The sequence below is a fragment of the Euprymna scolopes genome, chromosome 10, assembly GCF_053919585.1.
Source record: "Euprymna scolopes isolate OS-2025 chromosome 10, ASM5391958v1, whole genome shotgun sequence".
In the NCBI taxonomy this organism is placed as follows: Eukaryota; Metazoa; Mollusca; class Cephalopoda; order Sepiida; family Sepiolidae; genus Euprymna; species Euprymna scolopes.
This window is the reverse complement of record NC_136491.1, coordinates 19,173,667-19,317,845: the sequence shown is the minus strand read 5'-3', so window position 1 is coordinate 19,317,845 and position 144,179 is coordinate 19,173,667. Positions and strand designations below refer to the sequence as shown.

Genomic DNA, 144,179 nt, shown 5'->3' with positions numbered 1-144,179 from the left:
AGATACAATTTGAAAAATAGAGACACACACACACACACACACACACACACACACACACACACAGTGAGATTTATATATTAGATTTGAACAGTGCAACAAGTTTGCTTTGGTATTTAGCCAGTAAAAAATAGCTGTTAGGAAGTCAAAAACATTTTTTTAAATTGAAACTTTGCAGGTGTAAGTCGACTTAAAGTGCTCTTGTACGCATGCGCAAATATACATTTTTAAGTTAAGCATTATTTTTAAACTTTTCATATGCATATGGACATGGCTCAGAGTAACGAATACGGCTGGAGTGTTTTCTGCTTTGGTTTCAATTCTAGCTAATGGCATCCAAGTCACTATTTTAAACTTTTGAAATCAGTACTATATATATATATATATATATATATATATATATATATATATATATATATTGGGTATAATATAATAATCAATAGAAAATTCGCTCTATAATAAATGACATCTGCATAATTTAAAATATATTAAAGTGTATTTTATGACCGGGCAATGCCAAGTAGCCTACTAGTGTAGTTATTAAAATTTATGTTTTAATAAATACATTGTGTTTATGCAATGAAATCTTAGTCACATAAGATTATTTAAAACTGTTTATCCCTCAAACTGGGCAACAATGACTAGAGTTTTACAAAAATGTTGTTGGATATTGTTCTTCACAAGTATCCATAAACAGGAAAAGTGGTAGTTGCAGAAATTACAAAATATAAATAGTAATATGGGATTCAGGGCTGACAGAAGAAGTTTCTCGGATTTCTCACTGTTTCTGAGTGACACCAGGGCATGGTTTCATTAGTATACTATATATATATATATATATATATATATATATATATATATATATATTGTCAGGTATTTTCCTCAGATGTCGATTCAGGTAGATGGGAAAAACCTGAAGTATGTTAACAAGTTTACATACTTGGGAAGTGTGGTTGATTCAAGTGCATCTCTTGACCATGAAGTTATCAACCGTATCTCCCGAGCAAGCAGCGCCTTTGGCAAGCTGCACACAAGATTATGGAATGTTTGGGGTTTAAGACTGAAGACAAAAATTCATGTATATAAGGCTGTGGTACTGTCCACACTTTTGTATGCCTCGGAGACGTGGACCCCGTACCGAAAACAAATTTCGCCACTTGACGTCTTCCATAAGAGATGTCTACGTGCCATTTGCGGTTTTACTTTGAAAGACAAAATATCAAATGCGAAATTATTCACACTTTGTAAAATCAGCAACATCGAAAGCTTCTTAATCCAGTCGCAGCTTCGATGGGCGGGTCATGTGATGCGAATGGATGATGATAGGATACCGAAGCAACTCCTGTATGGCCAATTAGACAGAGGCCGTCGAAACGTGGGACGACCATGGTTACGTTACAAAGACAAAATAAAGTCTAATTTGCAGGTTCTAAATATTGAATATAACAACATTGAGCTAACTGCAAAAGACAGAAGGAAGTGGATAGAAATGTGACAGAAAAGTCAAGGAGTTCTCGGCGTTTTGCATCGAAAAACTAAAAGAAGCGAGAGTCAAGTCAAAAATAATACTGAGCAATGTGGAGCTAAATTCTCGCATTTATATGTCTGTCACCACTGCGGTCGCCATTGCAAGTCTCTAGCAGGACTAAAGTGCCACATACGTCTAAGTGAATGTCGACACGCTGAGTTCTAAACCTTCAGGTCAATTGTCGGAGTCTCATACGTCGAAAATCGACGGAGAGTCCATCATATATATATATATATATACTATAACCAGCAATAATCCATGGAAATTCCACAGCACTTTCCACATCAATCTATCAAAATGTTGTTAAAAATATTCCTTTTGAGATAATATCAATCAGGATCAATACTATTAAGAAAAAATGATTAATATTCCATACAAATAATTGTAACTGTAAATATTTTGTTAATAAAATGAATCTGTCTGTATTTATTTAAAATGGTAACAATTTAATTCTTTTTTAAACAAAAAGAAGAATAGTTTTCTTACCATTTCAAAATTGTCAGCTAAATATTCTTCAAAAATCAATAAAGTGAAGGTCATTTCTTTTTTTTTTTTTTTTTTTTCAAATGTATTTTTAGTTGTACGATTTTCGTCGATGGAATGACATAATTCGGTTTTGGAACAATTTTAAAAATGGGTAAAGTTAGATTTTTAAAACTCGGCAACATTAGATTAATCAGCATCTTTGTTGATTAGACGATTTCTCTTTTTTAACATGTGTGTAAAAGTTGATAACATATGTACAGACATGAAATACTTTGGTGTATTCTGATATAGAATATCTTTTAATTTTCAATATTGGAAATGTGTAAGACCATGAGAACTACAGGATTGAGCTGTTTTCAGGAGTGATGCTTTTTCACCAAGATAAAAAAAGATGATGGCACAATCATCAGATGGAAGTTAGGGTTAGTTAATGCACTAATTTATGAAATGAGGATGATATTAAAATGTTATTAAAAACTATCACAAAAATTGGACACTGGTTATTTTTATTATTGGGGTACCCAATGTTTTTATTTGTTTTTTTTCAACACCAAAGAACTATTAAGAAAATTTACTTCCATTCCAAATCTCAAATAGAAGCACCATAGATGTATAAATTTGATTTTTTTTTAGTCTTGATAACATATAAAACTCTACCATTCCAAAATGATGACCAGTTTTTATCAGCAATTATATGATCGAGCACTCTCAGAAAGTTATAAACTAAAAACAAAAAATTCCTTCTATTTTAAAAGAAAACAAAAATAAAGAAAAATCTGATGTACGTACCTATGACGAAACAAAAATATATTCCAAAAAATCACATAAAATGATCAAGTAGTTTTATTTTTAAATTAAAAAAAAATTAAACTTGAAATTACTAAGAATTAAGTCTTGCTTAGCATTTTGAAAAGTCTTAAAAAAAAAAAAACAAGAAAGAATAACTCAACAATAATTCATATTACATTTATTGTAATACCTAAAATTCCCATTAATCACTTACAAAAATTTTCTTTATAAAAATAAAACTGTGATCAATTTATGTGATTTTTTTTAATGATATTTTTGTTTTGTTACATCTATATTTTTATAAAGTAATAGGGTTCGTGTGTTTCTGTCTGTGTGTACAGCTCTCCATCATCAACGAAATATAAAGGAGGTAAGAGGGTAGATCTCTCCTGGTAGAGAAACATTAGAACCCATTTTAGGATGTTTCTGTTATAGGAGACATAAGTATCAATGCCTAATTTCTTTATATACTAGTCTACAAACCACCCCCATATCGAATGACTTATGCTCATTTGCATATCACATTATATTAAATCTCTTTAACTAATTACCTCGACCTTATTACATATTGGAAATATTCTAATCATTTCAACTGTACTATTTACAAAATCTATTTAACATTTAATTATTTAATATATTTTCATTTAATTTTATATTCGATTTATTTCACTTTACGTATATTATCAAAACAATTCATTTGCGAGGACAGCTTTATGTTTTGGGATTGTATTGAAAATGTAATGGAAATTTCAATTTCGTTCCGTTTTAATCTTTTATATTTTACTTGCCAATATTATTGAAAGAATACAATTCAACTATCGTAATTTTATATAAATAAACAAAAACAAATATTTTAAAATAAAACTTTATTAAAAAAGAAATAATTTTATTTTTAAATGAAAAAAATCAATTTAGTAAAATAATTGTATTAAACACCCCCAGCCTTGTCAGCAAACCTGTAAACCTATAAAAGTTAACATTTCGAATGTAAACAGTGATTTTTCGATTTTGTTAGCGCTTGCCGCAATTAAAGACAATTAAAACGGAACTAACTTTATTTCCATTCTATTTTTTAAACAACCCCCAAAACATAACGCTCTCTTCCAGTTATAGCCAATTTTTTTTTAATTAAATAAAACAGGTCAAAATAAACAGATAAGCGCATTTTCTTTTACATTTTTCTTACAACCAACGTTGTCATTTTAACCAACTGCAGGATACCGTTACTTTTGTGGGGTTGTTTTGAAAATGGCACGGAGATTATAATTTCGTTCCAATTTAATCTTTCTGGTCGAGCCTATTTCGAAAGCCTGTCTTATCATAGATTTGAACTACAAATAATTTATTACATTTTGATTATTACTATCTTAAGACTTAAAGCTTATATTTGTTTCATTTTTCTATTTATATATTGAATTAGTTATTTCCAGTCTTATTTAAACTTAGTGCTTTCTTTAAACCGGATGGTTTTATAAAAATATGAGTTTAACGTAAAGGACACGAACAAGGTTTTATTCAACTGAATTTCTTCCAGTTTACTAACAAAATATATAAATTTAAAAGAGATATAAATAATAAAATAAAAAGGTTATGTAATTTAAAAGAAATACACGTACTCACAAAAGCAGAACTTTTTTTACACATTTTTTTCTTTAAAACCATAACAATGAGACTAACAATTACCTAGATCTTAGTAATTATTTGTTTTAATAGAACTGTTTTAATTGTACTGTTTACTTAGTTAACCTAAGTTGGTATTACATTTATTTTACATTTACTTTTTTTTTTTAATTATTACTTTTAGACTGTGACGTTTACACCCGGAAGTAATGAGTCACACGTAGGTCGCTTTTATTCATTCCTTTTGGTCAAGATCAAAGTGTAGTATCTGTTCTTCAGATGCTGCACTTCATTTTCTTGTTCTCTTTCGGTGGAGGAGAAATCCTTCACGACTGAGACAATTTTTATTTTTGTACCTTTTCTCCACGTTAAAAAACGACCCTGGTGTCTAACTCTGTCCCGTGGGGAGGCATAGTAAATAGGTACAATATAATTGTTTATAATTGTACTATTCAGAAATATTATTTATAGTTCGTCCATTTCAGTTAGTATACATTTCCTTTACGCTTAATTAATTTACAATCATTAATATCGTTAAACAATTCCGTTTAAAACCGAAATTATGCCACCCAAACGAAGTAGAAACGAAAGTGAGGAAGAAAGAATGGAAAGATTGGAAGCTAATAGACTAAGAGTTGCTGCAGTTCGCTCCAATGAAAACAATCCAGATAGAGAAAGACGTCTAGAACTTAACAGGATACGTCAAAGAGAAAGGAGAGCAAGACTGTCAGATTTGGAAAGAGAAACCCAACGTGAAGCTGACAGAACTAGACATGCTGTAAGGCGGTTAAATTCATCACAAGATGAAATTCAAGAAAGGCAAAGATATGCACTGGAAAGAGAAGCAATATTACGATCGAATGAATTATATGAGGTAAGTAGACGTACACAAGGTCAGTTGAGAGTGGCTCAACGACATCAGAATGAATCGGAAACCCAACGAAGCTTTCGCCTATACCAAGGGCAACAACGAGAGGCTGCATGGAGAGAGAGTATGACTTTGCCCCAGCAATTGACAGAAAACGAGGCAGCTAGACAACGAATGACTGCTTTGAGACACCATGAAATAGAACACTGCAATAGAAAAGGATTGCTCTACAACAAAAATGACTCTCTCACTACAGCTGATATAGGAAAAATGGACAAAGTATGTCAACATTGCTCAGCTGTAAAATTTAAAGGAGAACCCCCTGGTTGTTGTTGTTCTTCTGGCAAAGTTGTGCTTGATAGCTTTCCACCACTGCCTCAGTTGCTTCAAGATTTGCTCTCCGGCAATGGTCCCATCTCTAAAGATTTTCTGCAAAATCTACGCAGTTATAACAATTGTTTTGCAATGACATCATTTGGTCACAAAATTGTGGCAGTACATGGGTGGAATCCTTCTTTTAGAATTCGAGGCCAGGTTTGCCACCAGATTGGGAGTCTTTTACCACCTGAAGATGAAACAGCAAAGTTTATTCAAGTCTACTTCTTGGATAGTCTGGAAGAGGAACTACATAATCGGGGACGTGACAGTAGACTCAATAGAGACATTCTCCAAAGTCTGACTGAATTTTTACATGAGAACAACAGCTTCATTTGTCAGCTGAAAACAACAAAGGAGAGGATTGAAGAAAGAAGAACACTTGGTAGAACATAAAGTTGTCATAAGGGAAGACCGAAGGCCGCAAGAAGAGCATCCACGGCGATTCAATGCTCCAACAACAACGTATGAGATTGGAATATTAATGGAGAATGAACCAACAGCTAACCGGGATATTGTCTTGCGTTTTAGAAATGATACATTAAAATGGATCTCCGAACTACATCCCCTCTACGATACTTTAATGTACCCGTTAATGTACCCCTATGGTTCTCCATCTTACAACATCTACATGAAGGCATCCAATGGGCGAAAAGTTACCCAACAGCAATTTTATTCGTACCATTTAATGACTCGGCCTGGAAACTATTTTCTCTGGTACCAAAGGCTATTTCAACAATGGCTGGTGGATGTGTACTGCAAGATTGAAACAGAACGTTTACAGTTCCTGAGGCGTGAGCAACAGACCCTGAGAGCTGACAATTATAGCAACTTGAGAGATTCAATTCTTAGGGAGGATGGGAATCCAGAACAGTTTGGTCAACGAGTTGTTCTTCCGGCAACTTATACAGGAGGCCCTCGATACATGTTTGAGCGTCAAAGTGATGCCATGGCATATGTTCGGCGAATGGGCCGAGCCGACCTCTTCATCACGTTCACAACAAATCCAAAGTGGACAGAAATTACAGAAAATTGTCTTCAAGGGCAAGACCCTCAGGATCGTCCAGATATTGTTGCCAGGGTTTTCAGGCAGAAGCTAAAAAAGTTACTTGAATTTATTAAAAAGGGAGGATTTGGCAGGTTGAGGGCTTTCCTGTACAGTATTGAATATCAAAAAAGAGGACTGCCGCATGCACACATCCTCACCTGGCAGGCCCCAGAGGACAAACTTCTACCAGAAAAAATGGATCTCTGCATATCTGCAGAGATCCCTGACAAAGAGGAAGATCCTGATCTTCATGCTAAAGTGATGGCACATATGGTGCATGGACCTTGTGGACCATTTAATCCAAAGTGTCCATGTACGATTGACAACAAATGTTCCAAAAAATACCCAAAAGAATTTCTTCAGTGTACCGAGCAAGGCCAAGACTCTTACCCCAAGTACAGGCGAAGAAAACCAGAAGATGGAGGCCAGACTGGTACAATAAGGATGAAGAGAAATGGTCGGTATGTTAATCAAGAAATAACAAACCAGTGGATTGTTCCGTACAACAAGGTCCTCCTTCAGCAGTTCAACGCTCACATTAACGTAGAAATTTGCAGCTCGATCCAAAGCATCAAATATGTCCTCAAATACGTGAATAAAGGATGTGATCAAGCAGTGTTTGAACTACAAAGAACTGATGGAGCAGCTAACCAACAAGGCCAAGTACAAAGTCACATTGTGGATGAGATCCAGCAGTTCCAGAATGCAAGGTATGTCGGCAGTTCAGAGGCGGCCTGGAGGATATTGGAACATCCCATCCATGAACATTTCCCCCCAATTGTACAACTTTCTGTTCATCTTGAAAATGGGCAGCATGTCATGTTCTCAGCTGATACTGCTCTGGAACGAGCCCAAGGTCCACCGCCTGCCACAACTTTGACACCATTTTTTCAACTCTGCCATGAGGATGACTTTGCAAGGGGTCTCAAATACGTAGAAGTCCCTGAGTTTTACACTTGGAACAAATCGACAAAGAAATGGATGAGAAGAATGCGTGGGGTACAAGTTGAAGGTACTGAAAATGATGATGTATGGAAGGCACCATGCATTGGGAGAATCTACACGATTAGTCCAAAAGCAGGGGAGTGTTATTTCTTACGCCTGTTGCTCAATGAGGTTGCTGGTCCAACTTCATTTCAAAATTTACGAGCATACAATGGTCAGGTGTTTGAAACATACAGAGCAGCGTGCCTTGCTCGAGGCCTTCTAGAAAATGACCATCACTTGCATCAAGCAGTAGGAGAGGCAAGTGCCACTCAATCACCTTCAAATTTGCGAAGCCTATTTGTGATAATTTTAACAGCCTGTGAGCCAAGAAATCCTCTTGAGATCTGGATGGCTTTTCGTGATGTAATATCTGAAGACATTCTTCACAGATACAGGCAAGAAGTTAACAATCCAGAAGCAGATTTTAATGAGGACATCTACAATAAAACTCTTTGTCTAATTGAAGAAAAAGTTCTCCTTATGTGCGGTCAACCATTGGCAAGCTATGGATTACCTGCACCAACGCAAGGGAGAGATGAAAGACTCGCGAGAGAGTATCAACGTGAAGTTACTTATAATCTTGAAGAACTTTCCCTACAAGCAAAAAATATGCAAGAAAAACTGACCGATTCTCAAAGAGAAGTTTACAATTCATTCATGGCAATGTTGGAAGCACAAGGTGAAATGAACAAAAACATGATGTTTCTTGATGCTCCAGGTGGTACGGGCAAGACTTTTGTAATCAATTTGATCCTTGCAAAGATTAGATCCATGAGAAAGATTGTGCTTGCAACAGCATCCAGTGGCATTGCTGCTACTCTACTACAAGGTGGCCGCACTCTTCACAGCACTTTTAAAGTACCCTTGGATACTCATCGAATGGATCAGCCAGTTTGCAAAATTACTGGTAACTCAGCCTTGGCAAATGTAATTAGAGACACCTCTGCAATCATTGTAGACGAAGCCCCAATGACGCACAAGAGTGCTTATGAAGCAATTGACCGAACACTGCAAGACATCACAGGAAACAAGAATCCCATGGGTGGCATTCCAACCTTATTTTGCGGTGATTTCCGTCAAATCCTCCCAGTGGTTAAAAATGGCACAAGGGCTAACATTGTCAATGCAAGTTTGAAACAATCCTATCTCTGGAGGCACGTTATAGTGAAGAGACTGACTACTAATATGAGAGCCTATATCTCTGATAACACAGCTACAGCAGACTTCTCAAAATTGCTTCTCCAAATCGGTAATGGTCAGTTTCCTATCACTTCTTCACCTGACACAATTAAGATTCCAACTGCGCTTGGTAAATGTGTCGGTAATCAGAAGCAACTGAAAGACAAAGTGTACCCAGACCTGCAAAACAATGGAAAATCACCGGATTGGCTTGCTGAGAGGGCTATTATTTCGCCATTAAACAGCAATGTGAATCATTTGAACAATTCAATAATGAATGAATTTCCAGGAGACACAAAGCAATACAAGTCAGTTGATTCGGCTACTAATGAATATGAAGCTGTTCACTACCCTGTGGAGTTTTTAAACTCTTTGGAGATATCTGGAATGCCTCCACACATTTTAAATCTCAAAATTGGATCGCCAATCATGATTCTTCGATCCTTGGAACCGCCAAAAACAACAAACGGAACCAGATGTGTTATCACCAGATTGCACACCAATGTACTTGAGGCCACCATTTCCTGTGGTCCCTACAAAGGCGAAACCGTTCTACTGCCAAGGATCCCCTTAGTTCCATCGGACTCAGAACTTCCATTTAAATTCCGGAGACTCCAATTTCCTGTGAAGGTGTGTTTTGCAATGAGCATAAACAAAAGTCAAGGTCAGACATTTAACACCATTGGCGTAGACTTGACATCAGACTGCTTCAGTCACGGTATGTTCTACGTCTCCATCAGCCGGACAGGAAGTTCAGAAAAACTCTACATTCTGGCTCCAAATCAAAGCAGCAGAAATGTAGTTTACCTTGAGGCTCTTCAGTGAAAAGTTCGAGAAATGGATATGAGGAAAAACTGACATGATCTGATTGTGGTAAGTTTTTAGTATTGAATGTGCAAGATAAAATTTAAGCAAGAGTTGAAAATTACTTCAATGAAAAATTTACTATGTAACATCAAGTAACCTTCCTTTTTGATGAAAATGTTTTGTGAAGTTCCTGATTGAATTTCAGTCACTACAAGAGGTAGTTAAAATGTTAATCACCTTATGCAATCGTTGCTCTTACAACATCAACTTACTGGAAAGGTGCCCACAGATTTTGGTACCCGAGTGCGCAACAAAGCTCCGTGCGAAGCACGGGTATCTTTGCTAGTTATATATAATTTCTTTTTAATATAAGGGGAATTCTGGAAAGAACGATTTTTATCTTTTTTTTTTTTTTTTTTGTGGAATCCTTTGCGGTGAGTAATTTATGTATTTATTTGCAGACTGTTATTTTCATCTCCAGAGTTGTTGTTTCATCACATTTTGGCCCACTCAGCCTCTACCCTTCTTCAGGTTGAATCACTATGGTTCCAGGTGAGCATTGTCTGAAGATAGCGGTTTCAATCCTACCCAAAGCAGGCCAGAGGTTTAGTTGGCCAAAATGTGGTGAGACAACAACTATGGAGGGCAGAAATTACTGGGAATACAATTACGAGACTCGGCATTCCTATCCCATTGCAGAGGATGAGTTGGCTGAAATGTGGTAAAACAACAACACTATAAAGATGAGGATAACAGTCCACAAATAAAGACAATTTTTTACTTGACAAAATTGTAAAGAATTATTTTGTTGATAGTTTCATTTTTTTTTTCTTGTTTTTGTAGGCCCCACAGTGCGAGCATGCCTTCTGCTCTGTCTGCATACATGAGTGGCTGACCCGCCAACCAACTTGTCCTGTTGACCGCAACCCTATCACCCCGAACCAATTGAAGCCAGTACCTCGCATCCTTCGCAACTTATTGGCACGGCTCTGCATCACGTGTGAAAACGTTAACTACGGCTGTACCGCAGTGGTTAATCTGGACATGTTGCAGGCTCACCTCCAGGAGTGTGAACATAATCCAAAGAAACCTGTCCATTGTGAGTCAGGATGTGGGCTCGTCGTGCCGATGGATGAACTAAAGGTCAGTGCTTTTACTTCATATTTTCATTTCAGTATCCCCTGTGAAGTTAACATTTAGACAGATTTGTTGACACTCTAGCCCCCCACCTTTTTTTTTTTTTTTTTTTTTTATAACTTCGGAGTCATCACTTATCAAGGCCTGAAGACCACTCGAGCATAAGGGTTAATGAATGTAAGGTGCTAGTGTAGTAATCGTTAATGGTGTAGATTGGATAGAGCTTGATTATTTATGGTGATGGCTCAACAAAAACTTGTTTAGATTGGATTTTAAGGCTACCATGTTGTATTTGATCGGGAAGCAGGACAGCGGAACAGTGTTCCACAGGCGAGAGGTTCTGGGAAAGAAGCTTTTTTTCATGAAATCTGTGTTTAGATTTAGGCACAGATAGAGAGTGGAGTAAATTGTGTATAGTGGTTGTAGCTAGTCAAGTTTTTTTTTTTTTTTTTTTTTTTTTTTTTTTTTTGTGTGTGTGTGAAAGTTTGGTGGGGGGGGGTTATAGATTGGAGTTCAGTAGAGCACTTGCCACCTTTTATTTCCATTTTCATGCAACAGCTTAATAATGTCTATGGTTTTATTTCATTATACTAATCATTTCCCATCATTTGATGAAACCCTTTAAAAGAAAAATTAAGTATTTTTAATCGAATCTTTTCTCTCTGATAAGTTTATAAAAGTTGTCAATGGGCAAAAGTCTGAAATTTATAGTATCAATGCTGAAGTGCCTCAAAGATCCTTTCTGGACCCAACTCTCTTATCTTCATCAATGATCTCCCAGATCACATTCTAAGATCATTTGCCAACATGTAGATGACACTAGCATCTATGACAACAAATGACCAGAATCTTTCAAACAGGTAGCTGGTTACTTTTAATGCATTTAAAACCAATTTTTTATCTTTTCACCACCAACGCTCTGATCCCTACTTTTCCCCAATTGAAATGAGGAATCATTCTGCTTTGACAAGCTTCTGAGACTGACCTTCACTCCTGACCTGAAATGGAAGATTTACATCAAATTCATTGCCAAGGTTACTGGAAAAATAGTTGGATCATTCTACTGCTCCAGAAGATATCTCATTCTTGATGTATAATCCTCTATTAAGAGTCAAATACGTCTTAAGATGGAGTACACTTGCCGAATCTCGCACCATTTACTGCCTTGAAATGGTACAAAACCAGCTTTGAAATCCAATATCCTTTTTTTCCTCTTTACCACCTCTTTCTCACATAGGAGACGTTGCAAATCTATCTCTTCTCTATCATTATTTTCATGACGGGTGCTCACCTGAGTTTCAATCTATGGATCCCCACCCCATTCTATCCCCAAAAACAAAAACATTCACAGCAAACACTTATTTAGTTACAACCATTGTTAACAATTTCCCTTACTCTTTCTGTTCCTAAAGCAAAACAAAAATTCCATGAGCAAAGTTTCTTTCCTAGAACTACCTCTCTGTAGAACACAATACCACTGGGCTGCTTCCCAGTTGACTACAACATAGTAGCCTTCAAGTCCAATGTAAACAAGTTCTTGTTGAGCTGTCCTCTTAAATAATCAAATTTTCTCCAATATCCACCATTACTGATCATCAGATTTCTCTCATCGGTCGTCTGACACTCATTTGACCTTACTCTTGATAAATGGTGCCCCCCCCAATTAAAAATAAAAAAGGGTTACATTTCTGATGGGTGTTGTCCGTTGATCTATCATGCGTAAGCTTGAAATAACCTTTTATTTGGTCTGATCTGCTTAAGTTTTAAATAGCTTTTTCATCGCCAAACACAGATTGAATGGCTGTTTAAGAATAGCCATTTTTATGAACGTCAACATCTGCAGGCATTCCAGACTCCAGGGTGGGCAACACCAGGTAATGTCTTGTACATGTTCTCCATGCAGTCTAATTCATAAGGTTGATACCAGACAATTTGGAAGCAGTCAAGTCACTCCGTACACGCTGAAGCTAGGTTTCCTTTGGTCTTCCACACAGTCGTGCTGTGGCATCCATGCATGTTATTGAATGGACGCAAGTGATGGCATACTGTACATGGTTAAACCACCTGCGACACTGGATGTGTAAGATATCCCAAATCCTACCAATACCAAGCTTCTGATCGAGCACAGCTGAAGGGATTCTTTTCTCTTGTTTATTAGTGCATATCCACCTGGTTATTATGCTGAAGCCATTGCAAGTTGGAAGCATTTGGGGTCAAGATGACAGAGCGGACACGAGCCAAAAAGACCTTGTTCAGAGTCTTGAAGAAAAAATGTCTAGATGTAAGGATTATCAGCAGCTTCCTAAGTCTTCTCCAAGCGACACAACAGGGAGCAACCACCACTACTACCATTTAACATAGTAAGAGACCTCATCCTAATAGTGTAGCAAATTATAAGAAAACGTACACCAGATCAGACTGTCTATTGGTTTCCTGAGACGAAATGCACCTACATTGATGTTCCTTTTTGTTTTTCTATTCTCTTTTGTAAAACTTAATTATGTTCTACAAAAACAAAAACAGCCCCCTCCCCCCTCCTTTTTTTTTCTTCCCCTTCTTCTCGGTCCTGGATATGACCTTAAACTATATCCAGTGGTGAGGCCCCAGCTTGCAGGCTTTGGGGAGTGTGGAACCACCCTTTAATTGCCATTGCTCCCAGGTCCACTCTGACCCAGAGTGGTAGTACCTGTTGGGGTCTGAACTATTGCTTAAATAGAAACCGACTTGAAAACAACAAATATATTCTATTAAAAATTTTTTCTTCCGAATCTTTGGATTCGGCATTAAATAACCTGAAAAGGGTTGATATGCCATAAACCAACCAACCAACCAACCAAGAAAACGTATAAATACTATGTTCTTAACTCTCACCATACTGTTTGAAAATGTATCCAGTTCTCGACTATTTCTTTTGGAAACAAAGAAAAATTAGATGAACTGCAAGATGTACAAAATACTGACCTTTTTGCAAAACAATATTTTCAAAATACACCAGCAATGCAAGTTCTCCATTTTTTTTTTTTTCTTCTTTTAATTCAGAAAAAGCTAATTTCCACTTAAATAACTAAATGTGAGTTTATTGTTTTTTGGTTGAAATTCATTTATTTTTTTTCTTGCTTTTTTGTTTTAAATAAAAGGTTTGATTTCTTCCAAATTTGGATTTTATTTCACTTTTTTCCCTCTCTTTCACTTGATCTTATTTTCTCTCTTCATATTTTTTCTCTTTCTCTTCTGTTACCTTGGCTTGCCTCCCTTCCCTCTTTTAAGGCAGTTATATCCTAAAACTAAATGTTAATTTTGTTATACTTCAAAGAAAGGGATTAAGACTGTAAATTCTTGTTTCATGAACAAGGGACTACCCCCCCCCATATGCACATCTTTTTCTTCATTTTGACTTTAGTTGAAACTGATTGTAGTTCATGTAAATGCCGAAAATAATTGATTAGCCATTAAATGAAGCTAAATTGTGATAGATGTAATTGTAAATAAATTTAAATGGGATTGGTTAAAGAAAGATTTTATTTCTGGTATTGATAGCACACTCCTCGTCACACACACACACAGGGGATGGGGATCGAATTCATCTTTTTTTTATCATGGGCCTTTCACATTCCTGATCAAGAACTGTACAAAATTTTTAAAAAAAAAATCATACAAAGTCAAAATAAGTCCACAAATAACAATCCGCAAATAACTAAGGATTATTCTAGAAATCACACAAAGTTGCTGTGCTGTAAAATAAAAATCCAACTTTTTTTTTTTTTTTTTTTACACAGTGATCACCACTTATCAAGGCCCGGAAGCCACTCAGGGATAAGGGTTATTGCAAGTACATCACGTTAGTGAGGAGATTTTATGAAGTATTTAATTAGGGGTGCGGTTCATTAGGAATTTGTTAACATTAGACTTGAAGACATCCAAGTTGTAGTCCGGAGGGAAGCAGGCAGACAGAACAGAGTTCCACAGGCGTGCAGTTCTAAGAAAGAAGCTTTGCTCATGAAATCCGCGTTTTGATTTAGGCACAGATATAGAGTGGGGGAAATTTTTCACAGTGGATTCAGCTAGACGGGTGTTTTTCGTGAAAGTTTGGCGAGGGGGGACCAGGGATTGGAGTTCAGACGAGCACCTGCCATGAAAATAACAATAAAACAAGGATAGGCTCGCAACGTCTCTTCTGTGGGAGAGGGGTTGCAGGGTAGAGAAAAGGGCATCCCCCACTAAACCACGAAGTCTATTTTGTACTCTGTCAAGGCATGATAGGCTGTTTTTGGCAGCTCCTGCCCAGATATGGCAACAGTATTCCATCCTTGGCCGTACTTGGCTTTTATATAGATAGAGAATTGCATCAGTAGTGAGATATCTTCTGGAGCGGTAGAAGGATCCCACCATCTTTCCTGCGACCTTGGCAACAGACTTGATGTACGTGTTCCATTTCAGATCAGGAGTAAAGGTCAAACCCAGAAGCTTGTCAAAACACGGGGCCTCACCCAGACGAGAGCCATCCATCACAATTGATGCCAGCTGGGGATCAGAGCGTTGATGATGTAAGGATAGGAGTTTGGTTTTAGATGCATTAAAGGTAACTAGCCACATCTTCCCCCACTGAACCACGCGCTCGAGATCAGAGGAGAGAGAATCCGAGAGAACTTCGTCATTTACAGCCTTTGATGTGTTGCCGTAGATGGTCGTGTCATCAGCATAGATGTCAACGAATGATTTAAGTATGTGTTTAGGGAGGTCATTGATGTAGATCAGGAAGAGAGTTGGGCCGAGGATTGACCCCTGAGGGACTCCAGCATTTATATTGCAGGCCTCCGATTTTTGTCCATCTACCACTACTCTTATGAGCCTATCGGAGAGAAATGATTTAATGATTGAGAAAACATTTCCAGTTATACCGTAGCTGGAAATCTTGTGAAGTAGACCCTTATGCCATACTTTGTCAAAGGCCTTTGATATGTCAAGAGCAATTGCCCTAGAAAGGAAGCCTTTGTCAAGAGATTCACTAATCCTGTGGGATATAACCGTCAGCACATCTGCGGTAGATCTTGCAGAGCGGAAACCATATTGTGTGTCACTAAGAAGGTTGTTTCTGCTGAGGTGGTTGACTATTTCTCTATTTAATATTGATTCCAGTAACTTACTCATAACACAGAGAATACTTATTGGTCTGTATTGAGAGGGAGATGACTTATCACCTGAATTCTTAAATACAGGGCAAACTGATGAGGTCTTCCAGGGGGTCGGAAAGCACTTCTCCTTAAGGCAGCGCTTAAATAGTTTCGTAAGTATGGGAGCAAGTTCTGGTTGAAGCTTTTTTAACACTATAATTGGGATGCCATCAGGGCCAGTTGCTTTACTGGAATCTAGGTTTTTTATTAGCTTGGCGACCTCATGCACGGATATTTGTATATTACCTAGCTTGTTCTGTGTTATAGGAGGAAATATGGGGAGTTGATGGCCTTCGTCGCATAGGGTAGAATTAGCTGCAAAGTTCTTTGCAAATAGTTTGGCCTTGTCTGACGCTGACGAGATAACCTCTGGTCCATTGATAATGGTTGGGATAGAACGCACACTTCTGTTCAGGATCCTATTTGTTATTTGCCAAAACTGGTGGGAACCAAGCCGTTGATCAGCTACCTTGGATTTAACAGACTGGGCATATAGCTCTCTTGCATTTTTTATTACTCTTTTACAGTGGTTGCTGGCAGTCCTGAAAGCAGCTTTAGTCTCAGTGCATCTATTACGTTGGTAGTTATGGAAAAAGTGATTTCTGTGCGCGATAGCAGCAGCACATTCTGGGGAGAACCATGGCTGGCTGTTAGGTTTTTGTTGGAATTTTTTTGATGGTATGAATTGGTCTATGCCTACAATTAACCATTCGGTCGGATCTGATACTATAGAGGACACTTCCTTTTTAAACATGGAGTGCAGAGGTAAATCAGATATGAATGTACGGAAGCTATCCCAGTCAGCCATAGAGTATCGGTATACAGTATGGTGGAGGGGTACGTCTGATGGCTTCTTACATTTTGTTTTTATCTTAACTGATACGACGGAGTGGTCGGAGGATCCTAAAGGAGAATGAACGGTACATGAACATAGCTCAGGGGAAGTTGAAAGAAAAAGGTCTAAGAGGCTTGCATATTGATTGGGTGTATCGGGCACACGGGTGGGTTCGCGAACAATCTGAGTGAGGTCATAAGCAATGGCAAACTCATGACAAAACCTCCCCTCATCATCTGTCTTATTTGAATGGGTCAGCCATTCCACGTTATGGACGTTGAAGTCACCACAGATGTGGATGTTAGCCGAGGGATGTGAAGACAGTATGTGGTCTATTTTCTCAGATATGCTCTTAAAGATAGTAACTCCGCTGTTGTGGGGCCTATAGAGGGCAAATATAAATGCAGTGGTGTTAGCAAGTGCAACCCTGAAGCACATATAAGGTAAATTAGGATCTTCTCTAGAGATATCCCTGCCACATGGGAAGCCATCCTTAATGTAGGCACATATTCCATGCCCATGGCGATCTTAGGAGTCAGATTTAGCTGTTAAATTGGAGTATCCATGCATTATGAACTCATCTAGGAAAGTGGTCGGCCCTATTCCAGTTTCACATAGAAATAATATGTCCGGTTTCGTCTCCTGTAATTGGGTTTCAACCTCTGGAAGGTTGGAACGTAGACCCCTGATATTGGAGAAGGAGACCTGGTAGTAGGGGTCTACGCTGGAAGATGGGGTTCTAGGTTTAATCGAGTTTTTATTCTGGAGATATTTCATGTTGAGGTTTTGGGATTTGTGGAATAGGTCGGCATACTTGGTTAGAGCAGTACAGAGAGGGAAAGTAAGAGAGAAAAAGACAGGAAGATTTTTTTTTTTATTTGTAGCACACGAAAAGGTAAAGCCGTAACAATTACCCACTAGTATGGCATCGAGAGGCCCCACCAGAGACTACTGCATGGTCCAGATCCACTCACCAAATGGCAATACAGCAGTCCCAGTACTTTGCGCCTGCTGATAGGACAGCCTCCTTAGTGGTTAATCCAAGGTTCGGGTCCCTGACTATCAGGCGGATAACGTCAGCCCAGACAAAACGTTTACCTCCAGCACCCTTACTAGTGACATGGCAACAAGGACAGACAAAGACAGAAAAATATCCGACATCTCAGACTACTGGTCACCAAGTAGTACCGACCTTTAAGCAGCTTTTTCTTCACCCTTTGTCAGAAACATCACTCATTGAATGAGGACTGAATGACAAAATAGGAGAAGCGAGAGTTACTGGAGCTGCCGATAACACATCCACTGTATTATCTACTCTCCATTAAAAAAAAAAAAAAAAAAAAAAAAAAAGGGGGGGGGAGAAAGGGGAATGGGTACAAGTGACTTATATCTAAGTAGTAAGTCCGGTGCGAACTTAATAATTCATGGCATTTTGGTGATAATCTCCCCTCCCATATTAATGGGTGGAAGTTTGTCGTTATCTATCTAGTTTGAATCATAAAAGTTTCATCTCATAATTAATTAAAATCCAATAATTAACTATTATCAATTTGTAAAGACTGCTTAATATTAATTTACATTAGAGTTTAAATAATTTTTCAAGGTTTTAATTTAGGAGGTCCGTTTTCATGAGTGACTTTCTTTGCGCTGTATTATATTTCGAATGTACTTGAACATAAGGCTAACTATATAAGGTAGGATTCGAAAACTACAAGAAAATATTTTCAACTAGCGGGACTTGCGAAAATTCTACACCGGACTCTTTTATATATAATGTTGGCATTCTGTGGATGTTCAGTGTAAATGGAGACACCCAGATATTACTGTAGCTTTCTTTTTTTTTTTTTCAAATTGCAAAAGTATTTATCTAAGCTAGTAGTAGCTTGGTGGTAAAATATGCTTAGATGATATTTTAATTTGTGCAGATTTTGTATATATTATTATAGCCAATTTTCTGTCGATTCTTATATATTATAAAATTGTGATTTCAAAAATAAAATTTATTCATGACTTGGGTGCTTGAAACGAAACCAAAACTTATGAAGTGTGTGTGTGTGTGTGTGTGTGTGTGAAATAACTTGAGTGCTATCATTATAATCAAAACTGAAGCCAAAACATATGAAGAATTCTTGGTTAAATTATATATTACAAGAAATGGAAGGTCATAACAATTAAATGACAGTCACTCAGACGAAAAAAAGATGTAAGCATGACACACAAAATAACAGGCTATCATATTAATATATTAATACTTTATAAGTTGCTTAAACCCATAGTAATACAGATGCTTTTTTCTATTGTTGCTTCCCAATCAACATATGCAAGAGGACACAGTCTGCATCTGCGTGAAGAAAGATGAGGGTCAATTATAATGTGAAGACGTCTGATACTTTTATTATATAATTATCTACAATTATAGATTCACCTGAAGCCATTTTGATTTTTGAATAAACAGGACAGAAATAATCAGTCTGATGAAACAAACCGGGAAGGGAGGGGGGGGGGGGGTAATTCGTCTGAGTTGTGTTAGGGTTAGAGAGAGAAAACAATTGAAACGAGTCTTGCCCCCTCTCACTTTCTATTTATAGATTTTAAAAGAAAATTACTGAATTTGGTTTACTAATTAGACATTTATCACCCCCTTAATTTACAAAAAAAGAAAAAATAACATTAAGATGCATTCATTCAATCTTCATATTGCAACCCATTTATTTTTATATATATATATATATATATATATATATATAATCAAAAGTGAGAACGTGTGTGTGTGTATGAAGACACTTATTTTTTGTTCTACTGACTTGAAATTTTGTATGAAGGAGCAACGATTCTGACAATACCAGATTCCTGCATATCTGTTTTGGATTTTAAATGTTTTAGTGAAACATACAAACATACACATTAACAGACGACTTTCCTTCATTTATATCTATTATATATATAATAGAAGATTGCCATAGGGTGGGGGATTAAACACAAGGTCAATTTTTAACAAAGGGAAATCTAGATCCTCAAAATGACGCATTCTGGATTCAGACAAAAATAAAATTTACTGCTATCTTTAAGAATTTATATATGCAGAACATATATGCAATTTAGTTGAAAGGCTGAGGATCAATTGAGAGAAAGGGTCATGAATTTGAAACCAAATTAAATACAATGTTTATTCTTAAATATCTGCTGGAACGTATTGTCATTCCAGTCATAGTGAAAGGATTAACTTGTTCTTTTTTGTTTTTTAATGGTTTTTTTTTTCTTTTTTTTTTTTTCTTTTCAACTTTTTATTTAAGGACCACAATTGTGTGCGAGAATTGCGAAATTTAGTCCAGCAACAACAACACAAAATGTCTGAGATTCAAGTTGAACTCACTGAACACAAATTACAACTCAAGGAACACAAAAGAGAAATGCAACTGCTGAAGGTAATCTGTGCTCCATTTGATCTGATTTTTGTGAAAATGTGAATCAAATCATAAAATATTAAAATAGAAACTTTATTTAAATTACTTTTGGTGCACAGGATACAAACACTTCAAAGAAAATTTCTTCATATCTAGTATCTTTTTAAGATTTATAATTTATATTAATACAATCATAAGATGTCTTCCCGAGTGTCTGTATTTTCTTCGCAACTATGTAACTTTGATAATTACACATTGAATTATGACATTTTTAGAAAGCTGCTTGAAGCATTGTGCATACAGTGTAAGAAGTGGAATTTTTTAATTATAATTTGCTTGAAAACACTGTTTGATACAAGCCAGTACTAAATGGATCAAATTATATTGAAGAATTCAATCATTTTCGATTAAATATTTATCTACCAACGTAGTGTATCAGAATTAAAATAGAATGCAATGTTGTCATATTTAAAATTTTGGAAATATACCTCCTCTTCAAAAAGAAATCTTCACTATATCCGTAGAGTGTTTTTGCCTGGAAGTCTGAAATCATTATTTACGACTACAGAATTCTTTAATATTATCATGTGGTCTATTTACCGTTGTCTTGTATTGTTTTCAACCAAATTGTGTTGGCCCTCCAATCCCTCTAATACAATTTTTTTTTTTAATAAATAAAAAAAAATTATGAAATTTTAAATTGGAACAAAATTCACTCTAAAAAATAATTTCTTTGGTAATTTTTACTTGTGTAGATTTTAGACATTTCTATTGAAGAAACAACTCTGTCACTTTTTTATATTTTTTATAAATTTGTACATGTACAATAAAAGTATCAAAATAGAAATGAGATTCTCTTTTTTAGGCGATTACATGTAAAAATTTTATTTTAAAAGTAATTTAAAGTGGGATATCAGTTAAAGTTTACATAAAATGATCAGATTTCTTGGTCAGCAGTTTCTAACTAGATGATTTTTTTAAGGACATGACTAATTTTTAAGAAATGGTGGATTGAAAAGTTCACTATATGTGAATAGGATGTTAGATGTAAACAACCTGAAAAAATTGGCATTAAAAATGAACTATTAACCCAAAGTCTAAGTTGGAAATAGACAAAAAAAATCTCAAATTTCCAAGAAATTTAGAAAATTACCTTACATCCATTAACCCTTATCTTTGAGTGGCCTTCGGGCCTTGATAAATGGTAACTCCTAAGTAAAAAAAAAAAAAAATCTGGTCAGAAAGTGGGTGGTCATTTTAAGTTAAATTCATCTGCTAAACTGATCCCCCATTCTTAAACTTTGAGATTTTTTTTTTTTTTTTTTTATGGCCTAGTTTTTCAAGTTGTTCAAATGTAATCACCCTCTCAGGTAAAAAAAAGGTAGAATCACATTTTTCTTTTTGACATAGGGTGGACTGAAACGATACCTCTTTTTTTGAATTGCATCGTTTTACTCTCCTTTCAGGAATATGTGCGGTGTATGAGGGTTTCAAATCCTCGTATAAGAGAGATACAAACCGAAATGGAAAATGCAGATGTTGTAAGGTATTCGTCTTGCTGCTACTACTGCTCTGATTTTTTTGTAAAGAACCTATTTGGGGAGAGGATAATCTTTGTTCAAAATTAATTGAACATCACAAAATCTCAACTTGTTAAATGATGACACAAACAATTTTTGGATCAAATAGATTTGAGGCACTCCAGAATTAGCAACAAACGAAAGGTACACGTTTCGTCTTAACACATTTTTTTTGTGGTTTATCGCTTACTAGCTTTACCCGGTCATAAAATATGATATTTTAATTTGTCCAGATTTTGTATATATTATTAGTCATGATTTACAAAATTAAAAAAGTATTTGGGTGCCATCAGCTAGAATCGAAAGCAAAACTGTAGCATTCAAAGCTGGTGACGTTACCACTGTACCAACGTGATACACACATGAACTGATTAAAAATAAACTAAGATGAATGTACAAAATGTTTAACGACTTTTTTCAATTTTGACCTTTTTTGACCTTTTATCCAGCTAAAGACCCATAAAAGAATGGTTCGTAAAAAACAATCATTTGAGCCTTCTAGTGCCGCTTTGCGACTTTTAGTTCAGAAGAGATAGACTTTGAAAAAATGCAGACAGACAGACATAGTAAGTTTTATAAATTAGATTATAAAACTTTTTATGGTGTAAAAATCCAATATTTAAAAATATATTTTTAAAATCTAATCCAATAGTTTTTTTTTTTTTTTTTAAATCCTTTTTCAAATTGATTGATACCATCTATGTATGACCTCTTTTATTCAAATGTTTTTTAGCTTCTTAGAAATGTCAAAAAATTTAAAAAAAAGAAAAAAAAAATGTGCTGCATTGTTTTGGTTATAATTTAACTGAGAGTTAAAAAAATAAAGTTTTAAGACAAAATATATCTTTTTGATTATTGCTGGGGTTGTTTGGGGTGCCTCATATGCATTTCATCCAGATTTTTTAATATGATAAAGTTAGCGATGTATAGTTTTAATGAAGTGGAACACAAAGTCGCCTTATGCTTTTATTCTTCAGGTATTTATTAAAATCACACTTTAGTTGTGGAAGGCTATAATTAACCTATAATCTTGTACATTTGTCCAAAAACGAAAGCAGAAGTAAACTAGTGTGTATATTCCACTGTATTGTCTACATTAATCTACATAATTTACTGTTAATATTTCTTTTGAATTTGTCACAGCCAATACTATTTATAAATAATAATTCTTCTGTAAAAAAAATATACTGTTTTATTTGGGATAATTTGATTTGGGAACAATTTATTTTAAAATGGGTACAATTGGTATTTTTTATATCTTAACTATATAGGAATAATTTCTAATCACTATCTTCGGTGATTGAACAATCTCATTTAAAAAAAAAAAATTTTTTGTATGTGAAAAGTGATGAGCTTGAAGTGGCTTCTTATATAGCCTAATGGAAATTCCATGGTGCATTCTACGTCTATATAATTTATGGTTAATAATAATAATATTCATTTTGATTATGTCTGCCAAGATCAAGACTACCAAGAAAAAATAACTTTTTTTCTGTAAAAATAAGTCACTGATAGATAAATGTACTTTAAATAAAGAAAACGAATGTGTTTATTAAAATGTGTAGCAATTTAATTATTTTTGAAACTAGAAAATTTTTCTTTCTTACCATAAAACTGTCAACTAAATATTCTTAAAATCAATTCACTATTAAAAATGTATTTAAAATTGTATTGTTTCAGTCAACAGGATGACATAATTCGATTTTGGAACAATTCATTTTAACATGAGTAAAGTCGATATTTTTTTTTTTTTTACCTTAGCGACATCAGGTCACTGTCTTTGACGATCAGACGATCTCATTTAGTTTTTTTTTTTTTATGTCTGATAACAAACGTACAAAGATGAGATAGGTTTAGCATAAGAAAAATTAACTATAGCCAAGTGCTAAATAGATGCTTTTAATGTTCGATACATGTATTTTTCACTTGTATTGTTTTGCCTAGTTTTTCACAACTCCCTCATTTTATCAAATGCATCTATGGATGCCTTAGTGTTTTTTGAATTCCAACGCACATTCTATACTTTGTCTCTAATCCTGTAATGTCACTGTTTAGTATTATTAGACTGGCCTAATGTTCATTTTAAACATGACCCTTTATTTAGTCTTTAGTGTTTCTTGTTCTTGTGGGGATTTGAGCAAAGTGGTGATAACAAGTTCAATTCTTGAATTGACTTCTCAAAACGAAACAAACATTTGCTACCCTCCTCTTCTAGATTGCAATCAACAGAATAAAAATATTCAACCTGTACAGATAAACAAGAACTGTGTTAAGATATGACCTTTCTATATGTGCATTTAACGACAAAAATGATTCGAAACTGATGCGTGACAAACATCAATGAAGATGTTATTTCCTACTTATCTTGCCAAATTGAAACACTATGAATATGAAGGTATCAAGAACATGGAACCTAATCACTTTTAACAAAATGACGAGATATAGCATTAAATATTTCACAAAAGTGTTGATATGCTATGAAATCAAACAGAATGAAATCAAATTTAACTGTGACAGACCAACAAAAATGCTTTTTTTTTTTCCAACTTGAGCATGAGAGATGACCAACGCACAGAACCTCTTATATGCTTGGACACATCTGGTGATGTGTAATGAACATCTGAAAAAAGGGGGTTGTTTTCCTGGTCTGTCTTTTAATATAGCAACTAAAAATAAGAAAGCACTTTTCTAACTGTAGATTATTTATATCAGTGTATGTGTATATATATATATACTTTATATATATATTTTTTTTCCAAACATATCTGATGAGATGTAACTATGACAATTTTTAAATATAAAATTTAAAATTGTCTGATTTATGTCGAAACAATTGTAATATCCGAAAAAATACAAATATGGAGTTATTCCTTCTTGTTTTTGGTTTTTGCCAGTGTGTGTGTGTATATATATATATATGCTCGATTACCTAAATGTTAATCATGTTTAATATTTGAGTCAATTCTCATGGCTTAAATTCTTATTGATATATGTACACTACCATTGGTTAATTGATTTTAAATATATTTGACCTTTGGAATTATCCTTTTCCTATATTAGTGTTCGGATGATAAATTGGAAACTGGAAAAATCTAGACTTTTGGTAGAATCTATATCGGATTTGGGAAAATTTGAGCCTATTTTCCAATGCCAAAAACGATTCCTTTATTATCTTTGATTTTGTTTAAGACAAAATCTCTCACTGCTTGTAATAATGAAAATAAAAAAATTGATTTTAAACAATCAGTAAAACTAAAATCTATAGATTACCCCCTACATGTGTATTTTTACAGTAGTCAGGGAAAAAATTGCAACTTTATAGTTAAATATTTCAAGATTTATAAAGAATCAGAATTGGGAATTGTATTGGAATCTGGAATTTAGAACGGAATCAGGAAAATCATTCCATCACTAATATATATATATATATGTATATGTGTGGTATCACTGGAATATTATTTTGAGCTAGGCACTGGAATGAATCTTATAGCACATTTTTCATTAATAATATATATATATTAATGAAAAATCTATATATATTAATGAAAAATCTGTTATAAGATCCATTCCAGTGCCTAGCTCAAAATAATATTTCCTCCCTTTATTGCGGCATTGTTAAGTGTATCTAAATGTGTTTCTGCTAAAAGAAATGAGTAAATTGGTTTGGAATAAAGGTTTTTTATGAACTAGAATACTCACCTCAAGGTGGGCAAAATTCATTCCCTTCAACAGAAATGATACAAAACCTTGTGTCTAGAATCCTTATTCCAGTTTTAACCAAAGTCCATTACATGATTTGGGTTCAGAAATTGTCTAAAATTTATGGCTTAAGCTTAAGGGGTCTTAATGTGAAATTTAAATTCAGAGAATCTTGCTTAATCATGTTGACACACCGGTTCTCATTAGATTACCAAAGCTATAAAATCTTGCTTAATTGGTGTTTAATGATTATGGATTAAATTTTATGCAAATCTGAAATATTTAAATTTTCAAATTTGAAGTTCGGCTCATATTATGCCCTCTGAATTTAAAATATTTGAATGAAACTGAAATTTGAATATTTATTAATTGACTAGCATGAGTGCCTGGCGTTGCCCGGGTGTTTGGAGGTGTATGTTGAGCAAAAAAAAAAAAAAAAAGTGGTAGTAGGCAGGTAGGCTTGAACCCGTACTGCGAAGGAGGAAAAGAACACAAAAAAAAAGTCACGTCTTTGCTGTTGGACCCATCACCAAACCGGAAGTGACAATGTTTAAATTAAGGCTAGTCAATCGAAAAGAGGCAATGACTTTTGAAAATATTGGCCAAAAAAGCGACCCCTCCCTGTAGAAAAGTTAAATTAATGTTTTTGAACAATTTTTCGATATGTCGTCCGAAGGGTCGAGCTTCAAAACGATACTGATCTTGTGAAAATCCGTCGCCTGTGTTGAAAGTTTCAGACAGACATACAAGCATACATACATTTTAGCAGGCAGGTGAGATTTATATATTACATATCTAATATGTATTGTTAAAATTTCACAAAATTCAAGTGTCTGAATTTTCATTTAAGGTTTCATCCTGATTCATTTATAATGATCGGTTAATTAGTTTAGAAGTAAATCATATATAAGCTTATACACATATACCTAACTTTATAAATATTTTTTACATGGCCAATCTTATTATTTTCTAGACAATCTTTACATATTTGTCAAATATTTGTGGAGTTTTATTTGACTGTTTTCTTTTGTTTTCTGATTTTTTTTATAATAATAACAAATTGCAGAGATGTTTTTTTTTTTTTTGTTCCTCTTCCAAATTGCATCCGATTTCTTTTCCCATTAGAAAAAGAATAAAACCAAAAATTCTTGTCATTGTTGTACCTGCACTCAGTATTTTTGTTGAAGTCAATTTCGAAGAAATTCAATGGAAACTTCAAAGAGAATTTCTCATGAACAAAAACGAAATAAGAAATTCTGTTTAAAGTTTTCTATACAAACATCAAAACTAGATTTAATTACAAATGCATTTCAATCAGTTTAGTCCTCCCCACTTTCTCTCTTGATCATTTCTCCCTATTTCTTCCATTATTCTTCCCCTTTTTGACCACCCCCCTCATTCTTCCTTTCTTTCTTCAAACCCATCTCCTAGTCTCTCCCCACTCCCCGTGTCCCTTCAACCCCCTCTCCCTCCAACCCCTTCTCTCACATGTCCCTCCTCCGCGGTGTCCTCCATGTCCCTCCTCCGCAGTGTCCTCCGTGTCCCTCCTCCGCAGTGTCCACCGAGCCCCTCTTCCACGGTGTCCCTTTTCATCTCCCTGTCTCTCCTTTCCTCTTTTCTTCTTAGTCCTTTTTCTCCCCTCTTTTCCAAATTATCACTAATATCAACCCAACATACCTGTTACTTTCAATAATTTTTTGTTCCTCCTTTCCTTTCTCTCTCTCTCTCTTGCCGCAGGTGGGTGTCCAATCTACAGAAGGCACGTGTCACTCGGTGGGGTGGTATGATTTCAACACCAGACACAGTACTGCAGGCAGTTATTAAACGCGCCCTCATTGATAGTGGCTGCCCTCCTCACATTGTCAATGAGCTAATGGAGAATGCTCACGAACGGCGCTGGCCCAGTGGTCTTGGCACTCTCGAAACAAGGCAGCTAAGTCGGAGACAGTATGAGAATTATGTAACAAAACGGATACCAGGTCAGCACATTCATTCTCAATCATCTCGTACATTTCTCTCTATTCATGCAGCTGTCTGTGAGATTCTGCCTGTGTGACTGCCTCCTAGCCTGCCATTCGTATAAATGACATTTAGTAAAAAGAACTTGTAGGTATGCGTAGAATGTTTTACTGAACCCTGGGATTGCTTTTATATCACGCATATCTATATCGGCAATTCTTTAGTTTTTTCCATTTGCTTTTCCAACTTGCCATAGACTAGTATTATAACTATTGATAACCATTGCTGTTGTTTTTGTCTGATTTGGCCTGCTTTTTGCCTTGCCTTGGCATGTGTATGTTTTTGTTTTTTATTATTATTAGTGCATTTTCCTGCTTTTGTATAACCTTGCTTGCCTTCCCCACCTGACCATTGCCTGATTTCTCATAAACCTAAAAGTATTTTCTAATTTTTACATTGTTTTGTCTAGAATTAACGAATAATCTAAACCTTGTACTAATCAACATCAGGTTAATATTTCAGTGTGCATAGGATTTGTCCATTTTTTAAAAAAAAATTTTATTTATTGCGGACTATTATGGAATTCCAATTAAAATAATCATCAATTTAATATCTATATTTTCTGGAAAAAAGGTTAAAAATATTTTTCACTTAATGTTTTTAAATTTTTAGAATGTTTATTTAGCATGCCGTTGTTGTAATGTAACTATTTAAAAAAGATGTTTATTAAACATAAACAAATATTCCATCCATGTGAATATTCATGAGAGCTTCACCACATGCTTTATAACAATATTCATGCCGAAGGATTGATTATTTTGCTTCATCACATGTATGGTTTAAGCAAGTTATACTGAAGTGCTTGCTAAAAGCATCTAAAATATTTCTTTGCATCTGGATGAGTACATGACTGCAAATAGGGGGTAACAGGTTGTAATGGTCGTGCTATCGTAGAGAGAAGGCTGTTAATATATTGGCTGTTCCTATTTACTTGCCTCCCTACAAGAGCAGAGTTAGATACAAGGTCGGTTTTTAATGTGGGGAAAATCCAGCTCCCCAAAAGGGGCACTCTGGATAGGAACAAAAATAAAAATTACCTCGGTATAGATGGATTTCTTCTCCACTGACTGAAGTCAGAAAAGGTGAAGTGTAGTATTAGAACAGATACTACCCTTTGTTCTTAGCCAAAAGGTCAATATATATTGGTTGTTATTTATCATTAAATCCATTAAAAATTCTCTATTCTCAAAGAATAAGTAAAAGAAAAATCAATTTTTTAGTTTCTGATGAAAAACACAAATTATCAACAATATCCTTTTTTTTTTCTTTTTTAATCCGAAATTTTTTTTTAGATTTTTGTTTTTTGTTCATCAAATTCCAGCATGTATAAAGACATTTAAATTGAATGTGATGATGATGAATTAACCCTTAGAAATGTTCATACGGCAATTTGTGCAAAAGTTTTGGCCATTTTTCAGTTGGTGACCTGGTTCTGTATAGTTCTAGGTGATCCACCCTCCTAGGTTTTACCTTTCCTCTTTGAGAAAGGATTCTCCCACCAAGAAATGCTGACAGAACTGCGCTGGCATTTTTGTCTGCCAGAGTTCACATGCCTCAGACCTTGTTTCACATTTTTCCATGGCTTAAAATTAGCTAATAAACATCAACGTTAAAAGTTTCTAACATATAAAATAATGCATAATTTTTGAAGGGGATTAAGACAAGTTTTATTGAAAAACTATCAGAGATCCATAAAATGTAACTTACTACAATTATTTGTCGTTTTTTTTCAAATTTTCCTGAATTCCTGATTCTGAATGTATCTTGGTTATTAGGACATATTTTGAAAATTCTCAAGATAAAAATTGGTTTTGTGTATCGGTACAAAACATAGTTGACATTATTTACTAAGTTTTGATTTTTAGGTTTGATTATTTTCACTATCATTGCATAGATTTTATCTATTTTCTACAGTTTAATAGAGAATGGTTATTGTTGATTGGTCCTAAATTCAGGGTCAAGTGTTTAACTTGAAAATCTATCCATGTTATAAATAGTGCATAGGTTTTTAATTGGTATGGATTTTTAGTCTGTATCCGATAAAGGAAGCATGAAGAAAAGCAAATATATAAAGTATCGGAGTGGGAAGGGGGGGGGTAATATGCGCATAACATGAAACTATGGATCTAACGTTATTAAAGAATTTTGATATACACATGTCTATATATAATATTGCATAGTATAATTTGATATTATTATATATATAATATTGCATAGTATTATTTGATATTATATTTGATATTATACACATGTCTATATATAATATTGCATAGTATAATTTGATATTATTATATATATAATATTGCATAGTATTATTTGATATTATATACATGTCTATATATAATATTGCATAGTATAATTTGATACTATATACATATCTATATATAATATTGCATAGTATAATTTGATATTATATACATGTCTATATATAATATTGCATAGTATAATTTGATATATTTGATATTATATACATGTCTATATATAATATTGCATAGTATAATTTGATATTATATACATGTCTATATATAATATTAAATAGTATAATTTGATATTATATTTATGTCTATATATAATATTGCATAGTATAATTTAATATTATTAGATTTGATATTATATACATGTCTATATATAATATTGCATAGTATTATTTGATATTAGATTTTATAATTATATACATGTCTATATATAATAATGCATAGTATAATTTGATATTATATTTGATATTATATACATGTCATGTCTATATAATATTGCATGGTAATTATTTGATATTATATACATGTCTATATATAATATTGCATAGTATAATTTGATATTATTAGATTTGATATTATATACATGTCTATATATAATATTGCATAGTATAATTTGATATTATATACATGTCTATATATAATATTGCATAGTAATTATGTCTGTGCAGAATCTTGGAATGATCAACGAATTTCTATTTTTCTCTTTTTAGTGCTTTTTTTTTTTTTTTTTTTTTTTTTTTTTTTTAAATTCCGTTTTCACCCCAAACAAGGCACAGTGCCACTGTGTAGGGAGTTGAGCAGTAAGATGTCTGTTCACATTATACTTGAATTTCTGTATGTCAGTACAGTTGGGAAAACAGGAACTCTGAAGGGAATTCCAGAGTCTAGCAGTTCTGGGGAAGAAACTATTAGAGTAGAAAGTTTTCTTACATCTTGTCGATGAATGTCTGATTAATTTGTTCTACAATTGTTATAAGAAAATGTAAATGTTGTGTTTCTCAACAGGGAAGCAAGCAGTGGTCGTCATGTCTTGTGAAAACGAACATATGCCAGAAGACCTAATCCTTGAGCCTGGGTTGGTGATGATTTTTGCTCATGGAGTTGAATGAGGTAAATATTGGCTTTCTTTTTTTTTAAATATTTTTCTCCCCCCCCCCCTTCGTCTCTTTCTCCCCTCACCTCCCCTTCGTCTCTTTCCCTCACCCCGTCTTTAGGGGATGTTCTGCATAAAGTATCACAGATACGGCCAAAAGGGGATAGTGGGGGCCTGGGGCTCTCTTTAAAAATCTACCAAAAATCAAGTAATTATCCAATCAATACAAAATTTTCACCGATTAAAATGGCCACTCATCTGGTACTGGTCAGCCTTGTCGTTGCTCAACTTCGGGGGTTATGTAGGCAACAAATATATATATATATATATATATATATATATATATATATATATATATGACTTATGAAAAAAGAATTAAACCCTTCACTTAATCATCAAATCAAACATTAAAAATACATCACTAAATGAAGTTTTAGTCCTATCGAGCCCTCCATAGTTCATTTTAAAATCTCATTAGATTTTATTTTTAATTTCGCTACTCAAATCTATAGAGTGATATAAAAAGTTGGAATTATTGTAAATTCAGGTACTTATAGTTTTTTTGTTTTTTTTTGCATGTTCTTATAGCAAATCATCCCAAATTTTCTTTAAACAAAAAAAAAAAAAATTTCTTTAAAAAAAATATTTAAATGTTTTATCAATTGAAACAAAAATGGTGGTGAATGGTGTGGTTTTGGAAAAATTTTAATTTAAAATTCTATTAAAAATAGATTTTTATATTTTTCTGCTTTTCATATGATAAAATTTAGGCTTTTATTTTTCTGGGAAAAAAAGTTTCTCAAGAATAATGGATTTTAATAGATTTTAATTTATTTTAAAAAAAACAACTATTTGTTTATTTTTCTATTTTTTGCCATGAGTTTTAGTCAATTTTGTTGCACCCTTAGTAAACAAACTCAGGGAGTTCGCAGTCACTAACATAATAAATGAGAAAATAGATTTTAAAAAAGAAGCAAAGAAGCAGTCCATGAATGTCTATCGTTCAAATATTAACAAGTTTATTTATTAATTAGTCCAAGCAGGCACAAGTCAGTTCATCAATTCATGGTTAGTCTTCGGTAAATTCAATATTTACCTTTTGATCAAGCTAACCAAATCTGCCCAAAGTTGCCTCCCTCAGATCCTATATATATATATAAAATGTGTGTGTGTATGTGGAAATGTTTTTTCAATTATATTTCACCTTTTATTCATACCATACTTTATGAAGCTTTATGTAATTACAGAGCATATAACAAATACATGACGAACATGGCATAATAAAAGAAAAAAATGAAAAAATAATTGCAACTTTTCTCCTTATATTCAAATTTTGTAGTCATGCCCAAATGCATTTATTTTCTTTTTAATAAATTGATATGTGCTTTTTCTTCTGATGAGTTAAGGGCAGAATAGATTCATTGATTGATATAATAATTAAATGATTTTGCACTACAAAACAGGTGCTGTCAACAATTGTAAGCCCTGTGTATCTCTTTATTGAAGGTCAATATTTTTTTTTGCATTTTGAAATTCCTACAAAACGTAGACAAGTGAAATTTGGTATAACACTGGAAGAGCATAACAAGGTGCTTTATTTCCCTGATTTTTGTGGAATTTGAACAAATATTTTGAAAGTTATGCTAATTTTTCTATTTTCTCGTAATTTTAAGTGTGTGTTGCAAGTGTCTAAAAAAAATGTATATTTTCCGTAATAAAACAATATTCTAACTTCATATTTCTATTGATATGAAATAAAAAAACATATCCAGTTAGAATATTAACCAAAAACAAGAACTAATTTCACATTATTTTGTTTAATGAAATATTTATTTATCAACATAACTCCCATTCTTCAAAAGATGTCAATTGACGGATTTGAAATGTGATATTATAGGAAACTTCCAAAATCTTCAAAGCTCTTACCTTTGACGAAAATTGAACACCTCCTTCATAAACTTTCATCTTTATTATTGACCAGAGCTGCTCAATTGGGTTTATTATTGGAGAACAAGGTGGCCATGTCATCAAATTTTCTCCACTAATGACTTAAGGTAGGATGTCATAACCTTAGCTGAGTGGGATGGCGCATTGTCATACATAAAAATTAATTTGTGGTGACGCGCCAATGGAAGGTCATGAAGCCATGGTGACAAATTCTCATTTAAAAATAAAATATAAGACTGGCTTGAAATGGTCCAGTTCATCACAGATTATTCCAGCCCAAAACATGACTCCTCCACCTCCCTGTTGATGACAGAATCGATGAGGGGTAGGGAATCCAAGAGGACTCCAAATTTTGGCCCATTCATCTGGTCCATCAAGAGTTGCTCTTGCCTCATCAGTGAAAAGAACATTTTCAAAGCTGGTTTTCATGTATTTCTGAGCCCAAACCAAACGTTTTTTCCTTATGAGTTTGGTTTAAAACAGGTCTTGCTATGGGCTTAATGCTTCTTGCAATTTTGTTTAAGACATTGCAGCGTGTCTTTCTGGATGAGGAACGTATTCTAGCCTTGTCAAATATAGCAGCACTGTTGCTGCCTAGCTGCTTAATAAGTTGATGGCGAATTTTTATTACATCACGTGTAGAAACTGACTTTCTTGTGTTTTTGTCCTTCCTTGGTTTGATGTTTGGATTTTTAACGAATGAAGACAATCGTCTTCGATCTCTTCCAAGCTCCTTGGCTAGATCTACGAGAGATAAACCTTTTGCAAGGCCTAAAACAACACGTTCCTTTTCAGTAGCTGTCAATCGACCCTTTCTAGGCATTTTGGGAGTTGCAATAAAGCGATACACACTTAAAATTACCAGAAAATAGAAAAATTAACATAATTTTCAAGATATTTGTTTAAATTCCACAAAAATCAGGGAAATACGACACCTTGTTATGCTCTTCCAGTGTTATACCAAATTTCACTTTTCTGCCTTTTGTAGCAATTTCAAAATGAAAAAAATATTGACCTGCAATAAAGCAATACACGGTTTATATGTCAGCATACTTAAAAGAATAAATTGTGAGATGAACAACATCTTGAAATTTACAATATAGGTTTTTATCATTTATTTGTTATATACATATATGCATGTGTGTGTGTATATTCCAGGAGAGCAAGGAAGGTCGGTTGGTCGGTCAAGTTTCTGTTGATTTTAAGCTAATGGATTTTTTGTTTTCCATTCAAACACATTTTTTTTGGCTTGATTTACTCTTTTTTTTTTTTTGCAAAAGAGTCACCATTACTTATTAAGGTTTGGAGGCCACTCGAGGATAAGTGTTAATGAGTGTCTGGAAGTCAATGGGAAAATATAGTAATTGTTAGTAGTGGAAAATTGGTAAATTGGATTACTTAAGGGGATGGCTCATCAAGAATTTGTTTATGTTGGACTTGAAGACAACCATATTGTAGTCAGCTAGAAAGCAGAAGAGAGTTCTACAGATGTGCAGTTCTAAGAAAGAAGCTTTGTTCATGGAATCTGTTTAGGTTTAAGCACAGATAAAGAGTGGGGGAAATTATTAAGAGTGGTTTCAGCTAGACTAGTGTAATTCCTGAAAGCCAGCCAGGGGGGGGGGGCATATATTAGAGCTCAGGCGAGCACTTGCTATGAAAATAACGATAAAGCATAGACAGGCTTGAAACGTCTCTTTTGTGGGAAAGAGGTTGCAGGGAAGAGAAAAGGGCATCCCCCACTAGGCTATGAAATCTATTTTGAAATCTGTCAAGGTAAGATGAAGTGCTTCTAGCAGCTCCTGCCCAGATGTGACAACAGTATTCCATCCTTGGGACATACTTGGCTTTTATACAGATAGAGAATTGTATCAGCAGTGAGATATCTACTGGAGCGGTAGAATGAACCCACCATTTTTCCAGCAGCCTTGGGAACAGATTTGATGTACGTGTTCTATCTCAGATCAGGAGTAAAAGTCAGACCCGGAAGTTTGTCAAAACATGGAGCCTCCCCCCAAGATGAGTCATTCATTTCAATTGTTGTCAGACAGGGATCAGAGCGTTATGATGAAAAGATGGAAGCTTGGTTTTAGATGCATTAAAAATTAACCAGCCACCTCTTTCCCCATTGCACCACATGTTCAAGATCAGAGAAAATTTGGTCGTTCACAGCCTTTGAAGTGTTGCCATAGATGGTAGCGTCGTCAGCGTAAATGTCTACGGATGATCGTTGGATGTCTTTTAAACAAGAGTTGTGCTTTTGTTCAGAGGGAGAATCTTTTTTGTTACAGTTGTGACAAAGAATCTTTTTTGTTACAGTTGTGACAAAGAATCTTTTCTGTTACAGTTGTGACAAAGAATCTTTTCTGTTACAGTTGTGACAAAGAATCTTTTTTGTTACAGTTGTGACAAAGAATCTTTTTTGTTACAGTTGTGACAAAGAATCTTTTTTGTTACAGTTGTGACAAAGAATCTTTTTTGTTACAGTTGTGACAAAGAATCTTTTTTGTTACAGTTGTGACAAAGAATCTTTTTTGTTACAGTTGTGACAAAGAATCTTTTTTGTTACAGTTGTGACAAAGAATCTTTTTTGTTACAGTTGTGACAAAGAATCTTTTTTGTTACAGTTGTGACAAAGAATCTTTTTTGTTACAGTTGTGACAAAGAATCTTTTCTGTTACAGTTGTGACAAAGATCACACGAGTGTCAGAATCTAGTATCAAATTGGAATGATCACAATGTGTACGCTGAATGCACATACACATTCACAGATACAATACAAAAGTATTATCAGCTTATTTCCTAATGCAGAGATTACATGATTATTTCCTCTTTCTACAGGAAGTGCCTCTATTCAAAATTTGTGTGTTGGCCCAAAGAAATCTGAAGTATTTTCAAATGATTGGAGATTACCATTTTTTCACCTTGTTTAAACATTTTCCATTTCAGGAATGAAGCGAATGCTGTTGTGTGTTTTAATGAAGAGAACTGCTTTTCGGAGATGAGGAAACGCCAGATGAGCAACTCAACAAATACTTGGAGTTGGACACTTTCTATTCTAAGGTTTCTCTAAAGTTTTTTTCCATCTCCTTCATCTCTGCTACATTCGGATGTGGCTTGAATGAAAAACCCAAAAGATGCTCCTCTTGCTCTGGGTTACCTGCTGAGAAAGGTTAAATGTTGGATGCCAGTTTTGCTAGGTAAGGACCGTGGATGAAGACGAGGAGACTGTTGCGTGTGCGCGTCTGCATTTTGAGTGCCTGCTGAGCATCACTTTGTAAAAACAAAGCAACAAAAAGAAAATATTTTGACAGTTTTGTTACTATGGATACTGCTCTTGCTTCATTTTGGATCATCATCATCATACCATTCATCATCTGACCATTGTTTCTCCTTTTGTTGTTCTTGTTTATTTTTAAGAAAAATTGAAATAAAGCTTTAAAAAAAGAATTCCTTGACTGATGTAAAGTTGACCAGTTTACTTTGAAAAAAAAAAAAGGGTCAAAGCTTTTTTTTAAATGAAATTGTTTCGAACTTTATAAAATAACTTTTCGCTATTTTTTTCAATTTCCTAAAATTTAGGTTAAAATTTTAAATCAATTTTGTCTTTTCGTGTGTTTATCAAAAAAAAAAAAAAAGATAAATACTTGGAATTAAATTGATTTTATTTGATCGTATTTTCCTTATCGAATCTCATTACATTTTCTTCAAACAAAAAAAAATTTTCATATATATTTTTTTTTTTTTTTTTTTTTTTTTTTTTTTTTTTTCTTACTGCATTTGAATCTTAAGAATCAAATGAAAAAATATTTTGGTTTGACATTTAAAAGTCAATTTAAACCAAAGACATTTTACTGGAGCATTCTAAAACAAGTAGGTAGACATACATATGATTGATCATGCCATCATCTCTATACCTTGAATTCTTTAAGTCTAAGATGTAAGCCATTAAAGATTGTGATTCTTTTAAACCCAAACTGATCTTATTTTTTTTTTATATATCTACTAAATGGCTTGAACGCTCCTCTATCTACCTGCTTTGAGAATTATCAAATTAAATAATTTTAACAAGTCTTTGTTTTGTATAGAAGTGTGCTTATGGAGATTATGACTTTTAGATCACTATTTAGGTTTTTTTATAGTTCATTTATTTTTTCCAAAATTCATTCACAAAAATTACAGAAAAACAAATCATTTTAATCTTTATATATTTTTGAAAGCAAGTCTGCTTATTATTTGACTGAAAATGAGAAAAAAAGAATGCATCGTCAGCCGTTGGAGTTTTTCTCTTATTTTCAAACCAAAATAAGTTTTATCATGAGACATGAGATAAAACAAAAAACTTCACTGGTTTTCTCTTGTCAAAGCGTGGTTAACCCGTGAAGTGTATCATCAGATACTGTGATGATTTCTGCATTGCGTATTACGCATATTACCCGTATGCCAGTGGCTGATCAACTTCACAGAATCACTGATTAACAAAAGAAATATAGCTTTTAATTTTAATCTGATTCTCATGAAGAAATTTTTTTTTCCAGTCTGAAAAATGAGAAAGAATTGATTGAACCAATCACTATGCATTGTGTCCGTGTTTTTTGTGTTTTCCCATGTGTAAATCCTGAAGATTAAAATGATTTGGTATTCTGGAATTTTTTAGAAAAACATAATTGAATGGTTTAATTAAAAAGTTGATATAATATTTTATCTTATCTAGTACAGAAATAAGAACTGATTAGTAAGCATAATTTAACTGAAATTATATATATATATATATATATATATATATAGTATTTTTTTTTATTTACACAAATATTATTTAGCTACATATGTGCATACATGTTTCAGCTGTGATTGCTTTTGAAATCCAGTATCATCAGGTCACTAATCTTAACTGATTTTTTCCAAACTTGAAAAAAAAAAGACTACATTCGCATTTGAAATCAGCTGAGACTAATGGTCTGATAATGTTCGATGTTGAAAGAAATTACTGTAGCCAATATTTGTATAAAGAAAATTATTCAATAATGCATCTCTACTTGTTATTGAGCCCTGTTATAGAAACATCAGAATATATATTACATTTTTGACTGAGATATTATATAAATAATTATTTCTACAATCGACGCTGCAGCTCACACAGATGCAGCATTTTTATTGTGGAAATAATTATGTGAATATGTGTGTGTGTGTGTGTTTGAATGCATGTAATTACTAATTAAATTGCTAGTATTTTGATTAACTTCATGTGATTCCTGTAACGATTATGTTTATATATATATATCTCCCCCCCCTTTTTGTATCTAAATTACCCTCACATTAAACTTATTCTGTTTTCCCTTTCAATGCTTCTTTATAATCAGAAAACGACCCCCCACCTCCCCCAAAAAATGATGTTTTGGTATGGATAATCACTAATCACAACCTCTTTGAATCTTGGTGCGTCTCTAATCATGGAAACGATAAAATTTTCATAAACTATAACTGCATACGTTTAAAACAGTCATTTTAAAATGATTTTTATTTCAAGTACAAAATGTTGGAAATAAATTTAATACTAGCAAATACTACAAAAGTTTCACAAAATGAACATGATGCTGATGATGACACTGCTGCTGATGATGATGATGATATCTATGACAAATATGTCTTCAAACTTGTATGAAAAAAAATCGCTTAATTTTTATGTGTAAAAAAAAAAAAAAAAATTAAAAACGTTTTATCATCGAAATGCACTAGGATTCTAAGAGTTTATGATGATTGGTGTGACCACAACCAAAAATTTGATGATTAACAAAATAATACATTTTATTTAGAATGGGCGATTTTAAAAACTAAAACAAAAAAAACACTTTTTTTCCAACTAAGAATTTCAATAGTTTGGAAACAAAAACAAAAAAAATTAGCCGTGCATTTTTCCAGATTGTATTTCCTTATTATTGATACAAACTTCTATTGATTTTCTGATAAGTGATAAAGAAATCTCCTTTACAAAAAGAAAAAGGCGAACTTATTTTTATTAATTTTTTCAAGTGATCCATAAAAATGTCAACCTCCAAAAAGCAAATTTTTTTTTTTTTTTCATATTTTCCAATACAATGTTTTTTTTTTTCTGAAACAATAAAACCCCAAATTGTTCTTCCTCCTTTCTTTACCTAACTCACATTCCAAAGAGTTTTTCCTTTCCTATTTTCAAATTGAATTGTGTAGAGCTTGCTTGTTTGGTGTTTGTTTTTTTTTTTGTTTGTTTTGTTTTGTTTTTTAATCCAATTTGTGCATCAGGTGATCAAATGCTGAAGAAATTTATCCATCTTTCACCACCACCTTCCCCTCCATTAAATGAGCAACACAAAATCTGAACATTTGATAAGAGGAAAGAGAAAATATGTCCGACGAAAAGGCCCCTTTTGTTGTCACCTGAAATTGCATTGATTCATCTTTTTCTTTTCTCCACCCAAAAAATCTGTGATTGTACGAAAAGATGTTTTATCTGCCAGAAACTTTACTCCACTTTGATTTTGATATTGAGTTGCTCTGACCTTTGAGGTCAACACATCTCGCTCCATGTTTCCCTACATTCTCACCTCTATTCATTTATGGTTTTCGTTATGTGTATAAAGTTGTGTAACATGATTTTTAGTATAGGAGAAATAACTAGTGCTCAATAGTGTATATTAGATCATGTTTTTTTTTAATTTAAAAAAAAACAAAAACATTAGTTTCATCATTCATCTATACTTTCAGTTTCACAGGAATATTGGAAACTCATCCTGTAAGGCTGAAGATACCAAATGTGACAGTTTTGACCATTCAATTGAAAAATGGTTATACTTGATATCTTTAGCTTTACAGGATGAGTTTCCAGTGTTTCCATGAAACTGCAGGTATCAATGGACAAAGTAATGCCCCATGTCATTTGAAATCATAACTTACATAACTTAAAGGAATAAGTTGGTTTAGTATATTTTTTTAGTTATTGAAATAAAAAAAAAATTTAAGTAGGACAGTACGAAATGAAAAATGATAATAGTAAGACATATCCACCTGAAAAAAAAAAATGTATCCAGATATAGACACACATTAATTTTGACGATTTAAATCATTTTTCAAACCATGTTCTAAATAAAGAACATATACAGAGGTATTCTGACAGCTATAATACCTTTGTATATGCTCTCTCTCTCTCTCTCTCTCTCTCTCTCTCTCTCATATATATATATATATATATATATATATATATATATATATATATATATATATATAAAGCTCTATTCCATTGAATATTGAGCTACCGATATTTGCAATTTGACGATAGATCTTTGTAGCAAACTCATGGAGGGTGTTCTATATAATTTAATTTGAAAGTGTGTGTGTATGTATATATATATATATATATATATATATATATATATATAAAAATTTACATTTTAGTAAATAAAATTACATTATGTCATGATGATAACAGCTATCATTTCAGTCAAAATATGACCTTGATGGGTGACCTATGTTTCCAGCTGCATTGGAAACCGAACTTTTAGTTTTAAGATCTAGTTTCCAATGCAGCTGGAAGTATAGGTCACTTGCTGAGGTCATATTTTGACTGTCAATAACCTCATTATATTTATTGGTTTTTACTCTTGGATATATATATATATATATATATATATATATATATATAAAATGGTTATCACTTGATAATTGAGCTTGGCTCTTCCTGAAGAACGGCATCATAAAATTCCATCTGATAGTCACCATTTTTTTTTTTTTTTTTTTTAACCTCAGTTTTGTTTTGCATAAAAACAAATGATTCTGTTGTCAGGACTGTATCACCCCTCCCCCTCCCCACACACACACTGGAGAAAAGATGGGAGACAAAGTTAAATCAACGCCAAAGCTTTATTGGCTTTTTGTTTGTTCTTCTCTTGCTCCTATTCTCACTCTTTTCTTTCTGGTCCAAATCAAACCCGTTTTCATTGCACCCCTCCCCCATGTTCAGTCATGTCTAATTAGTCGAGTATCTTTTCCCATAAATGATGGATAGCTCCACTGCTGAAATGATTAGGAAACCAAAATGATGATATCGTAACAATAAACAAAGAATTCTCAAGGAATGACAAAACAAAACTTCTTTTTTATTGCTTTTTATCTAATACACTTTTTTTTTCATAGGTTAAGATTTATGTAAATCATTTTACATAAATTTTTTTTTCATACTTTAAGTTGTTTTTTTATGAGTGGCTGTGGATGTTGAAAAATGAAAAAAAAAATTATAGAACTGGTTGTGATGTGTGAGAATAGAAAAGTTACAGAAGGCAAGAATTTTTTTCGTTTTTTTTTTTTTTTTATATATATACTTCTTGACATTTTATTCTTAATACAATTGTTTTGTTTTTTTTAAGCATATTTTTTTAGCTTTTAAAAACATTTTTCTTTTTATATAAATAAAATGTACATTTCTCTTTCCCCTTTTTTTTTTTTCGATAAATCATTTTTGTTTAATCTTTGATTTTTTTTTTGTTGCATTTGTAATCTAATCATTTTTTATAAAATTATTTACTCAAATTTTTTGCCTTTTTGTTTTCTTTCCTTTTTTTTTTTTTTAATGTTTTTGCTTTTGTGAACAATTTCTGTTCAACAATTTTATTTATTTGATGCAATAATTTACGAGCTTAAGAACATCAATTATTATATTACTTTAAGGTACTTATGCAGAATTTGAACCAAAAGTAACTAACTGGCTACTAGGTTTTGTTCGGAACATGACATCAATGGCCGAACGTCGCCGATTATCAAAGCATAACAACACTGCTCAAGAAAACATTTAAACATAATAAAATCACCAGAAAAAATTTTTTTAAATATACAATGAAAATAAAAAAAATGACCAACGTAACAATTTTTTTAGTGTAAAAAATAAACTTTTTGTCGAACAAAATTAATAAGATAACCAATTTTGTGTTTAGCATATTTTTTAAAGTTTAAAAAAAATGCATTTTTATGTGTTTTTCATGCATTATTTTTTTTAATTTTATTTTATTTTTTTTGCATTGTTTTTTTTTTATTTTTGTAACTAATGTGAAGTAAAAAAATTTTATAAACAATTTTTTTTCCTATAGGGTAGGGCTGGGCAACCGTTGTTTTTTTTTTTTTTTTTTTTTTTTTAATTAAGACAACCGAGATATTCCCTTAAGATTAGGTAGATTTTTCTATGGTCACATCAGACAATGTCAAAGTGGGATGAGAAGAGACGGCGGATGTGGAAGAAACTTTGTCAATCCAATTGGATACCTTTTCAATACATGATTTAAAATGGAAACAAAAGAATCATTACCAAATTTCTGTCTCCATATAAACCAAAGGTAGAGATATTCATTTTGTATAAAATTGTTAGGAACGGCTGTTTGAGGGTGCGTTATTTACTTAATTTATTGATTTTTTTTTTTTTTTCTTCCAATATTTTCCCCAAAGATTAGTGACGTCTGATCGACGTTTTACATCAAATTATAGTCAAACCCGAGCACATGACGTCATGTTCTGAGCAAAGCCGAGCGGGCAGTGAGTTACGTTTGATTCAAATCCTGCACAAGTATCCGCTTTAATTTTCAGAAAAATCATTTAATAAAAACAAAAAAAACAAATGCTAAATAATTGATAGCAAATTGACTGGTGCATCTAAACCGTGAATGAAAACTTGGAAAAATACGACTATAAATTTGTTGTCGAATTTGGCAACTGATGGAATTTTAGATTGAACCTTTTTGATTTAATCAGCTGGGATAGATTGTTCTTGTTCTGCCCATACAGCTTAATAGTTAGAATTAATTGTTAATATAAACCACATTCTTCAGGAGATTGAAGGTTCAATCCTTACTACGGGTGATACTAAGAATGACATAATCACTAACATTTCTAACCATTAATTTTGCAGACTGTTAACCGTGTGTCGGTTACCTGAGTGTTCCAAACATGATTAGTCCCATTGGAGTGTTTATACACCCCAATACGAAAATGTTTATCGTGTTATTTTGTAAAATATAGTTATCTTATTGTTTCAGGATATATCTACAGTTCCTGTTGAACAGTTTGAATCACTTGTAGCTTGTTGATATCAATATAAAATAATATACTAAATTATAAAACTAAGGAAAAATTTTGAAATCTTAGAGTTAGATCACATTTATTTAAAAATATCAATAGGATACATCGGTTTGTTTTATTTTTTAATATCTATGACGAACATAAAATATTTTCATGAATTGAAATAGCAAGAAAAATGAGTTCATTACATAAACATTTAAATCTGATTCACCTCCAAGGAAAACTGAGATGTAACAGCGCCATACCACGTGTACTATATACTCTCACTGAATCAGGAGAGTACTGGAAGAGAGGAAAAGAAATAAGTTGCCAACAAGGAATTATGAGCATTTAAGTAAACTTGGGCTGACACCCCATGGGACTAACGCAGGGTTAACAGAACTAGAACAGTTGATCTGTGCGTGAATGCTACGAAGATTGCATGCATTCTGCCAATTTGGTCTATCGAACCTTCTGTGTTCGGGTTGTGCTTGAAAAATCCACAGAACATTGACACTGACATAATTTTGTCGGCAACCCCCGAAACTCTGTGAACAAGAATAAAATTATTTTTTGAAACGCAGGTGTAACAATAATAAAAGTAGGCGTTATGTTGCTCTTGTGCGAGATAAACGACCAGTTGAAGACTTTGACTCTTGCTAAGTTTTGGCAGAGGAACTTCGACATTGTTTCATGTTTCCGCTTTACAGAAGGTTGAATCGGTGAAAATTCTTATTCCTGAGATAATTATTGGAACACAAGTGTGTATGATAACAATAATAGAAGCGAATTGCTATTGTTGTGGAGAAAAAAAAAAAATGGTTGAAAAACTTGGAAATTAAATCCATATTCTTTTTGGAAGGAGAAGAGAATTCAATTATTGTCTCTCTCTCACTCCATCTTGGTCTGTTTGTCTCTCGGATTGACTGAGTGATCGTCTTTTGAAGAGTGCTCCCAGGGTTAATTATTTCATTTTTGTGTTTTTGCAGTTGATTAACCAATCACAGATCATCTTGCATTTTTTGTTATTCTATGATTGGTCAGTCAATGAAAATCTTTGTTCCACACATGTAGATTATTTTTTTTGCGAACTGTTATCTTCATAGTTGTTGTTTCACCACGTTTCGGCCAACTATTCCTCTGGTCTTCTTCAGCTATGAAGATGAGGATAACAATCCACAAATACATAAATTACTCATCTCAAAGGATTCGAATAAAAAAATAAATAATTCACATGTAGATTAGTTCTCTAGTTCAGACAATATCTGAGCTTGGTTTTATTTAAAAAATAGTATGCCTTATTAGATGTTAGCAGGTAAGTATATTATCAGATATGGCTGGCACGCTCACCTATTTTGGTTAGTTGCTCCATGTTCTGATGACCTCTTTAGTTTATAATTAAAATCTATCATTCAAATTATTGTCAGATTTTCCAGCCTTCAAATTAAGTGTACCTATTTACTATGCCTCCCCACGGGACAGAGTTAGACACCAGGGTCGTTTTTTAACGTGGAGAAAAGGTACAAAAATAAAAATTGTCTCAGTCGTGAAGGATTTCTCCTCCACCGAAAGAGAACAAGAAACAGAGGTGCAGCATCTGAAGAACAGATACTACACTTTGATCTTGTTTATATATTTTATTGAGAAAGAAAAAATTGAACATAAAAAACGTACAAAAAATTCAATTCAACAAAATTAGGCACAAGGCCCTACAAGAAATTGGGAGGGGGAGGGTACAGGGTCTTTTTGACTATGTAACAGATGAGACTTTGAAGTCTTACTCTTGACTGGCAACATTTACCAAAATACCTCAATCACTCTGTGGATCCTAATCTAACTAATAACCCCAGCGTTCAATGTAAAATTTAACTATGTACAATTTATATATTCATTTCTGTATGTTGTGTGTGCATTTTTTTATTATTTTTTTTTGTGTGTGTGTGTGTGTGTGTGTGTGTGTGTGTGTGTGTGTGTGTGAGAAAATAAAGTTCGATTTCATTAGAAAGAGTTCTTGAATTAATTGGCATAAAATGTACTACACTTTGATCTTGACCAAAAGGCCAAGTACTTCAAATTAAGTGTAGCAGACACATTGCTGTGATCTTTTTGAGTTGGCAATACGAGTTTAGGAAATTTTTAATAATTTGAAAATGATTTCTTGATGACGTCAAACTAACATTTTTTCATTCTAACAAAAACAAATAACCTTCCAAATTACAATTCGAAACCTAACTTTTCATAATCAAAACTTATGCTTTTTCTTTAGTTTATACTGAAACAAAAGAACATGACCTTAAAAATAAAATTTTTGGTAAAAATCAGATTTAGCAATACCTGTCACCCCAAAAGTGTTGACTCCCCCCCCCCTTTTCTTTAAATGAATTATTTCAGAATTATTCTAAACTACTGTGTATGTTGGTGTATAAAACAACACTTAAAGTTTAAAAAAAAAAAAATCATCTTTAAAAAATAATATTTCATAAGATACTGGGTGTTGTGATTTAGCAGTCGTCTTATGCAACCGATATATGAAAAATTTATTACAATTTGCTCCAATTTTGTAACTCATCTTATTTGACGGTTGCCTTATATGCCGAAATATACGGTAATTTAATATTTTAGCAAAAAAAAAAAAATAAAAATATCTGATTGTCTCAGATGTCCATAGATTTAAATAATGAGTTCAGTTTAAAATTCCTTCCAGATTTCCAAGTTGGAAAAGATGTTGCTGAAAAAAGGTCTGAGGTTACATCAAAATGGCCGAGATGAGAAAAGTTGTTTGAATTATATTTTTCTCATTTTTTTTTTTTTCTTTTAATAAAATTTCAATCCAAAACAATGACGAATAATTGTTTGAAAATTTGCATAAGAAAAATGCCAAGGTTCTCTAAAACTTTTGTTGGACAAATTGAAAAATAAATTTCAAAACATTTTTCTCTTCCCCAATTTTCTAATCAAACCATTACATATAATCCGAGGTTATCGTTTTCCAGACGTTAAGTAACCAATGAAGTTTAACGAGGTTAATACAAGAGTGCTCAATACCAAAGTAGAGCAGGATATACTCTTTATTGTTTACATAAGCAGTAATATGTTGCTACACAGTCATGAGCATGTTTCGGTCAGTTAGTTACCAGTAACTAGACACTTCTTTAGGCGATACAGCTAATAAAAAAAGCAAAGTTTGCAATGAAAATATCAGGTCTTCCTGTCACAGAGTTAATATCATGTTAAAAATGTTCAATTTTAAAAAATTGAACATTTTTAACATGCTGGAAGAAATAAACAGTAAAATGGACGACATCTTGAAATCTGAAATATAGACTTTTGTCCAAAAAGTCACTGGAAGGTTTTGAACTTAAATAGATCCTTTATTTTTTATGATAATCTTTTTTTTAAAGAATGCAAAATTCAAGCAATATTTATTTATGAAAAATGATGTCTTTTAAATATTGCCCATTTTCAGCTTCGCATATTTGTGCTCTTTCCAAAATATTATTCACTAGCGGGGGTACCCGGCGTTGCCCGAGTGTTTGTTTCCGGACGGGGGGGGGGGGGGTTAAAAAATGTTATGGTAGGTAAGTAGGAAGGATCAAACCCGGAGTCATGAGTAAAAGTAGGAAAATAAAGTGTGAAAAAAAACATCTGCAACGTTAACAGTTCAGCCACCAAGAAAAGTCCATTCCAGTTGTTTAGGAAAAAAAAAAAAACGACTACGGTAGGTCGGCGCGAACGTGAAAATATAATGTGAATTGTCCAGCACGCTAACCACTACGCCACAGAGCACTGCAGCTTAGTTTAGTGATTTTAAATAACTTCACATGAAAGAACTACGAAGCCAAACCGGTGTTCTCTTCTCAACTGTTCCTTGCGAACGATCCCCAAACGGTGTTAAGTGGTGGCAGGGGGAGGAGGAATTTATTAGAGAGAAAATATTTTACCACTTCCATTGATCTTAACCGATTTTGGTCGTGACTTCTCAGCAGAAAAAGTATAGAAATCTAAGATTATCGAGGAATTTGAGAAATAATAAGCGTTTGTGCATATTATATTTGCATGAAATATCTTGATTTTTAATCCTATTAATGTCAAAATCAGACAGGAAAAAATGAGTTCATTTTATGTATATAGAGATGACAGATTGCAGAATCTCTAGATTGCGATTTAACTCTCTTATTTCATTCCTGATGTTTTCCTTTAGTTCTTGCAAAGTTTGGGTTTTGTTAACAGACTCTTTCTCTAAGATATCCTCACAAGAAAAAGTCTGCGCTAGTCAAGTCTGGGGAACATAGTGGCCATTCAACATAGCAAAAGAATGCTAAAGTATTGCCTGATTTTAAACTATTTCACAACTTGCCTATATTGTTCAATGCTATACTTATCCATAATTAATTTTCAAAATATTATCTGTAAAATATCTGAAATAGAGAAAAAAAAATCATTTATGTTAAAACGACAAAGATTTTCAACCCTTCAGTGACTTTTTGGACACTCTCTATATATGCTCTGTAGTTACATCGAGCTTCATAAATTAAAGGATTTGTATAAATAAAAGGTGAAATAGAATTGAATAGGCATATTTTCCAATAAACATATAATTACAAATATTGTTCATCTGTTCTTATTTCATTATTTTGAATTTTCTGAACTGACAAATGGAAAGTAATTTTGTTTCTGATAAACAACAAAAAAATTTAATAGATTCCTTACACTTATGCTAGACTAAGAGATTAAATCATTAATGTTTAGAATTCTTTTCTCAAAACGGCCAACATGGAAGCTGTAGATGTTAAAGGGAGGTAAACCAGCCAACAAAAATTTGAGTCTATCTCAATTTAGATTTTGTTTTTTTGTTTATTGTAACTTTTAGATTTTTATAGAAAATAAGATTTAATTTAACATGTTCAACAAAAATGTTAAACTGAAACTTTTGCAGATCAGTTTTAAATTTTCTTTTTTTTCATTTAAATAAAATAAAAAAAACTAATTTTAAAAAATGAATTTTAGAAACATAAAAGGTGGTGTAACTTTTTTCTTTTTTTTTTTTTTAGATTTGCATATACAGTATTTACCAAACTGTCAATTTTGGTCTACAGACTTGAAACTTGATATATAGGGTATTTGGACGTGTGACACAAAATTTGATTTTTAGCTGGTAAAATTAGATTGTAATCAGTAAAAATTGGAACTCCGCAGGCTTGATTTAATGTGTATGTTCTACATTCAAGTTTCGATATCCATGCGTCCTTAGGTCTGATGGTAACAGATACTATTGGAGAGCTAAATGTTTTGGTTTGAATTCTAGCTGATGACACCCAAGTCAATATCTTTTATTTGAAACTTGAAATCGCTACTATATGTTGGGTACAATATAATAATCAATAGAGAATTGGTTCTATGATAAATATGAAATCTGCATAAATTAAAATATCAGATACTTCTGCAGTTAGCGACCTGGATTTCCGTGATATTGGCTTAAGATCGCCCAGCAGCTGACATTAACTGCCGAGCACTAATTAAATGTAAACGCTAGAAAAATAAGTTATTGGATATTTGTTTATAAGTTAGCGGAATTTATTTTTCCGTTTTTTTTTTTTTTTTTTTTTTTTTTTTTTGTAAGTTCAATGAAAACAATTGAAAAACAAATTAAAATATAACAACCTACTGTAAATTTCATCAAAACTTTTTTTTTTTTTGTTAAATTTTGAATTTTTTTTTTTTTTTTCTTCAAGAATAGTTGTAAGAATTTTTAGGGAACTTGGAATTTATTTTTGCGAGTTTGGAATTTTTTTTTTTTTTTAAGAAAAGTTAATTTTGAAGAGGGGTGGGATTTTTTTTTTTTTTTTTTTTTTTTGTAAAAAAATAGATCTTTTATTTTGTGGGGTAGGGGAACTGTTAGAAGTCAGGATATTTCCTTAGGTGGATGCCTAAGCAAAGGTTAAGGGAGTAAACCCTGACAAAAACCTTCTTCAGAGTCCCAATAGGTGAATGGTGAAGCACTGCAACATTTCCACCAACTTCTGCAGTTGCGCTGGCTCCAACTGTATTGATTTACCTTTGTCAGATTTTGTCTGCAACACTAAGGAGGTTTCCTTATCACTTGCCTAGACCTGCATCTGGAGGGGCAATTCCAGCTTCCATTGTATAGCCGCTGCAGTGCATCAGATGCAGAAAGTTGCTATCATTTCCTTAGGAATATTTTCGGTGGGTGGTAGAAAACTTCTCTTCGAACTTTGCTGTAGACTTTCCAACAGTCAGGTACGATCGTGATCCCTGGCAGTAGAACGTATTTCTTTATGAAAAGAAAGGAGGGTTACAGTTTGTACAGTCAACAAGAGACCCTCCTCGCTGGAGCCATCTCCTCTGAAGATTCAGAGCAGTTCAAGGAGCATTCCAATGTTGTTTTCTTCTCTTACACAGGGACTTGGCAATTTTCACCCATCTGTGCCCTGTTGGAGATTTTTAAGGAAATAATCCTGACAAATGTCTCTCAAAGTTTCTCCAGGGTGTTCCAACTCTGTACCACATTCTTTCTAGATTTTTTTGGTCACCGTCATGTGTGACCATAAGTATATTATTTTAATTTTGGAGATGTCCATTCTTGATTTGGAAAAAAAAAAAAAAATGTTCCATTACACAAAAAGGTCTGATGAATTCGTTGTTACATCTGCCATTTTTTTTTTTTTAAGACTGATTAAATTTCCATGCAATTAAAACCAAATTTTTTCTTCCACTTTATTAAAAGTCATCTGCTTAAATTTTCATTCATTTTCAAGTGTGTTTGTTATTGATTTTTCTTTGGCTGGTCAACTTAATCAGGTCTCAGCATATTCCAATGGTTTATGTCAGCTGCTGGTCAAGCCCAAGCCAGCATTTACGGAAATGAAGATCACTAAATGCAGAAGTATCAAAAATCATATTCAATCATATTTTACGACTACGCAACGCCAGATGGCATGCTAACTTCAACTTTATCTGCAGAAATTATTTTCTGAAGATAAAGTGCACATTTGGCCTACTGGATATGGCTGCAACTAATGGAATCTCCTGACTAGTTCAAATCAGTGTTTTATACATTAATAGTGTTTAAGTATGAACCTTGAACCCCCAAAGCATTAAATAATTCAAAAGGATTGATATGCTGTTGAACAGACAATCCAAATACTTGATAAGAAATATATTTTAAAAAGTTTTTGACAAAAAAATAAATAAATAATTTTAAGTGACAGTTTTTATCACCAATGGTGTCATTTTTGGGGTTGGCTGTACTTCGAATTTAAAAGACCAATCATTTGAACACTAAAACTGCACTCTAGAATTATAATTTTTCATCGGAAGTTAAAAGTCTGGTTATTAAAGTTTTCACAAAATGGTATGTTATTCACAACTTCTATTCTAAATAAATAGGCTTGCTCGTGTGCATTTGAAACTCATTTCTAGTTTGTATTCAAAATGAAAATAATGCCGATCTAAACCGTCCTATGTCTCATGAGTAAACAAGCAAAATACCAGTCTCCAATTAGTTTTTCTCTATGTACTTGTAATGAATGGGTGCTCAGGATTTCAGTATTGATCAAAGAATTCAGGCAAAACGAATAAAAAGGTCATCTCAAGAAAATTATTAAACCCATTATTCAACGAGAGAGGGAAGACAGCAATTGAACCTAACCTTTAACGGTTAACAAAAACATTGTTACTTGTGTGAGAAAAAATATTTTTTTAATTTTTTTTTTTTTTTTTTAATTCTATTTGTCAATCTTTTATGTTGAAACTTGGGATTTTCTATCAAATATTGAAATCTTTTGGATGCCCAAACATTACAAGTACCTTTTTTTTAAATTTATTTTTCTAACTACTTCTACTAAAAAAGCGTTTGTCTCCAGTTTTGTCCAATTGCAACTTCGTCATGCTAGCAACAAAATCTTATGGAATACCACCTCCCCCCTTTTTGTTTTTCCATTTTATTGTAAAGAAGAAATTATGTCCGTTCCAGGTTTCTGTCGGACTTGCTGACTATGTTGTCCAATTCGTCTGAAAATTATTGAAATCAAATTTGGAAATGTTTTTCAAAGTTCTGTGAGGGTGTGGGAAGGGGAGATAAAAAAAAAATTCACACGCCCCTCCCTCACCATTTTTGTTAACACAATTTATGAAAAATAAAATTTTGTTCTTAAGATTTTTGCAATGCAGTGAATTTCAATCGTTAAAAGATTGGATGTTATTTTTTGAATAACGCATTCGTAAATTTTACAAATGCATTATCATGTACAAAACATTGTTTCTATGTTCAACTAATAAAAATTGCCATCACAACATTTATGCAATTAAAGTTTCGCTTTGTTTTTCTTTTTTCTTTTTTAACTCAAAATATTTCTCATGCTGGAAAGGTGAAACGGTCATTTTAATAAGAATCGAAATCATAATTGTAACGTAGTCATTACATGTTAGCACTCAGAACCAACACATCGTATGCAAACAGTTGCATGCAAGGAAACAAAGACGAGGAAAGAATTCAACTATTTCTTTTTTTTTTTGTTTTTTTTCAGTGAATCAACAGACATATATTTACAGGTACTTTCCAGAATAACGCTTTGTCTCTTATTTTAAAGTCTTCTTGTACTTCAATGTGCTTAACAAGACTCTGCGGTGTCAAGCATGTGGTACTTTGTCCGGCCATGTTTAGGACACGTCTTTCCCTGTTGTTATCAACCCACGTGTGTAACACGGCTATCTCAGTCTATTTTATATTCTTTTTTTTCCCCCCTTGCCATGACATCACCTCGCATACGGCCCAGTCATTTGCATACAGCTGCTGCTGCCATACTTACGTCCGAATGGCAACAATTTTAACTTTACAAAACAAATGAAATGTTTTCTTTTTTTATGTAAAATTTAAAGCTAAAGTAAATGTGTGCAATGGATTCAAATTTTTTTTTTTTTTTTTAATATTTTTAAAATGAAGTTTTGTGAATTGAATTTTTTTTTTTTTTTTTTTTTTTAAATCACTTCTTGTATTGAAAATATTGGCAAGACAAATTTCAAAAACAAATTCTATCCTATATTAGTAACATTTTGGAAGATATCCAATTAAAAATTGCATAACGTGTAGAACATTTTTATAATAAACTGGATCAATTAAAGAAAAAAAAATTTACCATATAGTCAACACTTATGAAGGCCCTGAGGTCACTCAAGGATAAGGGTTAACAGCTACACTGATGTTGGCAAATTGGATAAATCAATTTATTTTAGAGGGCAGCCTATCAAAGAACTTTATGTTAGACTTGAAAAACGACTATATTATAGTCAGCTGGGAAACAGCTCAGCTGTATTTTGTTCTACAGACGAGCAGTTCTAGGAAAGAAACTCTGCTCATGGAAATTTCCCTTACTCTCTATCTGTGCTAAAAAGGCACAGATCGAGAGTAAAGGAATTTTAGAAATTGTAAATTTATTATTTGCTAAGAATATGTGTAAGTCCATTTAAACTATTGAAGAAAATTGGATCTTTGTGTACAACTTTTGTTTCCCTTAAAAGTTCAAATGATATTAACAAATCAGAATTTTAGACTTTTTTTTTTTTTTTTTAATTACAGTTTCACCCCAAACAAGGCACATTGCCACTTTGATCAGGGACATAAGCTACTATGTAGGGAGTTGGGCAGCAAGATGTCTGTTCACGTTACACTTGAACTTCTGCATGTCAGTACAGTTGGGGAAGCAGGGACCCAGAAGGAAATTCCAAAGTCTAGCGGTTCTGGGGAAGAAACTACTGGAGTAGAAGGCTCTCTTACATCTAGGGATCTCAACTGTGAAGGGGTGGGATTTTGCTGCTTGTCGGGGGTATTTACGTCGAGGGGGGTACAATTGCTTGCAGTTCGTGAGAGCATTCACCGTTAAAGTACTTGTAGAACAGGCAGAGGGATGCAATATTTCGTTGATAGGGCAGAGGCTGGAGCTTAGATGACAGTTCAGGACCTATCAGGTTGGCGACTCTTTTGAACCCTGTCAAGGAGCAAGAGACTAGTAGCAGATGCATCAGCCTAAATATGACAACAATACTCCATACATGGGCGGATGGTGGCCTTATAGAGGTACAGTTAGTAGCTGTCTAACACAGTAGAGAGAGCCTACCTTCTCCACAATGCTTTCAGTGTAATTGTTCCAACTCATGTTTCCTGTGTACGTTAGGTCGAGGAGTTTAAAAGAAGTACTTTAATTCAAAGTAAAATAATCTTCACTATACTTGCATATCAGGCAAAAATATCCCCACTGAAAATTATTGAGTAGAATTTTATTCCTATTTTATATTTAAAAAAGAGTTTTTTTTCTCGTTCTAAAATGAATATTAAAAGTTTTTCTATTTAAAAATCATTAGAACAAATTTTTTAATATACTTTTTGTGAAAGTCAATTTGTATATTCCTTTGAAAAACGAGCATTCATTAATTACTTAATTTTTTATGGTTTCTTATTAAATGATTGGTTTCATTTAACTATTTTGCATGATTCTTTTTATGCATAGTTTCTACATTCTGCATAATTGCATAGAATTTATGATAAAAACGTTCTAGCACAGGCATGTTATATATAGATAAGTGACCTTGTCTGTGTGTATGCGAAATGTCTATGCACCTCCTCTCTGGATATTTGGTCTACAGACTTGGAACTTGATATATAGGGTATTTGTACCCCAGGAACATTTTCGATTTGGTTTAAGGGGGCCCAATATTGTAAAAAAAAAAATAAATAAATAAATAAATAAATAAAAAAAATTGACCTTGGCAGGAGTAAATTGACTAAGTTTTGAGCATTTGTCCATATACATTTTTAGCTTGAAATCGTTTTATTTTTTAGCCTCTTTTATCCATTTGGTGATAGCTCAGACAGTAACCATGAAGGTTGGAATACTAAATAAGGACTATGACTGGAGCACTGAATGTTTTGGTTTCGATACCAGCTGATGAAGTTTTTTTTTTTTTAACTTTTTAAATCATACTAGGTACAATATAATAATCAATAAAGAACTTGCACTATAATAAATATAAAATCTACATAAAATATCATTTAAACTTATTTTACAACCGGCAACACTTAGTGGCCTGCTAGTATGTATGTATATATAAAGTAACCTTGTCTATGTGTGTGCATGTGTGAAACGTCTATCAAACTCCTTTCTGAATATTTGGTCTAGAGACTTAAAACTTAATATATAGGGTACTTGGACCTGTAGAAGACTTTCAACTTGTTTTTAGCTGGCAAAAATAGCTACTAAAGGGTTAAAAAAAAAAAAAGGTAAATATAAAAAGAAAATGAACTTTGGCAGGAGTAAGTCAAATAAAGCTGTTATTTCTGCACATGCACACACAAAAAACACTCATAGCTTAAGGTAGTTTAATTTTTAACATTACTTATCCATTTGTCAATAGCCGAAATGGAGCGCTAAATAACGACTAAGGCTAAACTTAACATTTTTGTTTGGATTCTAGCTGATGCCACCCAAGTCATTTATTTTAATCATATATAACTTTTTAAATTACTACTATGGATACAATATAATTATTAATTGGCTCTATGATAATAAATATGAAATCTGCACAAATTAAAATATATTTAAGCTTATTTTATGCCCAGGCAATGCCTGGTGACCTGCTAATTAAAGATAAAAAAAAAATCAAGTTTTCGCATTTTGCAGATCCACCATTTACTTGATTAAATAACAGACCGACTTATCTCCCCTTGCTTTACATTTGCAGATCGGAGGGGGGGGTGTATTTTATGATAGATACAAATTTTACTTTTAAATAAAAATCTACAAAATCATTTTCTAAAATCATTGGTGAGGGTACTTTTTCTTTTTTTGTTTACTTGCCTCCCCACCAGGACAGAGTTAGACACAAGGTCGGTTTTTAATGTGGAGGGAAACCAGCTGTCCAAAAAAAAAAATAAATAAATAAGAAAAAAAAAAGGGCACTCTGGTTCGTAACAAAAATAAATGCATCAGTCAGGAAGGATTTCTTCTCCATTAACAGAGACCAAGAAAGTGTAGTGCAGCATTAGAACAGATACTACACTTTGAGTTATATTTTTATTCACTCTGAAAATTTTACAACAAAAGAGAAATAAACAAAAAATTAGGCATAAGGCCACTCAAAAAATTGGGGTGAGGGTGTTTATGGTCATCCTCATCTCTGTACCATTGCTTGTCTATGTTTGATCCTAGCTAAAGTTCTTATTCACCACAATACCTCAAGCACACTGGGGGTCGTCCTACCCAAATCATATCATGTGAGTATATGTGTGGGTTTTTTTTTGTTTTTGTTTTTTTAAATAAATAAAATAAATTGGTAAATATACTTTGATCCTGGCCTGAAGGCCAAGAACCCGTTTTTCTATGGAGGATATTTATTTTTGCCCGATATGTAAGCAAAGAATTTTTACTTGGATGGTGAGTTTCATCCATGGCACCATAATTTGTATGAGCTCCAAATTGGATTCTTAAAAGCCTCAGTTTTCAACTCTCATCATCTTGTTATGATAGAAAAATATTTTTCTATTCAAATTCTTTGTTTTACAATTATTAATAAATCCGAGTATAAATGTCTGTTCTTCAACGTCAACATCATAAAAATATTTTAGATTATTGAATTCAAAATCATATACTGTGGATTAGTTCAACAAGTTATCAACTAAATTAAACTTTCCAATTAATAACTTCAATAGTAAAAAAAAAAAAAAAAAAAAAAAAAAAAAAAATTCATTTTATTTGTAAGTTTTTCAAATGTTTACCATGTTTGAAAAAAATTTTCTTAACTCTTATTTTGCAAGTTTTAGTTTAAACGCTAAAACAAAAACAATAAAACCAAAATGCGAGTCGTGCGTCGCATAAAAAAATTAGCAACTGCTGCAGTTTAGTTTTATTTATATCCTTGGGCAAATAAAATTTGAATAATCAAAAGATTTCAAAATATTAAATATTTATCAATAATAAGCATTCGGTATTGAGAGTTAGAAAAATAAGTTTCACTTACATTAAAAAAAATAAAAATAAAATACCAGCTGAAACCATTTCAATAATTTAAAACTAAATCGGTGCTTGTTAAGATGGAGTTGACAAATCAATTTTTTAAAATATGTCATTTTAAGCAAAAAAACAATATGACGTACTTAATTGTCATGTCGAAAATAGTAATATATCTAAAAATTGCGAAAATTCATTAAGTAGAATGTTATTTATAGTTAAAAGTAATTTTTATGGAAAATTGGGTAAAATTGCATTTTTCTTAGATGCTAGAAAGTAGATAGTGAAGAGTACACACACAGGGGACATAACATAGAAAGCAAATTTTAGATTACATTTTAATGGTGGCCAACATTGTAAACCAATAGCGCTACAGTTTTTTCTTACTAAAAACAATATCAATTTTACTTGAACTTTCGTAATTTTTTGATATATTACTATTTTTGACATGATGTATGGAATATTGCTTTTGTTTAAAACGACATATTTTAAAAAATCGATCTGTTGACCATTTTAACAAGCACCAATAAATCTTTAATTTTAATCACATACGATTTTATTAAATTAATAAACTTAATTTCATTTCCAAAACATTTTCTTATTGCATTTAGAAAATAAATTAAGCAGTAATGTTTCGAAATGAAAATATTTTTAATTAAAAATCTTTGTATTCAATTATTTTTTTTTTTTGCTTTTATGTTGAACATTAATGCATGAAAATACAAAGCAATCTGACAATCCTTACAAAAGTTAACGGCAACTTTTCAAAGATTAATATTTTGCAAGTAATCTAATTGCACAGGAAATATCGGTAAATGTTGCGAATGGAGATCATTTCTAAATTTTACGATATTGTTTTTAAGTCATACATTACAAGTTGATTTGTTTGACTACATCGAAGAGCTTCTTCCTGGTCAATGTTGGTGTCTGTCAACAAATATGTCTGCATCACCTAGTCAAAGAGGATTACATCGTTAATTAAATCTCTCTTTGGATGGTGCGTATGAGCATGTGGGAAAATATCAGCAGCAGTTGTAAATTGAATGGCAAGCAATTGTATTAGCAGCAGGAGCAGCATTTGAACGCGTATGCAAATTGGCAAGTGTGCTCAGGCTTGCGTCTGAAAAAAAAATAAAATAAAAGGACACCACGTGGTTGAGGGAAAAACAAAGTCAGCGCCGAAGGAGATGGACATGTCATGTGAATGGGCTCCTTGTGGCCAGCATAGTCGGAAGAAAGAGGGCAGTCGAAAAAGATGGACGTATAAGAAATGGCTGTCTATGGCTGGCGTGTAGTGGAACAGAAGCAAGAGACTTTTAAGTTGGCGTCAAGACAAAAGAGTATCGGTAATAAATGCTTTTGTTAAAGAAAAAATGCTGACCCGAATTTATTTTCCTTTATCTGTTCTTTTGCGACTCTACCCACGTTACAGGTGAATTTTATGCTCAATTCAGCAGAACATATTGCTGCAACAAGACACGAGAGAAACTTTAGATTGAGGTGTTATCGAAGAACAGCAGTTCACAAGCAACCCAAAACGCAGCATAGGCAATCATTGTTAAAGACTGCCAACTCCTATCGATAAAGCACTATTTGGCTGTGTCTCGCAATTATAGAGAAGGATTGACCAAACAACAGATTGGTAGACACATCTTTGTTGATATTGAGACCTGTCGCCTTTATACGGATCATAGGACGTACATAAAGGTAGATCTAGCAAATGTATTCATTATTTAAATGTCATTTACTCTACATCATTTTTAACAGCAGGTGCAAATAAAAATGAACCTATAATTTGCGCGTGCTAATAAAAGCCTTGTGCTTAGTTCTAATCTTTCCTGACTCAAATGTTAGTTCTCAGAAAAGTTTTTTTTTTTTTTTTTTTTTCTGATTAGTTTTTATCATATTATTCAAGTTTGAGCTGCTTTTTCCTCTACATTTCATCAAAATTTGGTGATCTTACATATTTACAAATCAAATCGACTTCCGGTTATAAAACTCATTAAAAGTATTACTTAATCTGAACATCCTGATGAAAATGTATGTCAACACACAATTTTCCTTTTTTAAAGTTTTTTTTTTTTTTTTTTTTTTTTTTTACAGAAGTAAAACATCTTTTAAATATAATAAATTAAATGAAAAAGAAACCGAATGAATGTTCAATTTAGCAAGAAAAATCACAATAAATTAAAGGAACATGATATAACAAAGTCTTCAGATTAAGGTTTCTGAATTTTTTAGAGGAGGAACGGTTATTCATATTTGGATTATTCAGCCTACTGTGCTCATCGTGTCTGTCAATGTAACCGCCAACCTTCTTGTTGAACTCTCGAATGTTTCTGTTGAACTCGAGAATTTGGACAGAATTTTGAATGGAACCCTTTATTTACTCCACGAGTGTAGCATGCTCTCGTTCCATCAGCCATGACTGGATAGACGTCCTAAGTAATTTGCAATCGTATTTTTCGATCACCCATATTGAGAATACCACTTTTTGAATTGATTTTTTTTTTTTCAAGTACTCTAACCACTACAGTTCTTGCAGAAGGTCAGAGGTTACATCAACCAAAATGTTGCGAAAATGACTCATGAAAAATGAAACTCTTCAGATTAACACTGTTTACTTCTAACAGGTTTCAAAATCAAAAGTTATTTGGATCAGTAAATATGCAAGATTGTCTGAAATATTTACAAAGGAATACATATTTTGCCAATTTTCGATCTATGGATAGAGAAAATGTCTTGTGTCATAGCTTGAGCATTCTCTACTTTGGATTCACTCAGTCCAAATATAAGAAAAGGAAAAAGAAGAAAAAGCTTTTAATGTTTTTTTTATTTCCATAATATTTATTCTCATAACTTTCATTCATCAATATTTTTTTTCAAATTTTATTTCTGTCCAATTTGCTTTCTGAATTTTTAAAATTGAAAGCAAAATGAAAAAAAAAATAAATAAAAAGAAAATTAAAAAAAAAAAATCTTGTAACAATACAAAGTAAAAAAAAAATCCTCTAAAGACATTTTAGTATTGGTTAAGAAATAAGGCCTTTACTACAAATATCACAGGGTTTTTTTTTTGTTTTTTTTTGGTTTTTCAATTAATTCTAGAGTCAATAAGGAGAAAGATTTATTTTTGCACAAAAAAAATTAGGTTATTGATCCATTTTATAAAGGAATAACAAAGTAAAAATGACACCATCCTCCCATCTAAATATTTTAAAACTTCAATTTTGATGCCCCGCCCCACCCCACAAAAAAAATGTTAAGATCCATTAAATCATATAAACCTTAAAAGAACATGTTGGAATTAAACAATGAAACCATTTTGTTTCTCTCTCTCTGTCAGAAGATGAAGGAGAGGGTCATTTATTGCACAAAAATTTGATCAATTTGGACCAATTCTCCACAAGTCTATACAAATATTTAATAATAAAAAGAACTTAACAAATGTTAGGAGTAACAATTGGTAACAATTTTAATTATTCGTGTTATTTCAGAATTCACAGCCACACATGAAAAAAAAATGCTATGCAATCCATAATAAACTTACTCTCTCTCATGCAATACACATTGAGGCAAATATGGTGAAAAGATTTAACTTTTATTTCATTTCTTTTTAAGAAAAATCAACAATAAAAATAAAGTCATTGAGCTCCCAGAGTTTATAAAAAAGAAAAAAAAGAAAATGGCTATTTTTTTTTTTCTTTAATCTAATATGTAAGAATTTCCTGTAGATTGAAATATTATAAGAAAAAAACTGAAATGATACCAGCATTCTCAACAGGGGAAGAACACGCATGAATTTTGTGACTAACTTGAGAAAATCTACAATCAAACAAGTTTCATGAAATTTGTTGCTGAACTTTTTAGATGAGGATTGATTATTCGCATTAATTGGAATACTTATCTTGAGCATTATTTTTGTAACCTTTTGGCTGATGCAATCTCAAACCTTCTTTGGGTGTCTCTCCTGTGAATTTAATATTACCTTGATACTTCCCCTTTCAGAGGAAGCTGGTTCAACCTGCCTAGGGCAGATGCCATACAGGTGTATACTGTTGAACTCAAGAATCTGCACAAATTTGACGGAAAGATTCCAGAGTTCAACCAGATACACCTGAAGAAGGTCAGAGGTTACATCAATCAACACATGAAAGTAACACTCAATTCTAATCATTGTATCATTCCTCTCTCTAGCAGGAATTCAATTTAAAAGAAATTTAAAAAAAAAAAAAAAAATTATATTGATAATCTAGAAATGATTTTAACTTTCCTTAACCTGACTTTGCTCCATACAGAGTGTCTGGCCACGAACACAATATCAGATGGTCTGCAATTCTAAGCCGAGCTCTGTGATTGGGTTTCGAGTAACAGGTTACAAATAATCTTTGACAGCAGAAAAGTAACTGAAGCTCCTTTTCTCATGGTTTGTCGTATTGATCTGTGTTACAGGATGCCAGCCTGTCACCAATTTATACACTTCCAGAAAGACTAGTATACATCCAGGTGGAGCGATTGCTAATAGTTAGTATCCTCTAGTGTTCTCACCCATCTTAATGTCACCTAACTTTGGAGAGTTTTTGAACATCATCTCTAAAAAAATGATCAGAATCAAATAAAGAATCACACATTCGTTTTATGATAAATTTATGATGCTAAAGGGAAGAATGAATAATTTAATTACTTTAGTTTCTTGAAGGAAGGGAGGGAGATATCATATCAGACTGCTTAACCCTCCATCCCTTAAAAAAGGAGACACCAATTTTTTTAGATGTCAGTACATGCTACAATACCACCAAAAATGTTAAACCTTAAAATCTCTTAAATTACTTTTTTTTTTTCTATCTGAAATAGTCGATTGAATATATTTTTTTTTATAAATAAACAGATTTAAAAGCTAATAAAACTGAGTCCAGTTTTAGTAAATAGCTTTAGATTTTTACATTTTTATTAACTTTTTTTAAAGGTTTGGGTGGCTTAAAAAAATTTTTTTTTTTTTTAAAGTTAAATGTTTACAATTTTATCCTCAAAATATTTGCTTCATAAACTTTTAAAAAAGATGAAACTTTCTTTTGAAGAGCAAAGGCTTAAAAATAAAATAAAGGAGGAGGGCAGAGTTTTGTAAAATTTACCAAAAGTATTTATTTTCTATGGAAATTTATTGGGATTAGGAAAAAAACAAGTTTTTCTTAAGTTCAGTACTTTCAGATTTTTTAACTAAATAAATTTTCTTAAAAAATGTGTGCAACTTTACAATTATTTCACCATGAAAAAAAGTGCCATACATTTTTTTTAAGCCCAAAAGTTAGAATCTTATTTCAATAAATATAGTTTTTAATTTTACATTCTCACGTCTCAGTTGTGTTACTCTACGACAGCAACAAAACAAGTGCATTATTATTTTGACGTTTAAAGCCATCATTTTCAAGGTTTTATTTTAATTTCTACAAACTTATAAGTATTAGCATAGCAACTATAAAAATTGGGCTACTAAAAAATAAGGCACATTTTTAATGGCGAGCTGATTACAAGAGAAATGTGACTTTATCAGGTTGTATTTTGTTACAGCCATTAAAACAAAACAAAAAAAAGCTGGTCCCATTTAGCGAGGCAACAATAAAGTGAGAAGATAAAGACTAGTGATGGGATAAATTTTTTTTTTTTTTTTTTTTTTTTTTTTTTTTACACAAGTCTGATAAAATTACCGATTTTATTCTAAATTCTGATTTTTTATAACTTCTAAATATTTAGCTATACAATTATTTTTTTTTAAAGATTACCATAAAAACCCATGCAATATGTGCAAACATTAAAATGTGGCGGAGTGATCTAGTTTAAAAATTAATGCTTATCATTACTTAAAAAAAAAAAAAAAAAAAAAAAAAAAATTCTGATGCCTCAAAAAGTTCCGATTTTTCCAACTCCTAATTCAGATTAATCTAATCATCCCTACACTAAGAGTCCAAAGAAAAAAATAAACATTTTTTTATCCCCCCCCCCTTCTGTGAGCAAAGTCTTTTAAACAAACCTTTTTTGTGAATTGAGCCTTTTTTTTCTCATTTTTACTGGTCGTTACTCATGGAGAGAAGAGAATTGATAACTGCGTTCTTGTTACCTCGTTGTGCAATGAAAACAGATTGGATCACATCCGTCTCGATGGCAGGAAACATGTCCTTCACAAGTTGAATATCCTCTTCGGTGTAAGTAGAGGTCGGTGGAGGCAGTTGCGGCTGTTGGTAGACTGGCGTACCACCAACTGGGAAAAATAAAGAAAAATTTAAAGTTTTAACATTCAGAGTAGGTTTCTTTGATTTTTCACCCCAAACGAGGCATATCGTCACTTGGACCTAAGGGGTTACTATTTGGGATCATGTCTAACAGTAGCAATACACATGGCCAATAAAACGTTTTGGATAATCACAGATTTCAAGGGGGTTTCTGCTAAAATAGTCATATTTTAAAAACCAAAGCACTTTAAGTCTTCAAAATACCACCGTTTTGTTCAGAAATGAATATACTTTCAAATGAATTAGTAAATAATAACATACATTATATATTTTTAGAGTTTTAAGCAAATAAAGTGATAAAAATGTGAACATCATAAAACGGCATTTTCGGTAAGATTTCAGTATTTTTTAGATTAGGTCCACCTCCACAATTTTCTTTTAAATGACAACTTTTATAGGTTTTCGACTATGCAAAATTTCAATGTGATTTTCGTATTCAGCATAGTCGAAAACCTAGAAAAGTCGTCATTTAAAAGGAAATTGTGAAGGTGGACCTAATCTGAAAATTTACCAAAATTTCTTATATATTTAGTTAGAGCTATTTTGTTATCAACCATACAAATATTTTTAAAAATTTGGTAGCATTAAATTTTAAAATATTTGAACAAGCGAAGATGTGAAATACGATTATTTTGGTTCACATGTATGAACGGTATACCATCGGTACACACTTCTAATTTTCGTCCTTTAAAAAATGTTTTCAGTGAATTATCGAATGGAAACTAATCTACCCGATTATTAAAAAAAATAAAATAAAATAAAAAATAATCAATATTTAAATATTTGTAGGAGGTGCTCAGTTAAAACATAAAAACGGTAGAAAAAGACATGAAATGTTATTAAAAAAAATCAAAATAACATTAATTCTAAATTTTTTAACAATTTGTCAGCTTTAGCAAAAACTTGTTTCTTTTTTATATTTAAATAGGTGGGACAAAAATACTTGATATTTTTCCAAGCATCATGTTTTCTGTTAGAGGGACGTCACTTTTTTAAATAACATTTATTTTTGTCTGTTTGTCATAATTCTTGTAAAGTTTCACAATGGGTATCAAACACCCTCGTAAAAAAAAAAAAAAAAACTCGCTTAATTCTATGTCTAATCCTAGGTATGAGTGGCAAGCCTTCTCCTCCTAAAACCTTTAGCCTTAACAATAACGCTAAGTACAAGTGGCAGAGCTCCCCACTAAACAAACTTCCTCTGTGAGCTCATAAGCATAAAAAAAGCATAAAAAACGTTTAAAGAAAAGTGCACATGATTAATCTCCCATAAAAAAAATAAATTGGTCAACTGTCCTAAAACGCTAGGATCGTCTTGAAATGGTGAATTATTTTACATTTATGTGGAACCAATCGTCACTCTAAATTCTAAAATTGTTTTTGTTTTGTTTCTATCAAGACTTCAGGATGTTCACACAATTTTCCTTAGCCCTATCATTAACCCAAAGTCAGAGTGGCAACCTCCCCACCTTCTCATAATTGCACAAAGACCCTCTTAAAACCATGCATTATCATCTTTTAGAAAAAAAAAAAAAACACCCAGGATTTATCTATCATAGGAAAAGATGTGGGGGGGGGGGGGGGGTAACTGCCCTAAAACGCTCGAATGATTCAAAATGAGAAATCATTTTACATTAAATTCTCAAATAATTTTTGTTTATCTTTTATTGAAGTTTTTCAAGTTGTTCACATGCAATTGTCTATAAAGGTAGAATCATATATTTTGGAGAGGTGGTCAGATGGGGGAGGGATAGCTGAAGGTATTAATCTACAATAATACCACAGAAATATTGCAATATATTCATTTTTCACTAATCCTAGATTAAGATTTCAGTTCTTAGTCATGTGCAAGCGACTCTATAAGTCACGTCGGTTCGTAACACTTTTGTGCTTGGCCTTTTTGGTTAAGATCAAAGGTCTGTTATTAATAGATGCTGTTCTTAGTTTTTTAAGCTTTTCTTGGCCTTTTGTCCAAGATACAAGTGTATGTAGACATTCCATGACTCACTGTGGTTGAAAGCTCATTTTCCAATCTCACACCTGACCCCTCGGTCGAAGCATGGCAGAGACTGAGGGGGGAACAAACATTCTACGCCGAATGCCGGTCCACACATAGAGCGTTGCCGGGCACCAGTGTCCTCAAACAGTCTAGGAACAGGCTTTATCGGGAGCTAGTGGGGCGTAGCAGAAAGGAACCGCTAGTGAAACGGATGGGGATGTCGTTGGAGGAGGTCCGCTCCCAGTGGAGTTGGGTGCCGGGACGGGACTTTCTTACAAATTCGTAATTTTCCCTTACCTGGCGACTTGTCCGGAAAGTAAAGATCAGATGCGATTGGAAGAGGTTGCCTCGAGTGGCCTTTGACAAGAGGTGAGTGCATGACGCTAGCTTGTGCATCCGACGAGGCGCCAAGTTTGAATTCGTGTTACCACCATAGGCATGGCACATGTGGTACTGGGTCCTATGGAGCCCATCCCGCTAGGTTAGACAAATAAAAAGTAAAGAGTCTCTTGACTGGTGGTACAAATGAGATCCTGTCCCCGATTGTTTTTTTTTTTTCTTTTTTTGACACTAGAGAACTTTCCGAGGCTACCCTACCACTACCCCCCCTATCTTTGTTTTATCACCCCCTGGTCAACCCCTACTCGAAGGTCGCCGCCTAATATATTCCCCTTTTTTGTTTTTAACAATCTATTTTACTCCCTACACCTGATATGAATTCTTCCCAATCCTCATTAGGAATCTCCCCGCTTGTTTTTGGTGCCCTGGAAAACAGTAGGCGATCTAACTACTTAGATTAGCTCAGGGAGGGACCTTACTAACAATGCACTAATTTTATTTTTTGTATATTTTTTCTAGATTTCCCACTCCCCAACACAAAGTGTTTTTCTTCCAAATTCAAGAACTTTTTATTTTCCAATGAATTCAACTTTTTTCACACACACACACACACACACACACACACATTTTATTTGAATAAAAAATTTTTTTTTAAAAATGCATACACACACACACACACAGAAATTGTATATATATATATATATATCCTTTTTGCAAAAACGCTGGGGTTTTCATTAGTTAGTTTAGATTCCACAGAGTGAATGAGGTATTGTGGTAAATGTTGCCAGTCAAGAGTAAAGTCACCACAGACTCCAATTTTTACTTTAGTTACAAAGACCCTGCAACACTCCCCTCCCCAGATCTTATAGGGCCTTGTGCCTAAATTTGTTTTGTCTTTTGGAGATTTTACTTTTTTAAATTTTTTAATTGTAATTTTTTCTTTAAACGAAATAAATAAAACATGAAGATCAAAGTGTAGTATCTGTTCTTACTACATGCTGTAGTTATGTTTGTAACTTTGTGATGTAAAGTGGGGGATCACTTTTCTGTATTTAATGTAAAATGATCACCCACTTTACAACCAGTCAGTCTCAAAGCCATTCAAGTCATTCTCCAGATCATTAAAGTTGTTTTTGAAGAATTCCAGTTATTTTTTAAGCATTCAAGTCATTCTTAAGGTCATTCAATTCATCCTTAAGTTCATTAAAGTCGTTCTAAGTCATTTACTTTTTATTTATTTAAATCATTTCAGCCCATTTTTCGGTCATTTTAGTTTATCTTTAAGAATTTCTTGTCAATCCTACATTCACGCATTCGTTCATTACATGAGAGCACGCGACTAATGGCTATCGGCCTTGTTGGCACATAAAATGCATTACAATTAAACTTTAATTTTTCTAACTTCTTTTCTTTTAATGAATACATGGCATTTTTAAGCAATCGCAGCATATTTATGTGCATTTACTGCATATTCTTTGAAAGCCATTCATTTCTGGAGATTTTCAGTAGCATATTCATATTCCTTGCACAAAAATACACTTATATGGTAAATTTCATTGCTTAGTTTTGCATTTTAACAAAAATACAGCATTTTTACTGAAAAAGTAGTATAAAAAATGTGACAAAATGCATATGGTCTTAAAGAGGGGGAAATATCCAAACACACAAGGCATAAAAATAGTCATAACTTCCTTGATTTTAATTAGATTTTAAAAGTTTAAAAAGATTCTTTCTTAGCTTATCAAGCTCTTTCTATATATATACCAATATTGAAATATTTTAAGCCATTTAAATTTTTTCATGTGTATTGCTACTAACAGGGGACTATATGAGCAGCAAGATGTTTGTTTACATTACATTTAAATGTATGCATGTCAACACAGTCAAGGAAGCAGAAAACAAGGAAGGAATTCCAAAGTCTAGCAGTTCTAGAGAAGAAACTAATAGAGCAGAAGGCCTTCCTGCATCTAGAGATCACAACAGTAAAGGGGTGTGATTTTGCTGCTTGTCAGGTTAGTCAGGGGTGTGTATGTCCAGGGGGCATGAGTTCATCAGAACACATTCCATTAAAACACTTGTAAAACAGGGACAGGGATGCAATATTGCAGTGATGGAACAGAGTTTGGAGTTTGGTTGACAGTATGGGACCTATTAGATTTTAGACTCTTCTCTGGATCTTGTCTAAGAGTGAGGGATTAGTGATAGATGCACCAGCTCAGATGTGGCAACAATGCTCCGTGCATGGACAAATTATATTTAAGTCAATGTTTGTGCATTACAGAAATAAATGTTAACATTACAACATTTAAATGAGTTTCAATAAGAGTTAAATTTTCCATATGATCTAAAAATTATCAAAAACTTTCTTTTGATTTCAACTGGATTCGCTACGGCCAATTATCAGTTAGGTTTATAAAATAACTGATATATTAGGACTTAAGGAAATAAATAGATTTTCTTCATTTCATAAAACAAAAGCAAGGTTTTATTTATTATTTAAAAAAGTACTTATGCAAAATACAGACCAATTTTTTTTTTTTTTTTTTTTTTTTAATAACTATTCTGTACTTTCATTTAATTTAATAAAAACATTGTAAACATTGAATTTATCCAAAGGCGTCCCCTCCAGGATACAATTTTTTTTTTTTTTTACATGGAGTTCACCACCTATCAAGGCCCAATGGCCACTCGGGGATAAGGGTTATTGTGTGTACAGTAATCAATGGGATAGTGTAGCAATAGTATTGGAGAATTGATAAGGTGTCATTACTTAAGGGGGCGGTTCATCAGGAATTTGTTTGTGTTGGACTTGAAGACATCCAGGTTGAAGTCGGGAGGGAAACAGGCAAGCAGAACAGAGTTCCACAGACATACAGTTCTAAGAAAGAAGCTTTGTTCATGGAATCTATGTTTTGATTTAGGCACAGATAAGTCGTGAGGAAAATTATTGACGGTGGTTTCAGCTAGTCAGGTGTTTTTTGAAAAAGATTGGCGAGGGGGGACCAGAGAATGGAGCTCAGACGAGCACTTGCCATGGAAATAACGATAAAACAAAGACAGGCTCGCTACGTCTCTTCTGTGGGAGAAAGGTTGCAGGGTAGAGAAAAGGGCATCCCCCACCAAGCCACGAAGTCTATTTTGTACTCTGTCAAGGCAGGATAGGCTGTTTTTAGCAGCTCCTGCCTAGATGTGGCAGCAGTACTCCATCTTTGGACGTACTTGGCTCTTATATAGATAGAGAATTGCATCATTAGTGAGATATCTTCTGGAGCGGTAGAAGGATCCCACCATTTTCCCAGTGACTTTGGCCACAGACTTGATGTATGTGTTCCATTTAAGATCAGGAGTAAAGGTCAAACCCAGAAGCTTATCAAAACATGGGGCCTCCCCTAGACGAGAGCCATCCATTTCAGTTGATGCCAGATGGGGATCAGAGCGTTTATGATGTAGAGATAGGAGCTTGGTCTTAGATGCATTAAAGGTAACCAATATGGTATTTTTATTTTATTTAAAAAAAAACAAACAAAAAAACTCTTAGTTATTAGTTGAAGTCTAACATTGAAATAGATAAAAGTGTTAATGTTTAAGAAAAAAAACAAAAAAATTTTTTAATGAAAATTTTTCTTTTTAATAAGCCCGGTCCATATTCTGTATAAGTAATTTTAAAATAAAATTGCTAATGTTTTTTCTTTTATATAAATAACATTTTTTTAAATATTCAGTTTCATTTCATCTATTAAGTGTGCTAATTTTGGGTTTCGTTTTATTTTCAGTTCATGTTTTTACGTAAAAATATTCTGAACGCTATTTTGTTTCTGTAGTCAAAATGTGCCAACATTACTTAAAGAAAAAAAAAAAAAAAAAAAGGAAATGTTTCTTCATTTAGGATTCGTTTTAAGGAACAAAGATACCAGAAAATCAACAGTAAATACAATATTTAAAAAAAAAAAAGGGGGGGGGGCGATGAAAAACTCACCAATGGGCTGCTGCTGCTGCTGCTGTTGTTGCATCGGTGCATAGAACATTCCTGGACTCACAACTTGGGGAATAACCATGGCGGGTTGTGGACAAACAAAACTGCCCATCGAAAGGTTTTGGATTGGCTGAAGAGAGAAAGAAGAAAAATGCAATAACTGGCTATCATTGAAAATTTAAGTAATTCACAAACTTTCTGGGAATTCTATGGGAATAAGGGTAAAGGCAGTACTCTGGTTAAATTTTATTTAATATGCTAATAAAGATATTTTATGTTACTTATAAATTGATACAAATATATATTATACAAATTAATAAAAATACAGTAGAACCCTGAGATATGGCATTAAAAATCAGTAACAAAATACAGTACAGTATATAATACACATGTATATAATCAAATAACATTATGAATAACACCGTAAGGCGCGGTAAATACCATAACAGGGGGCCAGAAAAACATTGTACTCGACATCATAGCCGGAAAAAAACGTATCCGAGGGCCACTGTATCCTGGGGTTCTACTGTAGTACTTGGATGGAAGCAAGAATACAGGGGGTATTATTTACTCTTGGGCAACATCAGGATTTTGGCTGGGAACAAAGTGTAGTATCTGTTCTGATATCACTTCACCTTTTCTATCCTTGATTGGCAGAGGAGAATGCCCAGAGTGCTCCATTTTGGGGAGCTGGATTTTCCCTACATTAAAAACCGACCTCATGGAGAGGCAGATAAATAGGAACATCAAGACGCTTGGATATCACAAAATAAAACAAAAAAAATTTGCCAACAGTTTGCAAAAAATTTGTCATGGGAAACGAGTTTTTTGTTTATACATTTTCTGATTGATAAGTCAACAAGAACATTCCCATCTTTCACACACACACACACACACACACACATCACAGAAAGAAAGAAAAAATTATTTTCAAAAAGAAATCATTTTTTTTATGTTACAAGAAATAAAAAACAGCTTAAATACAAAGATAAGTAAAAAAAAAAAAAAAAAAAAAAAAAAAAGAGGGGAGGGGTAAAAAAAAGATAAGAAATCGATTTTTTTTTTGGTCGCTTTATGCTTTTAAGTTGATTTAAGTTTGTGTGAATCTAAAAAAAAAAAAAAAAAAAATTATTTTTTAAATTATTCAACAAGAAATTTTGTTTTAAACTATTTAAACTATCTTTGAAATCTAGTGAACAAGGACTTTTTGCCTCCCTACTTCTTTCTCACAGAAGAGACATTGAGAGCCTGTCTCCACTATTGTAATTTTCATGGCAGGTGTTCGACTGAGCTCCAATCTCTGCCCTCCCCACTTGCCTTGCAAAACATGAACAAATATTCATCTAGCTGCAACAACTGTTAATAATTTCCCTTTCTCTATCTGTGCCTAAAAAACCAAACAAAAATTCCATGAGCAAAGTTTCCTTCTTAAAACTCTCCATTTATGGAACACATACCATGGGGCTGCTTCCCAGTTGACTATAACATGATAGTTTTCAAGTCTAATGTAAATAAGTTCTTGTTGAGCTATCCTCTTAAATAATCAAATCCTACCTGTTCCACTCAATCATCACGGTATGGTTTCATACCCAACACAGTCATCCTCGAGTGGCTTTTGAACCTTGAAAAGCAATGAGCCCCTAGTAAATATAAAAGAATACAAAAAAAAAAAAAAAAAAACTCATGTCTGATTTGGTTGCTTTGCAGCCTATCAACTCCTTTTCAGTCACGAAACTAAATTCAGATATTTCAGTAAAATCTGAAACTTCAATTTCTTAAATATATTCAGCTATTTGTAGATGAATTTGTTTTTGTTTTTTTAGACGATAAATTCTATTTATCTGATAGATGGGATCCTGACAGTTTCTACCACTTCTATTATTTTTATAACTTTGTCATTTTTTTTTTTTTGTATACTTTTCTGATAATATCCTTTTTGTATATTTTACATTAATACAACACTTCGAAATACAAATATTGAATAATAAAATGAAAAGCAAAAGGACTGCTTTGTCTCTTCACCAGTTCCGGTAGCAACCACGCAGAAAATTAGGGAAGACATTTGCTGACTATAACCTAAAATTATATGAATGGGGGAGGGGGAGATAAAGAATGAGAGAGAGTGAGAATAATATGTGATACTTTGAAAAGTGAACAGAAATAAAAAAATTTGTCTCAATTTGCAATATTTGTCAACTGAATTAAGATCGTGAGAAATGGTGTTGTACACACACACAAAAAAATCATATGGGTGGGGGAACAAATGTTAGATTTGTCATGGGACGTAAATTTATTTGTGTTTATATATGTGTCTAATTAGTCAACAAGAACATGCTCCTCCCCCACATCCATCACAAAAAACAAAAAAAAAAAAAAAAAAAAAAATTCAACAAAATATTTCTTTTTATGATACAAGAAAGAAAAACTATCTTAAATACAGATATAAGTAAAAACAGAAGGGAGGGAGGTAAATAAAAAGCAAAAATAAAGAAATAAAATCTAATTTTTGTCTTCAATTTTTTTTTTAATAGTTTTATTTACAAAGTTTTTCAGTTAAATTTTGCCTTACACAAAAAAAAACTAACGAAAAAAAAAAACAACTTATATTTAAATATAGGAGAAAGTAAAAAAAAAAAAAACATTGTAAATGAAAAATTCGACCATGACCGAAATGAAATATCAATATCAACATTGATAAAAATAGTTTATATAAAACACGGAAATAACACAATCTAAATTGTTTGAGTCATACAAAAAGGAATGGCTTCTTGAAAGATCATGTCACTGTATACTTATTTGCAGTCACAACTGATGCATTCATTTGATTAAAAAATGATCATCATCATCCTTGGATTCTCATGTCTAGCTCCCAATTTAAATTATTAAGAGCTTGACATGGAAATTGAAAAATTAAGTGCACAAAAAAGGTTATTAAACTAATAAAAACTAACATGCTTTAATTATAAAAATTGGAATCCTCAAGTTTGACTGGAGAAAAGAATGAGGGAAACTTATTAAAAATTGAAAGTATGCTTTTATATTTGTTTTAGATTACTAACTGCCAAGACAGCTTTATGTTAAGTGACAACTGTTACCTGTCTTACCAGAAAGGTGAATACACACACTATTGGAGAAAAAAAAAAAAAAAAAAAAAAAAACAGAACTTGAATACCTTCTAGACATTATCCTCGCGTGTCTAAGGTCTCCCTGTACAAGGATTTATCAGGGCAATCTGGCATGACGATACTTTTCCCTACAAGTAAAACCTGACCAAATATTCAAAATCACAAAGTATTCACAGCCCAAATATAAAATCTCCTCGTTATGGCTAACCCACATAAACTTTTACAAGAAATGGTGCAACTTCTCCAAATGATGCTACCTCAAGTAACAGCACGAAGCTAGATACTCCACTAGACTAGATAAATTCTTGTCCTGGAATCCAGTGAGACCAAGAGACTACAAGAAAGGCATTTTGTATTTTTTTTTTTTTTTTTTATTGATGTTTCACTCTCCAAACAAGGCACAGGGCTACTTAGTCGTGAAGGGCTACTATTTGAGACCAGATTTGTAGGGATACTATTTAGGGAGCTGGGTAGCGAGATGTCTGTTCACATTACAGAGGCCCAGGAGGGAATTCCAAAGTGCAGCAATCCAAGGGAAAAAGCTATTCGAGTAGAAGGTTTTATGGCATCTAGGGATCTCTACAGTGTAGAGGTGGGATTTTGCTGCTTGTCGGGGGTATTGCCGAGGAGGGTACTAGTGCTCATACTATAATACTATAGTGCGTATACTATAAACATTTTAAAATGGTCAATTGGGGAAAGGAAAATTATGTTCTCAACTTCTTTACTAACTCAATGTTTGCAATATAAAGGAGAAGTCTAATGGAATATTCGAATATCTATGTATCTTATATAGAGATCAAGTGTTAGATCCGGGGTGTGGGGGCGGGGCTTGAGTTCTAAGAACTTTGAAGTAAAATGGAGAAAAAAAAAGAATTTCAAAATTGAAACGAGATATTAAAAAAAAAAAAAAAGTTAAAATGCAGTAAATAGTCGATTATAAGATCTAGACATAATAGCTAAAATAAGAAAGAAAAAGAAGTTTACTACTCACGCGAGGAGGAGGAGGAGGTAAATAGACAACATTTGTTGCAGTTTGAGGACTGTTGTTTGTTACAGTCACCATCATGGTGTTGTATGGATAATAATATCTATGCATTTTAAGAAACACTCTGAAAAATATGTTCAATCACCAGGTCTGTGTTTGTATACACACAATGGAACAAAAGAAAATGGGACCAGGCTTGGAAATAAAATTATTACAATGAAATTGTTTTATTTTTACTTTTTCGTCCTCAAACTGATAGCAGTGGAAAACCCAGAAATTAAAAGCCACCTACACAAAGTGATCATGTGACATTTGTTGTCATAGCAATATAAAAAAAAAAAAAATTCTGAAATTTATCAGTTTTTGTTTTCTGCTCAACTTATTGATAAAATAATAATCAGAATATCGGACACTCCTCTACTTGTAAAATTTCCGGACAAAATCTGTAGAAGTTTTACAATTAAAAAAGAAGATTTCATTTTATCATTTTTTTCTATTAAATGTTATTAATTTTAATTAAATAGAACTAAATATGAATTTCCCACACCTGTCAATTACTCTCGCCTCCTGTTTTCCACCAGAACACAATCCCTCTTGTGGAGGGTCACTACTCCAATGTCATCTGCAGGTACGATTGCTTCTGTTCCCTACTCTCTTTCACACAGAAAATATGTTGCTAGTCTCTCTATATCTCTATTGTTAAGTTCATGCTAAATGCTCGACTGAGCTCCAATCCCTGATCTCTTTCACCTGTAAAACATTCACAGCCGGAATTCAGTTACAACCACAACAACGAACTTTCCTTTCTCTCTCTAAGTTAAACAGAACTTTCAGGAATAAAGTTCCTTTCCTAGAATATTCCATCTGTGGAATAAGGTTGTTTTTTTCAACTGACTGTAGCATGGTCATCTTCAAGTCTAATGCAAACAAATACTTGTTGAGCATACTTCATTCTCAACACGATCAACTTTCAGCAATCTCCTAGGATCTATTTAGGAAGAAAATAAAAAGGAGAAATGTTTCAAAGAATCAAATGGAATGATATAATAATTGGAGACAAACTGATAGATACGACATGACAAGTGATCAATCGATTGATCAAATCAGGCATTTCTGATTTCCTGTTAGGTCGAAGGGCCGAAGTGAAAGAATGATTCAGCCACCAGGATTCTATATTAAGGCATTACAAGTTGTCACCCATGGTTTACAAGTGGCCCCATTTTCTGAGGGGGAAGGGATTTTTCCCTCTGTATGTCATTACAGTCAGCGAATTTGTGGCCCTGCTTGACAGGGTAACGACCCATTAATAAACAAAAATATATGCATGGCAGTTTCACATTGTATTTATTTATTTATATATGTAGACGGAAGATAAGCAAGTATTAATTAGATACAGAAGATAAAAATAATATTTGCGAGTCCTTGAGTTTGGTAGTGTGGAGAGTTTTTTTGTTGTTGACCAAATCCTACCACAAGAGAGAATTCATGGAGACAACTAAAATCCCTGACAACTTTTAAAAGTTGCTCCTCCATATGAGTTTGATTGAGAGATTTCTAATTGAAAAATATTTTGTTTTTCTAATTTAGAAAAACAATTTTGAATCGGGAATGAACAGGGTTTTGTAATGAAGTGTCTTTCATAGGAGCTACTATTTACTAAATAGCAAAAAAAAAAAAAAAAAAAAAAGTAACAATGACAAAACTAAATTAAATTATTTAGTTTTGTCATTGTTACTTCTTTTTTTTAATGCTTTTGCATTTAATTAAATGCAAACATTTTAGATATGTTCAAAGGTTTTGTATATTGGTCAATTATGATTCATTTTGAAATAACATTTTCATTGCTAAAAGACCAGGATTCCAAGAGTTAGAATCAAGACTCATTGGCAGTTAGGAGTGGGATTTTTTTTATTTCCAAAATCTGAATATTGAAATAAGAAGCAGTAGCTGTTCATGCATGGAACTGTGGATCTGCAGCACCCCAAAGTTATTTTTGATCAATATTATCAATAAAATAATATGTCTGCTATTTTTATTTATTTATTTTCATTCTTTCTTTTCATGCGTATATTATAAAATCAGTAACCATTCTCAACTTAGGCAAAAAATTTTAAAACTTGCTTGGAGTTGTAATATTTACAGTTTAACCTATTAAACATATTTTATTTTATTCAACGGAACTCACACCCTTGATGTTAATCTCACGTAGCTAATGCACCATACCCAAAATTTCAAAATACAACCGCTGAAAGACAATGCACAGATCTTTACTACTGGCTTTTCTTTCTCCAACTTTACAACATAGAAAGAAGAAAAAAAAAAAAAAATACTGAGGATGGAGTTTGACTCCAAAATATATTTAAAGTATAAATTTCAAACAAATAAAATATTTGTTCATTTTCATAATATTGCATTGTAATTTGGCTTTAAAGCGCACTTGATGCATATTTTATTTTATTCAAATTGAATAATGAAACTCACACCCCTGAAGTTAAACCTAGTTGGTTGAATGCTCTTGGCACATGCATGGTTTAGAGTAATCCACAAATGGTGATGGAGAGCTGTCATAACTTGCAACGCATCTGACACTCATGAAATGCAGGGTTGGTTTCCTTTGGACTCTTCGTATCTGGTGCTAAATATTTTGCTAAAAATGTCCACTGAGAAAATCAAGACGAAAACTGGGAGTTTTTTGTTAGATTTAGTTTTTGATTACCATTAAATGATATTAATTAACAAAAAAACACTAAGCTTAACCACAAGCGTACAAATGTAAAGGCCTTTCCTTTAGAAAAATCCATTTAAAAACGTTTAATATTTATTAAAAAAAAAAAAAAAATATAGTTTAATTTACAAATCTTTTTTTTTTTATATTATTAAAAATGTGTAGATAAAAAAATGTGCTTGTAAGTGAAACGTCTTATTTTTTTTTTTAAGTACACACACTTAACTTTGCTATTCAATGTGTTAGCAGACAGAAACGGATATGTAAAACTTTAATTAAAAGAATTCTTTAAAATTTGGTAAACTTTACAGAATAAACAAGTTTACAATTTTTCTTGTAAACTTGAAACGTTTACAATTTTTTTTCTGTAAGGAAAAATTTAAAAAAACGAAACAAAAAAAAACACTTATATCAAAAAATAAACTTCAGCATTTGTCTCCCACAAGACAATGTTAGAAAAAAATTCTAAAAAAGCCGTCAAATATAGCTCTATATATGCGGGGTAATTATGTACACGGAGCGTTTCAAAAGTAAGCCTCTTATTCTTTTCTTTTTAACTGAAAAAGAAGAGCTACAAAGACGGGAGTGGTACTATAAAAACGAGCAAGCTTTTGTGCCCCAGAATTTATTTTTTTTCTACATTGTCACCACCATTCTCAATTCACGTTTGATTTTTGTTTTATTAAATAAGTTTTATTTACAAAAAGATTTTTAATTAAAAATATGCATATAATAAAAAATACTTGTAGTTAAAACTGTTTTAATAATTATGCACTTTTTAAACCTTGCATTAAATTTGTAAGATGGAGACAGATAATATGCAAACATTAAAAAAAAAAAAAAAAAAAAAAAAAAACGAAAATCCTTCTCTATTGAGGCAATTTTAATTTTCGTCCGAATCCAGACAGTCCCTTTTTTGGGAAACCACATCAAAATCCAATTTTATTTTGCTTGTAAATAAGCATCTAGTACAACACCCCATTTTCTTAATAAATCTTTCACTACATTAAAAATCGTAGCGTGTCGAACTTTGACCTCATGGGAAAGCCTGTAAATAGCAAAGTGTTTTTGTTTTTTGTTTTTTATATAAAAAAAAGTTGTAAAAAGATTTGTAAATAAAATTATCTTTAAATGTTTTTCATTTGCAGTACAAAAATGTAAGCTTTTCTATATTTTATTTACAAGCACATTTTGTTATAAAATTTCTGAGGTCTACATATTGAGATAAAAGATGAAATTATTTGAAATTCAGGTTCTTATCTCTACAATTATATAAATGCAACTTTGTGTGTGTGTGTGTGTGTTCGTTCGTTCGTTCGTTTGTTATAGACTCCAAAACGGCTCGACCGATTTTTTTTTAACACAAAGGTACTTGGTGTGCCTGGCAATGTTTTAAGCTAGGTTTTGGCATCAAAATGTTTCCAACAAGTATCGCCAACTGATATTCACTATGCATTGTACAAATGAAAATGACCGGCCATTTTTCTCTTTAGAGCGATAGAGAGAACCAATTTTACAGGATCAGAAAGAACAATGGATCTAATGCACAAACTTCAAGATTGGATGAGAAAGAAAGGCCAAAAAGTTTCAGAGTCTATTTTTCTTCAAGAGCAGAGCCATCCATAAGAATCTTGGGAAGAAATGTGACATGGCTACTATTAAAAGATACAAGCCCAGTCTTAGCAGGATTAAATGAAACAAGCCCTTTCGTACCCTGATCCACAACTGTACCCAAGTCAACTTCTAGATTAGCTGCTTATTTCAACTGATCCGAGGGAGGTGGGCGAGAAGGAACACAGAATAGAGAGATATCAACAGTGTAAATGATAAATTTTTTTAACAAAATTCTCTAAAAGATCATCGGCATCGAGAAGAAACAGAGTTGGGCCTAGAATACTAGGATAGAGTCCTGAGAAACACCAGCATTTTAACCTGACATCACTCTTCAAAGGCAAAGATGAACATCGCCAAGAAAGCACTAGCCAGACATTTTAAGAGCCTTTGTGTTAAGAGTGAACAGAAACTATATAATATAGAGTGGGAGGGGGAGGGGTTCAACTCTATCATATCTACACACCCACACATGTTAAACGAAAGTATGTATCCTTTTTATTAACTCACATATCTACAACAGTAATAACACCTAAAAAAATAACAAATAGTAACACCTTAACTGCAAATTCGCTACAAATTTTATTAACATTAATGTATTTTTGTATAAACTAAATCTGTACTAAAAAAAAAAAATTACAGTTGTTGCAACCAGAGAGACATGTTCAACATTATAATTAAGAGTTACGCTTGCGCATACAAAAAAAATGGCCACCACTTATAACATAAATAATTACATTGCTTAACATCTGGAAAACGACTTGCTTACAGCAAATCTTAATGCAGTATTCATTTTTCAGCATACCCGAATATCTATAAAAGTCGTCATTTTATAAAAGTGATTGTTAGGGTGGAAAGTAAAAATTTACCAAAAAACAAAAATTGTCACTAGATGGTCAGAAATGGGTGCTTATTTTATGTTAAATTTATGTTTTTGAAAAAGTAATTTCTTTATATCATGAAAACTATTTCTCTACACCACTTTTAGATGTTATATTCGTTTTCAGCACTCCCAGAAAACCTATAAAAGTAGTTTTTTTGGAAGGGGGGGGGAAAGAATCTAGACATTGACAGAATTTTTTTTTATATATTTGTTTGAAAAAAAAAAAAAAAAAAAATTCATTAAAAAGGATTTGTATTTGAAAAAAAAATTTTTCAGATAAAAAAAATCATAATTAAAAACAATTGTAATTTTCTTCTTTTTTTTTTTACATGCTTGAAATCAATTTGAAATGATTGAAATCAATGTGATGAGTCAGAAGGTGTGACAACAAAAAAACATCTTTATTATTGATGCAATCGTCATTTCAGTGATGATACAGATAATCTGCAGCTATTAGGTTGGTACAAAGATGTTTTTTGATTTATATATATCTGATAAACACGACATTTTTGCACGAACCTAATATTTAGATAAAATGATGAAAATTACCTCTTCAGATTAATGTTAAAAAATTCATTTTTAAAAATTGTATAAACAATAAAAATGAAACCATGGAAAAAGATTATAGAATGAAAACATTCAGCCCATACTATCATGGATTTTTATTTAACGGAAAAAAATAACGGACTTATAAAGAAATAACATTGACACAGAACTTGAAGTAAAGGAAATAGAACCACTTAAAAGGGATGTTTTGCCCTGAAATATCATACATCTAATTGCACACATACAACTCTAGTGAGCGGGAAAAAAAAGGACAAGATTTTGAATATATATATATATAAAATCTTTAAAAAATAATTTTAGAAATTCATTTTATTTTCTTTATTTCTAACTTTGCATTTTTTCGCATTACTAATGTCCATCTAAATTGTCTCCAGATTTAGTAAATAATACTTAAAAAAAACTACATTATAATTTTTGTTCAGTTGAGAAAATTACCACCTATATTAGAAGGGAATTCACATTTAACAGTTAAATTCTCAGGGTCATTTCATAGAAGTGCAAGGAAAACATAGAAGTAATAAGGATGTCGATGATGAGAGAAAGAGGGATAAATAAAGAGGCAAGTGAAGAAGAATTCATTTGGAAGTTAATTTGAAAAACCTGGCCATGGTCATCATGTAAATAAGATATTAAGCTGAATATGACAACAAAAGTCAGTCGAAAAATGAAAAACAAAGAATAAAATTGCAAAACTCAGCTAACGCTATAAAAAAAAAAAGAAAAAAAAAATTTTAAGTAAAAATAATGAATTTTTTTTTTTTTTTTCAACATTTGATAGTTTCTTTAGGAACATACTAAAATTATTTTATTCAAGTTTTCATTCAAATTTTCCAAACAAAAATATAGGATTTTTTTTTTTTTTTTTTTTTTTAATTAAATGTCATGTTTCATTCTGAAAATATAAATTATTCATAAAAAATAATCAAAATCTTAAACTGAAAAATCAAATGAGATGTTATATAAAAATCCGATCAATATTTTTTTTATGACAGTTCAAAAAAATAATATATTTTATATTTATTTCCTAGAAGTTAATTAGAAACTTATTTGCAAGATGTAATTCTTTACTAGCTCTGTATTTATTAGTTAACACGTATAATCTGGGGTTTTTTGTTGTTTTTTTTACAAAGGAATCATCACTTATCAAGGCCCAGAGGCCACTTGAGGATAAGAGTTAACGAGTGTACAGTAGTCAAAGCGATAATATAGTAATCATTAGCAGCTTAAATTTCATAAATTGGATTACTTTAGGGGAACGGCTCATCAAGAACTTGTTTACGTTAGACTTGAAGACGACCATATTGTAGTCAGTTGGAAAGCATACAAACGGAAGAGAATTCCACAGGCGTGCAGTTCTAAGAAAAAAACCTTGTTCATGGAATCTACATTTAGGTTTAGGCACAGATAAAGAGTGGAGGAAATTGATAGTGTTTTCATCTAGACGAGTGTGTCTCATGAACGTTTGAAGAGGGGGGGGACATAGATTGGAGCTCAGACGAGCATTGCCATAAAATAATGATAAAGAAGAGAAAATATCTTCTGTGAGAAAGAGGTTGCAGGGAAAAGAAAAGGGCATCCCCTCACTAGGCTACAATAATGCAATTGGTTACTGTCTAATGAAGTATTCACCCAAGATGGTTTGAGCTGGCTTCTTCCAAAAGGAGCAAGTTTCTTGGGAATATTAAATTTACAAGCAATCTTCAGTGTCATGCATATCAGGGGAGATGACAAGGTTATATTTTGCAGGTATTACCATCCTCCCACATTGAGTGCTCAGTATTCCTAATCTCATACTGGCCAGGCTTAACTTTGGTGATCTAATAAGAACCGAAACACCTTGCTGCTTCTGTTCTCATTGCAGAGCTTCTCAAAGACATGATTCCATGTGATTTTGCACAAATCATATGCAAAGAAATGCACTTTCTCTTTTATCGGATAACTTTTTTGTACAGAGATCATCTGTATTTGGTTGATTATTTATATCAAAGAAAAGCAGTGGAATCCAACCTAACCTCCGCACGAGATAAATTGTCACATGGACAGGGTTGAACCATACTACATAGGCATTACCACTTATCAAGGCCCAGAGGCCACTCGAGGATATGGGTTAAAGAGTGTACAGTAGTCAATTGAACAACATAGTAATCGTTAGTAATGCAAATTCAGTAAATTTGTTAACTGTTAATTTCTTAAAGTGGAATGGCTCATCAAGAACTTGTTTACATTGGACTTGAAGACTTCACTTCCAGTCAGCTGGAAAGAAAGCAAATGGAAGACTGTTCCACAGGCGTGCAGTTCTAAGAAAGAAACTTTGTCCAGGTTTAGGCAAAGATAAAGAGTGGAGGAAATTATTGATAAGGTTTTCAGCTAGACGATGGTTTTTCGTGAAAGTTTGGCAAGAAGGGAACCATAGATTGGAGCTCAGATGAGCACTTGCCATGAAAATAACGATAAAGCAGAGACAGGCTCGCAACGTCTCTTCTGTGAGAAAAAGGCTGCAGGAAAGAGAAAAGGGCATCTCCTATGAGGCTACAAAGTCTATTTTGAACTATCAAAGCAGGCTAAGTCCTTTCTAGCAGCTCCTGCCCAGATGTGACAGCAATACTCCATCCTTGGACGTACATATAAAGATAAAGAATAACATCAGCAGTGAGATATCTACTGGATTGATAGAAGGATCCTACCATTTTTCCAGCGATCTTGGCAACAGATTTGATGCAGGTTTTCCATTTTAGGTCAGGAATAAAGGTTAAGCCCAGAAGCTTGTCAAAACATGAAGCCTCCCTAAGACGAGAGTCATTCATTTCAATTGATGCCAGATGGGGATCAGAGCATTGACGATGTAAAGATAGAAGCTTGGTTTTAGATGCATTAAAAGTAACCAGACACCTCTTTCCTCATTGTACCACATGCTCAAGATCAGAGGAGAGAGAGAATCAGAGAGAACTTGGTCGTTTACGATCTTTGATGTGCTACCATAGATGGGAGCATCATCAGATGTTAAGTTACTCTAAATCTAAAAATAATGTAAGGATGTGATTTGGTTGTTTGAAAACGAGCATTCTACATCACAATTCTAGAATATGTCTGTAACTATCCAATTTATATACTAGACCACACTGTCAGTTAAAAACCACATTAAAAATACCAAAACGAAAGACATCTTCCCATAATAATGTTTTGCTAAAGCTGACACGATTTAAAAATGCCAAAGCATACATTTCTGTTACTCCATAATAAAACATGTCAACCTATAAGAAAGATCAACTGATGTTAAGAAACTTGACCCAGTTCTGTACAACACCTGTCGTTTAATCATTGCCTGCTTAAGATCCACCAGAATCAACCTATATCTCCTTGGCCAAGACTTCTCCTGCTGATGCAAGGTCAAAGGTCGCTAACAAAGTAAAAAGGCGATCTATACTATGTACTCTTCAGAATAAACTATAGAACAAGACTCATATCGGTGTTTTAGAAAACAAACCGAGCATGCGGGAAACACCCTCCACGAGTGAAAAATTTATTTTCACCATGACTAATGCTTGTGCAAAATTTTTTAAAAATCCAAGGCGTAGTTATTGAGAAAAATGCAAACAAATGAACGGGAGTGAATTATTAGGTCCAATCCCTCCTTTGTTGGGAGACCAACAAATAAGCCATTTTATGAATTACTGGGTTTGTTTTACAATACACATTGGTACGAAAACAATGGTTAAAAAAAAAAAGTTATCAAAGGCAAGATAATTTACTCTACTACCTATCTGGAAAAGTTTTTAGTGGTTTTACTCACTTTAAAACGTTTATTTGGTTTGAAAAACAAATAGTGCCGAGCATCAGGTGAGAAGAAGAACAATGGTTGTGAATTAACATCTAAATATTTCAAGTTTTGATAATCTTCTATAAATATAAAAGCGAAAATGTATGTATGTATGTACGCTTTTCCTCGATGTCCACAAAAGGCTTCTTTCAGAGAAGCACTCGCTCGCTTCACAACTTCTTAAAACTTTTTATATCATCTATAAATTGTAATATCTCGCAGTTAACCACGGAGCTCGCCTGTCTATTTAATTTTATTGACTTTCAAACGTCAATTATTCCACATTTCCCCCGCATCGGCACGCGTTACATTCGGTTTTCGGTATAAACAAAAAGCGAAACTCGACTCTTATCACAGGCCCAGAGCCAGTGGTCTCTAGAGAGCTAAGTAACATTTGGTCAATGTCGACTTCGTCATATCAGACGGTAGCTTTCATTTCGAGACGAGACGGGAGCGGGTTTTTAAAAACAAATCGATTTATTGACCTCATTAAAAACTGTCCCGCACAAAATGCTAACTGCTGAATAGCTATCGCCGTCACGTCAATCAAAAACGCGCACCTGTTCTTTTTTTCACATTTTACTATTTTCCAACTACGCGTCATCAAGGCGTTTTTTTTCACGGGCACCTGTTTTTTTTTCACACACACCTACAAACACCCGGGCAACGCTGGGTACCCCTCGCTAGTGACTTAATAAAAACAAAATAGTTTAAAAAAGCCACCCAATAAATGTTACTGCAACATTTATTGGGTGCGTTTCTAACACTATTTTGTTTATTTTTATCTTCAAGTCATAATCGAACTTTATATTTGTGTGTCAATTCGCAGCTACTGTTCTTGTTCTCACCTAATGCTTGACACTATCTGTTTTTTTTTGTTTGTTTTCTTTGTTTGTTTTTTTAGACCAAATAAACGTTTTAAAGTGAATAAAACCACAAAAAAAACTTTCAGATAGAGTAACTTATCTTGCCTTTGATAACATTTGTAATATAGTTTGTTTTTGGACCACTTTTTCTTACCAATGTATATTGTAACACAAACCCAAATTACTTTGTCAATTTCTATTTTTTTAATTTTTTTCCACAAAACAGTCACGACTTATCAAGGCCCGGAGGCCACTCGAGGATAACGGTTAATGAGTGTACATTAGTCAATGGGACAATATCATAACCATTAGTAGTGGAAATTTGGTAAATTGGATGGCTAATCAAGAACTTGTTTATGTTGGACTTGAAGACGATCATATTGTAGTCAGTTGGAAAGCAGGCAAACGGAAGAAGAGAATTCCACAGGCGTGCAGTTCTAAGAAAGAAGCTTGGTTCATGGAATCCACGTTTAGGTTTAGGCACAGATAAAGAGTGGGGGAAATTATTGATAGTGGTTTCAGCTGGGCGAGTGTTTTTCGTGAAAGTTTGGCAAAGGGTGGGGATCATAGATTGGAGCTCAGTTGAGCACTTACCATGAAAATAATGATAGAGCAGAGACATGCTCGCAACATCTTTTCTGTGGGAAAGAGGTTGCAGAGAAGAGAAAAGGGCATTCCCTACTAGGCTATGAAGTCTATTTAGAACTGTCAAAGGCAAGATAAGTTGCTTTCTAGCAGCTCCTGCCCAGATCTGGCAGCAGTATTCCATCCTAGGACATACTTGGCTCTTCTCTATTTCTCGTGTACTATTAAAACAATGTTACGTACATTCCTGGGTTACGACCAGGTAGGAATAGCAAGTTAAAAATAATGCAATACAATGACTATTTTTGTTTCATATGTCATATACATAAAGACACCAAGAGACACACAGAAACAAGAATATAAAATTTACTACCCTAATAATAAAAAAATGATATTCAGGTCAATAGCCAATTTAAGGGTTTGTGCTTTATAACATATCAACCCCTTTTTGGGTTATTTAATGCCGAGATGGAACATAAGTTGCTAGTTTCCCAACAGCTGGAGAGTTGCATTTTCATACCTTCCTCAATGTTATTAAAATTTAAGTAAATCCAATAAATCTCAATTGGATTTCCCAGAATGCATTTCACTCCTGATGCAATCCTCAACCTGTTCAAGATTCAGATACGTCCTAAGATGAAGTACTGCTGCTTGAAGTGCTACTTTCTTGCTTTGAAATTATACAAAATTGGCGTTTCTGAATTTTTTTTAGATGAGGATTGGTTATTCATATTTGGATTCATCAGATTACTGTTCTCATCTTGAGTGTCATTTTCACAACGTTTCGGTAGATATAACCTCCAACCTTCTTCAAGTGTATCTTGTCGAACTCAGGGGGAACGTTTCCGGCGGACTCGGGGGAACGTTTCCGGCGGAATTTTGAACTTTATTTACTTGACTGGGGTAGCATGCTCTCGTTCCATCCACCATGACTGGATAGAGGTTTTAAGTAATTCGCAATTGTATTTTTTGGTCGCCTCACACTGAGAATTGAACCTGTGGTGCAGTGGTTAGAATACTTGGACATATCAATTGTAAAAGTGATATTCTCCTGAAGGTTGAAGGTTTAATCCGTTGTGCAGACGACCGAAAAATACTATTGCGAATTACTTAAGACATTATTCTATGCAGTTGTGGCTGACAGAACAAGAGCATGATACACTTTAAGGTTGGCAGTTACAGTGACCAAAACGTTGTGAAACGTGAAAATCACTCAAAATGATAACGGTAATTCAACGAATCCAAATACAAAATTGATTCTGTCATCGAATGGAGCACAATCTCTTCAATTCCTTTTCTCACACAAGAGACATTACTAGTTTTTCTCTACTCCATTTTCATGGTAAATGCTTCAATTTCTGGTTCCCCTGTAGAACATTCACAGTAAAAACTCACCTCGCTACAATCATTGCACAGAAATTTCCTTCTTACTTGTTTGTATCTAAAACTGAATGAAATTTCCATGAACAAGGTTTCTTATAAAAAAAAAAAAAAACTCCCATCTGTGGAATATAATATCATGGTCTTGCTTCCCAGTAAACTACAACATGGTCGTTTTTAAGTTCAATGTTAATAAATACCTTTCAAGCCATCCTCTTAATCAACTTCAGCTCATTATCCAACTGATAATCTCATTAACCCTTATCCTTAAGTGACCTTGTTAATGTAACCTATTAGGATAAAAAATTTTAATCAGTTTAAAAGATTCCATAGTCTGCATCAGTATCTATTACAACCCCCCCCCCCCACTTCAATATTTTAGTCAGTAAATATTGTAAAAAGAATTTAAAAGAAAAAAGTTGGAAGACAATATTTAAAGAGGAAAGATAAGAAAATAAAAATTTAAAAAAAATGGTGCTTTAAATAAAATTGAAAATTGCATTTCAAGTAAAAGCACTTTGATGTACTTACTTGTTATGTGAAAAAAATATCCTCAAAAATTGGAAAAAAATGATTGAGTAAAAGATCACCTAGAATTTTATCAAAAAATAAAAATCTGCCTTATATCTTTTAGATTCGCCATTGATAAAAAAAAAACAAAAAAAAAAACAAAAAAACAAAACAACAACGAAGTTCTGGATGCCTAAATGACAGTACTTCCTACTTTATACCGAGTACAATATAATAATGAATAGAGAATTTATTATAATAAAAAATACGAAATGTGCATAAATCAAAATATCATTTATGCATATTTTAACGACTAGACAATGCCAGGTGTCCAGCTAGTAATATCAAAACTAATTTATGATAAGACTAGCAGTTCAGCCCAGCTTTGCTCGGACCCTATATACTGTTCATTACTTTATGTGCATATATATATATATATATATATATATATTAAAAAGTTTGACTCATGTCCAGGTAACCTACATCTAAAATTTCAAGTGCTTAGATCCAAAATTGGCGGAGGAGTGTGGCAGAGTCAAAGGTCAACTCTTTCAACTTTGACCTCTCGGCAGCCAAATTTTCGCCCAAAAACTGATTAAAAAGCTTGCTGCATCTCTGAATACCCTTTATGTAAAATTTCAAATGTTTAGACCCAAAATTTGCTGAAGACCGCAAAAGTCAAATACTTTGACCCCTTGGCAGCCAAATTTTCAGCCAAAAACCAATTAAAAAGCTGGCCTTATGTCTGAATACACTTTATGTAAAATTTTAAATGTTTAGACCAAAAATTGGCTGAGAAGTCAAATATTTTTTTAACTTTAACCTCAATTTTGACATTTATTTTGGGCTCAAATCAAATTAAAAAGTTTGATCCATGTCCAAGAAACCTACATTTAAAATTTCAAGTGTTTTGACCCAAAATTGGTGGAGGAGTTTGGTAGAGTTTTTAAAGGTCAAATCGTTGAACTGACTCCTTGAAAGTCAAATTTATGGCCAAAAACCGATTAAAAAGATTTTCCCAAATTTCAATACCCCTTATGTCAAATCTCGAGTCTGTAGACTGAAAATTGACAGAGTAATTTGGTAGAGAAATGCACACACACACACACACACACTTTGATTTTTATAGATATAGATTTATTTTTATGAAAAAATATAATTAAAATAAAGAAAAACTCACAGTGAAGGTTAAGACGAGGTTAATCATGCCTTCTTTTTCTTCCCCCTGTCGTCCACTGAGAGGATACCAATCATCTAACGTTTCTCCATTAAGTACCGATTGGGGAACAGTGATATGACACCAAGCAATCCGATCATCCACAGTAAACGATCGCTAAAACAGAAAAACAAAAGTTGTATGTTTATTCAATTTTAGGGTTGCTATTCACAATGTTTGAACAAAAATTATTTTTGGTTATTACTAACCAGCAGAGCATTACCACTTAACTAAGGGAAGGATCTATCAGGCATGTGTGGGCAGTATGATGTATGATATGCGAAAGTGAAACCTGGCCAGTGAGAGTTGAGGACATGTGTTGCATGGAGAGAAAGGGGTATGATAGATGTGTAATGTCTTAAAGATAGACTGAGAGGAAAATTAAATCTGAATAATATAGGGAGATGTGTGCAAAACAGGAGACTTTGTTGGTTTGGTCATATTGAAAGAATTGATGAGTACTTGAATTAGTAGATATAGAATAGTTGAGGTAGCAAGGTAGGTTGGGAGGAGAAAAAAAACCAAAAAAACATGGAAGTTATAAAGATAAACTTAAGATGGATAAATAAAGACCTGGCTAGTTAGCTAGGTTAGATTAAAAGTTAATTTCTAAAAGTTGTCCAACACATGTCAGCATATATAACAGATGTTAAACCAAAAATAGGAACGAATTAGTATTAAGGCAATATTTACAAGATTTGAAAATTAAAAGAAAATTATTTTAGTTAATAATACAAAGATAAATAATTAAGGTTTAAATATTAAAAAAAAAAATAAATAAAAATAAATAAATATCAACACACACCCAATATTAATAAATTATGCATCTGAAACAGATAAATTAATTTCCGATTTCTACAAACCAGTTCCATTTACAATAAAACCCACCATGCACATGAAAGATTGAACACACCTGACGAAGGGACGATATCCCGAAATATAGCACCATCACACATCACCTGACACTGATGCAATTCAGAAGATCCTACATATAAAATATTGTACAAAAAAAAAAAAAAAAATACTGACGTATATGTACTTATGTATGGTTATACATATACGCACATATGAATTGGATCAGTAAAAGTTAAACTGCATAGTTGGTTCCATCATTATATCTTAAGTTACTTCAGCTTGAGTCTATTCATTACCTCTTTGCATTGTTTGGCCTTCTAGAAACCTAAACTTCTTTTTTATATATATTTTTTAAAACTATTTGGGTTTTTTTTTTACAATATTATTAAATTTCTTCAAATAATTCAAAACAAAGGACAGAAATTCCACTCACATTTGACCTTGTGTCTCATCTCCTGTCAATAGTAGCATAAATGCAGATCTATACTTTGCAGCCATGATACAAAATTGATTTCTACTTTAGATATCTTCCAGGCATGACTTATATAGTAACCCTTTGCAACTTGACACGCATTCTTAACAAAACAAATATCATTATTTTTTGTCGATTATCCTAATTGTAATAGTGCTAAAGAAAATACAAATGAATAGATCTTTTTCAACTAGTAAATTTGGATTGTACATGAATTATATTAACAAGATTATGGCTTGCGTCATTTCTTAGCAGTCTGTTCACCTGGAAGTAGCACACATAATCAATAATATAGACTCGTTAAAGGCTAGGAAAAAAAAAAAAAAAAAAAAAAGGAATGGTATTTTTCAGAATCCTGGCTATCGCTAAAATGGTAACTAGAGGATCACATGGAGTTGAAGATTTTTTTTTTTTTATCTGGTTAGGATCTGATGTTTTCTCTTTAAGCATCAGCTTTACATTAAAATTAGATGTGATAAAAAAAAAAGATGAAATCTGATGGAATTCAACAAATGTGGATGCAAGTTGGGAGAGTGTGTATAAGAAAAATGCTATCTGAGCATGGTGCATGCAGTTTTCCATGCTCTAACGTCACAACCCAAAGGAAGTCTAAACTTTTGATGAAAGTTTCATTCTGGATTTATGAAAAGGAGTTTTATATCTTTTTTGAATATGATGGAGTTTGCACAGCATTTGTGTTATTTGCAAAACAGTGGAAACACCCCGTTTAATTTTCATGTCAAATAATTTGGATCTTTTTTTGTTATTTAAAAAATATTTTTTTATTGCAGTTTCACCCCTAGGGGGCTACTATCTGGGATATAATTGCAGGGATGCTATGTAGGGAGTTGAGCACCAAGGTGTCTTCACATTACCCTTGAACTTCTGCATATCAGTACAGTTGGGAAAGCAGGAACCCAGAAGAGAATTCCAAAGTCTAGCAGTTCTGGGGAAGAAACTATTAAAGTAGAAGGTTTTCTGGCATCTGGGGATCTCTATTGTGTAGGGGTGGGTTCTTGCTGCTTGTTGGGGGTATTTACAACAAATGGGTACAATGGTTTGTAGGCTTACTAGTTTCGTACTTGTGGGGAAGTGCATGCGTGTCATGCAGATTTTTTTTTTTTTTTTTTTACACATAGGCATCACCAAGGCCCAGAGACCACTCGAGGATAAGGGTTAAGAGTGTACAGTAGTCAATTGCACAATACAGTAATCGTTAGTAATGGAAATTCGGTCAATTTGTTAACTTGAGTGGAACGGCTCATCAAGAACTTGTTTACGTTGGACTTGAAGACAATCAGATTGTAGTCAGCTGGAAATCTGGAAAATGGAAGACAGTTGCACAAGCTTTGTTCATGGAATCTACGTTAAAGTTTAGGCACAGATAAGGAGTGGAGGAAATTATTGATAGTGTTTTCAGCTAGACAAGGGTTTCTTGTGAAAGTTTATCAAGGGGGGGGACCATAAATTGAAGCTCAGTCGAGCACTTGCCATGAAAATAATGATAAAGTAAAGATAAACTCACAACATCTCTTCTGTGAGAGGTTGCAGGCAAAAGAAAAGGGCATCTCCTAATGAAGTTACAAAGTCTATTTTGAACTCTATCAAGTCAGGATAAGTCCTTTCTAGCAGCTCCTGCCCAGATGTGGCAACAGTACTCCATCCTTGGACGTACCTGGCTCTTATATAGGTAAACAATTGCATCAGCAGTGAGATATCTACTGGATCAATAAAAGAATCCCACCAGTTTTCCAGCGGCCTTGGCAACAGATTTGATGTACGTGTTCCATTTCAGACCAGAAGTAAAGGTTAAGCCCAGAAGCTTGTCAAAACATGAGGCCTCCTAAAGACAAGAGCCATTCATTTCAATTGATGCCAGATGGGTATCAGAGCATTGATGATGTAAAGATAAAAGCTTGGTTTTAGATGCATTAAAAGTAACAAGCCACTCCTTTCCCCATTGTACCACATGCTCAAGATCAGAGGAGAGAGAATCAGAGAGAAATTGGTTGTTCTGTATGATTTTGAAAATGTTAGAATATATCAATCAGGTATGACTCAAGCCAAGAGTGACAGTTGTTTATAAGATTCAACCAAGTCAAAACGATCTGAGACCATAGAATTCGAAAGGTCAAACCCAAAAGAACTTGTCATCGAGGCATACAAAAACAAAACAATGTTCACGCATGACATACGAATATCCTTCTTTCACTCTTTTTATGTCTTTCGCTCTTTCTCTTTTGCGTTCTTTCAATCCCTTCATCTCTATTTCTCCATCGAAAGGAAGAATTGAATTATAATTGTGTTGTTTTAAAACAGTTGAGGCATTGGACTCCGTCGAAAGCGGACACGTAGTAGTTTGGTCTGTACACAAGTGACGAGAGATGTGGGTCAATGATCACTTAACTAAATATGCTCCTCCAGTGTTAAATGTAAAATAAATTATATTTTTATAAAAATGCATTTTGTCATCACCAATGATGACAAAATCCTGCCCGCAATGACATCATGACAAGACTCATGCAGCTGGTTATAACCAACGATATATCGACCCATTGATGTGCTGATACAGTTTGACATTGTTGATCGGGGAGCTGGTTTCTTCAACCAAATAACTCTCTCCCAGCAAACGATAGTGTCATACATCATGCCATACCTTGTCAAAAACCTTAGATATATCTAGAGCTACTGCCCTACCTTCCCCTGCTTTATCTAGTGCATAATAGATACACTCAGAGATTACAGTTAGGATATTTGCAGTAGAACAGGCTTGCCTAAATCCATATTTTTGGTTGGACAGAAGTTTAACAAGAAGGTAGTGGACTACAGCTTGATTAATTATAGACTCAAATATTTTGGCAAAAAAAAGGCAGGAGGTGATAATTTAAGGAGTCAGTTCTTTCGCCAGAATTTTTGTAAACTTGTACCACAGAAGCAGTTTTCCAGCAGTTAGGAAAACAAAATTTGCTAAGGCATTTGTTGTAAAGTTTGGAGAGGACTGGAGCAACCTCAGCGGAACATTTTTTTAATAGTACAGCCGGGATGAGATCATGTCCACATGCTTTTGAGGTGTCAAGGTTTTTTATATCATGCACTTGAGAAGGAATGATTTTCAGATCACTTAGTGTGGTTTCTGTCCGCAGAGGAAAATCAGGGAGGGAGGGAGTGGTTTGCAGGGTCCAATGTAGAGTTTGAGGCAAACCGACTGGCAAATATGTTAGCCTTCTCAGTTGCCATGCAAGCAACCTCACGATTGTTGGTTGTTTTATGGCATATCAACCCTTTTCAGGTTATTTAATGCCGAATCCAGTGATTTTTAAGAAAAATTTTTTTAATAGAATATATTTGTTTTTTTCAAGTCGGTTTCTATTTAACCCATAGTTGGGACCCTAACAGGTACTACCACTCTGGGTCAGAGTGGACCTGGGAGCAATGGCAATTAAAGGGTGGCTCCACACTCCCCAAAGCCCACAAACTGGGGCCTAACCATCGGATATAGTTTAAGGTCATATCCAGGACCTCACGATTGTTGGATAGTGGGAAACTGTTGATTGGCCATTATTTACTACTGCAGGTTTTTCAGAAATCACGAGTTCCTAATTTCTGCACTTAAATGAGTTTTCTGGTGGTTTTAGTGTATTCTCTTAGTTGTCGCTATTTCTTTCTGACAATTACTTTTAGCTTCTATACACTTTTGTCTGTTTATACTATACTTATGTTGAATAAATCTGTGGTATGCATACTGCCTTTGAGCAATGGCAGCTGCAGAAGAAGTAGTAAACCATTAAGGAGAGTGGGGTTTGCTATAGAACTTCCGTGAGGGAAGATGAGCTACAATTGCTGCTTTGAACCATTCAGTGGTCTCATTTGTGTTCTCTTGGGAAATTATAAAATGAATCCTAGTTGGGAAATTATAAAAAGTAAAAACTCTTTATAATAGAAAAGAAAAATGAGAATTGCAAATATTTATTGCAGATAGAGAAGATGAATAGTCCAAGGCAAAAATATTCAAGTAGTAACAATATTATTCTTAATAATAATAATCCGAGGGTTAAATCTACAAAGAGCAGAGCTCAGTTCCATCCAGTAAGGTAATAAAATATAATAGCTAGCAATTCTGGCTAAGTCAAGGATGCTTAAATATTACATACGACAAATTTGCTTTCTGATTGGTTCATTGCCTTCATACTTGGATATAGATGAAATCTTTTTAAGATTAAAAAACATATCCACAACAATTATAACAAAAATGTTGCAGCAATCTTTGAATGCTCAATCCAGGAGTAGGGGTACTATCGTATCTGTTCTGTTGTCTCCCAGGCATTATATTCTTCTTTGGCGGAGCTGCAGGAGGAGTCTTATTTCTTATTTTATTTTTTTCCAAAGGAGTAGCCACTTATGAAGGCCCAGAGGCTATTAGAGGATAAGGGTTAATGAGTGTATGGAAGTCAATGGGTAAATATTGTAGTAATCGTTAGAAATTTGGTAAATTGGATAACTTGAGTGTAGTATATGCTAGAGTTATGATACTATCCTCCCAAGCATTACCTCCTCCTTTGGGTGGGTCTGTGTAAAATATGATAATATCCTAAGCTAGCAAAAATATGGGACCAGAGGGAACATACTTTTGCCAGTCTTTATAAAAGGGTTCTGTCTGTCTGTCCGGTGCTCAAGTTTACATATTTCCATCGTTAAATATGCATATTGAAAAGTGGAGTTACTTACCTCATCAAAAATCTCAAGGTACATGCTGTTCACACCCACAGGAAGATAACTAGAAAAAGAAAGAAAGAAAAATAAATTACTAACGTAGTGCAAAAAAAAAAAAAAAAAAAAAAAAAAAAAAATGTTTATAAATTTTATTTTTAAGAAAATATAAAACATTCTCCCCGCCTCTCCAAAAAAAGGCATTAGCCCCGGCTGGTACGATACCAAATAGCCGAAAAAAGTCAAAGAGGAAGGAAGGATCAATGAAGGAAAACACTGTCCAGACCTTCATTGGACGAGTATGAAGAGTGCTAGGATCTTGGGAAGGTCTATTGCCACCCAAATTCATGTTAAGACCAATGGTCATTGCCAGTAAGAAGTCACTGTTGCGATAATCAAATTCATTTGCAAAGGTTATCGAAAGAAGCGGAGAGTACTGGAAATCCAGAGAGAATTGTCACCCAGAATACTGGAAATACCATACTTGTCAGCAAGTAATCTTTGATGATGACCTGTATGTAACAATAATCAAATTGAACAAACAATATAGAAAGAAAATGCCACGAATCCAAGGGAATTGAAACTGCCAGAAATCTCATAATCTCCATCCAGAAGAACACAATACTGGAATCTTGAGTAGCATACTGCTACTCAAATTCCAGAGACTCAAAATCCTTATAAGCAAGAAATTAATGGTAAGTGGCTGTTGTGATAATGATTTGCAATGATCATTGAAAGAGGTGAAGAGTGTAAGAAATCTGGGGGACTCAGAGAGCACCAGTGAGTAATCACTGATAATAACTCCTGTGAAAACTCCTTATAAGTAAACAATCATGTACAATATTTTAATGGAATGTGAATTAATATTCTTTTCATTTTATTCGCCGAGATTTAATTGATGAAAACGACCCCTCCCCCACCTTCAATTAATAAATATGCAGAGGTTTAAATTCTTAAGTTTTTATAAAAGGAAAAAAGAAAAAAAAAAAAAAAAAAAAAAAAAAACAGCTTTTTCTTTTTTTTTTCTCAATATAATCTTTATAATACTAACACCGATCATTTTGTTCTAGATGGTGGGAAGAAGGGGATAGAGGAAGAACGAAAATATGATGTGACAAAATAAGAGGAAAACTTGAAAATTACATAACATTATGATAGTATGGGGTTCAGGGCTAGGAGTGAGAGTAGACAGGAATCCTCATCTATTACTGGTGGGTGCCTTTCATTGTTTTAATTTTTTTTTCTTTTTTTTTAAATATGCATAAGAAAAAATTTTTTTCTAGAATGTATGATAGAATTGGTAGTAGGCAGGCTCAAACCCGTGACGTGAAGGCGGAAAAAAAAGTGAAAGAAAATCTGGCGTCTTACCACTACTCCATGACGCGACAGGAAGTTTGGAACGTTAAAATTAGGCAAAGCCAATCCAACCGATACGATGACCCCTCCTTGATCCCTCCTTGTATAAAACTACCCAGTTGAGGGTGAAGGGATTAATATTTCTGGCCAATTTTTCGATATTTGTCATCCGAGATGCCGAGCTTCAAAATGATACCAATCTCGTGAAAATCCGTCGCCTATGTCAAAAGTTTTAGGCAGACATATAAACATACATACATTTAAACAGACAGGTGAGATTTATATTATAGAATAAAAATGATTTTTCATATAATAAATCTCCTTACACGTTTCTACCTACTTCTTTGTCGCTGACATACAAATAAACCTACAATCAATACATCCAGTTTCCTTTAATGAAAATTTGGAACAGAAAGCAAAAATGCAAACTAAACTTCTTAGACATCGTAATAGAGCAGACGGACGCATCTAAATATAAACTGATTGACTTACCACTGAACACATTTGTTCCATCGAGGGATCTTGGCACCATTGTAAGAGGTTGGCGTTTCAAATACAGCATGGCCGACTCGAATTCGACAGTAAGGATCCATTTTTGTGATGCCGTAGTTTTTTGTCAGTTTAGCCTGTGAATAGAACAGTCAGCCAATGAACTGCTTTAGAAAAGAAAATTTCTTTCATACAAGAAAAAAGAACATAAATTTTTATTTTTTCAACAACTTTTTAATGTGTAAACTCAAACAGGCCTTCATTTTTTTCCCCCCTCCAGAATACATTTTTTTTCAACCAACCTACTTCATAAAAAAAATTAATATCTTTTGTAGTGAAAATGATCGAAAAATCAATTCTAGGTTATGAAAATATTCTTTGAAATCCTTTAAGATGGACTTAGCCTATACTGAACCGGTACAATTTGTTTAAAAAATTTAAATAAAAAATTACAAGAGAAGGAGACGTTAAATGAATCTCTTGTTCTAAATCTAAGCAATATTATTCTAATTTCATTTTCTTCTTCCCCTTAACTTGTTCGAGGCTCAGACATTTCCTAATATTATGAAAGCTCACTTTCCAATTCTCACCACTTCGTCTAATCATTTGCTTCCAAGTTTTTCTTGGCTGCCAATCTTCCTGAGATTTAGGACACCCATGCTTCTGCAACTGTTTATCAAGGAGTATCAAAACCCCACATGATCATCCAAGCGGTATTAATTTATCCTTTGGATAACCACCATGAACTAGGCAAGTGTAGCACTTTTCAGCAAATCTTCTGACCTGACATGTTGAGTTTGGTCAGATTTCACATAGTATATCCATCTGATTATGGATCTGTCGTTGTGCTGCTGACAAGTGAGGGAGGACTGGGTAAAGGGGGCAGCATTCACTTCCATACATAACGATAGTCTTCAATGTAGAACGGTTTGTGATATTACCAGAAGTAACAACTCATAAAATTTCAATTCACCTGCTTACACGTTTGTGATCCCAGAAATTGAACCATTACTATATCTCTCTCTGAAAGCAAAGTATAACAGTGGGTGAGAGGGGGGGATCATGAATCTGTCATTGTGCTGTAGAGAGAGGGGGAAGGAGGGAAAGGTGGAGAGAGAAAGAAAGAGAGAGAGAGTGTGTGTGTGCATGTGAGAGCAATAAAGCTTATTGGTGATATGTGCTAGAAATATTAGTCCTCGCGCGAACGAGCAGGACACAAAATGTTTTAAATAATAGAATAACAAAGACTTTCACTGGCAAGAACTACTATTGACTGTAACCAGTTATACTGTCCTTTTGAAATTTTCATCTATTTTTCTCGTTATGTATTGAATATTTGCTAATGAAACCTATATGAAATATGTTTCTTATTAAATTTTATAAAGATTTTCTATTCTGAAAGAAGTTTTAAAAAATTTAATCTAAAAATTCAGATTTTCTCATTATTCAGACCTGTATTACAAAGAAGGGGCTGCAAAAATAGTTGTGGTGTGAGGAGAAATACAAACTGAAATAGAGAAGAGAGTTTTAAAATATAATCTTAAAAAGATAAGATACAAGTTAGAAAAGCATTTCATCCAAGGCATGAAAATTGTTAAGCAAAATGTTTTTACTATAGGCTTTAAAAATAAAGGTACAAGATTCAATTTGAAATTTATTTATCTTCAAAGTGCACTTTTATAAATTTTACAAAAAAAAAAAAAAAAAAAAAAAAAATTTTAATTGAATCAAAAAATTACCGTGGATTTATTTTATGTAATGTACATTAAAAAAAAAAAATCATTGAAAATTTTATATCTATATCATTAATTGCTAGATGAAAGATAATGTTTTTAAATTGCAACAAAATGTATATTACATAAAATAAATCCAAGGTAATTTTTTGATTCAATTTAAATTAAATTTTTATACCTTACTTTGTAAAATTTATAAAAGTGGCACTTTGAAGATAAATAAATTTCAAATTGAATCTTGTACCTTTATTTTTAAAGCCTATAGTAAAAACATTTTGTTTAACAATTTTCATGCCTTGGATGAAATGCTTTTCTAACTTGTATATGTGTGGGTAAAAAAAAACATTTTTTCTAATTAATTTTCTTGATTAGGAAAATTGAAATAAAAAGCAAGACTATTCTAATCATAACAAGTGAAGCATGCATGGTCCCCTGTGAGTGCACAGTGAACGAGGCATAAAAAAAAAAATGACAAAGTTCAGCATTTTCGCCCCATCCCCAATTAACTCCAAAAGTTTAGGAGACGTCAAATCCTGATTAAATGAACTAACGATGCATTTTTAGGCCTTAACATATGTAAATTTGAGTTCTACACTATGAAAAAAAAAAAAAAAAAAAAGAAAGACTAAGTCCATCATTTGCCCCCTCACCCCATTTAGCCCCAAAAGTCCCGAGGGTTTAACATATTTAAATTCGAGTTCAGCATCATGCAAAATTGATAGACATACACAGAAAATTTTGGACAAATATGGTAAAATAATCCCAAAAATGGAATATTTTTATTAGCCCTAAAAGAGCCCCTGGGGCACACCCAAGAGTTATCACGAAGTATAGACAAACAAAATTATATAAAAATCAGTTAGTTACAACTTTTCAGAAAGTTTTATAAAAATCGAAGACATCAATTTTTTTTTTATTAAGCACAAAAGTGTCAATTTTAGCCATTTTAACCTCAAAGGCACCTCTAGGGGACCAACCAGAGTTTTCCTGGAAAATCCGTTTCATTACTTTTTTTTTTTTACTCATATCATGTTTAATGTTTGTGCAAAATTTCAAAAAATTCCAAGGCACAGTTATTGAGAAAAGTGCAGACAGACAAACGGACAAGGGTGAATTTACAGGTCCACCCATCTTTTGTCGGGCACACACAAACACACACAAAATTCCCTTTCTTTCCAATTCATATTATTTTCCTCATTTTTTTTTTTATTAACATTTGATTAGCTTATAAACTGATATTAATCATGTTACCGTTCTCAAGCCTATGCCAAAATACTGCTGTACTGACTTTTCTTTCAATAATTGTCAAAAGTTTGTTTATTGCTTAAACTGTTTAATCTTCTTTGTTTCAGCTGAAATCTTATTTTCAAAGTCATTTTTTTTTTAAAGAAATAAAATGAAATATAAATTTTAAATGTATTGAACATATTTTAAAATATTCTAAAGTTTAACTAGTTGTAACTACTCAACATTTTCCAGCAATATTTATTTGAATCTTCAACATTTTACAGCTAATTATTTTTCTTTAAATAAAGTAAAGGTTCCATAAATATCTATATTTGGAAAGTTATGTTATAGATTCAAAATGATTAATGGCCAAATTTCTCTTAGTCATAGAGAAAATCAATATAAAAATGAAGGTTTGAAATTTTCAAAATGACCTTTGAATCTCCAATAGTCACAAATAAAAAGATAAAATGAAAAACTGAATAATCATATAGGTTGGATAGAATATGCAATTAAATTGATTGGAATTATATATGCACTGAAGAATCCCGAAAGGATGAAACACTAGTGTCTGTAGGTATTTAATTATTATAGTAAAAAAATAATTATATATATAAATATAAATAAAACAAAATTTCTGTAATCACTGACTAGGAAGAATCAAATATCATTTTCAGATGAAATGTTACACTGACTTCTTTACATATTTGACATCAAATAAATAGGAAATTGAATAAACATTAATAGATTATAAATGAAGGGTTTAATTATGAAGTCCAAACTCGAAGATGTGCATAAAGAATTTTTGTATACTAACCGTGACAAGTGTGATACTCAATCGCCCTGCAATGTTACCAGTAACAAATGACACACCTGCTTGATGCTGTGCTTGTAGGATCTGAGCAACTCTTTCATCTTGAGCAATCTGTTGAGCAGTTGGATCAGAATTAACTCTAAGGAAATCCTCAGGTAACTCCCCAACCATTACCTGAAGAAACAAAAAATTTTTTTTTTGAATAAGAAAAGAACAAGTTTAACAATTTGTATTTTTTAAAATTCAAAAAAAAGTCATAAAACAGCACCCCCCCCACAAAAAAAAAGGTTGACGTGACTAATAGTAAAAATCATTTTACAAAAATATTTAAAACTTAAAAGAAAAAAAGCCATCTTTATTGAGGTCAGGTTTTGATGAATAAGAAGGGAGAAGGACAAGCAATTAATTCAGTTTCTCTTCGATGTTGGTACTTTGTCGTTTTAATCAAACATAAGTCGCCAATTTTGCTGCTATAGGGATGGAATTACCCAACTACACACTCAGCATTTTGTCCGTTATCCCCATCATTCGCTCCAGGTAAAAAAAAAAAAAAAAAAAAATTCTTACGACACATCCACTCAGTGTATTTAGCCAAGTAAATATGTCAAACTTAAGCATGATGGACTCAGACTTAAGCATGACAAACCATTGAAACTCGCTTTCAAACTTGAGTATCACAAACCATATAAAATATTATATCAAACTTAGGCTGAAGAACGAGTGAATATATTTTTTCAAACTTTAGCGAGAAACTATTTGTTTATGGTTTGTTTGGTGGATATGGCTCGTTTATCGTTTCTGAAAAATAAATTGTTGTGGTGTCCACCTTACGGATAACAACTTCTTTTTACTATAAAGAATGGGAAAATATGCCTCTCAGCTGTTATGCAGATTTTACAGTTAAAACTGATACGTTATTTGTATTTTCATTTGTTTACAATATATTTTGTTTAGTGGTATCTACCGGACCCTTATTAGTCAACAACACAAATTTAAGAGGTTTTTGGGGATTTTTTTTTTTTTTTTTTTTTGCGTTTTGCGAGACATTATGTTTTGCTCGATGCAATCAAATGTGTGAACTGATGTCACTTTTGAATCTAATCTTTAAAAAAAGAAATCAATTATCAAACTAGAAAATGTACACCATAAAAAGTGAAATATGAAATTATAAAAAAGAAAAAAAAAAAAAAAATGACAAATCTATATATCTAGTAAAGTGAGTGTGTGTGTGTGTGTGTAAGGACATTTCTTAACCTATATACTCAACGAATTTTTTGATCTACAGACTTGAAATTTGATATATAGGGTATTCAGACGCATGGAAAACTAATCCATTTTCATCTGGAAAAAGGGGCTGCTAAAGGAATAAAATTGAAAAATTGGTACGTGGGAATCATTGGATTTTTGTTTGCTAACTATTTCACAAATGTGCATGCATGAATAGTTCACATTACAGATTATTATGTTAAGAATAAGTAAGTTTGAAAACACCTTTTAAAAACGCGTCATGGTGGTCTAATGGTTATCAAACTTGACTCACTGTCTTTAGGTCCCAGCTTGAGTTTTTTTTTTTTTTTTTTTTTTTTTTACTTACAAGAAGTGACAGGTTAAGAAAAAAAAAAAAACACATACTCGAATGCACATGTCTCAGTTTCTTTCAGTTTTTTTTTTTTTTTTACTTCATCTTTTTTTTTTTTTTTTTTTTTTTTTTTTAAAGGAATTTAACGTTACGTTTAATAATGGGCAACGCCGTGCACATTTGCTACTATTTTATAAATTTGTATTTATTTCTTATCTGACACGCGGTAGCCATGTTTGTTTTGTGTAACTTGAACCAAGAATATTTCACAATGATAATCCTTAGCCGACATTAGGAATTGAAATAAAAAAAAAATAAAATAAAGATTCTATTGGGAAAAGAAAAAAAAAAAAAAAAAAAACTTACGTGATGCGAGCGATAAAGATTAGGAAGACGTGTAAAGAATTAAAATATTAAGTCTTATATGCAGCGGCAGCACAGATAAAAAACGAAAGAATGCTGAGAATCGATCAACAACAGAACTATTACTCCATTAGATTATTGGTCAAGGCCATATACAAAATGGTGACTTAATTTTCTGTAATTCTTCAAACACAGAACTGGAAACTTTGTTGGTTTAGTTATGTTGAAAGAATGGATGAAATTCTTGCGCCAGTACTAGATGCATATACAACACATCACATAGTCACATTGGTTTTTGCTAGATCAACATTGAGTTAGTACCAGATGGGTGACCATTTGGGAATACTAGGCACTGTATGTAGGACATTGGCACCTCCCTGTAAGACTTTCAAAAACATCCTGTAGTCATCTCCCCTAACAGGGATAAACAAACGACTGAAGATTGCTTGTGAATTTGATATTTACTAAAAACTCCTTTAGAGGAAGCCGATTCAACCCACGAGAGGGAGTAATACTTTGGTTGGGTTAGTATGTTGAACAGTTGAGGTAACAGGTTTGGTTCACAAGGAAAGGCCAAGGAAAATGTGGCAGGAAGTGATAAAAAATAGACTTGAGAGAAAGAGGGATAAATAAAGACCCGGGCAAAGATAGGTTAATTTAGAAGTAAACAATGACAATGCTCAATAACAAGAGTAGATTATAATTTTGTTAGATGTAAACTTGTTTTGTGTTGAAAAGTAATGTTTGAAGTTTTAATGGAAAAAAAAAATTCTCACCTTTCAAATCAAGATAATTGATCGACTACTGTGAAGACAAAAATCACGCTTTTATTCAACAGAGTTACCTTCTGCTGTTGATAATCAACTCTCTCCTACTGCAGGATAATGTGACACAAGGGTCAGGAAGTGGGACTGAAGAGCTAACGTTCTAGAGGAAGATCAGTCCGGCTTGCAAAAGATTGCCTAAGCAGCCTTCTCAGCATTCCCCAGTAGGCATTCTCAGAAGATTAGCAACAAACTAATCTCTTCAAGGGAAAAGGGCAAAACCTAGGTCGGTGGACCTTCTAGAACTCCACAGAACTAGTCATGTCAACACTGGTTTATGACTGTAATACTAAGATTTGCCTTTGCTTCATGTAAATTTTAATAATGGTAGCCACATACAAAGTCTTTTCTAAAAGAGGATAACATTTTAAAAGCTCATGTCCAAAAAAAAAAAAAGCGAACTATTTTCATTAAAATTTGAAATATTACTGTTGTAATATTTGCTTTCTTACTAATACAGAGAATTATACATACCATATATACTTGTGTATTAGTCGATGTGCATTTTATACCTAAAATGACAATTGTTGGTCTTAAGTCGACTGTAGGTTCTAGACAAGTTAAATGATCTGTCTCATGGCTCTTTCTTGCACAGATAATTTCCTTTTTGGTGTTTTGTTTGGGGTTTTTTTTTGTAAAGCATATTATAAATTGTTTCTTGGCATCTGCATGCATTTATGCAAGTGTGATCTATTCGATTTTCATATATAGAACCAACCCACTGCACACTTACATCCAACAAATGCAAATGTTACTAATCAGACATTCTGATCAATGATATGCAGACGGTTCCAGGCGCAGTTAATGTTTTTTTAGACATATAAATTGTCACATACCATAATAGCATAAATGCCTACATTGCACAAGCCATAATAATGTGAATGCATACGTTAAGTGCCATTAAATAGTTGTCATTAAATTGTTAAAACTTGTTGAACTTAGGGGAGAACGACATATCGCAAACAATATATTTCCTAACCTACTAAAAAAAAAAAAAAACTCATATCACCGAATATAACATATCAAACTTAGGCCTATAGCCACATCTAGAGAGTGAACATTACGAGAACTATTCCAATTATTATTAAGCCTCCCACCAAAAATTTGCATGTGCTTAGGACATAAGCCTTACATGCTGGCAAATACACTGCAGTGGGGGTTCGGAAGGTGTGATTAATTATTAGGATTACCGGTATACTCTGAGTGCAAAAAAAAAAACGTTTTCTATGTTATGATCGAGCGAACAATATTTCCAAAATCATTCCCTATGTACACGTCGACCCCCTAAAAATAACTTTAAAATCGTCTCCCAGAAATTCAACTTACACACAAATGGTCTGTTAACACTGTATTCACTGCTATCTTGTTTAAGAGATTAGTAATGTCATTATCTTTGTTTCTTGAACTCTATTGTAATACGTCTTTCTCCATTTTACCATCATATTGTTTGTTCTGTCTACTAAATAACCGTCTATTCTAAGCCTTTTCAATAATACTAGCCTGGGTTCCTGGCATTGCCCGGGTGTTTGGAGGTGTGTGTTAAGCAAAAAAAAGTGGTAGTAGGCAGGCAGGCTTGAACCTGCACCATAAAGGAGGAAAAGAATGTGGAAAAAAAAAAAAAAAAAAAAAAAGTGTCGTCTTTGCCGTTACATCCATCACCAAACCGGAAGTAGCAAAGGTTTAGATTAAGGCTAGTCAATCGAAAAGAAGCGATGACTTTCGAAAATATCGTCGAAAAAAGCGACCTTTCCCTGTAGAAAAGTGCCCAGTTGAGGGTGAAGGAATTAATGTTTTTAGCCAATTTTTCGATATTTGTCGTCCAAAGGGCCGCGCTTCAAAACGATACGGATCTCATGAAAATCCGTTGCCTCTGTCAAAAGTTTTAGGCAGGCATACAAATATACATACATTTAAACAGACAGGCGAGATTTATATTATAGACTGCCCGGGTGTTTTGAGGTGTGTGTGGTTTTGGGTAAATCAAAACTCCGGGGGTGGGTGGGGGTTAAAATAAAAAAAAAGTTTTGGTAGGTGAGTATGAGGATCAAATCCGAACGCTTGAAGCAAAGTTGGAAATTAAAGTGAAAAAAAAAAAAAAGTGACGTTAACCGTTGGGCCACCGCGACATACAACAGAGACACGGTTGAATTTATTTATTTAACTTAAAAACAGGTGGCCACAATAAAAGTTAACTCTGCTGCTTCCATTTGACCTAATTAAGGAGGTCAAATAGAAGTCACGCAGTTAACTCTTGCTGGGCAGGGGTTGGGTTTGTTTACCCAACTTTGACTGTTTACCCCCCCCCCAAGATTTTGGGAAGGGGGAAACCAGCTCCCCATTGTCTAGATTGAATAGTAATTATCTGATATAAGGAGCTTGGCCCCACATTGATCAAAGCTGATTGCTTCTGGACGTTGTTCCCGCCACGATGCCGAGAACAGGCTGTTAGCTTTTGAATTAGTTTCCCTTTATATACGAAAAACCCAAAACAACACGCGAGAAGCCAAAATATCAATAATTTTGTAAAAGTCTATATGCTATGCGCTTTCCCAAATCCTATATATTATTATATAGGGGGTATATAAACAGTTCTAAGCGATCGTAACGATCCCGGGAGCGTGTGCGAAAGAAGCCTTTGCGAGACATACACAAAACGGTCACATACATTGCCTTTTCTTGGCCTTTTGGTCAAGATCAAAGTGTAGTATCTGTTCTCTCAGTTACTAAACTTGACCCACCACCGGGCTTTCGGGCTAGGTTAAGGTGTTTTTTCTTACTAACTTTTGTTAGCAAGGACCGACCCCCTCCTTTGGGGAGTCAGGACCTAAAGGACCGACTCCACATTTGTGGTAGCTTGGACCCGGAAACCGATCCCCTCTTTTGGGAGACTGGAATCTAGGGACCAACACCACTATCGCTGGTAGTTGAGACCTTCTTTTTTCATTTGTTGTTTTTGCATGTTGTTTTTTCTTCGTTTCGGTCTCACTTCTCGAGACTGGGATGGTCTAATTTCTCAACACTTAATTGCCTGAGCAGCACTCTGACCTGCCAGGCCCAAACTTTGTCTATCTTCGCTGCTCTCCCAGTGGATCGAGCAGACAGGGTTCTCTTTCTCGCTTCCGTTGGGGTAAGTTAGTGGGTGGGGTAGGGCGGGTGCTTCGTTTCTGCTCCCCTCTGTGGGCAGGGATGCCTATCCCCTCTCTCTCTTAATTGCGACGCGGCACTCTGACCCGCTAGCACCCACTGCGTCTTTCTTCTCTGCTCTCCCCCCTCGCGGGGGGATCTGAGCTGCTAACCCGACATCCCCGTGAGGGGAAGTCAAAAACTCTAATTTCTTCAAAGTCCGCTCCTCCCCCTCCTCCCCCTGGGTTTTCTTTTCCCCCACTATACTTTGGTCCGCGCCAGCGGCCAGTGCAACTGCCACGATGCCAGGCAGGAGGGGTACGTCACCCCAAATGCGCAGCATCTCAACTGCTAACGACTCCCTATGTGAGGGAGCTGATGCATCTCCCGGCGAGACGGCGCCAGGAAACAAGGTAGGGCCCCGGCGCGCGGCGACCTTGGAAGAAAGCGGGAGGGTAGGGCCGCAGCCCGCGGCGACCCCCCGAAAAGCACCTGCAACCGCTCCCCACGAGGGCAACCCAGCGGAAAAAGCTGCCGTTAAGTCACTAACTGGGGAAAGTGCAGAACCCAGCCAACCAGCTGCACCCCAGGACGGCAGAACCAAGGGAGGAAGACCGGGGAACCCATCCCCCGCTCCCCCAAAGGGCGACTCCCCAACAGAAAAGGAGGAAAACAGCACCGCGGACCAAACCGAGGCGCTGGATGAAGACGTAATAGCCTCCATCTGCTCACTATTCGGCGGGGAAGACAGTGATTGGCCCCCCAACACTCCCCAAGAGGACCAAATACGGAAAAGGGGTGACTCTCCGGCCAGTGGTAACAAAAGCAAGTTGGAAGGAGAGACACCCTTGACAGTACCCACCAAGGCTCCAGCTGGGAACACGGCACCAGAAGGGGAGACACCTCCATCCCCCAAGGGGACAGCCACCCAGCAAAGGAAGAAAATAAGAAAGGGGAGCGGCCCGGAGAGCAAACCAAGCCAGGACGAAACAACGCCAAAGACACAATGGCCTACTTTGCCTGGTAACGGCCCCGTTCCGAAACCAAAAATGCCCATAACAATGGAGAGCCCCACAACACCAGCTACGCCCCCCAACCCGAGTCCAGCTGACACCCACCAGGATGGAGGACCGGCATGGGGCCCCAAAGAGCAGCAAGGGAAGTTGACGCCCGAAGACTACAGAGCACTCTTCGACTCAACTTACAAGGAGTATACCCAGGGGAACAACATCCAACCCCTCCCGGGTCAAGTGGAAGTTCTGGAGAAAAGAGTGCTCTCGCTGATAACTTCAGACACCAAGACAAGGGGTCTGACGGGCGTCAACAAGGACACCATGATGAACGTGTTGCTGGAGCAGAACATTCCCGCCAACTACATCTGTAGAAGGAGTTACGCACAGTGGGATGTTCTGCTCCCCACCTCCGAAGACGCAGTCAGGCTGTCCAGGACCTGCCATCAGAGCAGGAACATAAAGCTCCAACCCATCTATATGAACAAGAGGAGAGCAAATGTTTCTGCTCTAAACGTCCCCTGCTATATGGAGGCCAAACAACTGGGGGCTATCCTAAGCCAGTATGGAGACGTAGAGGAAGTCACCCCGGTCCGCGGATTAAGAAACATCATGACCGGGGACTACAAAGTACAGATGGTCCTGGACAAGGCTGGATTCTACGCCATCCCAGCCACACTCAAGTTCGGAGAGTGGACACTCTCCCTTATAGTGGAAGGGAGGAGGCCTCATTGCTGGCTGTGCACACAACAAGGGCATATGGCGAAGGACTGTCCAAAGAGGAATGGAGGGAAGAAGCCCACAAAAGCGGCGGGAACAAGCGTGACAACAAATCAAGCCGCGGATCCCGCGCCGGCCGCAAATCCTCCAGAGGCACCGACAGGCTGGGTGACGGTCGTAAAGAAAGGCAAGATCAACAAACAGCCATCCTTGCAGACAGTCACCCAAGACCAAGAACAACCGAAGAGCGAGACAGAGAAAATGGACACACAGACACCCTCCTCCTCAAACAAGAGGAAACTACCAGAATCTGAGGAGGAGGCCGCGTCAGAGGCAGAGGAAGAGACAACAACAGTCTCTATGGCCCTGAGCGCAACAGAGATCAGGAGGGCCAGGAGGAGGAAAAGCCGCAAGACACGCGCAAACCCTCCTACCCCCACTGAGACTGAGAAGGACTCCCTCGCAACAATAACACAGGATGAGCCCCCTGTGATCCCAACACCCCAGCAACCTGAACAACCTTCCCCCTCTCCTATAAAGGCCCCAAGAAACTCTTCCCGCCCCTCATCCCGTGACAGGAGCCAAAAAGAAGAAAACGAGCAGGCTACCCCCTCCCCAAGCGCTCAGCCTCCCCATCAACCAAAAGAGATCCCCTCCCCCACTCCCAAAGTCCGCACTGAACGGACCAAAAAGCTCCCCTTCCTGCCAGGAAGCAGGATTTGTGAAACAGACCCTCTCCAACCGGCTCCGGACCTTAAAGGACAACAGAAGGTCCGGTACAATAAACTTAAAAACTTTGAAAAAGTCGGTGGAGACCTAGTAACAGACCCCACTAAATTCAAGGACGCTCCCTTGTTGACCACTTTCGTTAGGGTCAACAAGGACGCTAGGACTGGAGGAATGTGGGCAATGATTAGGGCAGCGAAGAATGCGATCCCAGGCCAGCAGCTGGTGGATAGGGACCATCCTTCACTGACCAACATTTTCTTTAAATGTGAGGGTAGAATCCCCATGTATGTACACCCATCGCTATACAGGGCACTCAAACTAACCTTCCCCCTGGACGTGGGGGGCGTGGCCAAGGATGGATCACCTTCATCGGATTTACTAACCGGCAGCCTTGGCCAGGCCTGCCATGTCCTCACTGCCCAGGATTTCAGACCCGTCTGTGACAGTGCTTGAGGTAAGTGATCATGTCTTTGAACTTGGCTACATTGAATGTGAGGGGCATCAGGTGTCGAAGCAAAGCCTCGCGCGTTGTGAGAGACTTGGTGTCCCTCAAGGTAGATATCGCCGCTATCCAGGAGACCCACTTTGTTTGTGACGGGGATTGTCAGGTGCTGGTAAACGATTACGATGTCTACTCAGCATATGGCAATACCTATAGTCGTGGAATCTCCTTGCTAGTGAGTCGCACCCTGTCAGCGTCGGTGAATGTTGTTCACGCAGGCGAGGACGGGCGGGCGCTTGTTGTTGATGTTGCTGTTAATTGTAGTGTTTTTCGGATTGTTGCTGTTTATGCTCCCAATGCTGCTGTAGAGAGGGCAACCTTTTTTCGACGGTTGGAGGGCTTCTTAGTGGATCCGGAACGGTTAGTTTTAATGGGGGATTGGAATGCAATCCTTGATCCCAAAATAGATAAGGTCGGGGGGACTAGCGGGTCGGCGTGGTGTGACAGCAGTCTGTCTGACCTGATGGCCTCGTGCGATCTCGTCGACAGATTTCGTCTGGATCATCCGGGGCGGGAGATGTGGACGTGGCATCCTGTAGTGCCTTCCCATCCAAGCACTTACTTGGATCGGATGTTAGTTAGAAGAGGCGATGTAGACTTCCTATCTTGCCCCACGTTCCACTTGCTAGGACACTCGGACCATAAACTTGTTATGGCCCGTTTGAGCTTAAGCGCTAGGCCTAAACTGGCCGGATACTGGAAGTTCAACAGTACCTTGTTGGAGCTGGAGGACTACCGGTTGAAGGTCACTGAGCTAATTCAGCGGGCTTTAGTGGGGGCGGTTACAGGGAGTAAGTGGTGGGTTAGTCTCAAGGCCAAAATTAGGCGCTTCTCTGTCCAGTATAGCCAACGCCTCGCGATAGATAAGGCTAAGGCAAAGAAGCGTTTAGAGGATAAGCTGACCCGGGCGGTGGAGGGGGGGGACCCCCTAGAGTTAGCACTAGCTAAACAAGATCTCAACCGCTTGGCTAGCGAGCGGTATGAAGGTCAAGTAGTTAGGGCTAGGTTAAAGAAAGTTTCTAACGAGGCTGTGAATGTTGACGCTGTTGAGCGTAAGGCTGCTTTAAGGCGCGGTTCGGATGGGTACATTCGTAAAGTACATAACCTGGAAGGACACCCCTTAGTATCGACTCGGGAGATCTGCGAGGGGTTTCGGGAGCATCTATCGGTGCGCTTCACCCAACTACCCGGACTCAGGGTTGATGAGTTTGGCAGCTATTTGGCTGACTCGCCCCGCCTCACGGCGGCTCGGGCGGCTAGCTGTGATGGTCTTATTACTGAACATGAGGTCATTACTGCGTTGAAGCAGGTCGGCTATAACAAATCCCCGGGGCTTGATGGTTTACCCTACGAGTTTTACTTGAGGCTGTCGCCCATGTTGGTCCCTATTCTGAAGGATATGTTCAACCATTGGTTTGCCCAGGGTTCCATCCCTGGACAGGTGACCAAGGGTGTGATCACATTGCTGAGGAAAGGTCAACGGCATGGTGGGAGGGAAAACTTTGATGATTTTAGGCCCTTGACTCTGCTAAACACAGAGTTAAAGATTTTGGCAAAGATTCTTGCGAATCGCTTGCAGGTTGTCATCACTGACTTGATCGAACCGGACCAGACTTATGCTGTGAAGGGGAGATCGATTCAAGACAATTTGCACTTGATACGCTCGATCATAGAGGGGACAGAAGACGACGCCGAAGCCGCGCTGATCAGTTTGGATCAGTCCAAGGCATTCGATAGGGTCGACCATCGGTTCCTAGGATCTGTGCTAGAGGTCGCCGGATTTAATCCGGACTTCCGCAAGTGGATCTTTGTTCTGTATGACAGGCCGACGGTAGCGGTGCAGATCAACGGTAAGCTGTCGGAGTCATTCGCTGTCTCTCGGTCGGTGCGACAGGGTTGTCCGCTGTCGCCTCTGTTGTATGTCCTGGCGTTGGAACCCCTCCTTCGCAAGTTAAGGGACGAGGCGGCTACACCAGTCCTGCGCGGAATAGCTCTCCCTGGAGGCACACGAGCCAGGGTTTCCGCGTTCGCCGATGACGTCACCGTGTTCGTGTCTTGCCTCACGGACGTTCAAGCGGTGGTCGAGGCGCTCACTCGATACGAAGAAGTAACAGGGGCCATCTTCAACCGTAGCAAGTCTGTTGGCCTGCGGTTGGGGACCTGGACCGGGGTAAACTCGCTTCCAGGTATTTTCAGCTGGACCGATGGACCGGTCCGCATTCTCGGTGTCTGGTTTGGACCGGGACTTCAGCTGGAAAAGAATTGGTCGGAAGTACAGTCTAAGGTCAAATCGTCAGTAAAGACTTGGATTGGAAGGAAATTGTCCTTGAAGGGTCGGGCGGAGGCGTGTGCTACATACGTCTTTCCGCTCATCCTTTACCGTTTGTCTGTACTTCCTCTCCCTGCAGAACGACTAACCCGCTTACAAGGGCGCCTCGATTCACTTTTGTGGAACGAGGGTAAGCATTATGTCTGCAGAGAGGTCTGTGTTCAAAATCCGAGCGAGGGAGGCCTGGGTCAGCCCAGTCTCTTGTGTCATAGAAACGCCGAGAGATTGGCTTTCCTGGGTCGTTCGCTTGAAGGAGACGCTCCTTGGGTCCCTGTGGTTGAGAACTCGTTTCCCAACCTCAAACCCAACCCTTCGGTAGAAGGTCGTCGTAGACCGAAGGGGGAGTCCAAGTTCTTCTCCGAATGCCGAACCGCTCTTAGAGCTTTGCCGGGGACCAATGTCCTCGATCAGCCAAGGAAGAAACTGTATCGGGATTTAGTGGAGGGGACCGCGAAGGATCCACTTTGTAGGCGGATGGGATGGTCGATGGAGGTTGTCCGTTCTCAATGGCGTTGGGCGCCGGGACGGGAGATTCTGAATAACTCGGAATTCTCCCTGACTTGGCGACTGGTCCGAAATGCGCTGCCCCTCTTCGACGTACTTTTCCGGTATAAAGAACATACCAGCCGCTTCTGTCCGTGCTGTGACGAACGCGAGCCCGAAACAATCGAGCACGCATTTTTTAGTTGCAGCCGGATACAGCCCCTATTAAGGTACGTCGAGGGGGTAACAGCTCGCATCGATGCCGAGTGTCTGCTCGATCTCGACGTAGGAACTTTTGTGTACAACATGGAGCCGCCGTTCCCCAGGGAGGAAAGTTTGGTTTTCCTGGCGATCCTAGCAGTAGCGCGCATGACCATTTGGATCGCGCGCCTCAAGTTGGTCCACGAAGGGACATCTGTTCCTGATCGGGATCTGATCGTTTACTTTAAACATTTGCTTAAAGTAAAGATCAGATGCGATTGGAAGGGGTTGCCTAGAGTGGAATTTGACAAGAGGTGGGTGCACAGCACTAGTTTGTGCATCCGTCGAGGAGCCAAGTTTCAATACGTGTTCCCTCCTTAGGCATGGCATGGGCGGTGCTGGGTCCTACGGAACCCATCCCGCCTAGGTTAGCATTATAAGTTCAGTAAAGTAACTCTTGACTGGTGGTACAAATGAGATCCTGTTCCTGATTTTATTTTTTGGTATTAGAGAACCTCTGAGTCTGCCCAACCCCCCTGCTCCTCATCTTTATTTTCTGATGCCCCCGATCATCCCCCTACTCAGAGGTCACCTTCCTACCCCCTCCATCCGTTGCTTTATTTTCTCCCACCTCCATTAAGGCCACTTCCCCAAACCCCATTAGGGATGCTCTGCTTGTTTTCGGTTCCCCGGAAAACAGTGGGGGATCTAGCCACATAGAATAGTACAGGGGGGGTCTTACTAACAACACATTAGTAGATTTTCCTTATTTTTGAAATGAACATTTTCATTAGTTTTTTCCCACTCCACGAACATTTTATGCCAATTAATTCAAGAACTCTTTCTAATGAAATCGAACTTTATTTTCTCACACATACACACACACACACAAAAAAAAAAAAAAAAAAAAAAAAAAAATGCACACACAACATACAGAAATGAATATACAAATTGTACATAGTTAAATTTTACATTGAACGCTGGGGTTATTAGTTAGATTAGGATCCACAGAGTGATTGAGGTATTTTGGTAAATGTTGCCAGTCAAGAGTAAGACTTCAAAGTCTCATCTGTTACATAGTCAAAAAGACCCTGTACCCTCCCCCTCCCAATTTCTTGTAGGGCCTTGTGCCTAATTTTGTTGAATTGAATTTTTTGTACGTTTTTTATGTTCAATTTTTTCTTTCTCAATAAAATATATAAACAAGATCAAAGTGTAGTATCTGTTCTTCAGATGCTGCACTTAAGATAATTTGTACCAGTCAATGGAGGGGAAACCCTCTATACTGGGACAATTATTATTTTTGGTAACCAGAGTGCCCCCTTTTTGCCTACTTTTAGGGGAGCTGGTTTTTACCTCACATTAAAAACGGCCTTGTGCCTAATTTGCTCAGTGGGGGAGCAAATAAACACCATCTGTTCTTCAGATGCTGCAAGCTATGACTAGCTATGACTAGCAAAAACCAGATGTGGGGGCAACCCCACATGCCTGACCATTAACCAGCTCCACTTTCCCACCTCTCGGGAGCTGGTCCCCTTTTTCCCTTCCCCCTCCCTTCACTCCTCACATAAAAAATCGGCCTTGTGCCTAATTTGCTCGGTGGGGGAGCAAATAAATACCATCTGTTCTTCAGATGCTGCACTTCATTTTCTTGTTCTCTTTCGGTGGAGGAGAAATCTTTCGCGACCGAGACAATTTTTATTTTTGTACCTTTTCTCCACGTTAAAAAACGACCCTGGTGTCTAACTCTGTCCCGTGGGGAGGCATAGTAAATAGGTACATATATAGACTAGCGGGGGAGGGGGGGTAAGTTTTGGTAGGTGAGTATGAGGATCGAACCCTTGAAGCAAAGTTGGAAAGAAAAAAAACAAAAAAAAAAAAACACATTTGACGTTAACCATTGGGCCACCGCGACATACAACGGAGACACGTTTGAATCTATTTATTTAACTATTAAAAACAGATGGCCGCAATAAAAGTTAACTCTGCTGCTTCCATTTTTACCTAACTAAGAAGGTCAAATAGAAGTCATGCAGTTAACTTTTACTGCGAGGCAGCGTTTGTGTTTGCTTACCCAAATTTGACTGTTTTTTTCCCCCAACAGATGTTGGGGAGGGGGAAACCAGCTCCCAATTGTCCAGTTTGAATAGCAATTGTCTGATATACAAGATTGATCAAAGCTGATTGCTTCTGGATGTTTCCTGGTGCGACTGCCAGGAACAATGTTAGCTTTGAATTAGTTTTGCTTTTTATACGAAAAAGCCGAATCAACACGCGAGAAGCCAAAATACCAATAATTTTGTAGAAGTCGATGTAAATAAATCTAGACACGACAGTACCCGGTGTTGCCTGGTTGTTTGGAGGTGTGTGTGGTGTTAAATAAAAAAGAAACCGGGGGTAGGATCGAACCCGAAACCCTGAGTCAAAGTTTGAAAATAAAATCGGCCAGCCAGGAGGAGTTACTGATGTTTGAATTTATTAAAATAAGAACCAAATTGACAGGTGCGCGCACAGAATTCGTTGAGCGTTACAACGACGACAACGTCAATGACCAGGTTTGTTTGTTATAAGCGAAGTAAAAAAAAGAAAATGTTTTAATTAAGTGGGGGAGGGGTAATCAAAACATTGGGGAAAAAAAAAAAACTAACATAAAGCAAACGAACGATGAAAACAAAAACGAACACATGAAAATGGCTTAAATAAGCCTGTTTCGATATTAAAATTTTTTTAAAAAATCAGTGGGTACCCAGGTGTTTTTGGGTGTGTGGTCAGGGGTGGATAAGTGAAAAAAAAACGAACGTTACGTGAAAAATGGCACTGGTTCAATATTTAAATTTAAAAAAAAAAAAAAAAAAAAAAAAAAAAAAAAAAAAAAAAAAAAAAAAATCGAAAAGACATCTCACACCACGATTCGAACCCAAAACGTTTAGATAATGAACCAACGCGCTAATCAACTGACCTAACTCGACGTACATGAAATTTGTTCAGTTTTTCAACTATTTAAAGTAAATCAGGTCATGACGTCATCTGGCGCATGCGTAGAACCACTCGTCGTCAGGAGAAGACCATTTTTGATGTGAGTAAAAATGTAACAGAACTGATTTTCTGGCAAAACTCCGGTTACCCCCCACCCCCTGAGGTGCCTTTCAGATTAAAATAGCTAAAATTGACACTTGTGCTTAAAAAAAAAGAATAAAATAAACTAAAATAAAAAAATTGATGCCTTGGATTTTTATAAAACTTTCTGAAAAGTTGTAACTAACTGATTTCTACATAATTTATTTTTCGATTATCAATACTTATCAGATGTATTCAGATACAAAACCTACATAAGAACACTCACAGACACATCAAGTACCTTTGTGTGAAATTAAAAACAAAAATGGCCTGGCCGTTTGCAAATCCATATGAAATGTACTCACACACCCACAACTTCGTTTTATATAATAGTAAAGATACTATTTCAGATTAATGTGCCCTACTTTAATTGCTCAATTCAGAGGAGGGGGTATCTGTTTTGTTGTCATGAGATCACCCTTTCAAGGTGGGGGGCAGACAGGTAGCATAACTCAATTAGAAATTGTCACATTTTTTTTGTTAGAATAAATAAAAGCCGTCTAACAAGTTGGACAAATTCTGTCACAATTTGAGAAGATGACATAGATGTATAATTATCAAATCTGAATAAAATGTGTGTTAACAAACATGTGATGAATGAAAAACAAAAACAGTAAACTTTTTCATGTATGGAAGGTCAGAAGGATAAAAACTTAAAATGTCTAGAAATTAACATTTAACAAGAATTATGGAACTTTCTATCCAAAGCAATTTAACAGTATTCAATCAATATAAATTTATGCAGATACATTCCTTGAAAGTTTTTATTTTTCCACTAAGTTTTTAATAATTATATTTAAAAAAAAAAAAATACATCAAATTTCCTTTTGTAGAGACGCATAATGTGTCAAAGTTTTAAAAGGAAACAAAAAATGTTTTTATATTCAAACTTCATCCTTGACTTTATTCATTTACAAGAAAAGAAGGGTTAAATGATGATTGGTATAATGGATACCATTGCAGACTAGAAGATTAGCTATTCTAATTTCAAATGCTCTTGGCTCTTATGTTTAACTAGCATGGATACCCGGGTGTTTGGAGGTGTGTGTTCAGCAAAAAAAAAAAAAAAAAAAAAAAAAAAAAGTGGTAGTAGGCGGGCAGGCAGGCAGGCTCGAACCCGTGACGCAAAGGCGGAAAAAAAAGTGAAAGGAAATCTGACGTTTTACCGCTACTCCACGACGTGACCAGAATTCAATGTAGTCAAGATCACTTGTAGAAATGGCATTGCTTTTTAACCTCCCACGAAAGCAAATTAGACACAAGATCGTTTTTAATGTGGCGGGAAAACCAGCTCCCCCAAAAATGGGGCACTCTGGCAGTATCCAAATAACTAGTAATTGTCTCAATATGAAAGGTTTCCTTTAGATTGACCAAGGACGAATTACAGAACAGATACTACCCGGCCCGAAGGCCAGAGGGTTGCTTGCAATAGTTTTGCTTTATATGAAAAAGACAAATAAACACGGGAGACAATAGCATGGTGGGAATTTTGTTTAACTCGATCTTTAGGCCGTGGCATTTCAAACTAAATTCTTTTCATCAGAAGAGAAGAGCCAGAATTATACAAAAGGCACTTTCTCTTCAATCTTCCCTTAAAAAAAATAAAAATAAAAATAAATAAATAAAAAACTGGAAAGAAACTGATACATGTGCATGCGAGTATTATTATTTTTTTTTTTTCTAAACAGTTCACTTCTTATAAGTAAAATAAAAAAATATTTGAGCTGACATCGAAACCAAAACCTAAAATCAGGGAGTCAAGAATGATAACTATAGGCCAGCGTGACACAATCTTTATAAAGTGTTTTGAACCTATTTAATTTTAACATGTGACACGATTGATAAACAGATAAAAATCCAATGACTCCCAAACACTAATTTTTCAATTTTGATCCCTTAGCAGCCCTTTCTTCAGGGGGGGGGGACAATTAAAACGTTTTCCACATGTTTGAATACCCTATATACCAAATTTCAAGTATGTAGATCAAAAATTCGTTGAGTATATAGGTTGAGAAGTTTCCTCACACACACGCATTCTCATTTTATAGTTATACTAGCGAGGGGTACCCGGCGTTGCCCGGTTGTTTGGCGGGGGGGGGGGGGAAATAAAAGTAAGTATGAGGATCGAACCCGAACCGTTGAGGCAAAGTTGTGAGAAGAAGAAGAAAAAAAAAAAAAAAAAACATGCGACGTTAACCATTGCCCCACCGCGACATGCTTACGGAAACACGTTTGAATTTATTTAATTAGTTGGATTTAGCAGGTGCTCGTTTTAATGAGTTAATGAGGTCAGTTTGACTGCGGGGATTTAATTTACTGCTGAATGCTTTTTTCCTCGCCCCCAAGATGTTATAGGAAAAAGACTAACCCACATGCAGCGAGCGACAAATATTGAATATCTATCTTCCCGAAATCAAGCAAATTAAATAGACAGGCGAGCTTCGTTGTTGACTGTGAGATATTACAATTTGTATGTGATATAAAAACTTTTTAAAAGTTGTGAACCGAGCGACCGCTTCTCTGAAAGAAGCCTTTTGTAGACACACAGAAAAAGCGAACACACATACATACATTTTCGCTTTCATATTTATAGATAGACTAGCAGGGCTACCCGGCGTTGCTCGAGACCGTATAAATAATGAAAAAACAAAAGCAGATATTGAACATATGTTTTATTCTTAGGGGAGAGGAATCTTTCATCTCAAGTTTTAGCGTTACAAACAAACATTTGTCTTTTATATATATAGATAATGACAGGTTTTTTGGGGGCCCCCCTCGAAGATAACTGATCAGTTGACCAACTTCTAGTGGTCCGTTTGACGTGAAATTTCGATATTTGTCATCCGGGTGATGGGGCTTCGATATGATACCAAATTTGTCAAGTTTGGTTCCGTCTTTCAAAAGTTTTAGCGTTACAAACAAACATACATACATACACACAGACGTTTGGCTTTTATATATATAGAAGACTAGCAGGGCTACCCGGCGTTGCTCGGGACCGTATAAACAATGAAAAAACAAAAGCAGATATTGAAAATATGTTTTATTCTTAGGGAGAGGAATCTTTCATCTCAAGTTTTAGCGTTACAAACAAACATTTGTCTTATATATATATATAGATAATGACAGGTTTTTTGGAGGCCCCCCTCGAAGATAACTGATCAGTTGACCAACTTCTAGTGGTCCGTTTGACGTGAAATTTCGATATTTGTCATCCGGGTGATGGGGCTTCGATATGATACCAAATTTGTCAAGTTTGGTTCCGTCTTTCAAAAGTTTTAGCGTTACAAACAAACATACATACACACAGACGTTTGGCTTTTATATATATAGACTAGCAGGGCTACCCGGCGTTGCTCGGGACCGTATAAACAATGAAAAAACAAAAGCAGATATTGAACATATGTTTTATTCTTAGGGGAGAGGAATCTTTCATCTCAAGTTTTAGCGTTACAAACAAACATTTGTCTTATATATATATATATATATATATATATATATATAGATAATGACAGGTTTTTTGGGGGCCCCCCTCGAAGATAACTGATCAGTTGACCAACTTCTAGTGGTCCGTTTGACGTGAAATTTCGATATTTGTCATCCGGGTGATGGGGCTTCGATATGATACCAAATTTGTCAAGTTTGGTTCCGTCTTTCAAAAGTTTTAGCGTTACAAACAAACATACATACATACACACAGACGTTTGGCTTATATATATATAGAAGAAGATTTACCATATTATCCTATTCCTTCGTTCTCCTTTCGTATCTAAATGTCATTAAGCCAGTTTTTTTTCTATATTTGCATTTTATACATATTTCTCCATGTCATGTCGCCAGAGACACTTCATTGTAAGTACAATTTACACGTTCATGCTGTTGCATATCTGGTCTTTTTTCTTGCCTCAGCAACATCTGTTCCATTATGATGATGCGAACAATTGAACTCTAAGAATTATTTCTTAGTCATTTCTTTGTGTTCATGTATTACATGTTTCTTAATCTCTTTATGTTTGTCTATGACAGACTGTGAATAAATGAAATATTATTACATCCAACCGTTTTTCTTCATTTTTTTTTCCTTCTCACACCTATGCGTTATCAATGATAACATATAAACATTGTCAACCACATGCATAAGAATTATATATTCCCAACACGATCAAGTTAAAATATTATATTTCTCTTTATAGTCCGACTAGTCTGGGTGCCCGGCATTGCCCGAGTGTTTGGAGGTGTGTGTTGAGCAAAAAATGTACTGTGAAGGAAGAAATGAAAAAAAAAAAAAAAAAAAAGAAAAATGTGACGTCTTTGCTGTTGCGTCTATCGCCAAACTGAAAGTGGCGAATGTTTAAATTAAGGCTAGTCAATCGAAAAGAGGAGATAACTTTTGAAAATATCAGCGAATAAAAACGACCCCTCCCTGAAGAAAAGTGCCCAGTTGAAGGTGAAGGAATTAATGTTTTTAGCCAATTTTTCAATATTTGTCGTCTGAAGGGTTGAACTTCAAACCAATACCAATCTCGCTAAAATCCATCGCCTCTGTCGAAAGTTTTTGTGAGATATGATGATGATGATGATGATTGCAACGTCTTGTCAGACGAGTGCCACTCCCTCAGACATTTAAAATCCATGAGCCCAAATGTCTGAAGGAGTATCTATACAAATATGATGTTACAGAGTCTTAGCTTTGTACGACAGCTAAGTCTCTCTCTCGGTTCAAAATGTTGAGATCCAGCAACAAGCAAGAGCAAGATAGCCAGCAACAAATTAAACTGCAGACCAGCTTAATGCGGGTACTGGTCTTCCGCTTTATGGTCTTTTAAATCAGAGATTTGCTTCTCCTAGAAAGGTTGCCTTCACCACGGCTTACGGAAGCCCTCTCTACCCCAATACACATATACACACACACAAATATACACGGTGCTAGTTGGCCGTTGACCCAGAAAAAGAGTTCATTCGCCCTTTGGAAGGTCTTGTTTTTAATCCTTCAGGGAGACTAGCCGCCCTCCTCACCAAACAAGTCTGGTGGGGGAACCAGTTTAGTCGCCGGTGACCCGACCGAGGCAGGTAGTACTGGGTTACATGGTACCAGTAGCATATGACATGACATGAATTTGTGAGATATACATACATACATACATTTAAACAGACAGGTGAGATTTATATTATAGACTAGCGGGGGTGCCCTGTGTTGCCTGGGTGTTTGTAGGTGTGTGTGTGTTGGGGAGGCGGGGTAAAGCAGAACAAAATGGAAAATTAACCCTGTTTAAATATAAAAACGATATTAAACTTCTTTAAAAAAAAAACAAAAAAAAAAAAACAAAAAAAAAAACAGCGATTTTAAAAATGGAAAAAACAATCTTGTTGGTATAAAAGAATTCTATGCGTTTTCTGATGACTTCAGAATGCCTTCTCTTGGCTGCGTCTATTTTGCTCCTACAATTATTACTAGCTTATTTTGCCTATTTGTATTTGACTTATGTTGGATAATCTGCAGAATGCATGCTGTGTTTGAGTGATAGCAATTGCACAATCAGAGATGAACCATTGTGGAGAGTGTGATTTGATAAAGTATTTCCATGTGTGAACGTGTGCTTAAACTACTGCAGTAGTCTCATTTGCACACTGTTCTGCAGGATTGGTTGGTTGGTTGTTTTTGTTTTACGGCATATCAACCCTTTTTGGGTTATTTAATGCCGAATCCAAAGATTTTGAAGAAAAATTTTTTTTAATAGAATATATTTGTTGTTTTCACGTCGGTTTCTATTTAACCCATAGTTGGGCCCCTAACAGGTACTACCACTCTGGGTCAGAGTGGACCTGGGAGCAATGGTAATTAAAGGGTGGCTCCACACTCCCCAAAGCCCACAAGCTGGGGCCTCACCACTGGATATAGTTTAAGATCATATCCAGGACCCCTCATTGAGGGACTTTTACCCTCTGCAGGGGGGGCAGTCAGCATATTCTAATGCCCCACCGACAGGCTTTTCTGCAGGAAGAAAAAAGATACAACATAGAGAGTTTCTGATGTGATCCCTGATGGCTTCCCAGTCAGCCTTCTTATAGTAGCTTGTCATTTTGAGTAATGGCTCGTCAGCTTTGGATTGAAGGTTTAGGGCGATTTCTAACATTATCACAACGTGATCAGCATTCCCCGAATGGGCTATGGACATTTGTTAAACAATCATCAAGAACTGTAGTTAGAAAAAGATCTAGAAGTGAGGTTTGTTGGTTCTGTCGACCTGGGAGATGGGTTAGAAACGTAATTGTCTGAGATAGGGAATGAAGCCAGATGTTATGCTACCAGCTGTGTCTGTGCAAGTAGAGAAACCAAGCCAATTATTGTGGTGGACATTAAAGTCACCAAAAACATATACTTGCATGCTAGTATCAAGGGAGAGTTCTCTATCTATGCTGTCAGAGACTTGATTGATTAGGGTACAGTCTTAGATCGAGAGAGAATGGTAGAGAAAATAAGTAGCTAATGCTATGTTGCACATGAAAGCCTGGTCATCTGATTCTAGTTTTGATTCTCTAGTAAAGGGAAGGATGTTATGAATATAGACTCCAAGTCTGTGCATATATCTGCGAGTCCATATGGCAAAGTGGGAGAACCAGACATGTTAAAGTGGTTTAGAGGGGATGGAGGAGAGTAAGTTAGTTTCACTTAGCACTAAGATATCCGGGGAGTTTGCTAAGAGAAATGATTGAACATCATCTAAATTAGTTCTAAGCCCACAGATATTGTGAATACAAGCCTCAAAGGAGGAGACAAATTGGTTTTGTTGGAGCTTACACCCGATTTGATTAAAATTTTAGATTGATCTGCCATTGTATTTTATTTTAAAATGTTTCAGTTTTAAGGTGAGAGGTGCTGGACAAAGTGGTTGTGCAGAATACCAAACATGCAACACAAGTAGACCATCAGCAGACTCCTCATCTACAGGATTGTGGCCTCAGGAAATCCCACCGGAGATGGGTGCAGAGTCCTTTTCCATGTGCGACATCGCACTACAACTATCCAGATATTATACAAGTGATGATGGAACAGCTGCTCTAAGCACTACCAAAGAGTTAGGGCTACTGTACTGTCAGTCGGAATACAGCAGTCAGACAAACTGTCAAATTGGTATCCTCAAACCTGTCAGCTAAAAGCAGCCAGGTTCAATTACATTGGCATATATAGCACTCAAGCACCCTTAAGATACCCAGTTTTAGGGGATGGGGAGGAGGTTGGCTAGGGGAACAGCGTTCATTGCCCTAGTCAGGAAACATTAGGTGTTTCTGTCAAGTCCCGGTGACTGCACCTCTGTGCCTGGCTAATAGGCGAAGAAGGAGTATAAAAGCTGGGTGAAAAGCTCTGCCTATCTACTCCTTAAGCAGTTTAGGTTTACAAACTGATAATTTATTCAAGTCACCAGCTCTAAGGTCATCCACCAGGACTGAATAAGTCTCCCTCCCTTTTTACTTAGTGCCAAGATGTAGGAGGTCAGTAACACAGGCTTAACTTCAGAGTTTTCCTTCTAGATGGATGACCTGAGATCAAGGAGTCCATCAGCACCAAGAAGGTTAGCCCCTCGCCTGGGTCCTAAACAAGGTATTTTTGTGACCTCGCATGGGTAGTTATGATTGAGTTAGTACTAAAGGTTATATACCTACTGAAAAGTTACACTCCTCAAAATAATTGAAAAGGATTTTACTATGCTTTCCATTTCATTGAAAAAGAGGGGGTAAGTAAAAAGCATGCGGTGGAAGCATCTAGATTTGCATCTGGTTGATTAAACAAAGGAATAAATTATATGCTGAAAATACTTTTCATATCTTAATAAGTAGATTTGAAAACACTTAAAAAGATTACGTCAAGCTGGCCTAATGGTTATTGTGCTCGACTCACTGTTTTTAGGTTTTGGTTTCAATATCACGAGTATTTTTTTTTTTTTTTTTTTACTTAAAAGAAGTGAACTGTTTACAAAAAACATACTCGCATACACAGGTTTCAGTTTCTTTCAGTTTTTTTTTTTTTTTTTTTTTTTTTTTTTTACTTCATTTCTTCTAAAGGAGTTTAATGTTGCGTTCAATATCGGGCAACGCGAGATACATCTGCTGAGATTTGTGCTACTGGCCAAATAGTAGATGGCCTGCAACAAAAAAGAAAACCAGTTTTCATCAAACGGAAATGGAATCATGTTGTCTTTTCTATGGTGGCAATCTTATCATTCCACACCGTAACACGAGTGATTAGTTACCCTAATACATCCACTACGGTTAAGAAATGTAAGTTTTATTTGATAAATCTGGAAAGACAACTTTACTTCAAATACTCCTCACATGCAATACTTATGCAGAGAATGGCCAGTATTTTTGTGGATGTTGTGTCTGCATATTCCAGCAGTAAATCCGCCCCCCCCCGCCTCCTCGCTCGAATATGGTGAGTACTGATCAAATTTTCAAACACTTAAGATAAAAAATTTCAAATGCAAAGAAAAATGAAAATACAATAACAGAAAAATTAACCTAGAATAACTTCCATGAATAAATATTTTGTAAAATAATGTGCAATCCTTGCTGTAGATTTCGAACAGCTGCAATGTCATCAGACAACAAGTTATTTCAATTAATTTCAATTCCTGGCAAAATGAAAGAACTTTTTTCCAGCGACTGTAGCATGATCTGCAAACCTGCTACATTCATAGTGACGGCTTTACTAAAACGATTTATTTTTAATGATTTAAATTTTTGCACCTTTAAAAACTAATATTTTCTACCAATTTAGTAAACGTCATCTGTTATATTGGTTGAGTGTTTCACCATATTCCAACAGTTTATCTAAGCTGTCGGAGTATTCCAATGTAACATTAACAGAAAACCTTTGTACCTCACATACTTGGAAATAAATAAAAATCAAAATGTTGATAATGATGCAAACAGCCATAGAATGGCGATGTGAATGCAATATATAAAAGGTATGTCAGAAAATATTTAAAGAAACAAAAACAAAACAATATTAACCCCATGACATTTTCCGTTTCACAAATTATTTCATTAAAACGCCTGGAATTTTTTTGTTTTTGTCACTTTCTAATATTTTTTTTTTCTTACATAGCTAGAATACCAGTCTCAGGAAAGGTAAAATTAATTCCCAAACAGAACACTTTTGCCCCATCTTTATATCTTCCTACAATGATTAAAATAAAAATATAGTTCTAAACCTTATGTCTAGAACCCTTATTCTAATTTTGATCAAAATTCATTACATGATTTTTATTCTTGAAAAGGTATTCAAAGGCCAAACCGACCAAAACAGTGCACAAATAAGAGGAGAACAATAGTTTGATCAAAACAAGTAATATGAAATATTTTTATTTTCGAATGGGAGATTATGCTCATAGTTATACCCCGTCTAAAACCCTTTAAAATACTCCAAAGAAAGTAAAATTTGGGGAATAATTATTAAGTGAGGCCTAATATCTATTTGTTAAAGTTTCACAGTAGAACCCCAGAATATAGCATTAATCTGTTCCAGGGTTAGGATCATAAAGTGAAATTGGCATATGGCGGGGCCTAAGCAAAATTATATACAGTACAGTATATAATACACATGTATGTAATCAAATAAAATTATAAATAACATCGTAAGGCGGGGCAAATACCGTAACCAGGGGCCAAAAAACATTGTATTCCACATTGTAACCTGAAATCTGTATCCCGGGGCCTCTATATCCCAGGGTTCTACTGTATCTAAATTCTTACAAAAACTTCGACCCCCTCTGTCCTTTTTGCATAAAACTAAATTAACATAGCTCACATTACCCACCCCCACACTTAGAAAGTGTAAATAATTGGTTAATGAGTTTAGGACTTAATCCTGCATATACAAAGATATAAGCATATACACATAACTTTATATAGAGATTATGAGATTTACCCAGCATTGCCCGGTATTAAAACGGTACATTAAATTCCTTAAAAGTAAATTTTAAAAAATGTAAAGAAACTGAGACATGTGCATGCGAGTATGTTTTTTCTAAATGGTTCACTTGTAAGTATAAAAAAAAAAAATAAATAAATACTTGGAGCAGAGAGCGAAACCAAAACCTAAAGACGGAGTCAAATACAATAACCATTAGGAGAGCTTGACAATCTTTAAAAAATGTTTTCAAATCTACTTATTCTTAACATAAGGAATCTAATGTGAACAATTTATGCATGCGCATTCGTAAAACAATTAGTAAACAGATAAAAATCTGATTACCCTCCCCACACCAATTTTGACCTCTTAGCAGTCTTTTTTTCCAGATGAAAACCAATTAAAAAGTTTTCCACATGTCTGAATACCCGATTTACTAAATTTCAAGCCTGTAGGTCAAAAATTCATTGAGTATATAGGTTGACAAGTGTCCTCACACACACTTTTATAGATATATATAGAGATAATTGAATTTGTAGATAAAACAGAATCTTAAATGTTTTGAAATAATTTGAAATTTTCATTAAAGCAAACATGTCATTTTTATAAACAACTTTAACAATGATAAAACAAAGTTCATTGATTAAAATGACTGTTCTTTGTGTTAGCTTTTACAATTGTTACAGATATCAAAAGAGAAAAGAATTTCGGTTGTTGGATTTGAAAACCAAATTAACTGAATTCACTTCTCATATTTAAAACAATCTCTTAAAATAACTTTTCTTGCCGATATATTTTCAGGCTGCTTACACACAATAGAATCTAGTATTTTCTGAAAAAAAAAAAAAAAAAATTAAAGCTAAATAAAATATATTAATGCTAATAACAATGGAAGATAAAAACGAAAAATGGGTTAGTCTGAATCAAGTACCGATGTCAGACAGATTGCTATTAATAGATTTGAAATAATTTTACATTATTTTAATTTTCATTATTTGGATATATTTGACGCATTATTTTTTTTTTTAATTCTTAAATTAGCATAAAAAAAAAAAAAAAAATGTAGAATATTAAAGGGACAAGAGTATAAGATATTGATATAGATCAGCCTCCATGCTGGTAATATTGGCTGTGCAAAATTCACTAACAAGTTACAATAATGATCTAAGAGTGAGTATACAAAATGAAACCAAAGTTCCTGAAAGGTTAACTGTACTGGCAGTGTTATTAGCACTAGCAACTACAAACGACCACAACAGCAGCAGCAGCTCACCATTTTTAAGGTATTTAGTTCTCTTCCACTGCAAAACCTTAGACACTAGGGTCGGAAAGTGGAATTGAGAAGTCAGCACCCCAAAGGGGGGACACTGACCTGAAAAACATGCCTGGGTAAGCCTGTCGGCATTCCCTGGTGAGGGCGCCTCAAACGGATGGACCTCCTAGAACTGCACAGAACTAAAATTCCACCACAAAATCAACAGAAACCAGGTCATTACATCTCTTGATTTGGGGGGGGGGGCAGGATAAAAATCGCCAGCCACATTCAGTTTTGAATCTGCTAAATTTCTAAGCTTTGTGCTTATCATAGCAAGTATTTAACTTCCTTTCTTGCTAGCCTAATCAGAGGCCATCTCTCAGGCGAGTTGAGAACATGACAAAAGTTGATGAAAGGGAGTGCCTGCTAGAGTTTCTCTTTTCTAGCTCGGAGACCATTCTACGGTGCTCCTTTCTGACTCCCAACCAAAACCTTCCTGGGCCACAGGTTTTACTCCAACAAAAAGACTCAATTTATGGCAACTGCCACACACAGACTTAATATGAAACACACACACGCCTATATAACTGCTTATACATGGCCTGATTTTTGTGTGTGTGTGTGTGTGTGTGAGAGATACTATTGACGTTGTCCCCCCCCGCCCCCCACTCATTGTTAGGAAGTAAAAGGAAATAAGTTTATCGGCAGAACAAAAAGTAGAGGAACACAAAAGAAAATTAAAATAGGATTGTCAATCAAGTTAGGAGAGTTTTGAGTTTGTAACAGTTGACAGAGTGGAGGACAGTTGCAAATTGGTCACAGTAGAACGCATGTCGTAGCTCAAACCAGATGGGGAAATGAATTGATTAATCGCTGACAAAAAGGATTTGGCACATAAGCGATCAATGGCGTCACACACACCTAGAATGAAATCACTGTTTGCAGAATTGCCAGAGTTTGTGTTTTGTTTTATTTTTATATTTGTGAACCACTGCGCACCCCCGCCCATCCCCTTGGCATCTGCTAATGTGAGAGACAACAACACTGCCAGAAGAGAAGATGAAGGAGAAGAGGACAATGAAATTAACATTGGGGTTGAAGATGTTATTGAGCGAAGTAGCATATTATTTTATAATACATGAACATCTTTCCTTACAAACACGACATTCAGCCATCCTTCATACACAAACTCGTTTCTCTTCCCTGGTAATGGGACATTTATTTAACACTGCCTGGACTTTGACATTTTGCTTTCGTCCATACTTATGGGCGTATTTCATTTACTAACACCATTCACATTCATCCCTCTTTTATTTACAACTCAATAAAGTTGTTTTTCTGTTACAAAGAGACATTCGTCGCCACTATTCTACAATTGAGCAAAATAAGTTTTTTTACTGATTAGATTTATATTGTTGCATTGTATTTTTTTTTTTTTATTTGCCTTTTTTTTGTTGTTGCTTTGTAATTGTTTTCTAATGTTATTTTTATAAGATCAGTCATGCAAACAGTTTATTTGTTTTTATAAATTTCATTAAAAAAAAAACAAAGCAGCAAGTAAAACAATGTAAATAATTCAGTATTTTTATTTATTTTTTTTTTGTATTCCAGGAATCAGAGTTTAATTTTTTCCTGATTCATTACTGGATTTTACCTTAAGACAATACGAGCAGCAATAAAGCTGTAAAAACATGAAATACAATATATAAATAAGAAATACCTATTTGAAAAAAAAATAAATAAATAAATACATAAAAAGGACAGGGATGCAACATTTCGGCAATGGAACAGAGTTTGGAGTCTCATTGACCTATTAGATTGGAGAAAAAAAAATTTTTTAACTGTCTAAAAGCTCGTGACTAGTGGTAGATGCACTAGACCAGATGTAGCAACAATACTCCATGCATAGGCAAATAGTGGCTTTGTAGAATTACAGAATACTCTCGGGTGTGAACAATTTCCTAATATGGTAAAGAGAGACCACCTTCTTCGCAGCAACCTTGGCAATGTATTTGTTCCAAGTCATGTTGCCTGTGAATGTTAAACCGAGGAGTTTGAATGAAGAACTTTCATGTAGAGTATTATTAGTCATGACAATCAGTGGTTGGGAAGGTTTCTTGTAATTGTTAAAAAGAAAGAGGTTTAGTCTTAGTAGCATTGAATGGCACATCCATTTTCTCTCTCCTGTCTGTTTTAGAGCATGGTGTTATCTACCAACTATTAGTATAGGATAAGATACATTCCTAAAACCCATGAAGAAACCATAATATCTATAGAAAGATCAAAATGAGAAAAAGCCACGAATGACGAAATAATACTAAAGAAAACAATGCAGCAGAATCCCAGAATACAGTGGCCTTAGGATACGTTTTTTTTTTTCAGGTTATGATGTGGAATACCATGTTTTTCCGGTCCCTGGTTACTGTATTTGCCCTACCTTAAGGTGTTATTTATGTTATTTGATTATATATATGTGTATTATATACTGTACTGTATTTTGTATTTTGTTACAAATTTTTAATGTCATATTCCAAGGTTCTAATGTACTTATGATTTTACCCCTGTTCCTTAAGAAAAAGCTTTGCAGGCAAATGAGTCTATGCAGTTAGGACCAAATAATGAAGAGTAATTTACAACTAGATATGCTAAGGATTTTTTGGTGCTACTATAGCGTTGATTCCTATCCTATTTTTTGGGGTCTAAGGTGATTTTTACCAAAAGGAGGATAGAAAAAAATACTTCCTGACTACTAATGTATTCTATTAAACATGTTGAAAAATATATATAAAAAAAAAAAAAAAAAACTTTAAACAATCAGAATTAACATAGGTCGTCAATATTGCATAATTGAATTTTCCCTAATTTAGTAAAAAAAAAAAAAAAAAAAAAAAAAAAAAAAAACTTGTTTAACGTCACTAAATATTCCTACAAAGTTATCTTTATCTCTTTTCCAAACATGCCAGCAATGTTCATCCAAGTGCGACTGGAGTAGATGCTGTGAAACTCTTTGCTTTTTTCCTCAAGATCTCCATTTTGTTTTCTAACCAAGTCCCCTCAATTGGCATCGCACTTACAGCAAGAAATTTCTCCAACCAGGTGACCAGGTTATGATGTGGAATACAATGTTTTGTGTCTAACTCTGTCCCGTGGGGAGGCATAGTAAATAGGTACAATGTTTTTTTTTCCGACCCCTGGTTACTGTATTTGCCCTACCTTAGGTGTTATTGCTTTTTTTGTGTTGCTGTTTTGTCACTGTGCATACTGCATCACTCCAGAATAACACGGATAACATCTCGGGAGGATATGCATGTTTAGTTATGTTTATCCACGTTTAAAGATTAGTGTTTTATAAGTAAAAATGGTCAAATCAGCTTGGAAGATATATATTACATTATTGGAATGGGTGGGTGGGGGGGGGGGGGTCTCGTTTAGCTTTTTTTTTTTTCTTTTTTTTTTTAAATCACTCATATAGAGGTAGGAACAGAAAATGAGGGTTGGAATCACGATGTAGTAATATCGATTTTTTTTAAATATAAAATAGACAATCAAGTAACATTTTATGACAACCAAGATGACAGCATTCAGCAAATAGTCGATTTAATTAGTAGATCTCAGCTACCTAGATTTGTTTTAGATTTTAAAATTTAAATATTGGGGGGGGGGGGCTCATGGTAAGATCAAACCCTACAGCTGTCAATATTAGTTCAGTAAAAATATGCCAATAAGTTACAATCAAAAGGTGACAATACAATTTTAAACCCGGGTTCTCAAAATTGAATACAAAAAAATAAACGACGTAAAAACATTTAGTGATATTTCTGACATTTGTGAATTCTTCAGAAGAGACTACTATTCTCATCTTGAGTGTTATTCCCACAACGTTTCTGCCAATGTAACCTTTGACCTTCACGTTTATTTTCTCCAACTCGGTGAATCTTTCTGTCAAACTCTAGAATCTGCATGGAACTTTTAATAAAAGTCTTTGTTTAAACCATGAGGGGTAGCATGCTCTTGTTCCATTAGCCATTACCAAGTCTTAAGTAATTAACAATTGTATTTTTAGTATCAACTGCACTGAAGAGTGAACCTTAGACCTTCAGAAGGTAACTTATAATTGAATTTTATTTCCTACTTTATCCGTTATGCCACGAGATCCACAGAAAGATTCCCAGAGTTCGACAAGATACGTTTGTACATGGCCGAAGGTTACATCAACCGAAACATTGTGAGAAAAACACTGAACATGTCCAAATAATACATATATTTTTATTATTATTATAGGGTTTGTTTATAAACTGTTGCGTTTTAATTCTGTAATTGTTTTCTAGCTTTTTTTTCCGGTCATGCGGACAGTTTATTTTTTGTATTTAAATGTAGTTCAAGTAGACATTTTGTTTTTTTGTAAATGTTTCTATTCATTCATTTATTTATTTTTACACACAAATTGTGTCTTGAATGTATTTTTGGCATTTTTTTCTGTTTATTTTTTTTATTTATTTATTTTTTTTTTTTACGAGCCTATTTTAGTCTACTTTTGCATGAATGCACAGAAGACGCTATTTTTTTTTTTTTTTTCTTTTCACCTTATTTAATGCAAATTGTTATAATTACTTTGCACTGAAGGTAATGCTTCTTATTTTCTTTTATGTTAGTGAAAGGAAGTTTTGGAGAAGATCCGGGGGAGGTGAGGGTTGATGTGAAAACTGCAAGGTATAGCCCATCCATCTCTGGGCTTGTATCAATTTGTTTCATGGGTAAACAAGTGCTTTTTAGGGTTCATTTAAGCATTCTTTCTGATGATACTGAAAGGGAAAAGGGAAGGCCAGAGGGAGAGGACATGAGTAAGGAGAGGGGGAACAAAAAGCTGTTCAGGGGGGAGCGGGAAGAGAGGAGCAGGGTAGGTCTGCAAAGGCATTCAGAAATTTAATTGCTTTTTTGGAGAGAGAGGCGTATAAAGAGAGGATGAAATTGGAAGAAAGGCATATTTATGAAATAGCAAAAGACAAAGAATGAAAAAAAAGCGATGTAACCTGTAACCAAAAGGGAACTTGGGGGGGGGGTACAATTCAGATCTTTGCTTTCACCTGCCATTCACACAGAACATTATCATGGCATTTAGTCCAAATAAATTCCTTTTGTAGAAGATCTTTTTCCGTGCAACAAAGAAAAAAAAAAAATATGCAACCATCAATGGAAGACTAGGTGTGTCAGAATTTTGGGGGAATTTTTGACACCCCTAACACGAAACTGCGAATAAAATATAAAAAAAAACTCGTAATTTCTCTTTTTAAAGTGGGTTGTTTATTTTCTTTATGGAATATACTTCCAAAATAAACTATTAAAGTTGTTTAAAAAAAAAATAGAAATATATATTTTTTTTTTTTAAACAGTGTTTACAAAGTGCCGGCGCGCGTTCATGCAGCCATGTTTTTACGTAATGAAATCAATTGAATTTTATGAGTTAAATTTTTTCAATTTAAAAATCTATCAATTTTTCTAATGGTTCATTTTTTACGATATTTTCAGGTTCAATGTGAAATTTTATGCTTTCTAATAAACTGAATATAATATTCTAGACAAGCGTTTTTTTTTTTTTTTTTATTCACCCCCCCCCATTTTGAAATGTCTATTCAAATGAAAATAATTTTCTCATCTCAAATTTCTATCTCACAAACTGAAGATAAAAGATCAATAAATAAAATAAGCTAATTTAAAACAAAAAAAGAACAGTTATTTGAAAACTAACCTGTAAAGTCCAAAGTTTTAAAAAAAAAAGCACGTTGAATTTTTTAAGTGAAACCTTATAATCTTGTTATATTGTCCAGAAAATTTCATAGATTACATTTTTTTTCTATTTCATTCAATGTAATGTTTTCTTTTTTTTTTTAGATATTTAAAAAAAAAAAAAAAAAAAAAAAAAAAATTCACTCCATAAAGAATTAAAATATATTAAATCAAAAACTCGTGTATTTCTTTGACAGAAAAAAAAAAAATTTCGAGTGATTTTTTTTAAAGGCAAAAACTGATAATGTGATTATTTTTTTTAACAACGGTGACACATATTTCTTCATTCACAAGGCTTCATGGCTTACGTGTACGTGTTGTTTTTACGTCCTGCTATCCATCCATATTTCAAAACAGGAAGAAACACAAAACACCGGCTTGCTAACACCGCTTAATGCTTATGTAATGGCAGTCTTTTCAAATAGTTGTTTAAAAAAATTCTTTCATTTAAAAAATATATGGAATATAAAATATAAATATGGACTGAATGAATGAAGAATGGAGCATCCATTGATTAGTATTTTATATAGGCAAGTGATTTTTTTTAATCTATATATATTTATTATATTTAGATAAAGTTAAAATTCATTGAATTTTATGAAATCTTTTTTGACAGAAAACCGATTTAAAAAAAATTTGTATATTTTTCAATAAAACCTTTTAGTATTTTAAAGTTTGGTTGCTCCTTTTATCAAAAAAAAAAAAATTGGGCTTTAAATTACATTATTCATATTGTTATAAGTTTCGAAAGATAGCGAGTCTACATAATCACTCCTTTTTTAATGGCAAATTCTGACACTCCTCATGCAAGACAATTGCTGGATGTAAAAATGCAATGTTTATCTTTAAAGGAGTTAATAAAAAGCAAAAGTAATAAGGATATTCATTCTGATTAACTTTCAAAAACAAATCCAAATCTTTTTTGCATGTATTGGTATTCATATTAAAAACCTTTTTTCTATTTATTTAAAAAGAAAATACAACTTTTATATATGGACTGTGGAATTGTATTCATCTGCAAAAGATCTAGCTAATATGCATATTCTTTTAAACATTCATCTTAATTCCCATTAATTTGTTCAGTTTTTATAGCAAAAACAAACAAAAACAAAAGATCTAATGAGACGCAGGTCTGAACGCTCTTGCAACTCCTCCCACCGACCTGCTTTTATCATGTTCAGCATGCCTCATTAGCAGGTATGTCATGTGACCATGCGAGACCTGTGAGATCGAAGGCTTAAAAAGATCACGGATGCTATCTTGGATCTTTTTGATTTTTCTTTATTCACAGCCCGCAGGACAGAGGGACGTTTCCGATGCGAGTGTTGATTATTTGTTTGTATAGCCACACAAAGCACAAACACATGGCTGCTTGCTTCTTTGATGAACAGTTTTCTCATGGGATGATTATCTTTAGTTAACTATTATTATGTGTAATTATATTCATGCAGATATTCTACATTATTTATACTTGCATAATATTTGTGTAAAACGGTTATAGTTAACAATCCTCTATATATTTGTTTAAAATATTTTGTCTGCCAAATACTTGTCAGTTTTTGCCCATTACACATGAAACTTAATATATAGGGTATTTGAACTCATGCAAAACTTTATATTTGGGTTTTAGCCAGGGAAAATCGGTGCAAAAGTGTGAAAATTAAAAAATGGAATTTGTGAGGTGAAATCAAACGACAGCATTGTGAATATGCATGCATAATGTAATAACTATTGATTTAAGTTTTAATTTTTAGCTTTGAAGCAAACATGCCTTCATAGCTGAGACATTAATGTCAAAGGAAAAAGTAAATCATAAGCTAAACGTTTTGTTTCAATTCTCAATGGTGGTGCAAGAGTTTTTTTTCTTTAAACTGGGAATATAATATAATATTATATATTGGGTCCAATATAATATAATATTATATATTGGGTCCAATATAATATAATATTATATATTGGGTCCAATATAATATAATATTATATATTGGATCCAATATAATATAATATTATATATTGGATCCAATATAATATTATATATTGGATCCAATATAATATAATATTATATATTGGGTCCAATATAATATAATATTATATATTGGGTCCAATATAATATAATATTATATATTGGGTCCAATATAATATAATATTATATATTGGGTCCAATATAATATAATATTATATATTGGGTCCAATATAATATAATATTATATATTGGGTCCAATATAATATAATATTATATATTGGATCCAATATAATATTATATATTGGATCCAATATAATATAATATTATATATTGGATCCAATATAATATAATATTATATATTGGGTCCAATATAATATAATATTATATATTGGGTCCAATATAATATAATATTATATATTGGGTCCAATATAATATAATATTATATATTGGGTCCAATATAATATAATATTATATATTGGGTCCAATATAATATAATATTATATATTGGGTCCAATATAATATAATATTATATATTGGGTCCAATATAATATAATATTATATATTGGGTCCAATATAATATAATATTATATATTGGGTCCAATATAATATAATATTATATATTGGGTCCAATATAATATAATATTATATATTGGGTCCAATATAATATAATATTATATATTGGGTCCAATATAATATAATATTATATATTGGGTCCAATATAATATAATATTATATATTGGGTCCAATATAATATAATATTATATATTGGGTCCAATATAATATAATATTATATATTGGGTCCAATATAATATAATATTATATATTTGGTCCAATATAATATAATATTATATATTGGGTCCAATATAATATTATATATTGGGTCCAATATAATATTATATATTGGGTCCAATATAATATAATATATTGGGTCCAATATAATATAATATTATATATTGGGTCCAATATAATATAATATTATATATTGGGTCCAATATAATATAATATTATATATTGGGTCCAATATAATATAATATTATATATTGGGTCCAATATAATATAATATTATATATTGGGTCCAATATAATATAATATTATATATTGGGTCCAATATAATATAATATTATATATTGGGTCCAATATAATATAATATTATATATTGGGTCCAATATAATATAATATTATATATTGGGTCCAATATAATATAATATTATATATTGGGTCCAATATAATATAATATTATATATTGGGTCCAATATAATATAATATTATATATTGGGTCCAATATAATATAATATTATATATTGGGTCCAATATAATATAATGTTATATATTGGGTCCAATATAATATAATGTTATATATTGGGTCCAATATAGTATAATGTTATATATTGGGTCCAATATAGTATAATGTTATATATTGGGTCCAATATAGTATAATGTTATATATTGGGTCCAATATAGTATAATGTTATATATTGGATCCAATATAGTATAATGTTATATATTGGGTCCAATATAGTATAATGTTATATATTGGGTCCAATATAGTATAATGTTATATATTGGGTCCAATATAGTATAATGTTATATATTGTGTCCAATATAGTATAATGTTATATATTGGGTCCAATATAGTATAATGTTATATATTGGGTCCAATATAGTATAATGTTATATATTGGGTCCAATATAGTATAATGTTATATATTGGGTCCAATATAGTATAATGTTATATATTGGGTCCAATATAGTATAATATTATATATTGGGTCCAATATAGTATAATATTATATATTGGGTCCAATATAGCATAATATTATATATTGGGTCCAATATAGTATAATATTATATATTGGGTCCAATATAATATAATATTATATATTGGGTCCAATATAATATTATATATTGGGTCCAATATAATATTATATATTGGGTCCAATATAATATAATATTATATATTGGGTCCAATATAATATAAAATCTCCATTAATCAAAATATCATATTTAAGTGTATTTTACGACCAAGCAATGCTGGGCAGCCTGCTAGTGTAAAGATAACACTTTCAAATTGACTGAAAAATAATCGTCTGCCAAAATGTAACAGACTTTATTTGTACATCTTGATAAAATTCGCAATTGGATTCGACTTTCTCCATTCATAGTGGAAATATGTAACTAAATCTTTGGGTGTACCTATTTGGAAAGTTTTTTCATTTTCTGTTTCAAGAACCAGAGTTTTATTGTGTGGTTGTCTTTTCGCTGCCATAATTCGGTACCAGATTTTACGGAGGAAATATTGGCAGGCATAATGGCTGATCTACATAAGTTCAAAGTTATAAACGTTAAAAAGTAATGTCCAATTTTATTTCTAGAAGAAAACAAAAAAAAAACTGCAAATGAAGTGAAACCAGTTTTTTTGGTTTTTTTTAACGTTAGAATAAACATTACTTTATTTTATATTAATTATTTTTTGTCCAATTTGGTAATTATGTTTCCCAACCCAAGTAATTTCATCTGAAAGACAATAACTCCAAAAATGTATTAATTATTTTTAATTACTAGAATTATGGGCCCTATGGGTTCAAAGTTTAGTATATATTAAATTGTTTTTAATACCAGTACATAGTAAAATTTTATTTCTTGAACTAACGACATTATCATTGAATTAAGCATTGTTTATTCAATATTTTCACCAAAAAAAAAAAAAAAAAAAAAAAAAAAAAAAAAGAAGAAATAGTTGAAAAAAATATTTCATTTGTTTTTACAACACTTACGGTGAGAAGGAACACAGTCCTATACACATCTCTAGATTTGTGGTCAAAGCTAAGTGGGTGATCCCGCCAATGTTTGTTTAGTCTGGCTTTGAAGATAGTATTCGACTGCAGATACCACTTTTTCCAGCAGCTACACATTAAGTGTGCTCGAACAGACCCAGATGCCCCCTTCCGCTGTCACTGCTTATCCAAACCCAAGGAATCCCTACGGATCCTACAATCTTATTTCAAAGGAAGCATCTTGAGACAGTCCATGTTGTTATTCCTCATGCAGATATTTGAAGACTTGGAGGGCATCCCCCTCTCAGTCAATGAGTTGAAAGATCCAGTTACTCCTCGTAGGACAGATTATGCAGATCTGGGATCAATTTCTTAGCCCTCTTCTGCACCGCATCTATAGTTCCAATGCCACGCATATATCTCAGTGACCATACTGATGTGGCATATTCTAGCTTTGGACGGATCAGCCCCTGTAGAGAAACAGGAACATAACACGGTCCATGTATACAGTGTAGAACGATAAAATTGTCGCCCTAAAGAAAACAACACTACAGTTTTATTTTAAAACTTATAAAAAAAAATCAATTCAGGTAACTTGATTATGTAGTAGAGCTGATAGCTATTCAATGTAGCTGCTTTCAGCCTCAATCACCGTCTTGATATGGGCCCAGATCATGCAGATCAATTTCGTAGCACTCCTCTGCACCGCTTCTAAATGTCACTCATACAGGGTGACCCCCCAAAAAACGGGCCCCAACTCTAATTAGGCCCCGTTTCTTAGTGTTTTGTCTGAATGAAATGAAACTTTTGTCATAACTAGTTTATTATATTCAAAACATCACATCAAAACACTAGGGTCTTTGGCCTTTTTTTCTTCGTTGACTGTAAAATGCTCAGAAAAACAACAATTGAATGTCCTCCGTTTTTTTTGGGCCACCCTGTATTGCGGATAATAATTTCCGTGAAAATTTTAAATGCATTATAATATTTTCCTTGTATGCATGAAGATCTAAACATTAGTATAAGAAATTTTTTTTTTTATAATCTTGAAAAAAAAAAAAAAAAAAAAAAAAAAAAAAAACGATGTCCCAAGGAGGGGTAAGATGCCTGTTCCTTTTGACAAGTCTAAAGAATAAGTAGTTTATTGGCGATAGGTTACTCAACTCTCAGTTCTAGCCTCCTTCTATAGTCAGGGCTCTACATTGCGAGTGAAACAGTCGCATTTGCGAGTGATTTTTCAAAGTGGCGACTAGAAATAATGAAACGCTTATCTTTTTGCTATTGTATTTCTTTCACTAACAATCTTCCTGGGCTCACTCACTACTGAGTGAAAAATATCTTTCAACTTTTTTTTTTTTTATATAAAATGAACAAAGAAAATAAAGCTAAATTACTTAAACAATAAAAGTTTAATAGAACAATATACTCCTTGTTTTTCAACGAAGGCTGTTTAAAAAATATCTGAAGAAATTAGAATGTTTATACCTTTCAAATATCAACATAAAATTTGTTGTATATTTAGAAGTACACTTATTAAAAAACCACACACAGGAAAATTTTTATGAAAAAAACTTATCAAATTAAATATGAAACTTTTTAGCAAAAAATAATTTTTTTTGTACATTCAAAAATATTCCAATTATAATAAATAAACATTTCCATTTTATTACAACAAAAACAACAAACTAATCAAACAAAATTCTTATAATTCGGGTGTTGTACTTTTGTAAAAAATCAGCCGGCGTTTGTGTTTAAGATGCTTGTTTCCTGTAACTCGCCCCCCGACCCCTCTTTTTTCTTTCTTTTTTTGATAATTATGCAATTTTTAGTTTAAAAACAAAAAAACAAAAAAAAAAACGTACATTTTCTTTAATTCGTTCGAACATGTTTTTCTTCACATATACACACACCCATACGCACACATACACATCCTCATACACACACCCACATGTACGCACACACAGACACGTACATATATACACTCACATTCACGTGCATACACACACACACCCGAGCTATCACGTCACTTCCTTTAAAGTGAAAGCCAGACATGCGCAGTCAGAACACTGACCCCAGTATAAAAGTCAACAAAACCTGTCAACTTCCCCTTTTTCGTCCGGACCAGCGTTCGACCTGTGGAGTCGACAAAACAACCACGCGCCCTAACGTCATTTTTCCTGCTACTGTAATGTGGGATAAGCGCACATACACTTTATACGCTTTCTCTCTCCATGAACTGGATTGACTTTCTCACTATCTCCCCTTCGGTTTTGGTCCATCAACACAGACATGTGCGCGACTCTACCGAGCTTAACCTTTCGCGTTTCTCTATTGCATTCCCCTTTCCTTCCACGTCCGAATGAACACATGTACACGAAAGACTTTCATTTTTCAACAGAAAATAAACGACATGTTTATTTTATTCCAGCATTTGAGTTCTTTGTTTCCTTCGTTCAATTCGTTTCATTATTTTTTCTTGTAGCGAGTTAGGGTATTTATATCCTGGTCTGCAAGAAATTCGGTATCTTAAGATTTTAGTTGGCTAATTATTGTTGAGATTCGGCCCGAACCATTGCGAATAAAACAGTTTGTCACCAAGTTGATTTAAATCAAAACACCGAACAGGAACTGGGGAATAAATCGAAATATTTTTAATTCTTTGCAACAATGTTTTTAAAATTTTTTAAATTATTCAACAATTTATTTAATTTTTTTTGGCAATATTTTTTTTTATTTTAAATTATTTTTATTCAAAATATTTTGTGTGTGTGAAATACAAAAATAATGGTAACTCTGCCAAAATGATTTCCATTCATTTTTCAGTTCCTTTTGCAATTTTTATTTTTTAAAACATGAACAATACCAGTCCTAGGGTAGATAAAACAAATACATAGAGATGAAAGATTCCTCTCCCCTAAGAATAAAACATATGTTCAATATCTGCTTTTGTTTTTTCATTGTTTATACGGTCTCGAGCAACGCCGGTTAGCCCTGCTAGTTTAGAATATAAATCTCATCTATCTGTTTAAATGTATGTATGTATGCCTAAAACTTTCGACAGAGGCAACAGATTTTCACGAGATCGGTATCAGTTTGAAGCCTGAAGTCTCAGACGACAAATATCGAAAATTTGGCCAAAAATATTAATTCCTTCACCCTCACAAAAAATGCCCCCCCTCTCTCTCTCTCAGGTGGCCAGAAAGTGAGTGCTCATTTTAGGTTAAATTTAGATGGAAAAGTGGTCACCCACTTTTCAAAAAAGTAATTTCTTCATATCATGAAGACTTTTTGCAATGGAAACGGTTTGCAAATTCGTTTTTAGCACACCGAAATCTAAAAATATTTTGTTATATACGAACGTGAAAAGGCCCTTAAAGTAAAATACTCAAATTTCAAGCCAAAATAAATAAAACAAACTAGATCACACACGCAAACATTATTTCCTTGTAAAAATAATGAATTCTCTCTTAATTGAACAACGTTCAACATTAGAGCCGATGCGTATTTTGCTAGTGGGGTAGCAGGTAGTAGTGTACGTCGGCTGAAAAAAAAAAAAAAAAAAATTTTTTTTTTTTTTTTTTTTTTAAGGAAACTGAACTAGGTTCTGATTTAGTTTTAAATAGGTTAAAAGCCCTGTCCAGACCTTTTAAAATAACTGCTTTCAAGAAAAATGTTTCATTTAAATCAAATAATTTACTGTTGACCATTCAAAATTGCTTTAATTCAAAAGATGTTTCATTAAAATTATTGGGTACTCATGCACTGCAGACTGCACCACTGCACTTATTGATCCGTGCTGAAATAATAACGTTATTTAAAAAGCCATTCTTAACATGGGGAGAGGGGGTGTTTTGTACCTATTCCGTACAATTAAATAAAAAAACAATTTTAATTAAACTTGGAAATACGATTTAAAAAACAGCGTGGATCATTAAGTGCATTAGCACCAATTATTGATTTGTTTGAGAAAAAAAAAAATGGTGCTAGTGCACTTACTGATCCGGCGGATTTAAAAAATAGCACTGATCGATTCGATGACTGATCGATCCGCGCTATTTTTTTAAATCGTATTTCCAAGTTTAATTAAAGTTTTGTTTTTTTAGTCAATTGTAAGGTTAAAATATAGAATAGGTGCAAACTGCAAAACACCCCATGTTAAGAATGGCTTTTTAAATAATACCGTTATTATTTCAGCACGGAGTACAATATATATATAATAAAATGAAAATTACAATTGAAGTTACCAAAATGATCCAAGATGGTAAAATTAAAGTAAATTATAAATATTAAAGAATTAATATTTATAAAATTATCTCAGCCAGATGTAAAAGCTCAATATTATTTATCTAGTGTTTCCTTTTCAGATTAAATGTTTTTAGCTCATTTCAAAGTGTTTTTTAACATTTTATTAACTGTTTGCTCATATATATATATATATATATATATATATATAAATTTAATGTTGCTTTAATTACAAAAATGCAAACTTTTATTAAAATTACCATATTTTCTTACGTAGACTTTTCAATAAATGTTTCTGTAATTATATTTTGATACATTTTTATACAATAAATGTTTTCAAATATTTGTGTTCAAAAAAACAAAAACAGAACTTGTTTGTTATTTATTTGGCCAAGAAGAAATTGGAGTTATCGCCCCCTAACAATGGCGCTTTGGCCGCACAATGCATCACGGGAACATAGGTGCATAAATAACTTTATTTAAAAAAATAAATATATAAAGAAATAATAAATGCCGCCAAGAAGTGTCAATAAAATAGGAATTGAGAACATTCGGAATAACAGTAAAATAGTAAATAAAAGAATAACACTTTATAAAAAAAATTTTTTTTTTTAAGTAGATTGGTGTCATTTTTTACGTTCCATCAATTCATGAAATCAAAACCTATTGAATTTTGGGGGAGGGGAGGCGCATTTCGATTTATTTTTCATTTCCGGTTAGGTGTTTTGATTTTTAAAATCAACTACGAGACAAACTATGGTACTTCCACAGTTTATCTCCGAGAATGGAGACGCCATTTTTTTCGGGCACTTGTCATTAGAATCAGAGGGAGAAATCAGTATTTTAAACTATGACCGAAGTAGGAAATAAATTAAAAAAAAATTAATTAGATATTAATTACTCCCGGAAAGAACTAGAAAAAAAAAAAAAAAAAAAGTAAATGAATAAAGTGAAATAAAACATATCCGTAATTGTTTAATTGGAAATGTTTCGATTTAATTAATGAAAACGGGAAAACTTTTCATAAAATATATATTAAAAACAGATGAAAATGACATTCATAATTGTTTAAACTGGGGAAAGCGCCGTTTGAAAACCAAAACATTGTATAATAAAAAAATAAAAATATAATTGTAGACATTTATCGAAAAGTCTGCCTGAGAAAAAAGATCAAAATATCCCTCTGATTTTAACAACAGGTGCCCCCCCCCCAAAAAAAAGGCGTCTCCATTTTCGGCGATAAACTGTAGAAATGGCCAAAACTATTTCATTCGCGGTGATTCGGGCTGATACAACAATAACAAATACAATATTTTTGGTTTTCAACTTCCGGAACTCAGGCTTCACTTTGTATGGTTGCCTTTCAGCTATTTGCCGTAACTGGTTACTTTATTTTACAGAGCTAATATCGGCTGCCATAGGGGCTGATCTTGCCAATGCACCATGCATTTTTTTTTCTTACAAAGTCTCATAACAATGCGACAAAATAAAAAATAAAAAAATCCCTTTGGCGATAATGCATCGACATAATGTGTTGTGTTGACCATTTTTATGTACGTTTCTCTTTGCTCGATTTCGAGTTTATATATATATATATATATATATATATATATATATATATATATATATATAGCGGCGGATCTGGACAAGCTTGCCCCCTGCCGTAAAATTAAGTTCTTGCGTTTTATTTATTTATTTATTTTTTTTCTACGGATTATAGTCAATAACATTTCACTTTATTTTAGCAGGATTTTTTTTTTAAAGTTAAGACTTAGGGAGATCACTTAAATTATAACATTTAATAAATTGATACCCGACTTTTCGGTCAATCGGCAAAACTCTTATTAACCTATGTTTCTCGTATTATAGAAAAATTTAATAGAAGTTTATAATTTAAAAGTGAACCCTCTACGTTAAACATCATTAGACTTTTTTTTTTCGCCTCTGCTAATATGAAAGTTACATCTTATTGACGATAATTTTACGGCAGGGGATGAGGAAAGCTCGTGCAGAGATCTGCCAATATTGCAATCATTTAAGACATTGTAAGAAAGCAAAAAAACGTATCAAATATTTAATTTGGTAAATATGCAGAAGACGGGCCATACTATTTTTTTTTTTTTTTTTTTTTTTTTAGATAGGATTTTCAAGTTGAATTCAATGTTTACGATATCCTGTTTATTAAATTGTTTGGTGAAAGTACATAATGGTCAAAAAAAGCCCTCTGTCTCCCATGTTAAGAATGGATTTCTAAATAACATTATTTCAGCACAATCCATATTCTAAGTATTTTGGATTTTTAAGATAATGTAATTCTTTCGTCTTTTCATTAAACCATACTTTTTCTTTTTTTACTAGTACCTGTTACTTAAAAGTGTCTTGTTCTCCCATTGTTTTTTTGGTACTTATGCAAGTTATGCACGTATTGTACCGTGCTGAAATAACGTTTAGAAAGACATTCTTAACGTTCGGAAGAGTGGACGGAGTTTGTTTGTTTTTTTTTTTTTTTTTTTTTTTTTTTTTTTAACTATTCTGTACTTTTCACCAGTCAATTTTTACGACGTGCCCTGCCCCAGCAATCAGCATTATTATAAACACCCCAACCTCCATGTTAGGAATGGCTTTCGAGGTTCAGGGTGTTTATTCCGAAAGCCGTTCTTAACATAGGTTGGGGTGTTTGTCGCTGGGGGTACGTTGTAAAAAAAATGACCTTTTCAGCTAACAAAAATATATCGCAGAATGTAGCAAGTAGCACAGGGTTTTTTTTTTTCTTTGTAAGTTAAAAAATAATTAGTTCTCTTAAATACATAAACGAATCAGTACTTGTGCAATGTGTTAAATATTAGCAATTCTTAACATGGAAGGTTAGTTAACTATTCTGCACTTTCGCCTAATTTAATAAACAAAATGGGGTACTTATGCAGAGAAATTATTGTGCTATTAAATATATAAGTTGAATTCAAGTTTTACCGTGTCTTTTGTTTATCAAATTGTTAGGTGAAAGGACAGAATAGTTACAAAACACTCTCCCCTCTCCATGTTAAGAATGGGTTTCTAAATGTAATTATTTCAGCACGGTACCTTCTTTGCATAAGTGCCAGCAAAAGTCACAATAAAAAGTGAGAAAAAAGTAGATTTTTTTTTTTTTTTTTAAAAGAAAATTTGGGACGTTGAAAACGTACACAAACCGGTGTTGGGTTGGACAGTATTTGAAATGCGCGTTATTTATTTTTAATTTTTCTTTTCTTTTAAATATTGTTACATAAAGCAAAAAAATAGAAAGTGCGTAAACATCAGAGAATAATATATATAAATCACATTTTTAATGTATTGGAAAATTCAAGATGGCATCTCACACCCTCTTTAACACCGTAAGTTTGGGAAAAGGTGTTATAAATAAAAAACTATACAAAATACTATTAAAAACCCGCCGAATATATGTCAACCTATGTCACGGTAACATATATTGAGCAAGTTTTTAACAGTATTTTAACCGGTTTTTTATTTATTACACCTTTTTCCAAACTTATCGTGTTAAAGAGAGAATCGGCCGCCATCTTGAATTTTCCAATACATATTACATCGGTAAACACTGTATGCTTTTGCTTTTCGAGCTGAATAAACATGTTAAATTGAATAAAAACACGAAAATTATATCCAGTTTGGTAGAAAAGTAACGTATCTTGCCTTTGATAACATTTATTTGTTATATATTTGTTTTTTGACAACTTTTTCGAATCTATGTGTACAGTAATACAAACCCTAAATTTCTTCAAGTGCGAGAGAGAGAGAAGAAAGAAAATGAATAATGAAAAAGAGCGGGGGGGGGGATAATTGCGACATACCTGACTACGTCTGTCCGATGCCATTCTCTTTAAGTGTCACTTTCTTTTTTCTTATTCTATTGCTACTATTATTCTTCTTTTTAAAATGTTTGACGTTTACCAAAATCCAAAAATGAGAAGAAATAATCTTGACAAATTCAGTGTTTTTTTTTTTGTGTTTGTTTTTAGAAAAAAAAAAAAAAAAGGCTAATTACGTCTATAAATTGATAACTACTTTCTATCGACGTAGTGACTTCTCCGTCGTTACGTACAGATTTGTATTATGGACCTGTAGTAAATGAACCTTTGTAGTAGTCGCCTCTCTTATCTGTCCCCCCCCCCCTCTCTCTCTATCTTTCTGTCTATCTCCCCCTCTCTTGCTCTCTGTCTAACTTGCCCCACCCCGTCTCTCTCTGCGTACGTGCTTGCTTCTAGTCTGCAATGTGTTCGTGTGCCGCCTCTCCATTCACAAAAGTTATGGTTTAATCGTACGAGAGGGGTCCTTTTTACTTTAGTGTGGAAAAATAAGGGAGATAATTTATCTCAGCTTATTTTTAGACGTGTTAAGATAGAGTCCACAGATCTATTTTTTTTTAATATGTCATTTTAAGCTAAAAAATCAAACAGTATTTATCTTATGTCGGAAATAGTTATATATCCAAAAATTACGAAATTTCATCAAGTAGAACAATTTTTTTTTTAAAGTCCGCCATTAAAGAGTCCCTTGTTTCGCAATCTTCAAGGTGTTTACATCTAGAGAAAATGCAATTTCCCTAATTTTCCGTAAAAATTACTTTTAACGGTAAATCTTTACGACGTGCCCCAGCGTATTATAAACACTCCAACCTCCCCATGTTAAGAACGGCTTTTGGAATAATCCGCCCACCTCGAAAGCCGTTCTTAACATGGAGTGGTTGGGGGTGTTTATACTACGCTGGGGCAGGTCGTAAAAACATACCCTTTTAATTATAAATAATTTATTACTTGATGAATTTTCGTAATTTTGGGA

General features: G+C 34.1%; 2 protein-coding genes and 1 non-coding gene across 5 annotated transcripts in view; 2 read left to right on the top strand and 1 right to left on the bottom strand.

Annotated features, from left to right (window-relative positions):
- The window catches only part of LOC145285834 (E3 ubiquitin-protein ligase NRDP1-like), a 275,090-nt gene extending 238,592 nt beyond the window's left edge, over positions 1 to 36,498 (top strand). For all 3 annotated transcript variants that reach the window (XM_080134268.1, XM_080134269.1, XM_080134270.1), the window contains 6 exons: positions 10,528 to 10,827; positions 20,121 to 20,252; positions 21,698 to 21,777; positions 27,248 to 27,489; positions 30,790 to 30,894; positions 35,771 to 36,498. In XM_080134268.1, coding sequence (XP_079990394.1) covers positions 10,528 to 10,827; positions 20,121 to 20,252; positions 21,698 to 21,777; positions 27,248 to 27,489; positions 30,790 to 30,893 — 858 coding nt within the window. In that variant the 3' untranslated portion in view covers position 30,894; positions 35,771 to 36,498. The remainder of the gene's footprint in view (positions 1 to 10,527; positions 10,828 to 20,120; positions 20,253 to 21,697; positions 21,778 to 27,247; positions 27,490 to 30,789; positions 30,895 to 35,770) is intronic.
- Positions 36,499 to 61,906: 25,408 nt separating this feature from the next.
- LOC145285835 (toll-interacting protein-like) lies at positions 61,907 to 143,513 on the bottom strand. Its single transcript, XM_080134271.1, has 7 exons — positions 143,192 to 143,513; positions 98,442 to 98,612; positions 94,668 to 94,801; positions 92,838 to 92,886; positions 86,750 to 86,902; positions 68,516 to 68,642; positions 61,907 to 62,170 (listed from the first exon to the last, which is right to left on the bottom strand). The coding sequence occupies exons 1-7, from the start codon at positions 143,213 to 143,215 to the stop codon at positions 61,977 to 61,979; spliced, it is 852 nt and encodes a 283-aa protein (XP_079990397.1). The 5' UTR covers positions 143,216 to 143,513; the 3' UTR covers positions 61,907 to 61,976.
- On the top strand, positions 103,873 to 104,072 carry LOC145286744 (U2 spliceosomal RNA). Its single transcript, XR_013869163.1, has one exon. It is a non-coding gene; the product is annotated as a U2 spliceosomal RNA (small nuclear RNA).
- Positions 143,514 to 144,179: the final 666 nt, after the last annotated feature.

Coding starts and splice junctions, on each gene's coding strand:
- LOC145285835 (XM_080134271.1), bottom strand. CDS start 143,215: ATGGCATCGGACAGACGTAGTCAG. Junction 86,903..92,837: donor ACCTTGAGATTTTTGATGAG/GTAAGTAACTCC, acceptor TTTCTGTTTTAG/CGATCGTTTACTGTGGATGA. Junction 62,171..68,515: donor GCAGCAGCAGCAGCCCATTG/GTGAGTTTTTCA, acceptor TATTTTTCCCAG/TTGGTGGTACGCCAGTCTAC.